General features: G+C 40.3%; 1 protein-coding gene across 1 annotated transcript; it reads right to left on the bottom strand.

Moving 5' to 3' along the window:
* Positions 1 to 31,426: 31,426 nt before the first annotated feature.
* LOC127656335 (R-spondin-2-like) lies at positions 31,427 to 104,498 on the bottom strand. Its single transcript, XM_052144615.1, has 5 exons — positions 103,684 to 104,498; positions 75,795 to 75,983; positions 68,238 to 68,381; positions 65,962 to 66,150; positions 31,427 to 32,737 (listed from the first exon to the last, which is right to left on the bottom strand). The coding sequence occupies exons 1-5, from the start codon at positions 103,784 to 103,786 to the stop codon at positions 32,616 to 32,618; spliced, it is 747 nt and encodes a 248-aa protein (XP_052000575.1). The 5' UTR covers positions 103,787 to 104,498; the 3' UTR covers positions 31,427 to 32,615.
* Between the last annotated feature and the right edge of the window lie 287 nt (positions 104,499 to 104,785).

Genomic DNA, 104,785 nt, shown 5'->3' with positions numbered 1-104,785 from the left:
TATAAGTTTGTGTAACTTTACACATACATTTAGTAAGTGATTTTATCATGTTAACACTTATAATGTTTACATCTGGTGGCTATACTTTTGAAACAATGTGTATTTTTATGTTTATGGACTGGCCCCATTCACTTTCATTGTAAGTGCCAAACTGTAATCCCTATTTAAATAAATGAGGGGTGAAAATGACTTTGTGTGGTAATCAACATCATGCCACAAATGCCATTGATTTAGTTTAACTTGTATTGAACGGTCCTCTAAACATAATCATCTAACATCAAAATGAATATCCATCTTCTATACTCTACATTATAATGTGGTTTAAATTCACAATATAAATCCAATTGTAAATATTTTTAAAAGTTTTTTGTGTTTTCATAGTTACAGTTAGTCATTTAGCAGATGCTTTTATCCAAAGCTACTTACACAACGAGGAACATAAGCAATTCGTCATACAAAAGCCAACAACATCACAGTATCGCACTGCTATGTTCTATTCGTAGCTGGAGTAGAGCAGTTAGTGCTGAAGAAAGAAACGTTTTTTTTATTATTTTTATATAAATGTAGAACGCAAGTGTCTTCTGTTTGTGGAATGATTAATTGCTCATGGAAGACGTGTCTTCAGCTATTTTTTTTTATGTTAAAAGGTTTCAACATATCGGGTGGAGGTTGGAAGCGCATTCCACCACTGAGGAACAGAGAAAGTGAATGATCTGGTGAGCAACAAAATTTGGTCATCAAACACCACTCCCAGGTTCCTGGCTGTCCTGGTTGGTGTTGGTATTGTTAGACGAATTGTGAGGTCGTGGTCAACAGTTAGGTTGAATGGGATTACCGGAAGTTCTGTCTTGGCAAGGCTTAGCTGAAGGTGGTTTTCCTTCATCCAGGCATAGATATCTGAAAAGCAGTCAAAATACGAACTGAGACGGCGGGGTCACAAGGTTGGAAAGTAGGCCTATCATCTGCATAGCAGTGATAGAAGCCATGTGCCTTTATAATAGGTCGACCATATGCTGCCTTAAATTAAAATATTTTTACTGCGAGTGAACACGAATGTGTACGACTGCTTTGTGATACTCTTTAAGTACAGTCAATGGCATGTGCAAGCGCCGACGATACACACAGACTAGAACCTGCAAGTCGAGAAAATCTGAGCTGCATGTGGATAGTCTGCATAGACTGTGCTGTTGATGAAATTTGTGTCACGAATACTGTGTGCCGAGCAATCAGTAACGCACACAACCAAAGCATCATTTGGCCTTTATACAGCCCACCTCAAGTCTCTATGATATTTTGCTCCCTAAATATGTCAAGGGACATATCATCCAACAGGCAAAAATCCTAAATCCCATCGCTTAGCACACCTCTCCTCAACAAGGCCATACAATTCGAAATATCGTAAAAAGCGCAGAATGAGTTTCGTGTTAGGGATTTTTTGTTTGAATCCCAAACTCTTGTGAAAGCCTTGATGATTTTATATAGGCTACAAAGACCTTTTACCTTCTGAAGGCTACATCAGAACGAGCGAGATATAGCCTAGCTGTAGGCAGAGCGCCAAAAAGGGGTGGGAGCTTCAAACTGCCAGCAAAGATTTGGGCTGAGTTCAGAATTGCATACTACCATACTGCTAATACTATTTCTGCCACAGACACATATGGCTGAAGTAGTAGAGAGGTATGGGTAGTATGACATCCCGAACTCAGCCATAGGGAGCCCCTAACCTAACCCTTTCCCTGATCCATGTGTAGAAGTGACATACCTATTTGTGGTTGGAGCAACCTTTTTTGGAGATTCAGTCCCCCATTTGGAGATCTCCAGCCTGCAGCTATACCTACTTGGAATGAGACAGTGTTCTGCGGTTGTCCCACTCATTGGGAACGGCTGACCTTCTCACTTTCACCACAAGATGGGGCTGTATGTTCAGTTTGATTATATGGTAAACCACAAACCCTTTAGCTAGGGACCAACTGAAAACTAAAAGAGAGGAAGAGAAAGGTAATTTTCTGTTCATGTGGATGTTGATATGATGTGACCCTTCAAAACTACAACTCATTGGCATGCAGTAAAAAAAAACACTCAAAACACCATCATATCTAATTCCCTGTCACAAGTCGGCTATTTTCAGATGATTATATCAGAGGTAGTTCAGGAAACACTAAAGCAAAATGACCGAAAGGAGCTCTACCTAAAATAAAATATGAGAGGAGTTGAATTAAAGCGGTCACAGATGGATCGTTTCAATAGCATTTAAGCAAAATATCAAATTGGAAGTTGGAAATTGAAGTTTAATGTGAGTCTTTATATAACATGAAATTGTTGGTGAAAAGAAAGTGAATTAGTTCTAATTTAGGTAATGAGTTTAGAGAGAAATTTTGTGATGAATTTCAATCATTTTAAAAAGTCAAGCTGAAATGGTCAAGCTATTCTGGTGTAAGTTTGTGATACCCATTTTAATATGTAACACATATATGGTTAAAATTATGTTTGATGGGAGAAGGTGATTGTCTATAATTCAGAATGGGTTGGATGTACTGGAACATTTGGTAGCAACATATTGAGTTTCTGTGTTCTCATGTTATTTCTATCCCCTGACCCTACCCCTAAACCTAACTCACACAGAAATCTTTTGCATCTTTTGATTTTCATTAAGATATTATTTAGTATGCTTATGGTAACCCCATCCACCAGGACACACATACAGCATGATAATAAGTACAGTACTTTCCACATAAGCATCCCATGGACTGACTAGATCTTTCTTCACATGGAAAATTTAAGGCTATATAACTATGCTCCATAGAGTGCCGATGATTACATACAGTAGTACTGTGCAGTTTCAGGTCACTCTCAGGTTAAACCTGCACTATAATTCTTCAGATTAACGTTTATTTTTCTTGGGTTTTCCTCTACTCACGCAAATCTCCCTTCCACCCACTTCTCTGCTCGCTTTTTCTCTTTGGAGTACTGTTGTAGATGATGCCACGGCTGTCAGAATGCAAAGCTGCTTTATGGCGGGTCGGTGTCCAGGCTCTTCCTCAGTCTTTCATTGCCACTAGCTGAAAGCAGGAAATATAGAGCCCCTGAACAAAACCGCTACTGGAAGCTTATAACCATAAATACACCCACAATATTTATGTTGTTGCTTTTCTCATCAGCTTAAGTTTTTTTTAATCAAGAGACGGTGGAGATTACAGTGTGTGCTGTCAGGGGAGTACAGAATCTGGACCAATCTTTTACCACGCAATTTAGTTTTATCAATGACTACACCATGATGGTACAAATCAAATATGTCTACACAGATGGTACTAATACATGAATAAATAAATATTGTAATGGCAGAAATTGAAGACTTTATAACAAATCCAAAACGATGATGATGCAAATCCTGGTCATAGCCCAGAAAAAGGCTGCCTTCTTTTGCAAGCCAGGTATCGAAAGTCGTCCAAGATACGCATCAAAAGCTTTTTTAAACTTTCTAAAGACTTGTTTCATACAGATGCTCCATCATCATTGGAAGTTTATAGAAATATTGCTATACACCCCTTGGCTCTTCACAGTCGACAAGCTTTCATCAGCTTAAAGGGATAGTTCACCAAAAAATTTTTTATTCTGTCATCATTTACTAACCCTAATTTTGTTCCAAGCTTGAGTGTGTCTCCTGCATGTAACACAACATAGTTATCAAGCAGTACTGTCTAAGCTGTTCTGTTCCATATAAAGAAAGCTAACCTTGGTCCCTATCCACTTGCATTGTATGTAAAAGAGCAGCTTGGAAATTTGAAATAAAGTCAAATGGGATTGGAACGACATGAGGATGAGTATGTGACTTTTAAACCTCCACTTTTGGTCCAGCTTTCAACTAGAGCCTTGAACATGATTCACTAGGACTTGTCCTTGCAGCCCAACATAAGGAATGTTAATTTTCAGTATTCCTTTGAAGCGAACAGCTGATGGAAACCTGCTCATTCAATATGTTTCTTTCACAGCTCAGGCTCTACATGCCGTGTGACACATTTGACTCTGGGAACGAATGCAGGAATGCCGGTTGCCAGGTATGTGGCAAAGAGTGGGACAAGCAAGGCAACTCTGTCCAGCATTAGGCAAGACTTAAATAAAATACCTCCTGCACATTTTTAAAAGCATTAGTCCAAGGCAAATTAAAAGGTATAGTGCAATTAAAATAAATCACTGTGTAAATGTTAGCATGTGGAAGTTTTCCTATTCCTTTTTCTTTTCTTTTACTTATTTTGTAATGTAATGAAAACCCCTGAGGCAGAGTTATGCAGCTGCCTGTTATAACTACATACATCTGGTTTTGATCAGGCCCTATTACAATCAAAATCATAAAAAAGGTAATGTGGTCTTCTTGCACATTTAAATATAAGAAACTCTATACATACAAAGTTCATCTGTTCAAGGCCCCTCTCAGCTCTATGAATGAAAAAAAAAAAATGGAAGGGATCACTTTAAAGTCTATAACTTGAAGTAATTTGCACTTGGTGAAGCCTGACCATGTTACGACATTCTCTCTAAATGAACAAGAACTGTGAATATAATTGCATGTCTGCAAGTGATATGTTCATCTTTCAGCAGCAAAACAAACCTCTGTTATTTTCAGTTCTTTAATAATAAATAGTAAAGAAACACTTCACCCAAAAATGACAATTCTGTCATCATTTATTCACTCTTGAATTTTTCTTTCGAAAGACTAAATACTTTTTTTTTTAAACAATCATTTTAGATACAATGAAAGTGAATAGGTGCGGGGGCTATCAAAGTACAAAATGACAAAAAAGCTATTATATTAAGAATACATAAGAGTGGCTAGGATATTCCTAAATAAATCATGTTTTGTGTTCCATGAATAAGTCACAGAAGTCACACAGGCTTTAAAACAGCTCAATTAATCAAGCTTAATTAATCACGCTCAATTAACAGCATTTGTGGCATAATGTTTATTACAGAAGAAATATTTAGACTCATTCTGCATATATAAAAAAAAAGCCAAAAATCTTGGTTACAGTAAAGCACTTACAATGAAAGTGAATGGAGCCAGTCTAAACATTTAAATACACACTGGATCAAAAGTAGAGCCACAAGACGTAAACATTATGCATGTGAACATGAATTTCGTGTGATAAAATTAGGGATTTACCGGCATTACAATGTTTTTCAAGATTAAAGAGTTTACCAGCGTTACGCCATCATAGCAACAGAGTTGTAATAAAACAAATTCACATGAGCAAGAGTGCTGTATGCCCTTAAATCATTATGGCTGCAAATCACATCCATGCTGATTTAGGGACATACAGCACAATTACGAGTGAGATATTTCTATATTACAATTCTGTTGAGCGTGTGTGATTACCTGCGTCTGTCACGACCCCAAAGCAGAGATTAACAGTAAAGCTGTAGCATGAATACGAATCTGCATTCAGCCTTGTGTGTTAGTCAGCTTGCTGAAGATAATGGAAATTTGGTCAAATACATTCTGTTTTCTCTTTGTAAAAATGTAGTATTTCCCAGACGCCGCCATGCTGAAAGTTTACATCTGCTCCCAACGTGGAAACTCCGGTATGCAAGCACCGTGAGTAAGTGATTACTTTGTCTGTTGTGTCTCCCAGCTGTAATAAGCCTTAATGCTGAAGCTGTTAGTTAACTCTATGTCCCAGCTGTAATGTAGTAGTAATCCGAGCGATCATGGAGTGAGAGACAATGCCAATGACTTAAAAGAAACTGCTTGCTGACTGTCAGCACGAACTCAAATAAACAACTAAACTGGCTTACAACACATAAAAATGGTCTTTTGTCACCATCTTCTGGCTAAAATTTTTTATGTCACTGGGGAAAATGAAAAGACACATCTAGCAGCTTTTAGCACATCTGTGCTGCTCTTACACTTAAGTTTTGAATGCCACGAACACAAGTGGTGATACAAACAGTAAAGTGATAATAATGTTACATGGTACCTAATTATAATTAGGTTAACAATAACAAAAACAATAATTCAGAGACAGCAGCACACTTGGAACACCCCTTGTCCAATCAGATTCAAGGAATGGAACTAACTGTTTTGTAACATTGGATATAACTTCACACAAATAATGTTAGTACACAGTTATATCACACTAAAATCATGTGAACATGTATAATGTAGCTATACTTTTGAAACAATGTGTATTTTAATGTTTATAAACTGGCCCCATTCACTTACATACTAAGTGCCTTACTGTAACAAAAAATAAATAAAATCACAAATTCAGCAGATTGATCTTAATTTATATTGAAACTGGAACATTCCTTTAACTAAGTTGTCAAAATGAGTGTCATTTTAGGCTTGGCTTTTTGAAGCCACTATGTTTTGAGAAAAGAATTTGAGTGTGTCCTTAAATAAGCTTTGCTTGTTCAAACTTATGACAGACCATTAGACCAAGGTTAAAAATATGAGCCAAGGAGAGGCCACACACAGCCGTTGTGGTCATGTCCAGGCAGCTAAACTGATTAGCATGGCTTAATTTGAAATGAGGAATATGGTCATCAGTATCCAGATGTAAGAAAAGCGCAACATCCACATTTATTTTATGAGAAAACTAGTTGCCATAAGATTGCACCGTTTTAAAACTGCACTCTTTACTGCAAAAAAAAATGTCTTCAACTCTAAATGTGTTTAGATTTGCAGCTTTGTATTATCTGGCAAGTATCTCTGGCACTTGCTCAGTAATTCCTGATAGGTTGATATGACAGCTGTAGCTCTGCTTTGGAGAGACCATGGACTGTCGAGTTTCCACTTACCAAGAGATGAAATTGTCTGTCCAGAGATCTACTTTCCCCAGCATTAAATGGAAATTTCCCCATTATCAGAAGGGTGAAGTCTGGGTTTTGTGAATATTTCACTTGCAGGACACTTCATTTTCCCTATAGATTACGTGTTCCCTCAAAGGCTGCCTCTTGCGTGGTGGGACATGGATTCCTTGCGAATCCCGAGCACTGGTTGTCACGCTGACCATCAGATTTTCACATTGCACGTACTCAATTACTGAAACTTGACATTTGAAAACCATAGTGTTATTCCAGTGTTCCAGCTGAGAAAATATATTAAATATTTAATGTGCAATAGGTGCCATGTTACATTATGAAAGCTGGTTCTAAAGAAGGATGGATAAAATATACACAGTTTCCGGAATGTCTCATTCCAACTGCATGCTAGAGGAGCTACTAGGGCTTTGTAGACAACGAAGATGAAACACTAGGCTAGAATTGTTTTGCACTTTAAAATTCTTTGGTGAACCCCATTGCAAATGTTTTATAAATGCATATTAATGCATCAACTGCTAATAACTGTCTGATCTGTTAGGCCAGAAACACACTTTACGCAAGAATGTGTATGCAGATGCGTCTATTTGATCAAACCATTGCCAACGTGAGGTCCGGTTGAATATAAGCTGCATTCTTGTATTACTGTGGCGGTAACAAATTTCAGTACTCAATTGGGCGATAGAGTTACCTTCAAAAGTTTGTCCATTAAACTGGTGTTGTTATTATTTAGATAAGCTGCTATAAATATATTGAATTTATCGTAGTCAGCATTATTAACTCTTCAAACTGTTGCTCTGCCATGACAATAGTTGAATTACCATAGAAGTGGAGGGTTCACACTAATGTCCACTATAGTGACGCTTATGGCAAGGTTAAGAATTCAATGTGTATGCGTTGTACTACTACACATGAAATCAAGCTCATAGCTAGAAGTGTCTGCATTAACATATTAGAGAATGTTTCGGCCATTAGAGGGATCACTTATAAAAGTAATAGCACAATTCTCCTCAGCAGACTGCATAATTTAAGGTATCATTCATGTCCATTGCACAAACGGTACAGGATGAGTTACATGCATTTTATTACTTGAGGTTAGGGTTACTTCATAATCCCTTACCCTTATGCCGAGTTTACACGACACTATTTTAGGCCCAATTATCACTTGCCGAAAGTTTTGTGTAGATCGCCGATAAAAGCCCGAAATCATAGGCAAATCAGAGCTTGCTCCCGTGAGTGACGAATGCAATGTATGAATTATCAAAGACGTGATCTGAGAGAAGCACCAATGAGTCGCCGATGTCAGCGAGATATCTAACATGTTAAATGGACCTGTCTGTGATTCCAAATTGTGCAATGTGAAATGTGTTTTGACTGACTATACAGCCAATGAGAGAGCAAGAAATGGGGCATGTGAAGTTTCAGTGGAGGTACATCAGGAGTCCTGATGTACCTGCAACAGAACATCAACTAGGATGGCTGCGGTATCAAGAATGTCTCATTGGACTGAAGAAACTGTGTAAAAATGTGTGGAACATTGGCAGGTGCACCACTGCCTATTTGATGTTTCATCTGAACTGTACCACAACCGGGTGGAGAAAGAGAAGAGGTAGAGAGATATTGCTAATTCTCTTGGACAGCCAGGTAAGCAAATAGGTCGATTTTTCAGTAGGAGGTACTTACATGCTAAAGAAGGTACTTAAAACATACGCTTCATATTCTGAAATGCATAACATATGATTGTAAAGAATCAGACATGTCGGGCAGATTCATTTGCAACAATATTTTAATGGGCAGACTTCAAGGAAACATAAAACCTCTCAGAAATGAGCAAACACAAGGCAAAGGTCCAGTCTGATGCCCGGGAGAGGGTTCAAGTCAGGGGAAAAGGTTCGGCTGGATCTGAGATCGGCAGCAGGGTTCTGAGAGGCGTGAAACAGGCTTGGTTCGGGGCAGGCAGCGAGATATCAGAGTCCAGTAGCAGGCACGGGTCGTTAGGCAGGCTGCAGACAGGCAGAAAGGTTAGTAACAGGCTGGGATCGGAACAACAGAATCACTTAGAGAACGCTCAGACATGCAACATGGGGTGAAACAATACTTCGCACAAGATGCCAAGTTAATCAGGCAGATATAGTCTCAGGGCGAGGGTTTAATGCTTCCATGACAAGACAGACAGTTGTGTAATATGAACGGTACCACAGTCCAACATCTTTGAAAGTCGTGTTGTGCGTAGGAGGCATTAGTATGAGCTCCGTTGGCGTGGCTTTCGAACAGTGCTGCCGAGCATTCATCTAGTGAATCTCCACCCCTCTTCCTAACAAAACGGATGAATTAGGGACTTATCAAACTCTGCTGCCTTGTGCTTGACAGAAACCTGACTGAGTGAAGCCATTACGGACAGCACATTACATCTGCTTGGCTTTCAGCTGTTCAGAGCGGATCGCATTGTGGATTTAACTGTGAAAACGAGAGGTGGTGAAACATGCTTTTACATCAATGAAAGTTGGTGTACAGATGTAACAACGTTAAATAAGATGTGCTGTCTGTAAGGAATATTTTGGATCTGGTCGCTATCTCCAATTCCCCTGTTCCCGTCTGTCTATTTTCGTGCCCAGTGAAGCGCAGTCATGAGGCTGAGTCTCTGTAGACTTCGCGAAGGGAATAGAAAGAATGACACACACACTCGGTCTGTGTTCAATCTACTCAATGTTTATTACAGCAAGCATGTTATTTATATTCTTCATAAGACAAAGGAACAAAGAATCAGCCAATTGGAAAGTGACAACCAGGGTCAAAGGGGGAGAAATGGGTGCTCTGGAGTAATACAGGAAAAGGGCCATATGCAGATGCTCCAGACTTACGGTTGACCTTGTTCACCTCAAGAGCACGAGTATGATCTAATCACCTCACAGAAATAAGTATGCGGAACATCATAAAGAGGAAGAGAAGAAGACGGACAGCAGTTGCTAAATATACTGACTTACTAACGTGTGCACTGCAGCCTGGATCTGGGGTCAACTGAACACACATGGAAGGCCAGAAACACATACACAGAGCAGAACAGCATGTACATGTAACCCGCACAAGAAGAGACAGTCACAATGTAAGTCAAACTGCGTTTTATTGCAGGCAGGCAAAAGTACAATCAAGGGGCAAATCCAGTGAAGAATGGTCAGGGTGAGCGTTAAATCGAAGCCGGGGAATCAAGATAGGGTAAAGTGGCAAATCCAGGAGAGAGTGGTCAATGAGAGCGTAGGGGGTCAAAGCCGGGGTAATCAGAATCAGCGAGACGGGACTAGAGGGAGCAAAAGACAGGGGAACAAGGGGAGCTTGAAAGCCGGGGAATCAAGAGGAAAATGACGAGACTAGTGGGAGCAAAAGACAGGGGAACAAGGGGAGCTGGCAAGCTAAGAGGTGAACGAGAGGAGGTCAAAACTAGACGAGACAAGCTCTGGAGTCTCTGGGAGTAGAGCCGTGAGAGGCTCGGGGAAAAAGGTCGTGGAAGACTCGAGAGGCTCTAGAGGTGGGGCCCTGGAAGGCTCGAGAGGCTCGAGGGGGGAGCCATGAAAGACTCAAGAGACGGAGCCCCGAGAGGCTCGGGAGGAGGAGGAGCCCTGGAAGACTCGAGAGACGAAGCCCTGAGAGGCTTGGAAGGGGGTGGAGCCCTGAAAGACTCGAGAGGAGAGAAGAAGAGAAGAAGACGGTCAGCAGTTGCTAAATATACTGACTTACTAACGTGTGCACTGCAGCCTGGATCTGGGGTCAACTGAACACACATGGAAGGCCAGAAACACATACATAGAGCAGAACAGCATGTACATGTAACCCACACAAGAAGAGACAGTCACAATGTAAGTCAAACTGCGTTTTATTGCAGGCAGGCAAAAGTACAATCAAGGGGCAAATCCAGTGAAGAATGGTCAGGGTGAGCGTTAAATCGAAGCCGGGGAATCAAGATAGGGTAAAGTGGCAAATCCAGGAGAGAGTGGTCAACGAGAGCGTAGGGGGTCAAAGCCGGGGTAATCAGAATCAGCGAGACGGGACTAGAGGGAGCAAAAGACAGGGGAACAAGGGGAGCTCGAAAGCCGGGGAATCAAGAGGAAAATGACGAGACTAGTGGGAGCAAAAGACAGGGGAACAAGGGGAGCTGGCAAGCTAAGAGGTGAACGAGAGGAGGTCAAAACTAGACGAGACTAGCGGGGTGCAAAGACACGGGAAAGTAAATACAATAACCAACAACCGTGAGATGAAAGGGTAGTGATATATATAGGGGCGAGTGCAGGTGTAAACCATGACAGGTGATGAGACGAGTGCAGGTGAAACTAATGTGCAGGAGTGCAGATGACGCGAGTGCAGGTGGTCATAATGTTCTGGGGGATTGGAAACGCGTGAGAAACTCGAGGAAGGGAGATTGCCTACGAGCATGTGAGCGAGTAGGAGCAAAGTGGGCGTGAGGGCTTGAGCGAGCAAAAAGAGCGTGCGAGCTCGAGGGGGCGGAACGAGCGTGGGAGCTCGAGGGGGCGGAGCGAGGGAGCGGGGTTCGTGACAGTACTCCCCCCTCTAAAACGGACGGCTCCTGACGGCCGCGCTCGGTTGCGAGGAAGTGGTGCTGGACGAACCCAACAAACAAAAAACCCTGAACAGACAACCCACAAAACACACAAACAAAATTGAGGGCAGTCCAAGGGGCACAGAGGGAAATGAGACAGTCCATGGGGTCAATGGGCAGTATCAAGGCAAGGTCTGGGGGAACATAGCGGACAGGCGGGTGGTCGGGAGATCTAGGGGCAGCCGTAGGGCAGAGACTGGGTCAGGGGGTCTGGAAGGCGACTGGAGGACAGGGACTGGGTCCGGGGGTCTGGAAGGTGACCACCGGACAGGAACAGGGTCAGGAGGCCAGGGAAGAGCCGTGAAAGGCGGTGCCTTCCAGAACCCCACCTCCAGGCGGCTCTGGAGGTGGGGTTCTGGAAGGCTCTGGAGGTGGAGCCGAAGGAGGCTTTAGGGGCGAAGGCCTGGAAGGCTCAGGAGGTGGAGCCAATGGAGGTGGCGCCATGGGAGGTCCCCGAGGCGACGACCTGGCAGGTTCTGTAGTCTCGGGGGGTAGAGCCGTAGGAGGCCCGAGAGGCGGAGCCATAGAAAGCTCTGGAGTCTTTGGGAGCAGAGCCGTGAGGGGCTCGGGAGGTGGAGCCGTGGGAGGCTCGGGAGGCAGAGCCGTAGGAGGCTCGAGAGGCGGAGCCCTAGGAAGCTCTGGAGTCTCTGGGAGTAGAGCCGTGAAAGGCTCAGGGAAAAAGGTCGTGGAAGACTCGAGAGGCTCTAGAGGTGGGGCGCTGGAAGGCTCGAGAGGCTCGAGGGGGGAGCCATGAAAGACTCAAGAGACGGAGCCCCGAGAGGCTCGGGAGGAGGAGGAGCCCTGGAAGACTCGAGAGACGAAGCCCTGAGAGGCTTGGAAGGGGGTGGAGCCCTGAAAGACTCGAGAGGAGAAGCCCTGAGAGGCTTGAGGGGAGGAGGAGCCCTGAGAGACTCGAGAGGGGAAGCCCTGAGAGGCTTGAGAGGGGGAGGAGCCCTGAGAGACTCGAGAGGCGAAGCCGTGAGAGGCTTGAGGGGTGGAGCCATGAAAGACTCGAGGGACGGAGCCCTGAGAGGCTCGAGGGGGGGAGGAGCCCTGAGAGACTCGAGAGGCGAAGCCGTGAGAGGCTTGAGGGGTGGAGCCCTGAAAGACTCGAGAGGAGAAGCCCTGAGAGGCTTGGGAGGGGGAGCCCTGAAAGACTCGAGAGGAGAAGCCCTGAGAGGCTCGAGAGGAGGAGCCCTGGGAGGCTTGGGAGGAGGAGCCTTGGAAGGCTCGAGAAGAGGAGCCCTGGGAGGCTTGGGAGGAGGAGCCTTGAAAGACTCGGGAGGAGAAGCCCTGAGAGGCGGCGCTCTGGGAGGCTCGAGAGACTTGAAAGGCAGAACCCTGGGGGCTTGGGAGGTAGAGCTCTGGGAGGCTCGAGAGGAGGAGCCTTAGGAGGCTCGAGAGGAAGAGCCCTGGGAGGCTTGAGAGGAGCCCTGGGAGGCTTGGGAGGAGGAGCCTTGGGAGACTCGAGAGGCGGAGGCGCAGGGCTCTGAGGGGCTAGAGGCTGGCAGAGCGGGAAGACTCTGAGAGCGAGCAGAGCTGGCAGAGCCGTGGAAGACTCTGGGGGCGGAGCAGAACCCGGCAGAGCCGTGGAAGACTCTGGGGCGAGCAGAACCCGCAGAGCCGTGGAAGACTCTGGGGGCGGAGCAGAACCCGGCAGAGCCGTGGAAGACTCTGGGGGCGGAGCAGAGGTCGGTAGAGCTGTGGAAGACTCTGAGGGAACCTCTGCGGTCTTGAGCACAAGACGAGACTGGGGAGAAGGGGCCCTCTTCCTTCTCTTGCGTCCTCGGTCAACAGGGGACGTGGCCATGGGGATGGTTGAGGCTACAGGCGCTGGCTCGCCGACCGTGGCGGGCATGGGCGCTGGCTCGTTGGCCGTGGCGGGCATGGGCGCTGGCTCGTTGGCCGTGGCGGGCATGGGCGCTGGCTCATTGGCCGTAGCGGGCATGGGCGTTGACTCGCTGGCCATGCCAGGCCTCGGGACTGGGGTCGTGTCAGGCTTCGGGACTGGGGCCGTGACAGGCCTCGGGACTGGGGCCGTGTCAGGCTTCGGGACTGGGGCCGTGTCAGGCTTCGGGACTGGGGCCGTGTCAGGCTTCGGGACTGGGGCCGTGACAGGCCTCGGGACTGGGGCCGTGTCAGGCTTTGGGGCTAGGGCCGCGACAGGCTTCGGGACGGGGGCCGCGACAGGCTTCAAGACGGGGGCCGTGGTAGGCTTCAAGACGGGGGCCGTGGTAGGCTTCAAGACGGGGGCCGTGGTATGGAACGCTGGTTCAGTTTCTGCCTCCCCCACAGTAAACGAGGAACCAGCGTACAGTAGGGCGAGGTCAATAAACTGAGCCAGGTTGAGAGAGCAGCGACCACCAGGCATGAATGATGAGGCTGGCTCATTCAGTCCAAATTGAAAAATGTCTTTCAGAGCCACCTCATCAAAATTCACCTGGTACGCCAGGGCACAAAAATCCATAATATAAGCCTCCAAGGGTTGGCTCCCCTGGCGCAAACCCAAGAGTCGGGCCGCTGGCTCCATAATGTCAAGGACGGGGTTATGAGTTACATAACCACTGCCTTGCACGGAAAACCCTTGGTTCGCGTCCGATGAGCCATAAAACCTCTCCGGGGATGGAGAGCATACGGCGCTCGCGGATGCGTGGAAAGCATCAACGGGCTCAGGGGCAGACACAGGTGAAACAGGGTGACATAAATCAGACAAAGAACATACCTGCTGCCCCTGGGCCGCGAGCGCTCGGTCCTGCCTCCAAACTGTAGCTCCTCGCGCCGAATGTGACGTGCACCTCCGCTCTAGTGAGCTGCGCGAATCCTCAGCGCGGGGCATTGTGACTGTCTTCGGTAATGGTTGGTTATTCTGTAACCCGCACAAGAAGAGACAGTCACAATGTAAGTCAAACTGCGTTTTATTGCAGGCAGGCAAAAGTACAATCAAGGGGCAAATCCAGTGAAGAATGGTCAGGGTGAGCGTTAAATCGAAGCCGGGGAATCAAGATAGGGTAAAGGGGCAAATCCAGGAGAGAGTGGTCAACAAGAGCATAGTGGGTCAAAGCCGGGGTAATCAGAATCAGCGAGACGGGACTAGAGGGAGCAAAAGACAGGGGAACAAGGGGAGCTCGAAAGCCGGGGAATCGAGAGGAAAATGACGAGACTAGTGGGAGCAAAAGACAGGGGAACAAGGGGAGCTGGCAAGCTAAGAGGTGAACGAGAGGAGGTCAAAACTAGACGAGACTAGCGGGGGGCAAAGACACGGGAAACTAAATACAATAACCAACAACCGTGAGACGAAAGGGTAGTGATATATATAGGGGCGAGTGCAGGTGTAAACCATGACAGGTGATGAGACGAGTGCAGGTGAAACTAATGTGCAGGAGTGCAGATGACACGAGTGCAGGTGGTCATAATGTTCTGGGGGATTGGAAACACGTGAGAAACTCGAGGAAGGGAGATTGCCTACGAGCATGTGAGCGAGTAGGAGCAAAGTGGGCGTGAGGGCTTGAGCGAGCAAAAAGAGCGTGCAAGCTCGAGGGGGCGGAACGAGCGTGGGAGCTCGAGGGGGCGGAACGAGCGTGGGAGCTCGAGGGGGCGGAGCGAGGGAGCGGGGTTCGTGACAGTACAGTTTTTTATTTCTCACAATCCCTAATTTGGAAGCGCTCTTTAACTATAAGCCATTCTACGCGGCGCAGAACCTTTCCTCATTTATTCTGGGGAGTGTGTATATCGCGCCAAACGTGTGCGTGAGTGCCGCGCTCCAACAGCTGGCAGATCAGATCACAGACACGGAACAACAATATCCGGCCTCAGTTATTATTATTCTTGTGGATTGTATTGAAGCAAATCTCATACGTGAACTGCCCAAATACAAACAGCACATTACATGCCCAGCTAGAGACAGGAACATACTGGATCACTGCTACATAACAATAAAGGATGCATATTGCTCTGTCCCTAGAGCAGCTTTGGGACTCTCTGATCAATGTCTGGTTCATCTTCTTCCAACCTACATACAGAAGTTTAAATCAGCCAAGCCTATATTAAGGACTGTAAAGTACAAAAACTACAAGCCTGCTTTGATTGCAGGGATTGAGAGATTTTTGAGTCTGCAGCCACCGAACTGGACGTGCTCACAGATACTTTTACATCATATATCAATTTCTGTGAGGATAAATGCATTCATACTGGGACTTATTTAACATTCAACAATGACAAACCGTGGTTTACAGCAGATCTCAGGCAGCTTCTCAGGCAGCCAAAGAGTATGCTTTCAGGGGTGGTACAATCAGGCCACGAACACACTGAATAAGGAAATCAGAGTGGCTAAAAGAAGGTACTCTGAGAAGCTGAAAAACAAGTTCAGCTAACAACCCTGCATCAGTGTGGAGTGGCATTAAACAACTTAAGTTACAGGATTACAGGACTCCTACCCCAACCATGTGGTGGACCAACAGTAGAATGTGTTCTAAAAGACTAGGAAAGCTTCAGGCCCAGATGGTGTTTCACCCGCGTGTCTTAGATCCTGTGCTAACCAGCTGGCCCCCATCTTCACACAGATCTTCAATAGATCACTAGAGCAGTGTGAAGTCCCATGCTGCTTTAAACATTCAATCATCATTCCTGTCCTAAAGAAACCAATAATCACAGGACTTAATGACTACAGACCTGTCGCCCTGACGTCTGTGGTCATGAAATAATTTGTAAGACTGGTGTTGGCCCACCTGAAGGACATCATTGTACCCTTTCTAGATCCCCTTCAATTTGCTTACTGAGCAAACAGGTCTCGGGAGGATGCAGTTAACTTGGGATTGCATCATATCCTGCAACATCTGGACAGACCAGTAACATATGCAAGGATCCTTTTATTGGACTTCATTTCGGCTTTCAACACCATCCTCCCAGCTATACTCCAGACTAAACAACACCAGCTCTCTGTTCCCACGTCTATCTGTCAGTGGATTACCAGCTCTCTGTTCCCACGTCTATCTGTCAGTGGATTACCAGCTTTCTGATGGACAGGCAGCAGCTTGTGAGACAGGGGAAATTCACTGCCAGCTCCTGTACAGTCAGCACTGGTTCCCCCTAGGGATATGTGCTCTCCCTACTACTCTTCTCCCTCTACACCATTGACTGCATCACCAAGGACCCCCTCTGTCAGGCTCCTGAAGTTTGCAGATGACACCACTGCCATCGGCCTTATCCGAGATAATGGTAAGTCTGGTTGCCCCCTGCCCTCCCTTCAAGAACTATACACTTCCAGAATGAGGAAAAAGGCTGGAAAAATCACTCTGGACCCCACTTACCCTGCCCACTACCTTTTTGAACTGTTGCCTTCTGGCCGACGCTTCAGAGCTTTGAGCACCAGAACCGTCGGGCACAGGAACAGTTTTTTCCACCTCATGAACAGTTAAAATTGCCCCATTGAGCAATAATTATGTGCAATACACAGTTTAGGTTTTTTTTATATATTAACCAACACATCCAACCTCGTCTGCCATTGCATTGCCTTGCACTGTATATAACAGATTTGTGTTAGATTTGCACTATGCATGTGTGTATGTGTGTGTGTATATATGTATATATGTGTATGTATATATATAAGTTTATTTTTTATTCAGTTTTTAATTATTTTTTATTATTATCTATGTCTTGTTACTGTATTGTATTGTTGTGCACTGAAAGCTCCTGTCTGATTCTTATTCAGATTCTGATTGATTGCAATGCTTGCCTTAGCAAAAACTGCTAATAAAATAGCCGGCAATCTGAGAGGGATTTACGGCATCATGAATAAGTAGCATATTTGGCTATATATTTTATTTTTAGCTTAGCTCACATAGGTCTTTGATGAGTGAAAATCTGCCCATTTGTCTCTTATTATGGCTTGTGCTTAAGTGAAGAGTCCTTTTGGTGGTGATGTGAAGCACTGTGAGGGCATTTTCACTTCACAAACATTTTTACAGCTTGCCTTTGACAGTCAGTAACCTAGCAGGCCATGGTTCACAGTTACTTCCAAATCAACCACCTCAGAGTAACACACACCAGACTAGCTAAATATAACTGTCCCAATCAAAATCACAGAGACCAAAGGTAGTCGTTTCTGGTTTGGTCGAACAGGATTAATTAACCAGCACAGGACACTGTCTGTGCAAATTACAGAGCAATGTAAGGTACTGTATGAGGTTGGATATGAACATATGGAGGCCATAATTTATCCAAGTGCACTGCACAAGTATTCCCTGCAAATGCACACATTGGGTTACCTGTCTGGCACTCCAATTTAATCATCTGATTTGCTCTGGGTTGGTACAACCCAAACGCAGCCTTACTACCTGTGTAATACTCTCAAGTTAGCACAATTCATGTGGCAATGATTTGGGCTAATTTCCAAACTGTATTTTTGCACCCTTTAAGGGCACTTCGAGAAGGGGAGGCCACTCGAAGGGTCGTTACAAACAAAGTAATAAAGTAAATTTATTTCACAAAGGGCCCTGTCACATGACATTTAGAGATGGCAACATTTAATCTGTAATGTCATGCTCCCTTCAGAGTGCCCACATCAAGAGCTCTGTCCTTCGTGGTGAGTAGGTCAAAGGGATGATCACTTTCGATTGGAATTCGCCCTTGGTCTGCCAGCAACCAGTGGTGTATGAGTTCCTGTCCCTCTCGCTGCCCCTTTTATTCCCTAAACACCCTTTGAATAACCACATATTTAATAAAGGTTGGGGGAATGTGATATGGTGGCCCTGGGCCATTTACAAAGGGCCAGTCAGGTCTAAACAGGTTATAGACTGTGGTTGAGACCTAAACAGTCCCATACAATAATGAACCAGACTCTTCTGTAACACATTAAAACAAAAACCTTCTCTGCCAATTTACACTGCCACTGTAACAGCAGCAGGCAAGTTTTTAATGGAAGTTACGCACATATGTTGTTAATGTTTCACAAATTATCATAACATTGTCACATCAATGTGCTTTACCAATGACATTCCCTCAGTGCCTTGTTCATATCTTTAATAAGGATTTATAATGTTGTAAAAAATGGGCTTGAATTAAACAAGATCATCATACAAATTTTCTAACATACGTCAAATTTAAAACAAGCAAAGCAGTTCCACATTTGCTGCTTTCTTAGTAGCAGAAAACGTTTTCTTCCCTTGAGCTCCCGTTAAATTGTTTCATTGCTACACTAAGAAAGCCCTTTGACATGGAGTAGAAGGCATCATTCGCTTACAAAGCCTCACAATGAAAGCCATGCACGCTGCAATAAGCCCTGCTTTGTTTCCAATACATCCATGGTAAAACATTTATTAGTCTAATTACAGCAGGCTCCCATTGAATTTTCTTCCTGTGTTACAGATGCGTTGGCGGAGTTCCCATGTCCTGTCACAATGTTGTTTTATTCAGCAGTGTTCCACTGGGATGGAACTTTGGTGGAATTTGGTTTAACTAACAAAATTAGCTTTACCGCAGTCTCAAATGACCTTCCGCACCTTTGCTTCATAAGTGTCAGTGCGTCATTTGTTGGCACAGGAAGTTATGCTTTGTGTTTCTTCAGTGTTGTTATGCTTATCTTAAGGAATATAGTTCATGAGGGATAGAATTAAGAATGAACACAAATTTTGTATAATGGCTTAAAAGTTTCCATTGAGCAGTCTAAATGTTAAAAGTATAGTTCACCCAAAAATGAAAATTCTCTCATCTTTATTCACCCTCATTTTAGGATAATATTTCAGCTCTGTAGGTCAAGTGAATGGTGACCAGAACCATATAGTAATCCTAATGACTTCTGTGGTTTAATCTATATCTTCAAAAGTGATATAATAGGTGTGGGTCAGAAACAGATCAATATTTAAGTCCTTTCTTTACTATAAATATCCACTTTCACTTTCTGAAAATGGAGATTTATTGTAAAAAAAGAATTGAAATATTGATCTGTTTCTCACCAAAGTGATTGCATTGCTTCAGAAGACATATATTAAACTACTTATGGTCTTATGGATTACTTTAATGAGGCCTTTATTTGATTTTTGGAGCTTCAAAGGTCTTGTCACCATTCACTTGCATTGTATGGACCTTACATTTGTTGTAGCTTTAAAAGAATAGTCCACTCAAAAATTGTATCATCCTCATGGCGTTCCAAACCCAAATTATTTTCTTTCTACCATAGAAATCAGAAGTTCTGTGCTTTTTTTTCATGCAACTGAAATAAAAGGGACTTACATTTTGGTTTGTTTCTGACAAAAGGCTATGTCTTCAGAAGCCTTGGAATATAGCAAATCTTATTGACCATTTTTATGACTTTTTATTAAATTTGCAGTGCTTTTGCATCGTTTTTGAATTTAGAAAGCTTCTGTTCCCATTCATTGTAATTGAATGAAAAGAGCTACAAGTACAGTATTAAACATTTCTCCTTTTGTGTTCCATAAAAGCAAGAAAGTCATATGGGTTTGAAAGATGAGGATGAGTATATGACCCTGTTTAGAATTGGTATTAAGATGCATTTTGGGCAATCAGCTTGAAACGTGACTAAAACAGGGTCCAGAGATTTGAGATTTGTCCATTTCAGCCAAACTCGGAGGTAGTTGAATGTGGTCAAGGATGCATGTGACCATAGTAGGCTCAATTTGTAAATGCTCATTCATTCTAATGCGTATGGACAGCAGAAAAACACCACCCACTCATCTGTCAATTAACCACAAACAACAGTTTAAACTTCAGTTAATACAGTTACACTAAAATTAGTCACACTAAATTTAGTTAAACTAAATTTTAGCATACACTAAAATAACTGAGAATTTTGCTCTAAGTGTAACTTAGTATAATTGTGTTTTTCATGCTTTTTTTTTTTTGCACTTTATTATCATGCATTAATACACTTAAGTAGTGATTGGTGTAATGTATGTAATCATAAAATCAGAAACTCTCCCCTTGAAATCTGAACACAAGTGGTCAAAAGAGTCACATATTACAACCAGATGTAAATCGCGATGTGTCTCATCTATCTTCTGATTGTATTGCCCAAACACATCTTAAACTGGGTCAATGATGACAGTAGTTTCATGTTTCGGCAAATGATTTATTCAACCCAGGTATTGCTTCAAAATGCCTAATTGTTTCCTGAAATCCTTCAGTGTGCAGTGTGAGAAATCTTCCCTCACCATGTTATCTGCCTGAGTGCAACTGTCTTTTTGTGTGGGCACTACTCTCTTTTAAACTATGGTCTATATAATCCTGTTTTGATTGGAGCTTAAGTCTCCCCTGCAGAGACTGGTGCCTCATAGCCGCTCAGACAGGGAGGCCCCCGAGTGTTGGGCCATCCCCAGAAAACAGTCTCTTTAAGCAGCATGGTAGATCTCAGCTTCATGCCATTCCTTGCGACTAGACGCATACCCACTGTGTACCACCCATTGGAGAGGAGCTCATACCACAAAGAGATAGAAGGGGAGGGGGCCATGTGGTTTACTTTAGCTTTCACAATGTATCCAGCCAGCAATTAATGTAGTAGTAGTGGAACAGGGATTTGTGAACTCTGTGAAAATGTACCATGTTCTTAAATATTGTCTGTTCTTATTGCTTTTCTTTTTTCTTGAAAGAGAGGATGTTGACTGTGTTTATATAGTGTTAAGGCAAGCATCACTATTACTATTGCTTATTTACAACCTGATCTCAGGAAAATTACCTGACTGTGACTAAAAGTTTTCAAATATACAGTATATTAATATTACATTTATTACACATATTGCGACAGTTCCAAGATGATATATCTACTGTGTGGTGCTAAACGCGAGTACAATTTTCTTCCGGTCAGAGGAGGTTTTCAAGGTGATCAAGATATAAAAACAATCCACAAGACCTAGCCATGTTTTACGCCTCTCATCCACATTGGAACAGCATTTCTCTCCATTTTCGTAAACTAAACGTTTTTCTCAGACTATTGAATATTCTCACTAGTACTGCATACTTTGGAAAATAATGATGTTAGGAAATGTAAAACAGAGTTTTCTTTTTTTAGTTGTTTTTTTTTTTTTGCCAAAAACATATTTGTTCAGAAGTCTGCCTAAGGAGTGCACAATTTTGCTAGTATGGAACCACCCAGAACCCACTAGAAAATGCATATTAACGCACCAAAGAACACACTAGCAACCATTAAGTTGTGTGCTAATAAAACACACAGACCACCAAAGCAAACAAATAGCAACACCCTGGCAACAACCCACCACACGCTAGCATCATAGCAGCAAATTGTTAACATGCTAACACCACTAATATTTTCTTAAGAAAATCTGAAATCTAGTTCACTTAACAATGGAAAAAAAGAAGAAAAAATGATGTCTTGTATTGACTGAAGCTGGTAGACAAATACGCAGACAACAAACACACAGAAGATGCATGGGAGGTTGCGCAAAGCATGCACACATTTTGTGAAAAGGTTAAAGGCTAAACACATACTGTAGTAAAATGTCTTGAATTAAAGGCTTGCGCTGAACACTAGCCATTAATTTAGAGGCCAGTGATAGCATGTATTCAGCGTGCAATTGGTGTTCCACTCTAACAAACTGCCTGTCTTTGCTTCAGACATGCTGATGAGAGGAGAGGGTAATGAGTATGTAATACGGAGATGAAGGGCAGACAGATCATGTCTCCGAATAACCTCACCTGGACTCAGATTTTCTATTTTAGTCAGCTACATAAAAACCCTAAGGCTGAATGACGTTTTTGACATTTCTTAAGGGGCATGCAACAATGATAAAGTTTATTCGTACTATAATTGTCCAGAATCTATGATTCACCAAAGAGATAAAACAGTTCCATTCTGCCTCATTTAGATGAATCATACTGGTGTCACGGTTTCTGTCAGTTTGTGTATTTCCACACCTATCCTCCATTTGCCATACAGCTGACACATTTATCCAAAGCTATTCTTCAAAAATGCACTTTTTTTTTTGTATTCGATGAAAGATAAAAAGTTACAGGTTTGGAACAACATAAATGTAAGTAAATATTTTGGGCAATTTACAATTCAATATTGAGAAAGACTTGCCTAAAGATTCTTCTTTAGGTAAGAAATGTATGTAATTGTAAATGTAGTCAATCCCCTAAATTAAACCCTAACACTACCCCTAACTATAACCCTCACAGAAAACTTTCTGCATTTTTACATTTTCAAAAAACATAATTTAGTATGATTTATAAGATGTTTTCCTCATGGGGACCGATGAAATGTCCCCACAACTTTGGGTTTTACTATCCTTATGGGGATAGTGGTAAATACACGCTCACACACACGCACACACACACACACTCTCGCTCACAAACACACACAGACACACACACACACACACACACACACACACAAGCTCTCACACATGCAAAAGTGCTTTGTACTGAATATCAGTAGACCTATAGGCATAAGGCCACATGTACTACAGTATAATTAATTATCGAGTAACTGACATTTCAGGAACAATATGGTGAGCTATTTTATTTATTTTGGCTTCACCAACAAGCAACAAATGGTTCTTAAAGAAGCCAATATAGGATCAAGCATTGAAATTATATGTACTGTAGCAAACACAGACAGAGTGTTACAAACTGTAAAAACACATTTCATTTGGGAATGATGAAAAGTGTTGCAATAGGTAGGTTATTTTATATTAACCAATAACATGATTGTATTCAAATGTGGGGAACAGAGAAATCATTCCATGCATCATTTAGGTACAAAGTACAAACATTGTACTAGGTACAAAGTTGCCTAGCCGAGATGGAGGTGGCTGTTAGACTGAAACTGTGGGTGTTATGGCACCAGAAAAGTGTGAAAACAACAGAGACTGTAGACTGCAGCACAAAGTGTCTAAATTCAGACCAGAAGCCTCTTACTGTACTTCACAAGAATCTTGTCAATCACACAACCAATAAAACAGGCATACTTTTAAACTGTAGGCATGCTGCACTTTGTTCTTCTTATTGTAATCTGCAGTCAAGGGTGATTTTTGTCCGACACCACCTAAAAGTGTGAGAGCGTGAGGAAGGTGTTATTTAGGCGTTGACCTGCCCACCTCAAAGAACTTCTATGAGGGATAAATACTGTATTTTTTTACCCCTCCAGCTGCTAAACTTCCTGCACATCGCTTCACCTCCATAAAACCCTTGCAGCACATATCACACATTTGAATTGTTATGCACCTTAAGTCTTTTAATCAAAGCTCCCTTTTGACCAAAGCAAAACAATATCTCTTACTCCTCAGAGATATTTGTATCAGCTACAGGATAGATATTGCCCATTTGGGCCCTTGCTGGTAATTCTATATGCACCACACTTTTATTATGGTTTAATAAGGGCTATTTTGGATTAATCCTCGCTTGAAACCACCGGCTAATGTGGCTACTAGACCCCAATAAAATTCAATAAATGGAGAGTTGTTGCCACACATAAATGAGAACGTACAATCATGGAGGGTTTAATTTTGTCCACGGCAACAGGCATGGAAGCTTGGCCAAAAGTGACTTTTGTCTCCATATACTGCTGTCTGCCCATAAAGGGAGCTCAGTGCTCCAGCTAATGTCTTTTAAATATATGTAACTGTACTCAGCGGCACTGATAAAGAACATATGTTAAAGATCCTTCTAGTAAGACCTGAACTAGAGTCCGGAGGAAGGTGGTGATGCTGTGGTCGACTCGGGGCTTTGACCTCTTACGTGATTACGAGACCTCAAGCCCTCAAGGGAAGATATGAGGTCTTGTGTGGTTGTCTTAGTGAAATAAAACAGCTGGCTTAGTCTGGTGGTGCCGTAGGTAAAGCAGTGCTCACTAGCAATGGAACGAGCTATGGAAATGGAAAAGATGTTATTAATGATAATTAAAGTTAACATGAAATCGAAAGTGACCCAATTTACTTTAATAATGCGATAGTTCACCCTAAAATGACAAGAGTAAAAATAAGTTGTGGACGGGATTTACATTGACTTGAAGAGAGCGTCTAGAATGGAAAGAACCAATGCCACCTATTGTCTGAAACCTCACATCAGCACTGCCAAGAATTCTTGCTCCACTGGGAATAATATAGAGTCCATATCCACCGTGGCACCTGCCATGTTGAAACCAAGATGACCTGGCTCAAAAATTAGGCTGTAAATAATATAGTACATCCTTCTGGCTTCAAGTCTGTAACTAAACTTTAGGAGAACTAGGCCTTTACATTGGTAGATGCATAAAAGCAGTTCTCTAAAATGATGTTAATCCCCTGTAATGCATTAAAATACCACAATGACCTAATCCTTATGGATGAAGATGGAGTTGCATGAAAACCACAAAGTAGACTTAGTAATGCACTTTATCTTCTATGCTAAAAAAACAAAACATTATTGACTGAACACAATGTCACCTATAAAAACACTTAAAATCTACATCATTTCCTGAAATTAATATTGTAGAATGTAGAAATGACATCACCCACCCAAATGGGTACTAAACTCAATGGGTCCCATTCACACCATTGCACTGGATCATTAGTAAGAAGCCATTAAACAAATGCATAATTGCCAATTAGGGTTAGTCTGAGACTATGGATGGATGGGTGGGTGGATGGATAGATAGAAAACAAGAATTAAAGGAATAGTTCATAACAAGAATTAAAGGAATAGTTCACCCAAAAATTACAATTAGAAGATAGAGCTCTCTCAGGTCCTAATAATGCAAGCACACGGGTGCCAGCACTTTGACGGTCCAAAAGTCACATTTAGGCAGCATAAAAGTAATCCATGTGACTCCAGTCGATTAATGAATGTCTTCTGAAGCAAATCAATAGGTTTATGTAATAAACAAGTCGGTAATTAAAATGTTTTTAACTTTAAATTGGCACTTCTATCCAGGGCTCTGATACTGTTTGAAATGGCCAAACTCTTGTGTGAATTTCATTCTTCTTTTGTAAATAAGCACCGCTTCCAAATTCTCTCGTGAACTCGCCGATGCTCTCACTTCACGCTTTGCATCAGCTGCTTGCAAGAAGCACTTTTTAAAAGTGAATAACATTTAATTACACAAACGTGTCAATTTGTTCAGAATACATTCATTGATTAAATGGAGTCATGTGGATTACTTTTAAACTGCCTAAATATTACTTTTGGTCCGTCAAAGTGCTGGCCTGTGTACTTTCATAATAAGGACCTGACAGAGCTCTTACTTCACCTAAAAATCTTAATTTGTTGTCTGCTGAAGACAGACAGTCCTACACATCTGGGATCAGGGTAAGTGAACGAGAGAATTTTCATTTTAGGGTGAACAATTCCTTTAAAATAATACATTTAGGTTTAAGCTTAAAACAAGCAAAACAAATATCTGCCAATGGAACAAGTAGACAACTTTGATACTTTTGAACAGTATCAAATATATGGCAAAACAAACAAAAAACTGTCTTTGTTTAAGCAAGTATTTCAGGGGTATGCTATTTTTTGTACTTCTAATTTAAGAGCAATTAATCTGGATATTTCGATATTTGTTCTTGACAAAGTTATATTTGACATATTACATATTTTTATTACACGGCTCCCAGGGCAATCGATTCTGATTGGTCAATCAAGCCACCAATCAGTCTGATATTTCTGAATAATGACGAATATTTGTGGATAAATAGTAATTCAACAGTCATTCAGATATGAAAAGTCAGCTTTCCTTCTACTCTTGTATCACTCTGAAGTCACACAAACCTTTCTTGATAGATTTTTCCATATGTGTGTGTTAATTCAAACGTTGTCACTATGAGCACAAATTTCCCAAAAGTACAGCGACTCTACATGAGATTTTGTCCATGCTCTTTCTCAGAACTCTTGCCAAAAAAGTCATTTTTAGGGCTAATGATCCCAGATTTCCTTTGCCTCAGTGGGCACCTAATGCCCCATTACACAGTTATTGAAAACAGCAAATTATTTCAACATTTATTGTCCCAGGCGAAGTTATTAATCCGGCAATGTCATAACTTCCATCTCCGCCATCTGCTTTGGAACAAATGTGTCATTCAGGCAGCAAACGGTCTATACATGACAGAAATGATGTGAAGGAAATCGTAAAGCACAGAATGACCACTAGCACACAGGCCTCAACTGCATTTCCTGTTTGTGGTTGCACTTGTTCACTTGTTGAAGCATGCCTTAATAATAGAACCAAATGAAGATAATGAAAATGCACTCCATTAGATTAAAAGGAAGCCATAGACTCAACTAGACCAGAACCTCATGCCACAAGCAAATAGACACACAAGGAAAATACAGGCATCCTCAGTATGATTCTCTGCATTTAAGCTGCCGCATAGTTTACTGAAGTGGTTTTATGATGAAAAGAGAATTGCAAGATGACAAGAGGAAATGGGCAACACAAACTTTTGATGCGTGTACAGACATGGTATACCATAGCCAACATTATTGTATGTCCGGTCTTTATTTCTAACACTGTGTTTAAAGGAATGGTTCACCCAAAAATGAAAAGTCTGACATAATGTTGTTCCAAACCCATTTGACTTTCTTTCTTCTGTGGAACAGAAAATATATTTTTTTTTATTTAGGGCTTTCGATTTAATTATGTGAAAAATAAATTAACCATGTGTGTTTATGATGCAAATGCATCCGTCTAACGCAGCTGTACATTGACGTGTCCTTTGAAAAGCCCTTACAATAAGTCAACCTTCGACAGATTGACCAATTCAATTGAAAAAAAAGGCTGTGAACTCTAGACTAATGAGAGGCTCATTTTCAATAATTTAGAAATAAACAATATATAGGATTCTTAAGTCAATTTTTGTTTTGTCTTATCAATGCTTTACTTGTCTATCACAATAATGTATTGCATTTTAATTATCTGAATTATAATTTTTTATAATATCTATATTTTATATATCATTATTTAATAATTTTATGTTGAATTATTGTTATTTGAGGGTCTTTCTCAGCATATCGCAGCAATATTTAAATATGTGATTAATTAAATTAATTCGTTGGCATACCATTTCAATAATTCAATCAATTTAATCGATTGACAGCCCTAATTTGAATAATTTCCCATTGGTTGAATTTATTACGATGCCAGTAGATAGCAACCTACTATAATGCTTCATAGACCAACCAAAATGTCAAAGTAGTCCATGCGATTCATGCTTCATGTTCCTTCAAGTCTTATGAAGGCATATAGGTCATTATTCACTTTCATATCCAATAAAATTATTAATGAATTCTGTAAACGGCACTGAAATCCAATATGGCGGCTATGTCAATAACATCAAGACTCATTGGTTCTTGCATGCCTCATGACAAAACGTCATATCGCAACCTCATTGGTTCTTTTTGGGTGAACTATTCCTTTAAGAGAGACATTGAAAGATGGAGAATTCATTCTGTAATGTTGCACAACAACAAAAACAACACAGATGCAGATTTGTATGCAGTGAAAATTGTTTTATAACTGTTGGTGGTCTTCCTTTTAATGAATCCACTTCAGTATGCTGCTATCTTGGCTGTCAGTTTCCAGATTGGTGTGGTGTTGGTATGGCCCCCTATGTGACATCTGTGAACAGTTCATTAACTTGTAACCCACAGCAGATGGGTGTTTAAATACAGTTAGTAAGTTTACACATACATTGACTACATGAAGAGTTTATGGACCCCATTCCTGCTTCAAAGATGGACTAAAATTGTGAAGTTCTTAAAAGGCTGGTACCATTTTTTCTCTCATATTCAGCAGTAGCTATTTCCAGGCATTTCAACATGATTGGATAATACATAATATTAAACACTATACAGTAATTTAAGAGATCACACCTTTCATGTTCATGCTAAAGAGTTTGTACAAGTCATACTAACCTCTTTAATGATACTTTTATTGTACTTATTTGTCCTTTTTGGAGATTGAGAGCCCTTTGTTACGGAAGAGGATTAGGGCCAAGCAATAATAAAAAAATAAAACCATCTCGAGATTAATGTCATTATAATGCGAGATTAAACTCGTTAAATTTCGAGAAAAAAGTCGAAATACAATCTTGAGAATAAACTCATTAAATATCGAGAATAAAGTCGTTGTGTTTCGAGAAAAAACTCGTTAAGTTTAATCTCGCATTATAATGACTTTATTCTCGATATTTAATGAGTTTATTCTCAAGATTGTATTTCGACTTTTCTCGAAATTTAACGAATTTAATCTCGCATTATAATGACTTTAATCTCGAGATGGTTTTATTTTTTTATTATTGCTTGGCCCTAATCCTCTTCCGTACTTTGTCACTATCTACTTTCATTAATTTTATTTAAAATTGCAGCTCAGATATTCTACAAAAACATGTTGTTGTATTTCACGCATGCCTTTACTGGTAAATGAACCATTTGTTCACACATAGGCTACCATCAAAAAGGAAATTTAGAGGTAATGATACAACTTTGCATTAAGGGAAATTGCCAGAGCAAAATTTACCAGTATTTTCAAAAGGCATTTGACCTCTACACTGAAAATTGTTGGTAATTTTCTGGAAAAGACTGTATGTGTGAAACGCGATTATCATCCACTAAACCAGGGTATGCGTGTGGTCAATATGGCAGTGCTTGACGTGGGAAGAAATCCTTAGTGGTTCTTACCTTCTTCTGATCGTTTCACAATGTGACGAGGCAAGCAAAGAATGAGGATCTAAGTGCAGCTTTAATGGATACAAAAGATGAACAAAGTATAACAAAACGCAGGAAACCAGGCATAGAACATGACAATACATGCAAAAACTGACAAACTAACTGTGGGGAAACAAGGGCTTAAAAATACAAGGGAAAAGAAGGAACACCTGGGGAAACAATCAGGGAATGAGAAACAATCAGGGAGAATCAATCAAGGAATAAAACTACAAGGACTACAAAACTAACACAGGAAACTAAACAAGAATTTCAACATAAAAGCACAAAAAAAAAAAGACAACAGGGAATATGTGACACACAAACAGGACACCGCACTGGCATCTTGTAAAAGTTACAATCGCTGCCGGTCCTGTGATACGAATTGCGCACTTTGAGCACTGCCATGAAGGAAAGAAACTTCCAGTGCATTATCTGCCATCTGACGAAACTTTTCAGGGCTGTATCCACCTTTTTCCTGAACACAGAAGTGTTCCAGGCCAACTGTTTTCAATTTCCGGTCTACACTGTTTACATCCACATCAGTGTTTATTCTTAGCAGGTAAAGTATTACATTTGTAGAAGTTGTCAAAAAATATGTGAATCCATAGAGCCGATCCTTCACAGAGTTGAGATGCCTATTTCTTTTTATTTCTTTTTTTTTTTTTTTGACAATGCCTCATCTGAGTAGATGACATGAAGCTATTTTCCGAGATGATATCATTAACTACTTTGGGTTGTTATGACAGCCAAAAACTGTTCAAGTTGAGCATGAAATTCATTTTTATTCCACATAACACTTAAATGGTTGTTGTTCTCCATCTGGTTTGCTCGTTTGAGTTAGTTTTACATAGTAATATATTACTATGTAAAACTAACTCAAACGAGCGAACCAGATGGAGAACAACAACCATATAGTCTGTGTATAATTTCATTCATCTAGGTTAGCATATTCCATGTTTATAAGGACTTTAGAATTTTCTAAATATTTTCATAAGATAGAATAAAGTTTAGTACGAAAATGATTGAAGAATCATGATTTTTTTGTGAAAACATTCATACACAGATTTCACGCATATATATGTGCGTATGCACAGTTAGTGAATGAAGCCCAATCTGATGATCTGTGATCAACCCCTAACTCAAACTTAAACATAAAGCATATTACAGGCTATTTCCATACATCATTCATTTGTATTGCATACATTTATATGAAATGAGTAACCATGTTTGTTCACAGATGTTTCATTTCTTAAAATAAAGGTCACATCCACACTGAAATGTTTTCAATTGAAACCACATATTTGTCTCTGGAACCTTGCATTCACACTGTATTCCTTCAAAGATGATGGGAAGTTTACTCTGAATTGCTGTTCAGCGATGGAACACGAAGACAATTGCATTTCAGATCGTACATGGAACAGCAATTTTTCACATGCACATTAAAGGGATTAAGAGTGTTCATAAGTTTCTGTTTGGACCAGAAACTTTTGGAAAATGCTTGCAAATGGCAGCGTTGATGGAGAGAATTTCGAAAATGGAAACACCATTTGTGAACATAGCCAAAGTGTTGGATAAGGGGCTAAGTAAAATTCGGTGCCTGTATTGTGTCAATTGGAATTCTTTTTGTTGATAGCTTGGTCTCTGTGGGAATAAATGTCGTAAGAGCTAAGTTGTAAATATCTCACTTTTTCTTATTTCTTGCACCATTTCCGAGCTGTCTTGAGACAATGTTGGTGCTGTCATTCTTTAAAGTTTAAACTGAATTGTAATCTTCTCTTTCAGGCATTTGCAAAAATGTCTAAGGTCTGTAAAACGTGATACATGATTCATCCAACACCCCTAGACTACATATTTATAGAGTTACATATTTATACAATTACATCTAACTGTTTTGCTCTCTTTTTTTTAATGGCTGAAAAGCTGCTGACTCCCCATACATGAATGAAATCTGTTTGACAGATTAGGCCCATTTTTTTTTTAGAGGCAATGATTATACAGTGTACAGCGCAAGGTTAATTGGCCGTGACTCGAATTAAACCATTTTGGCAGAACCTACCTGAAGAGAAAATGTTTATTCCTTTTCTGTCTGATGTTGAGACTGAATAGACATTTGAAGAATGTGTTAATACTGTAGCAGTGGACAGGATGATGCTATTTCAACCTATTAAGGGCCCTATTCTCTGTTGCCAATTGGGCGTATCTGTTGGTGCTCTGTGAAATGACAAACATTACATAATAGTGCTGGGACTTGGGACTTAGGACTTGAGTCGTTTGAGTTGGATGGGATGTTGGCATAATTAAAAAAAATATACAATGGCACGAACTGCAACATGAACTGCGTTTTAATAGCACACAATATACACATTATCAATCAGTTGACAATATACTTCAGCTGCTGCAGGATCTGTAATCAACATAATACAGGATGCTTAAACCAAGTTTACACAATGAGGAACATTTACCAGCAAATCAGACAATCAGTTTCCACTTTTGGAGATATTTGATTTGTTATAAGTGGTTTGCAGAATACTTTAGCACTGAGGAGTATCAGGTACAAAGACATAATTTTCACCAAACATAATCAAAATAATAATAATTATAATAATACAAATTAATAAATAAATCAATTTTATACCATATAAATGTAATAGCTATGTGGAGGCTATGCTTATCTATTTAGCTTTTTTGTTCTTATTATCTTCTTACAATAATAAGCTTTTTTTTTATCTTATTATTTCAACTCTAGCTGGTATTATAAACCTTTTCTTACACATTTAAACGCTGAAGGTGTCAATACTGAAAATACCGTAATGTTTTTTTATTAATCATCAATGTTACCGATATTAGATAAACTTACCAACTATGTACACATGAGTTTGTGGCCATGCTAGTTGAACAACTAAGATTCTTATCCACAATATACAGTTAAAGCATAAAGCGGTCTGGACGTAAACATTTTGTGCAGTGAATAATTAATTTGCAACTATGCATTGTTTCTGTAACATTTCTATTAAAAACAAAGTACCTATTTGACCAAATAGGCTATACATGATGCACTCAGCCTTTTAGGGAGGGGAATGGAATGATTTTACATAAATACAGATAAGTCTTTCTTTCTTGTTTCTTGGGGCTATAACAGTTTGATTATCCCCTGTATTAGCTCTCTAGTCTCTTCTTCTCCTTTCAGTCCATGTCTTTTATCTCCTTTCGTAGCGCTGTGCTCATTCTACACCTTCCGATCTCCACGCCCGGTCTTTCTTTAGTGTGCTTCCAGCTCAATTGACTCTCTTCTTCCTCTTTATATGGGATGAGATGTGAGCTATATGAACAGCTGCTATAGTGTTCCATGATGTCACAGTGGGGTCATGGGTCGCGGGACGTGTCACTGGCGAGGGAAGCAGCAGGAGGCATGGAGAGACAGTGTGAGAGGAGTGTAACCACATGAGTGTGAATAACACTGTTTGGGTGTGTGTATTTTCATCAGGGTAGGTTTATGGAGAGCATCGGTTAGCAGCTTCGTGGTCTTTGTTCCATCGAAAAGTTTTTTTTACTGGCCAGCCCGGACCGAGGCCAGGTGGTCACTGTGCTGGTTCTGGGCCCGGAAGTGCAGCCTCTGCTTGTTGGACTTCTTCTTCTGCTCTTTAGTTCGGTGCCCCTTCCCCGAACCTCCTATAGACAAAGAAAAAAAACACATTAACATACACTATAAAAAAAAATTGCCAGGTAACCTTAAACAATTAACTGGTTTTATTCATCACAGATATGATCTAAAGCTGAAGTATGCAATATCTGCACCACTACTAGCGCCACCAACAAAATTGCAACATTGTTTTCAAACAGTTTCCCGAATGCTCCCTCCGTCTACCCTTGATCGAACAAACAGAGTCCCGCCCCAAACTCACGCCATTGGTTGAGTCAATGTTGCTGTGTTTTAACAGTTAGGCCGCTCAAACAAATAGAACAAAATGTTTATAGCACCACAGAGACAGTGTTTACAGTTTTCGAGGAAATCAACCTACCAATGGCTTACTTATAGTTGTCTCTGCATATGGGACCGGAGAAAGCGTTTCAACATCAGAAAAGTTACACATTTCAGCTTTAATATTACTGAATCAACCTGACTACATTTGGTTACACAAGGGCTGTCCAGAAATATGACATGCGACCACCAGTTTTAATACACAATTCTGCGATAAGGATATAATTCTGATTGACTAGCTGCTCTAAGCATTTTTTGTTGTTGTTGATGTTTTTTGTCAATTTTTGTGAACACATTTTTATCAGTGAAATGGATATTATCAAGCTGATAAAAATGTGTGCACAAAAATTTACCAAAAAAAATGAATAGAAATTAAATAAAAATGAAGAACTGGATTTGCCAAAGTTTGCAAATTCATGGCACTGAATCTGAAGATATTAATTTAAAATTTATAAAAAGTAAAATAAATAAATAAATAACACAGTCACTGTAGTAGTAAATTATGAAAAATTAAAAAAGTTGATGTAAAAATAATACAAATAAATTATATGAAATAATATGAACATTTTTACCATACACTTCTGTGTGCTAATAAAATATTAATATGTGCTAATACATATACATTTATGCATTTGGCAGATGCTTTTATCCAAAGTGACTTACAGTGCACTTATTACAGGGATAATTCCCCCGGAGCAACCTGGAGTTAAGTGCCTTGCTCAAGGACACAATGGTGGTGGCCGTGGGGATCGAACCAGCAACCTTCATAGCCCACTACGCCATAATAACCACTAATCATTTTTTTTAGTTTACCAGCACCAGTGCTAACACCTAATGAAGTGTACAGCCCTGGGTTACACCACAAAACAATTTTTTAGGCAAGATTAAATAGAAATAGATACCTCGTTTTACAGTGTACCACGTGAGACTTTCAGCTGCCTGTGAATAATATTTTATGATTTAAAGACAGCAGAACCCCAAACCAAATGAACCTCTCCTCACCCACTTTTTCCCCGCTCGCACACAAGCTTAAAAAACAGTGGAGCAAAGTGCATAACACTCATTCACTTCTCAGCAAGGCCCCCCAGACCCCAGACCAGAATTAATGTAACCCAGGTGTCACAATACCAAGCAAAGCATTCTGGAAAAAGACTGGCCCATGGAAATCTGTGTGGCATATCACACACAATGAAGGACGGCTTGTTTCCAACAGTGGCAAATAAGATAACGAGGTGTGTATGATTCAGAGTGTGAGTGTGAGTGTGAGTGTGTGTGTGTGTGTGTGTGTGTGTGTGTGTGTGTGTGTGTGTGTGTGTGTGTGTGTGTGTGTGTGTGTGTGTGTGTGTGAAAGTTTGAGGGGAGAAAGTGTGACAGAGGCAGGAAATTTGTCAGCTGGGAAAATCGGACTTGGATTCTGGGGTGGTATCTCGATCCCGATCTGGCACACATTCTCCACTAGCTATGCTATGGTTCAAATACAAGCTGCAGAAAATTATCTTTCTATAGTTGTGTTTCAAGGCCTGACTCAAAGTCTTATTACTGCACTTGTTCAGGCCATTTAGCGGCACAAAATGAGGCAAGGCTGCATAATGTGTGGTGACTTTATCTCATGTGGGCCTCTCTCTCACACACAGTCCCAGCTCTTGGCGTTCACACAGCTGCCCGATTGCCATTCCACAATGTGCATTCTTAGAAAATTATTTTCTTAAGTGGAAACAACCCTGAGAAAACAAGAATGGCTGCCTTTGCTCGCTTTTGGTGGCGCAGATTTTTATTTACAATTTCGCTTACTCTTCCACAGGCAATTTACCGCAATTAACACAATCGTGCTATTTTTGGGCCCGATTTCTTGCAGTCTTGCAATTTGGCAGAATGCAAAAACACTGTCTTTACACAATGGCTTGTTATGCTTTCGGACACACCTTGAAAACCGTTCAGGTTCAGTCTGACTCGTTTTATTCTGCCAGCTGTCCGATTTCGCCCCACACATGTCACATTAAAACAGCAAAACCGTTTATCCTCTTTGATAAATGTCACTTTCAATTGTTCCAAGTGAGCCATAATGGCTTTATGCAGGCGCAATATGCAAGCTCATAATGACCATAGGGAGTTTCTTTTCGTTTTCCATTTAAAGAGGCCATTTTCATTCGAAACTGAGTTGTTGCGTGCTTTATAAACCAAGTCTGCATGTCTCCATTGCAATCAATTTGGGGGACACATTTTGATGGCAGTAGAGAGCAGAGTTCTATATTAAAAAAGACCTAAGTAGCAGGCCAGGGCACATATGTTCTTCCCTCCTAACCATTAGAACAATATCCTGTCTCATTAAGCTCTGTTTATAGTATTGGAGAGCTGTGATTAACTTTGAGAAAACTAAACTTGAGGCTATGCCTCTATGGACCACATATCTACTGATCATGATAATTGCATGCTGATCAAATCATTGCAAAGTCATCAATCAAATGGACATTAAAGGACAGTTGCTTGAGATTGTTTATATTGCATTTTTGTCAAAGTCATTACAAGAGACAGAGTCATATTAAAGTGCTTACACGTAATATTTATTTACACATGCTTACATGTAGCAACAGATTTGGAATCTGATATCCCATTGGACACATAAATCATCACTTAATTTAGAATTTTGAGCAATAGCTGGACAGAATTTCATAACATTTCAGAACTGACAGCTAGAGGGCAACCAATACTAACTGAAAGCTTTATCCCTGTGCAGGTCAAAACAATGCCTGAAATGGAAAATCATATCAAGATGTGTCTCAACCTGAATTTCTGTCAGGCATAAGATTGTTTAAACAAGCGTGTTTGCAATTTTGATATAATATTTACAGTTAATTGACAACTCCAGTTAGCATAGGTCACGGTGGAAGGGCAATCTCAAGAAAATGTTGTCTTTCCGAAACAAATCAGCAGATGCAGTTTGCATTTCCATGAGGAGATGCAAAAACATGAAGGGAAAACACACAAAAAATTTGTTTTTAGGGTCTCTGATTGGGAAAGCTGAAAGTAAACATATTGCTATATGCCAGAATGGCGTTTTATCCATAAACATTGTTATATTTTTCCCTTTTTTTTGTGGAATTCAAAAAAACAATCTTTTCAAATCTGATTGCCTTCCTTTTGTAGATAAAACTAGCATCTGCCAAAAGACACTCAGTTGTACATGACTTTCAGCATCAAACAAACAAACAAACAAACTAGCACTAATCAAAAACAGTGTGTTTCTGTGCACTCTAACGTTCCTTAAACGACCGATATCTGCACGGAAAATTGATTACCAATCCTTGGCAACAAAAGACAGATTTTTTCCCCTGAGTGTGTGAGTGTCAAGGGAATAGAGGAAATCAAAGAGAACACAGGTGTAATTTGAAACACATTTCATCTATCCTCCAGATATCCACATGACTTTCTTATTTTGAGAAATGGCTCCTCTGCTCGTTTCTACCACACACACGCATATGATCTACTGAAACACCTGCACTGTGAGATGAGCCTGACAATATACTGCTGGGTGGAAGTTCCTCTTCCAACCACAAATTCCTTCAGCACACAAATTTGATGAATTGCTGTCTCCTTTTAATCCATCTCTCCTCTACCTGGCACTGTCTCTCTGCAACGCGTTCATTTTCTCTCATGGTGTGCCATCAAAATAACATATGATACCATCAGCCTTCAGATAAATGTTACAGTTTTTTAAGTTTGTTATGGATTTCAGTTCTATCAAGATGAAGAACTCCAAATGAAACATTTGTAAAGCCAGCGAGATAGTGTTTAAAAGATTCATGTGTGTCACCTTTTTAATATTGCTTCATCATATAAGTAAATATAATTCCACATGAGGTATTATTTATGTCTGTAGTACAAACTGTTTAATACAGTTAAGGGTTTAGAACAAATCTCTAACCAAGAGTATGAAATAATGTTACAGCGATGCTTGTCTAGACTAGAAACATACTTTACACTAGTTTGCATACGCAAATATGAGCAATTAGCCAACGCACAGTCTGGTTGAACATCCATAACATGCTTTCTTGCGTTACTGTGGCAGTAACAAACCTCAGTAGTCAAGGGGGGCGAAAGAGTTAACTTCAAAAGCCTATGCCATTAAATTGGATTTGTTATTATTCAGGTAAGTTGCTACAAATATATTGACACCATAGTAGGGTTAAAAATAAAAAAACTCATTGTAGAAGTGGACAGTACACGTAATTTATTTTCTATACCACTCCTTGCTGCAATGGTGAGAATATAGCAAGTATTTGCATTGTGTAATGGATTACGATCTGACAAAATTTGGAACACAACAACATACATCAGCATTAACGTACTTGCATATAGTATTTTTCAGCTGTTGGAGCTGTGGGACTATCCAATTGGTGGTAATGATGACCTGCTATCAAAGAGGCAGTGACCAAATGAAAAGAAGCACTTGTGTTCTGCCTTAAATCCAACCCAAAGTGACTTCATCTGCATGACTCAAGTAGTTCAGGAATCGAAAGGCCTAATCTTATCAGCACAGCATGCGGTTTAAAAAAAATCGATACCTGACCTCAATAAAGCATTATGGGCGAGCGGTAAATGGGCTTCTCTGAGAAGACTCTTCTTCTGCTCAGAATCTTCTCATCTTTCAAGGGATAAACAATTAATAATTGTCTTCTCTGCTGCTCCTTAATCTCATCTCCCCCTCCCAAATAAAAGAGGCATAAAGTGAGAATCAGGAGAAAAGACAGATGTATAAGACTTGTGGATGTATAAGATGATAAAGCTGATGATTCAGTGGTCTATCATTTTCATAAAGACACCAAAAACAAAGTCATTATTTGTGAGTGAAGGAGATGAACACTGGCGCCAGCGAGATTTGATTTCAGTGGCAGAAATTGGATTAGCGGCCATTAAGGGTCTCCTAACACATACATTTATAATGCTGCATAGAAGAGCGTAACTGCAGCCAGCTCCCATTGACTTACACTGTGTCTGCATGAAGATCCACACTGACAGAACACAGTGTTTGTGGTTGTAGTTAAAGACTATATGCAATCCATGCAAAATGCTTATATCTCCCTCTCTTTCTCTCTCTGTTCCCATAAGTAGTAGAGTACCTTACCTTTATGTCCCTACATGGTCCTAAACTTCCTTGCATAATTGAATAATCAAAAAGTTACTTAAATTAGTTGAAGATCCAAGGATTCCTAGTGCTTATAAGGATGTGCAAAACTACTTTAAACTGCTCTAAACTGCTTTTAAAATTGACTAGTAGGTTTGTTGTGTGAACTACTAGTTGATTAATCGGTCTTGAGGAAGCCTAACTGGAAGCATCTCTTAGGGGGCGTTTACATAAGACACGTTCTTGTATTAAAAACCAGAAGCTCAACACAACTGAACAGAATGCAGGGTGTCTCGAAACATGTTTTTAAAAGTTGGACTATTTTTACCTAATGGCAGGATGCTCTAAAACTATGCAAGATGTGATATAATAACCAAAGACAGTGCTACTCAACACGCAGCTTTCAAAACATATTTTTGCGGCCTGCAAGATATTGTCATCATCAAAAAATATATTTATTTCAAATGTGTATACATATTTGGATGTACATTTTCAAGAGTATTTACAGTAATTCAGATAAAACACATCTCCATATGTGTGTGTGTGTGTGTGTATATATATATATATATATATATATATATATATTCATGTACTGTATATACACATGCCTATATGTTCAACCTGCCACCAGTGCTGCTGAAACAGTTCTACTCAGCAGTCATTGAGTCTGTCCTCTGCACTTCAATAACTGTCTGGTTTGGTGCAGCTACGAAATCAGACATCAGAAGACTACAAAGGACAGTTCGGTCTGCTGAGAGGATTATTGGTTGCCCCCTGCCCCCCCTTCAAGAACTATATACTTCCAGAGTGAGGAAAAAGGCTGGTAAAATCACTCTGGACCCCACTCACCCTGCCCACTACCTTTTTGAACTGTTGCCTTCTGGCCGGCGCTTCAGAGCTCTGAACATCAGAACCGTCAGACACAGGAACAGTTTTTCCCTCAGGCCATCCATCTAATGAACAATTAAATTGCCCCATTGAGCAATAATTATGTGCAATACACAGTTTAATTTTAATTTTAATTTATATTATCCAACTTATCCACTTCTGCCATTACTTACATTGCTCTGTACATAATATACAGGTTTTTGTTCTTTATATAACAGATTGTATTAGATTTGCACTACGTGTGTGTATGTGGGTATGTATGAAGGTGAGTGTACGTACGTATATGTATAATTATTTATTTTGTGTTCTTTTTTGTTTTTAATTACCTATGTCTTGCTGCTGTTTTTGGTATTGTTTGTATTGTTGTTGACTGGAAGCTCCTGTCACCTAGACAAATTCCTTGTATGTGTAAGCATACTTGGCAATAAAGCTGATTCTGATTCTGATTCTATATAAACTAGTCAAACTCACTCTTTGACTAGTTGGTTTTTGGACGACTAGCCGTTTAGTCGGCAATTGTAACCAATCGATATGTTCTACACACTAAAATAAAAAATTCATTCTGTAAATGATCAAGTTTCAAAACATAATAAATAAATAAATAAATAACATGTAGAGACAGAGAGAGAGAGAGAGAGAGAGAGAGAGAGAGAGGAATAGAGATAAATAAGCACAGAGAGAGTGGGAGTGAGAAACAGTGAGAGAGGGATAGAGAGAGAGATGAAGTCTAGTGGTACCGGAGAACAAGCGAAATACTCTCACCCTGAGAAGACAATCCTTTATAAGTAGAAGTCCATCTTGCCAACCAGCTGACAAGAAGCTTCTCTGCACTGTGTCACTTAGCCTAACAAGATTACTCTGAATCATACCTTCTTCTCTCCCGCTTTCTTTCTCTTTCTCTCTCCCTCTGAAGATCTGCTTACTATCAGATGGAATGTTTTAAAACACATGCGTTCCCACTGAAAAGCTAATGTTGAGATTAGGTGGGTCATTATTTTCCTAATTCCCTGCCACAGTGAAGGGAATTGTAGAGAGTTTAAGGAGCAGGTTAGTCTACCACATGTTCTTTGAAGATCTCTGTGATGATATGTCAAAGTGAAAAGCCCTACAATTAGATCACTGTCTTTAGCACGAAAACACGCATGACTTATGTACTGATTAATGTGATTGCGAATATGTCTTTTTTTCCGGGAATCCTTCAGGTTGTGGGGCTGCATTAAAGATAATGTGTTCAGACTGTTCCAGTTCAGACAGTTCTGGATAATATTTAAAGGTATAGTTCACCCAAAAAGGAACATTTTGTCATTATTTACTGACCCTCATGTTATTCCAAGTCCATATAGCCTTCTTTCTTCCATGGAACACAAAAAGTGATGTGAAGGCAGAATTGTAACCTCAGCCACCATTCACTTCCACTGAGGCTGTCATTCCCTAGCATACTTTCTAACATCTCTTTTTTGGTCCATCTTTTCAGATATCAATAAATCACCTGAATACTTGAGTGATGTCCACTACAAAACATGAAGCACACTCTGATCACACCCCAGAGGGGTACCACAGTAATGCCCACTACCCATGATGACTACCACACACAGAAGCTGATATGCCTGCCACCGCAAGCCCAGAGAGAGGGGTGCAAAACAGCTTCTGCGGTCTGCTATCTCCCTGCCTGACTCACCCCAACATCTGGGTGTAAGTACATAGAGACTTAGTCTTGTGTCCCTCAGAAAATGAGGCATAATTAGCTTTAGTTTCATTTAATTACTGCTTAAAAGTTATGTTACGTTTCTGACAAGAGACATAAAAAGCTTCCAACGCTTTATCAAAGAGAGCTCCATAAATGGCTCTGCGCTATTTTAGCAAGCGTTCATGCTATTACCCACTGGGCCTAAGAAAGCGATAAAAAGATCAAGGGAAAACCACAGATTCATAATTTTTGTCATCTGCCACAATTTGACAATTGCGTCATTTTTGATAAGGCAAATAATAGTGAATCAAACACAAGCTGAGGTAAAAGCATTTAGTTTTTCTGGAGTCGATAAAGTATTTTTAATCTTTACAAGCTAGCTTCACTTTGATTTACATAAACATCTGTTCCATAGTGATAGAAAGGAGGAATGATATACTAGCGGCGGTTAAGACTAGCATTCTGATTTTTTATCCATTCAGCTATTGCTGGTTTGCGAGAAAAATAAATGACATATGGGGTTACATACCCAGGCAATCTTTCAAAGCATTTTGTGATTAACATCTTGGAATATTTTGTGTTTTAAAAAAACTTAGTGGGTTTATCTGTATAAAGAAGTGGTTGCTAGAATGAGCTTAAGGCTTCTGTCTTCGCTCACCTACAAACCAGCAAAACGTTTCTAGGGAAAAATTTCCTCACTGGAATTCATCACTTTTTTTGCTCCAAGAGTGTTGAAGTTTAAAAGCTCATTTTCATGTTTGCCCTTAAAATGGAACAAAAAAGAGGCATATAAAAATACATTTATCAGCTAAAATTATACAAATTATTTGATAGAACTTTTGTATTCCATTTCACTCCTGAAGCTGCATTTCCTGCGGGTGTTGGTGGGAGTGATGGGAAGTATGGTTTGTGTGTGTGTTTGTCTCTGCAAAGGAGAACAGCGTAGCTCCCCATACAATGGCCAGGCTTCAGACTTTTTAATTTACTTATGGATGTAGAGGTAGTACTATTGTACACTGTGATGTGCCTTTCATTATGGAGAGGTAGGAAAAGGGAGGAAAGAGATTAAACACTTTTCTACCATTTAATTGTGAAACTGTTCCTTGTCATTCCTTACCAATCTATGCTTGTTTGCACGGTTACGGTTTCTTTTTCCACTGTGGTGCTGTAGAATGGGATTAGAATGGGCCGTTTAATACTTCTGCATTGAACCTATGCTGTAGCCTATATGCGGTGCCATATGCTGTGATTAGCATTTATAAATCTGCGTCATTTTGCGAGTAGCAACACAGCCAAAATGCTAATGAATTGAGAGACAATGCCTTCATTTCTAAAATTATTATAGATTTTATGAATAAACCAAAGTAATGTAATTGAAGGTTTCAAAAGTAATTATTAAATTAGTGTGAACATTTTGAGGAAATAAATTAGGCATGTACTACTGTATGCTTGCTTATGAGTTGCTTAAATAATAATAAGTAAATATCTTAGCATACTTTGACGCTCCATGTTGACAAAAAAAATACATCATATCAATACATCACCACTCGGTTGTCTTGACCAACATGAAATGGCTGTTGTTTTTACAACTTTACAATGAAGGAGACGTTTGTAAACAAATGTGGCTTTTTGTCACGTTTTCACTTTTTAATTCATGAAATTTAAACAATAAAAAACAGCAGATGCTCCTGATTAAAACAAGCCCAAATAAATTGTGATAGATCTTAAAATAATCTTGAAGAAAATGCCAAGCTGCCTCAAATATTGTTTTAATCATCTCGGGAGACGTCTCTGATTACAAAGCAGACCATTCACGGCTGTTGTGGTCTGCATAGACAAAATGCATAGTTTAATTTTTGGAAAGGTGCATGTCAGGCTACGATGTAGGTTCGAGGCAGAAATATAAAGTGGCCTCAACTTGGCAAGTGACCAATCGTGAGTCACTACATACTAAAGGCGTTCCTCCAGCATGGTTGAGTACGGCTAGCTAGCCAAGCTGAGAAATCCAGGCCTGGAGTGGTTTGTAATTGTGCTACTGGAACTATTACTCACTGTACTCGGTGGAAAAGCGTATATTATGTTGGCAGGAAAGTGGATGTTCATTGTGGAGTTTTGGGAAACATTTGGGTGCCCTTTAACTTTTTTAAAGCTATCACCATCACTTGGGCTTTTCAAAAAGAGGTCCATGTTAAATTCATACAATCTTATCTGTTCCTAATATAAACGCACACCAAGACATGGACAGACACTCTAAGTAAACCTGCTGGCTACAGCTTGATCAAAGAACGTAACTGTTCTAGCCCTGTCTGGACCATATGTGCATCTCCCTGTACGCCTGGCCCTTCCCAGCCCTGTTTGTTCCTCTGTCCCTCAGGACACTCTGGCGGATGTAAGAGGAAGTTGTGAAGTATGATGTGTTCCTGATATTTCATTTCAGAACAAGGCCCTCAATCCCCATCTCGGCTGGGGGACCGGGAGGAAATCTGCCTCATGTCTAGAGGAACTGAGCAGGTTTAAACAAAAAGAGTGAGTGCCCATGAGGCAGAAGGGCTGTGCAAAATCAGACAGACTTACATGCTAAAACTGAAGAAACCAATGTGTGAGCTGTTTGGAGGAGAGGGATTCTCTTTGAAATGCTTCACGTCAAGGGCATCAAGGCTGCTCTCATTCAATGTTACAATTTATCAAATTCCCTTAAAAGACATTTCCTCTGTCTAAATAGTGTGCTTGTATCCTTTCGAGACCTAAAATAAGAGGTCGAAAATTATCCAGTTCTTCTGTACTTGCATCTGTGGGGCTATGGGATGTGTTTAATATTTTCATGATTGAGTCCTGTGGGGCCAGGTGCAACGGATCCTATTGCCTTTACACAAGGCTGTCCTTATACAGCACTCACTTGGTTTTTTTTAAGTTAAAATTACAGCTTTTATCATTTATCAACAGGGCTAAAATGTTGTGGAAGCAAGCCCCTTAAACCCCCACAATGCCAAGGTGCCGGGAATCCCTTTGGTCCTACACACTTGTTACGGAAATAAAAATACTTCCCCATAGGGGAACTGATTTTTTTATGATAACTTATAAACTCTTTAAACCAGAGGTATCAATTAAAGTTCAAAAGGTTCGGCCTCAACATTTCCTTCCGACCAAAAAATAAAAATTCTATCATTTCTTAGCCATACTGACAATGTGTAAGACATTTTTGGAAAATAGTTCATATACATTACCAAGTTGGCAGCAATAGTACTTTGTAAAATAAGAAAAAATTATAAATCCTAAACAGTCAAAAATGATCTTAATAACGGCAAGGATAAGGACATTGGGGGCCCAGACACAACCAAAGTAGTGGGGTATGGGAGATCTTCTACCATTTATATACATACGTATATCATTTATTTACATTCAGACACCTACGAATGGGGGCATAGGAGGCCTTGTGACTGAGGACTAAGGAAAGATACTGGATAAGGGTTCCCCTGATCAAATTTAGGTAATGTTAAAGTCTGAATGTACCATTTTTATATTTTCCTTAAAATGTGAATCTACCAAAAAAAAAAAACAATTTACATCAAAATAGTGCAGTTTAAAGAATACAGTTGGCTAGTGTCATGTATAAATGGGCTGACTATCAAATAATGGAAATGTTCTCATCATAAGCAGAGAACTCATCATTTCAAAGTTTTGTTTGACTTTCCTTGTCATCTATGACAAAGATAATGTCATCTCTGACTCTATATGACTTTATAAAAAAATTACAAATATCTTTGTTTATTATCAAAAGACTTGAAACATGTTGATAAAATAAAGCTAATTTTAAACAGGAAAAAAAACTCATCATAGTCTAAAGGCGCTCTGGAACCATGATAAATTGTCCTGCCACAAACCTGGCTTAGCCGAACTATAGGAGTCATATCAGACACATGAAGATCGTTTTATATTACTTAATTCTTGTTTTCTACAGTATGTTTTAGCCAAAGATTCCATCTATACTGCTGCTCACTGTGTGACTCCGCTATGGTCTACTCTCATTATAATAAAGATGTCTGCAGCTCTACTATGCAACACCTCATGTCGCAGGCCAAGGAAGAGAGGCAACGCGTGCAGAGCACGAAAGGGCTCCATAAATTAGGTGTGTTGGGTGCTAGAGAAACATTTTCGAGGATACAGAGCTGAAAGAGACAGTCTATGCCCCAGAGCACTTTTGGTGTACACAGCTCTGTTGTTTTGTCACACTGCTAACTTAAAGTGTAGAAAATGTGAGATGGGGCAACCGTTGTCATGTCTCGCATTCCGGATGAATCCAATCCATGGTCACGACTGCGGTCTACTAATTGGTGACTGCTGCTTAAAAAGAGACCTACCATGAGATCTGAGGTTGTTAATTGAAAGTATATGCATCACCAATCAGACAATCGCGGCAAACAAACTGCGGAAAAAATAGCCTAGCAGCAGGGACGTGCCGTCCATATAAGCAAGGTAAGCAGTGCTTACCTAACAGAAGAGTGAAAAGAAAAATGACACTATGAAATATTTAAATACAATTGATAATATAAACTACAGTTTTCATTCATATTCTTCATCTTTCATCTAAGTTGAGCAGCACAGACAGTTATTCATGTATTCGCTTTGGTGCTGACTTAAAGCATTGCTTACTGCCTTATTCAACATTATGCGTTCATTCAAACTGAATAATGCCCGCTATTACAAATGACCAAGGTAAGCATGCTTACCTAAACGAGTAGCCAATAAGAAGTGCCTTCCTTCAGTCATGCTATCTGATAAACTCTAGTCACTGATTAGAGATTTAAACATTTTACCACTAGCTTTATTAAATGTGCCTGATTGCAGGAAATAAATGTCCTCCCCATGTCTCTAGTTCATTTTATGATTCAATGATCATAAACATGCTTGGTTCAATATATGACAATCTTTTATTTGTGCGATATGAGCAATATTACTGTCCTGAATTTAAAACAATTTGGTCATGAAGTTTGTCACAGTGACATAATTGTTTCCATTGACTAGTGGGTTCTAAGGCAACAATTTATCTATAACATTTCCGTGACATTACACTCACCCGTATAATGTGTTTTGGGCATAACGTTTAATAATGTGCATTAAAAATATTTGATGCTTGCCCAGTCTCAAAGCCAACGGCACATGCCTGCCAAGCAGTGACCGACCACTTCCATGATGCATTGCGAATGACGCAACCGAGTCTCCTACATTCTCAAACTATATTTGTATATATCTGAATATATTGCAATATACTTTAAATATATTTATTTTATAGATTTAAAACTTATTCTAAAATCAAGTCTTGTACATTTGTCTTTATTTGTCCAGTTTTCAAATATTTTTCTGCTACAAATCAGTTTGTAATTTTGTTGTTTTTTTACATTGGAGCTTGTTGGTTTGGTTTATGGCTTAGATGTGTTTAAAAAAAAAAATGATATGTTATTCCTATGAAAAAAAAAGAGAAAAATACTTCCAGAACCAAGATGTTGAAAAAATGGGTGGGCACTGTTGCGCTCTATTTGTATTTTGCTAAGCTTTTTCAAGGCCCAAAAGGATCAGGATTGCACACTGAAGCAACAGGAAGAAAAATAAGAACAGGGAAAAGATCCAAAAATCCAACAGTAACTGGAGAGCAGCAGGGATTTGTCCTACATCCAGGTATTTTTCAGTATAAACAATGTCTCGGGACCTGGATAGACATTGAGAGGCAAAGGAAGAGCAAACAAACCAGATAAAAGAAAAAACCCTCAATGACCACCCCAAAGGACATTTTTTACCTGCTCTAAGGCAACTATACAGAAAGAATAGCATTGAATAACATCCGCATAATCTCAAATTTAAGAAAAGTAGGTTTCCTACCAAGAATAACTGCAAAATTGGAAACTTGAGGGTAGATATTAACTCAAAACTCAATTGTTTTTTTTATGCTTCTAAACAATTGTAAGTCTACAGTCTTTTTTGTAATTCCTTGCTTTGTGTATGCAAGCTAAGACTTACACACACCTAAAATGTGAACACAGGCCATACATCCAAAAGCAAGTGACACTTTGTTTTGTCTGGGTGTCTATTTCATTGGTCCAGGCCTCTGTATGTGAGGGTCAGAAGCCACAGCTTCCCTCTGTAAAATGAGGCTCTGATTACAAGCTGTGATGTCTCAATAAAAATGACCGCGAGAGAGAGAGAGAGAGAGAGAGAGAGAGAGAGAGAGAGAGAGAGAGGGACAGGACCAAAGATTTTAGCGGTTGACTTGGTGCAACTGTGCACCAGATGTTAAAAGTCATACCCCGCTTCCAGCTAGCCCTGAAGAGGGGGTGGTCTGGGCCATGCCAGTGTCCCACTGATATTGTGGGCACATGAATCAGAACCTCTGAATACACACTATCAAAAGTTGAGTTAGTCTGCACATATGCATAAGTGTGGGAATGCACATATACATGTGTGGAGGAAATGTATGGCCTGTCATGTGTGATGTGTGTAAGCCTGTTGCATGTGTCTGTGGAGATGAAAGCATGTGTGGGGCCCTTGTATAAGGGCTTGCGAGGGGCAAAACAGAGGTATGGAAGACAGAAGGGCCACATTAAAACAAATAACACTGAAGGACTACAGCCCAATACTGCATTGGGGTTGTAAGAATAACGTGAAGAAAGAGGTTGAGAAAATGATGACAGAATTCATATTTTTGGTGAACTATACCTCTCAGGGTGCCTGAAAAAGTACCACAGGCCCATCAGTTAAGTTAGAGAAAAATACTCCCCAAAAGGGAAATGTGTCTCCCGATTAAGGGAGTTGGATAATGCAGATATGGAGCAGGGAGCTCCCGCACACCCCTGTCCCTCTTCCCCAGGACTCCACATTTATGGTTCATGCCTGTGGTATGACGATAGATTCTCCATATAAAAGCCAGTGGTATCATGGGGTGTTTCAAATATTGCTCTCTGAAGACAGTTACTGACAGAATGACAGGGGCTGTATTTATTTTGGTCAGGGAGCAAAGCACTTTGTGGGGAGTTAATCAGAATCTCCCCTCTCCCCCCAACAAGGAATGTAACTGAAGAAAAAAAAAAGCCTTTATAAGACCAGCCAGAGACAACTGGTAATGAGTTTCGCTCCCTGTAGATGATTTACCACTAGCAAAACTATTTAGAGACTTCAAAATGTAGGCCGATAATGTGACAGATATTATAAAACAGGTGAGAAGTTTCGTAAACAGAAGCACACGCTGACAAAATCTACGACTAACAAAGCTGTCCTGTAAGAAGATAAAAAAAGCATCTGCAAGCAAGTTGACCATACTGTAAAATCCAGCTCAAACACTAACTTCTAGTTTCTTCTTACGGAGTCTCTTCTCAGCACCCAAGCCTCGGGACGCTCTTTTGCCTCCCGACGCATTATTACCTGCTCCCCCCGCTGCGAAGCCCCCAAGTGCCCCTCACACGGTGCTTGTATGCATGGTTTTCGCTACTCAACCCGTTGCGCTGGTTGGCCAGGACCATCCGACTTGGCTAAGCAAAACAATTCGCCATGCTCCTCATTTTAGCGGTATTAGCACCACTTCGATGCACGGCGAAAATGCCAGCACCCTACGAGGAAGGACCTGCTTTCTCAGGGACGGGGCACCCTCTGGCATCCACGCCCAGACCTCTGGAACCTCCAAGTCTGGCCCTTGGATGGGACATGGAAGATCTGAGTGACCTACCACATGCGGTCGAGACACGATCAACCAAGCCAGAGCTCACTCTACCAGGCAGCCTTACGCCCTAAAGTGGCACTTGTTTGCAAATTGGTGTTCTTCCCGGTCAGACGACCCGCAGAGATGCGCAGTTCGGTCAGTGCTTTCATTCCTGCAAGAGAGGCTGGAGGGGAGGATGTCCCCCTCCACCTTGAAGGTGTATGTAGCCATTATTTCTGCCCACCACGACGCAGTGGATGGTAAGTCCTAGGGAAAGCAGGACCTGATTGTCAGGTTCCTTAGAGGCGCCCGGAGGCTGAATCCTCCCCGGCCAAGCCTGTTCCCCTCCTGGGATCTCTCAGTGGTCCTCTCGGGCCTTCAGAGAACCCCCTTCGAGCCGCTTGACTCAGTAGAGCTCAAGGCACTCTCCTTGAAGACGGCCCTCCTGATAGCGCTTGCTTCCATCAAGAGGGTTGGGGACCTGCAAGCATTCTCTGTCAGCGACACTTGCCTGGAGTTTGGTCCAGCAGATACCCACATCATCCTAAGACCGCAACCGGGCTACATGCCCAAGGTTCCTAAGACCCCCTTCAGGGACCAGGTCATGAATCTGCAAGCACTACCCCGGGAGGAGGCAGACCCAGCCTTTTCGTTGCTGTGTCCGGTACGTGCTTTGCGTATCTATTTGGACCGCATGCAGAGCTTTAGATGTTCTGAGCAGCTCTTTGTCTGCTTTGGCGGACGGTGGAAAGAGAACGCCATCTTCAAACAGAGGTTTGCCCACTGGGTTGTTGACGCCATCTACCTGGCCAACCAGACCAAGGCTGTGCCCGCCCCCTTGCTGGTTCGAGCACACTCAACAAGAAGTTTGGCATCCTCGTGGGCACTGGCACCTCCTTAGCAAACATCTGCAGAGCAGCTGGCTGGGCAACACCGAATACCTTGGCGAGATTCTATAATCTCAGGGTTGAGTCGGTCTTGTCCCGTGTTTTGTCAGGTCCGAGCTGGTAGAACTCGGCAACGCGGAACAATTAACCGGGTGTACCGCTTGCATTCAAATGGGTGTACCGCTCGGCTCCCTAGATGACTCCTCCCTAGCCATCTGGCCTGCGAATTCAAGTCAAGTCAAGTCAAGTGGTTTTTATTGTCGTTTCAACCATATACAGTTAGTACAGTACACAGCAAAACGAGACAACGTTCCTCCAGGACCATGGTGCTACATAAAAACAACAAAGGACCAACATAGGACCACATGAGACTACACAACGAAATAAAATACCTATATAAACTACCTATATATACCTATATAAAGTGCACGTGCAAACATGTGCAAAAAGTACAGGACAGTACAACAAATTACTGACAATGAACAGGACAATAGACACAGTGCAGCGCCGACCAGTACTCAGTAGTGCAAAAAGATGACAGTTTCTAAAATGTAAACATAACATACTATGAGATAATGTTCTATGCACATAGCAGTTATTGAGGTAGCAGACAGTTATAAAGTGACAGTTATTAAAGTGCAACTCAGGACACGTGTGTGTGTCAAACCAGTCTCTGAGTATTGAGAAGTCTGATGGCTTGGGGAAGAAGCTGTTACACAGTCTGGCCGTGAGGGCCCGAATGCTTCGGTACCTCTTGCCAGGCGGGAGGAGGGTAAAGAGTTTGTGTGAGGGGTGTGTGGGGTCGATCCACAATGCTGGTTGCTTTGTGGATACAGTGTTTTTTGAAAATGTCTTTGATGGAGGGAAGAGAGACCCCAATGATCTTCTCAGCTGTCCTCACTATCCTCTGCAGGGCTTTGCGGTCCGAAGCGGTGCAAGTCCCAAACCAGGCAGTGATGCAGCTGCTCAGGATGCTCTCAATAGTCCCTCTATAGAATGTAGTGAGGATAGGGGTTGGGAGATGTGCTTTTCTCAGCCTTCGAAGAAAGTAGAGATGCTGCTGGGCTTTCTTGGTGATAGAGCTGGTGTTGAGGGACCAGGTGAGGTTCTCCGCCAGGTGAACACCAAGAAATTTGGTGCTCTTGACGATCTCCACAGAGGAGCCGTCGATGTTCAGCGGAGTGTGTTCACCTTGTGCTCTCCTAAAGTCAACAACCATCTCTTTTGTTTTGTCGACATTCAGGGACAGGTTGTTGGCTCTACACCAGTTCGTCAGCAGCTGCACCTCCTCTCTGTATGCTGACTCGTTGTTCTTGCTGATGAGACCCACCACGGTCGTGTCATCGGCGAACTTGATGATGTGATTCGAGCTGTGCATTGCTGCACAGTCGTGAGTCAGCAGAGTGAACAGCAGTGGACTGAGCACACAGCCCTGGGGGCCCCAGTGCTCAGTGTGGTGGTGGTGGAGATGCTGTTCCCGATCCGGACTGACTAAGGTCTCCCAGTCAGGAAGTCCAGGATCCAGTTGCAGAGGGAGGTGTCCAGGCCCAGCAGGTTCAGCTTTCCAATCAGGTGCTGGGGAATGATTGTGTTGAATGCTGAGCTGAAATCTATGAACAGCATTCGAACGTATGAGTCCTTATTGTCTAGGTGGGTGAGGGCCAGATGGAGGGTTGTGGTGATGGCATCGTCCGTTGAGCGGTTTGAGCGATATGCAAACTGCAGTGGGTCTAGTGAGGGGGCAGCTGGGTCTTAATCTGCCTCATGGCCGAGCCTCTCAAAGCACTTCATGATGATGAGTGTAAGTCGCGACGGGACGGTAGTCGTTGAGGCAGGACACTGAAGACTTCTTTGGCATGGGGATGATGGTGGTGGCCTTGAAGCACGTTGGAACAACGGCGCTGCTCAGAGAGATGTTGAAGATGTCGGTAAGAACATCTGCTAGCTGGTCTGCACATCCTCTGAGCACTCTGCCAGGAATGTTGTCTGGTCCAGCAGCCTTCCGTGGGTTGACTCTACGTAGAGTTTTCCTCACATCTGCCGTGGTAAGACAGAGCACCTGGTCGTTGGGAGGAGGGGTGGACTTCCTCGCCATCACGTCGTTCTGCACTTCAAACCGAGCGTAGAAGTCGTTCAGCGCATCTGGAAGGGAGGCATCTTTGTCACAGGCAACTGATGTTGTCCTGTAGTTGGTGATGGCCTGGATGCCCTGCCACATGCGCGCGTGTCACCGCTGTCCTGGAAGTGACTGTGGATTCTCTGGGCGTGTGCGCGCTTTGCCTCTCTGATTGCCCGTGACAGTTTGGCCCTAGCTGTTCTTAGGGCTGCCTTATCGCCTGCTCTGAAGGCGGAGTCTCGGGACCTCAGCAGCGTGCGCACCTCCGCAGTCATCCACGGCTTCTGGTTGGAGCGTGTGGTGATGGTCTTGGAGAAAGTGACATCATCAATGCACTTGCTGATGTAGCTGGTCACTGATGCTGTGTATTCCTCCAAGTTGGTAGAATCGCCATATGTTGCAGCCTCCTGAACATGTGCCAGTCAGTACACTCAAAACAGTCCTGAAGAGCAGAGATGGCTCCTGCTGGCCAGGTTTTCACCTGCTTCTGAAGCGGTTTTGTGCGTCTGACTAGCGGTCTGTATGCTGGAATTAACATAACAGAGATGTGGTCTGAGTAGCCGAGGTGGGGGCGGGGCTCCGCCCGGTGCAGCGCCTGGGATGTTTGTGTAAACAAGATCAAGCGTGTTCAGCCCCTCTCGTTGCAAAGTCCACATACTGATGGAATTTAGGGAGCACTGTCTTGAGATTTGCATGGTTGAAATCTCCGGCGACAATAAACAGTCCGTCGGGGTGAGCGTTCTGCAGTTCAGCTCATAGCCCCATACAGTTCACAGAGCGCTTCCTTAGCGTTAGCGCTGGGGAATGTAAACTCGGTTATGCAAACAGTGGTGAATTCCCGTGGTAGATAAAAAGGTCTGCATCTAACAGTCACAAGCTCCAACAGCGATGAACAGTAACTAGAGAATAGCATAGAGTTCTTGCACCATTCCGTGTTGATGTAAACACACAAGCCACCACCGCGAGTCTTACCGCAGAGAGCTGTATTTCTGTCGGCACGCGAAGCGAGGCGAGCCCGTCTAGCTGAATGGCGGCATCCGGAACTCTGTCGCTGAGCCACGTCTCCGTGAAAACAAAGACGCAGCAGTCTCTAAACTCACGCTGCGTAGCCCGCTGGAGTCGGATATAGTCCAGTTTATTGTCCAGGGAGCAAACATTTGAGAGCAGGATAGACGGGAGAGCCGGCCGGCTAGGGTTTGTTTTTAGCCTAGCATGGACCCCGCCCTCTTTCGCGCTTCCGCTTTCTCGCACACCGCTTACGACGTCCTCTCCCCGGCCACCGGCATCAGGCGACGCCGAGGGCTGGAGGCCTGGTCTCCGCAGCAAGCCGAGTACGCGTAGCGCCTCCTGCAGGTCATCATGCAGCTTGGTTTTTGCATGAGTCTTATATTTGAGTAGTGTCTGGCGATGGTAGACACGAACACTGGTTGCTCCGATGTCCATGTGTTGCAAAAGTCGGGCTTTTTTAACAAAAATAGCACCATTGTGGATCCGGAGTGGCCGCTGCGTGCTACCGCGCCGCCATCTTGGATCAACTCCAATATTACTTTGTTCAGCGGAGGAATTTGTGACCAGACCCACTACGAGTTTCACGTACTCTGGGGCAGGGCTACACAGGTCTAATTCCCTGTTAAGGCAACTCCTTGTGATGTATTTTCAGCTGTATGGTCCCCCTGTCGGCGGACCCACGTCTCCCTTGGGCAGTCTCTCTGCCCCGGTTGCTGTGTTTGTAGAGCTCCTCCCTTACTACGTAGGACCTACCACCGCGCCACTCCCATGTGTAGCTTGACAACCCATGTGATGAATTGACCACGTTACCTCCCGCCAGCCTGGGCAGGATGTGGTCTCCGCAGAGTCTTTTCCCCCTGAAAGAATAGGAACGGAATAGAACGCCTTCCCCGACACGTTTTATAGCGTTAAGATAGCCCCAGTTGCTTTTTGCTCTATGATGAGGAACATAGGCTGAGAAAAGGCTGTGGCTGGCCAGCTTGCTCCCATGATAGTCATGTCGCTTGTTCCCCCCTCAGGGGTGCTAGGAACCCAAGAACTGTATATGACTCTTTGTTGGGGCGTTAGGGAGGGTTACGTGCGGCCAATACATCTGCTTCTAGAATGCAGTAGCTTGCTTGCACCTGTGTCAGCAGTTCACGTAACACGGTCTAGTGCATGGCGTTTTTAAATGGGACCCCTTGTGTCACTACATTCGACACAACGTTGAGTGAGTGACAGAAGGGGAATGTCATAGTTACTGTTGTAACCTCCATTCCCTGATGGAGGGAACAAGACATTGTGTCCCCCTTGCCACGACACTAGACTTACCACTGTAAACGGCCAAACCTTACTCTCTTACTCTTTATAAAACAAATTATTCATTCATTAGCATAAAAAAATCTGTGAAGGGTGAGTCATTATTGTCATATATAACAAATTAATATTGCTATAATAAAGCACAGAAATTTAAATACTTCTGCAAACTCATTGCTTTCAATCATTTTTCATGACAAAATTACCCTAGAAATCATTTATAATTAAATTTCACACTGATAAATATTACTTTGTTTGGTTATTCATGTGCTCAAAACTCGTAATTAAGATATTTCCAACTCCACTTAAAGGCCGCAAAACTCATTCCACTTTTATTTATTCTGTTTTTAGATCTGGGATATGACCTTTATAATAAAAGTATCCTTTGGCTTCCAATCCTGACTTGACCTCAATAACTTATGAATAATTCAATACGAATCATTAAGGATCAATAATATTGACAAACACCATTAACTGTTGACCTCGGATCTGGTGTCTGATTACAGATGCTTAATTTAAGTGGACATTTAAATTTGGCAGATGCTATTATGCAAAGCGACTTACAAGTCAGGGGAACAATCAGAAGCAAGCGACTGATTAATTATAAGGACCCAATATAACCTGCAATAAAAAATTTTGAAGTTAACCGCAGCATGGTCGTCATGAGCAGGCCCTAGGGGGCATGGTCCGGCCACTTAAGTCATAAAAGAAGGTTTCATAAAAGATAATGGTTTGAGTATTCCGTTAAGTTGGATGCGGCTTTCTGCTACCCCTGCAGATAATGTTGCGCTAGATGTGCTACGCAGATCAGGCAGGGGGACTAGACTTGACCCAGCTTTTACAAGCAAAGGCTTCCATGACTGGAAGCATGGCATGGAAACAAATAAAGGGTTAAACAGACATGAAACATCCAAAGAACATTTTGGAGAGAAAAAATAACGAACAGATAAAGGTAAAGAAGTCTCACTGCTACTGAACGCAAATCACATACAGAGAAACCGATACTACATTTCTTCTGTTATGGAGTTCCTGGTGTCTAATCAGTTGCCCCTGAGTGGTAAAATCGAAGACTTTGATTAAATGGACAAAGGTGGGTGTGAACTATTCATGTCATTCCAGGAATTCAGCATTAGGAAGGACCTTCAGTTGGCCCAAATTTTGAAAACCACTCCAAACATTTAGCCAAAAATGCCACCAACACAAGCCATGAAATTCAATATAAACTCATTGCTGTAATGAGCAGCATTGTGACTGACATGATAGTAAAGGAAATCGGTGATTCATGGTTTGTGTTGAAAGTACAACCAGACACCCTGTTGAAATGGAAAATATTTCCATTGTAGTTCGCTACGTCAATGAAAACACACCGGAATTACAGAATGACTGCTTGTGATGACCACTGCAAATTCGGGTGATGCACAAACCATCACAAACATCATACTTTCGGAGCTAACCAAGACTGGCTTGAATACATCTAAGATTCTGAGTCAAGAGTACGATGTGTATGAACACCCTGTACCCTGTAGGTTCTTTTGTTGCTCAATCCTGCCAACAAAATGCCACAAGAAGAGGATACAGACCTTTTAAGTGGCATGAAACTTGTATCTCAAGCTGCCGAATGTGTGCGCAATCTCCGCTGTGAAGATGAATTCTGCATACTCTGGGACACAGTTACGGCATCTACACCTGCTGTCCCAGCAAAACAGAGTCAACTGGTAAATAAGAACTGTCACATAGTTAATATGATGGTATGATGGTTTTGTAGTGTGTGCCGCATTTCATCTTGGATTAAAAATGTTTATTAAATTATTATTATCATTATTATTTTAGTGAGGAGAGGTGGATGAGGTTGCGCCCCCCGCCCCCCTGACCCTGGTTGACCGAAAGGGTACAAGTGGATGTAGAGAGAGATTATACGAGTGTGTGTTATTGCGGAAAGGCATGTTGGCTGCAAGACAGCTGCCCCCCGCTACCGTGGTAGTCCTGCGGAGTCACCAAATTAAAGAAAGATTAGTCCATTGGCACACCAGTCTCAACAGACCTGGGTGCAAGGCACTGATAATCACCCAAATAAGCAGCCAATAGAGCACAACAGTGCCTGCCCACTTTTTCAGCCATCTGGGTTCCTAAAGCACTTTTCCCATTCATTTTTTTTCAATAAGCTTTTCATAAAATATTTAATCAACCATTAACCAAACCAACCAATTCTGATGTGAATCAAAACATTAAAAACCTTGATTGGAAGCAAAAAAAGACAAGGTTACAAGACTGTGTACTGATCATCTTTACCAGGGCACAAACTACAATTCCATGAAGCATTGCGAATTATGTAATCAATATGATGTAATCGAAAAATTATTGATTTTATGTTGTTGATTATAAGTATAGAAACAATATATTTTAAGTTAAGTGTAAAATATTCAGATAATTACAAATATATATGTATTTTGAGTATGTAAGGACTCGGGAGACCAACTAACGTCATTCATAGTGTGTCATGGAAGTGGACAGTGCCTGCTGGACTTGTTTGGCAGGCTTTGTCGGCTGCAGTTCTCTGATTGGTGGATCTCTCTCTGCTGGGCCATGGATAGTGTAATTGTTCACCAGGAATTGCACTATTAAACACCATTTTATAACAATTAAGTTGAAAGAATGCAGGCTGATGGCTTCATGAAATGGTTATACCATCAACGAACAACCTCAGAGCTCCTGGTAGGTCGCTCTTTAAAGATTTATAAGATATTGTTGAAAATCAATTTGTCTATCGAAAAAATGAATAGGATTTTTACTTCCGCAACCAGACTGTTGATCCCTATTAGTGAGCTCCACTTGCCCTGGGAAAGCTGTGAACACCATGCTCCTCTGGTGCTGGTGCTTCTATCCAATGATAGCCTGCAATATTACCCAGGCATAATTCACAATTTATCATTCCTGAATTTCAACACCAAGTCAGGATCTCCTCAGGAGTCGTCATCAGCAGATCACGTTCTACGGCGAGAGGCCCAAAATTTAATAAGAAGGCAGCCTGACAGTTATTATATAAATACGTCCAAACACCCACTCTCTTAGTCTGCAAATGGTCTCCAAGAGTCAGTGGTGGCAAAAGAGAGGTGTTCGTTATTTGTTTTGGAGTTGCAGGCTTGAACAGGGCTCAGCATATGAGGGAAAAATTTGAAAGAGACTGCCAATAAAAGAGTGTGTCTTTTACTTTGGGAAATTTCATTTTTTGTCATTTTCAAATGCCTAATGTGTGTATATTTTTTTCCTTTTACCAGACTTTCAATATTAAACTAGGAAAATCCAATATAATCATATAAAATATTTCATGTTTAAAAATTTGATGAAAATGTTATTTCCATTTTAATAATTACTCTATTAATAAATTACGACTTTTGTGCCACAGCTGTAGCGTCATTTCTACCACACCGATTCCCTAATAAAGAGATTTTTTTCAACAGTTAGTGAACTTGTTAACCAAGTCAACAGAAGTTTCAGTGAAGAGCATGCTTGAGAGGAAATATAGGAAGTTTGAGGGAAAAAAAGGAAAAGACAAATGTAACTTTTACTTGTGAGCAAAATATTTTAATTGGGCACAATTTCCAATCAAGATGTAATTTTGTCAAATTTTGTAAAACATTTGAAAATATTATTTAATTGTGTGTATTTAGGTTGTTAACTAATGAGGCTAATGTTAACTATAACATTAGCCTCAGCGAGACAGAGTAACCATTTTATTTTAAAAATAAATAAATAAAAAATGTACAAGTGTTATTTCCATCATTGTCATTTCCACCACAGAATTCTATAAAACACAATACAGAAATTGAGATTTAGTGGAAATGACTCTGTGGTGAGAATATTCATGACCTTCAAAAAAAAAAAAATTTAAATGTCATGTTTCTCTTGTGATGTATGTACATACACCATTGGACATTGTTAGTAGATAAAATCAATTAATAAATTAATTAACTATTCAGAGTGTGATCATTTTTTAATGGGAGTTTACTTTCTAGAAGTTTACCTCGCTAAAAGTGCCTGAAGTTAAAGCAAAATTTGTTGTCTGTGGAAGCATGTATCTGCGCTGGCTTGACAGTAGGGCCACACATGTTTGACACTAACAAGATGTTCAAAAATGGTATTGGATTTTGGTTTTACAAACTAAACACAGGCCCAAGTCAGATGCATTCGTGGTGCATAATTAAAATGCTCAGAGGACAGGGGGGAGGAAAAGGTCGTCCTGCCAAGACCCTGAATCAGTCCGCTAAATAACCATAAACACACCAGTGCTGTGCAAAGCTCCGCACACATTAAAACGGATCTCCACCACTGTTTTCTCTGTGACACTGAGGGGCATGCCTTGCTGTGGGTTTCGTCCTGCTTCCCTCAATCACAGATTAAAGGCAAGTACTCCTCTGTGGGCATCACTTTACCATAGTCTCCATCTGGCTCCCAGACTGGCCTGGACTGAGAAGCAGAGCATTTGGGTGGGTGAGTAGAGCTCATTTAGACTCATGTCCGCTGGCTTTACTTTGGTGGCTGCATATCTATCCTCATCCAAATATAAAAAATGCAAATAGTGCCAACAGTTTTACAGTTCTGCAACAGTTCTGGCACAGATGGGGCCCCTACAGACCCTGATCTTTCCACACCTTATAAAAGGTGTGTGAAGTGTGTGTCATTCTCAAGTCATATAAAATAACCTGGAGATTTTGACGAAAGTTTCAGAGCCAATAGGTGACTAAAAGAAACCTTGAAATTCAATTTGAAGGTTTATGGAAGTAATAACAATTCAACAGGCAAGTGGCATATTTAATATATTCTCAAACCTAATTATAGCATTTCACTATCGGTTTAATGAAGAATGATCTTAAAGGAATAATTAACCAAAAATTAAAAATTCATCCTGATGTTGTTCCAAACCCATATGACCTTTTTTTTTTAAGCAGAACACTAAAGGAGATGTTATGGGCAGACTGACAGCCTTAGTCACCATTCACTTTCATTGTGTGAGCAAAAATGCAATACAAGTGAATGGTGACGGAGTCTGTCAATTCCAAACATTCTGCCTAACATCTCCTTTTGTGTTCCACAGAAGAAAGTTAAACAAGTTTGGAAAAACATGAGGGTGAGAAAATGATGAGAGAATTGTCATGTTTGGGTGAACGATTCCTTTAAGGTGACAGATGTCCTAGTAGGATGAGGAACTGCTAGAGATCTCAGGGCATATGGGGGGCAAATGTATATGTTTCTCTTGTTACAGAAATCGGAAATCAATTGTACCACACTAAGCTATTTAGCCTTGGGCTATACAAACCAGAGACCACTGAAAATCGTTGCAAAATAGAACGTGTCATTTTATTTCCCTCTCTCATCATGTGCATATATCTTTTGCCTTAGAATTGAAATTTTCATTTCAACAGAACTTAATTAGTACACACACACACACACACACACACACACACACACACACACACACACATAGGTGGCATTGACACTGTTATGCCTGCACCAGCTGTCTGAGAATCTGAAAGCCGCTTTGCTACAAACAGCAAAATTATCCAATAATTCTCAATGACGTGTTTGTGTCTAAACCGCAGTCACACCAAATCCAACGTTAGAGAATTACAACAGGATTAAGTAGATGATTTGAGGCAATAACAGTCTGAGCTGTTTACACAACATTTAATATCATTGACTTGAAGTAACCTGCTGCTTGTTGGTTCAGGAAAGGCTGAGGGCTCACAACCTTTCTGGAAAACCTCCCTGCTGAAAAGACTTGCATTGCTGGTCACCAAAAAAACCTTGGATGTTCAAAAGCGATGGATACACAAACCAAAAAAAAATTTGCCATAATTTATTCACCATCATGTTGTTTTCATTTTAGTTTTTTAGGGTGAAATATCCTTTTGACCAGCAAGAGTTTCATGTTCAACCAGCTTTACCAGAAAAAACGTGCTGGTTGACCAGCATTTTTTGCTGGTGAACAGCATGGCTATGCTAGTACACTGGCTAGACCAGCAACAAGCCAGCACAAAAATAGCCTGCACAAGCATGGTATTTTTTTAACAGGGCTCTGTAAGAGTGCGAGTAAGAATTGTGCAAATAAGGAAAATCTATCCATAGAACAGCAGTGCTTCTGACAGAAGGTCCCAATGAGAAAATCCCAGCTGGAGTATCACTCTACAGAGCGCTTTCACAGCAGAATTATCTTAGCATTGTTCTCACCTCTAATGTGGCCGGTCAGTCAATGGTTTGATGAAAAGGTTAGGTGCAAGCTGGAACTCAGCAAGCATTTCATTTTTGCAAGCAGCCGGGTGACTATTAATAAATTGTGTTTATGGCCCACTCTATACACCACCCTGAGGAGTCCAATCAAACTGCCAGAAAGAGGCTGACTTGCCTGCCGGGAGAGTGTCGGCCTAGCAACAAACTCAAAAGCTCCAAAATGGAGAAGCCATATCTGATTTGTTATCCTTAGTTCTTTTTAAAACGGACTAGTCGGTGGGTTACCAGAACCAATAGTTAACATATTGGTGTTAAAGGATTATGACGGGTTTAATAATAGCTCAGCTCATTCAACAGCATATGTGGCATAATGTTGATTAACACAAAAATTAGTTCTGACATTTACTTTTGAAACATTTATAATTTATGGACTGGTCCCACTGGCTTACATTGTAAGTTCCTTAATGTAAGTGAGATTTTACCTTTTTTTTAGGAAAAGGAGAGACAAGTCAAAATATTTTTTGTACAAATGCTGCTGATAGAGCTTAACTTGTATTAAACAAAGAATATTCCTTTAAGAAAGTCCTCTATTTTTCATTTCACCTGACACGATTGTTTATCGAGCCCGAAGTGTTAGACAAGTAGGAAACGTTTACATAAGACATGTTCTTGTGTTCAAAAACAGCTAGACGGAGTGCACAGAATGGAAAGATGAGACGTGTTTTTAAAGGTTGGACTATTTTTTACTTGATGCGGCAACCTTCAATGTGAAGCTTGTGGTGGGATGCTTAAAAATAATGGCTAAAGATGTCTGTCTGAATGTGTTCTGCAATATAGTGGTGCTTTAAAGGGGATGAATTTAAAGACCTACATTTTCTGAGAAGGTTCTACCCTGCAAATGTAAATCTATATATATATATATATATATTGAGAAGCCATAGCTGATTTGTTATCCTTAGTTCTTTTCAAAACAGACTAGTCAGTGGGTTACCAGAACTAATAGTTAACATATTGGTGTTAAAGGATTATAAGTTCATCTTTCCAGATATTCAATTTACTATAAGTGACTAATCAACTGACTTGCTATAGCTAGTAAACAGTGTTTAATCAAACATTCAGTTTGACATTCATTTTAACTGCTCATTTTATTATTTCACCTTTTGTTACCCAAAGGTTTTCTGGAAATGCTCTACTGACTTTTTTTTTGCATATTAATTTCCTATCAGCACAGTCACTTTACTTTAAAGTAGTATCAACTATTCATCTATAGTTACCTAGGGTCCATCAAAATAAAGTTAACAACATCTAAGGAATACAGTTAACTAACTGCTACATGTCTCATTTTTTGAAACAGACTATCAACAGATGGTAAATACCAATACTGATAATAACATACAGGAATAGCAGCACCACATTGCAACCAGCATATAGACTGTATGTAAAAGAAATATAAATGTACAAAAGTCATTGTTTCATCCAACAATTTAATGAACTGTTCTCAACAATAATGTAATTTGGTCAATAATAAAGACCTATATAAAGTCTACTGAATGTCTGTAGAAACACCGTTTACTAGATATAGCAAGTCAGTTGATCAGATGTTATTTTGCTGTTTTACAGGCTATTGAAAGTCTACTGAATGTTTGTTGAAACACTGTTTACTAGCTATAGCAAGTCAGTTGATAAGTCACTTATAGTCAGTTGAAGATCTGTAGGGGGACCATCAAAATAAAGTGTAACACAGATGGTTTCAAAGAAACAAGTGCACTGACTGATGACACAGTTTGTCAACGTCAGCTCATCACACGCATAGCACACACAAGACTTATGTCGGCACATGCTGGCTCAAGTCTTTACTGTCAGAAGGATGAATACAAATTCACACTCTTTTAGCTGCTCTTAGAGATCTGCACTGCTATTACACATTTGGAACACCATGAACACAAGTGGAGTGATAAAAACAGTTAGCACCCCAGTGCTGATAGTGTGAGCTATCAGCACTCTTGGAATACCTCTCATCCAATCAGATTGACCATCATGTCCCATTCTAAAATCCAAACCCCCATTGTAATGTAACTACAAGTATCTATAGAAAAAATGGCTTACTAAACATTGTTGCATTGATGAATGTGAGTGGTTTGGATGACTGGTGTCCAGATGTTTTCATCTTTTCTTAAGTCACATGTTCATTAAGTTCAAGTTGGGGCTTGAGGTCTGCAAATTATGTCCAGCAACATTTAAGCTCATGGAAATGGAAGCTGGATGATCAGATAAACAATGCCAAAAATACATCCACATGTTCACTTATTTCCCCCTCTTGACATTATTTACCTTCTCGTATTTCCTGTCTCTGTCTAATCCATAGCAATCTTCAAGGTCTGCTGTTATGTAATCTTATACCTATTTCACAGGCAGGTGTCTAGTGTCTGATGTTATGAGCATTATTGTAACTATTCCAGTAACGGGTATTCCAGCACACTCCCCCTCAGTTACCTTTTATCTAATTTCTCTTCTCATGAACAGCAAATTGCCTGGCAGCAGGGCATACATAAACTTACACATGCGTACATGTTTATAGTCTGGCTGTAATCCTATTTATGTCTCACGAAGTAATTTGTTATATTGCAGAGCAAAGCTCTCATATTAGGTAGCATACAGGGACTTACTTGCAAAGTCCACGGAATCCAGTGTAATGTAAGAGGTCATTCGGGGGATATGTTATTCAGGCCTCTCGTTTAATGAACCCTCGTGACCAAGCACCCTTATCCTTATCTATAGGCTTTGGCTATTTCCTGGTCAGCTGTGCACATTATCTTCTCTGAAGTACCTGCACTGGGATTTTAAGCAATGTATTTCTGATTGCTTCGCTTTTCTAGAGCATCTGAGAAGACATCAGAGAAGATTCAAGGCTATATTGAGAGTGGAAATTCGAACACTATGGCATATGTGTCAAATTGTTATTGGTATGTTGCTCTATAAGTATTCCTCAAAGTGGTAGTACTGGGCATCTCAGACTACAGATTCCACTTTAAATGTATATTTAAATTTAATCATTTAGCAGATGCTTTTATCCAAAGTGTCTTACAAAATGAGGAAATTTGTCATTAAAGAGCCAACAATATTGGCAGTATCACACTGCAAAGTTCTAATTGTAGCTGGGGTAGTACAGAAGTTAGAGCTGAAAAAAGACTAAAGAATAAATTACATTTACATACACTCTTTTGATGACGATATCACAATGGAAGGTTTGTTGAACAGTGGTTTCTAAAGACTAGCAAAGATATCAAGGAAAAGCTCCACTGTGTGTTCAATTAAGACTTTAATAATGGCTCCTAATCACTGACCTCAGATGAGATAATTGAGACCTATAAGCAAGCATCACAGGGACCCAACATACACTCACCTAAAGGATTATTAGGAACACCTGTTCAATTTCTCATTAATGCGATTATCTAATCAACCAATCACATGGTTGCTTCAATGCATTTAGGGGTGTGGTCCTGGTCAAGACAATCTCCTGAACTCCAAACTGAATGTCAGAATGGGAAAGAAAGGTGATTTAAGCAATTTTGAGCGTGGCATGGTTGTTGGTGCCAGACGGGCCGGTCTGAGTATTTCACAATCTGCTCAGTTACTGGGATTTTCACGCACAACCAGTTCTAGGGTTTACAAAGAATGGTGTGAAAAGGGAAAAACATCCAGTATGCGGCAGTCCTGTGGGCAAAAATGCCTTGTTGATGCTAGAGGTCAGAGGAGAATGGGTCGACTGATTCAAGCTGATAGAAGAGCAACTTTGCCTGAAATAACCACTCGTTACAACCGAGGTATGCAGCAAAGCATTTGTGAAGCCACAACACGCACAACCTTGAGGCGGATGGGCTACAACAGCAGAAGACCCCACTGGGTACCACTCATCTCCACTACAAATAGGAAAAAGAGGCTACAATTTGCAAGAGCTCACCAAAATTGGACAGTTGAAGACTGGAAAAATGTTGCCTGGTCTGATGAGTCTCGATTTCTGTTGAGAAATTCAGATGGTAGAGTCAGAATTTGGCGTAAACAGAATGAGAACATGGATCCATCATGCCTTTTTACCACTGTGCAGGCTGGTGGTGGTGGTGTAATGGTGTGGGGGATGTTTTCTTGGCACACTTTAGGCCCCTTAGTGCCAATTGGGCATTGTTTAAATGCCACGGCCTACCTGAGCATTGTTTCTCACCATGTCCATCCCTTTATGGACACCATGTACCCATCCTCTGATGGCTACTTCTAGCAGGATAATGCACCATGTCACAAATCTCGAATCATTTCAAATTGGTTTCTTGAACATGACAATGAGTTCACAGTACTAAAATGGCCCCCACAGTCACCAGATCTCAACCCAATAGAGCATCTTTGGGATGTGGTGGAACGGGAGCTTCGTGCCCTGGATGTGCATCCCACAAATCTCCATCAACTGCAAGATGCTATCCTATCAATATGGGCCAACATTTCTAAAGAATGCTTTCAGCACCTTGTTGAATCAATGCCATGTAGAATTAAGGCAGTTCTGAAGGCGAAAGGGGGTCAAACAAAGTATTAGTATGGTGTTCCTAATAATCCTTTAGGAGAGTGTAGGGTAAAGAAGGAAGAAGTGCCAGACAACTAAGGTTTCCAACTATGATACCCCTCCCTACCTTACCTTTCTACCATTGAAAGGAGAAAAGTGCATTATGGCATGTCTAAAATGTATTCAATCAATCAGCACCTCTCTAAAGTAGCTCTTAGAGCTCATATGTACATTCAAAAGCAGACCTATTTTTTAAAATTTCTTCCAACTAAAAGGGTAAGCCAGGGAGTATCTGGTGTGTTGGTCAAACTTTCTTTAATTTAAATGAAGATGAATGGATTTAGTCTTACTGATCTCAAAAATGGTAATAGCTCAATATTCAGTGGCTGTGACTTGATACTGAGGCATTTCAAGCAAAAAGTGAACATTATGGAAATTCTGATATAATGTTTGACTTGGGTAACAAAATAAATAGTGGAATCTGAATAAGATCAGCTTCTTATTGCCTAAGGTTCCTGGTTTTCTAAATTGCTAACAATTAACCTAGCCATAATCAGTCAAAAATATATTCCGAGCTCTAAAGGGGAAATTAGAGACAAACTAACTTGAGTTACTGAATGTGTTGTCCTTTACTGACCTTAAATTGAAATTACATGTGCACTTGGTGTGTGACAGTATCATAAGTCAACGACCGCAAAAGATTTCAGTTCATTCAGGTTAACAGAATGAAAAATGCTGAGAGGAAATGTCTACATTAATTATTAACGAGTGTTTTCCTTGATAAGCCCTCCTGAATAAGGCAATTATATTCATGAGTAAACTTGGCCCATCTATCTTAAAATAAACACTTTATAAAATAAGTTTCCTTGACTGTGTTTATTCAGAAAATATTTTCCTCCCGATTTGACTTCTCGTTTTAGTGGTAAAATACATGCAGCACCTACCGCAAATAACTCTCAAATAGAGAAAGGAAACCATTGAGGAAACCTGCACTTCATACTTTAAGCAATTCCACTGGGAAGAGAGGACAGTAAGTGAGAGAACACATACACTAGCAAGAAAAAGAAATAAAAAAAAAGAGCAAGGCGAGCTGGCTAAAGTGAGCATGGAAAAATACTAATAAATCAAGTATGAAAATGCCAGTCGACACTGAAAGGCCAAATCTAGTTCTTGAGGTTGGGCAGAGGACTTTTTCATTAAAAAAAGCAAAGATAAACAGGTGAGATTTAGACAAAATGGCCAGAGTGCTACACAGACCTCTCTTATTCCACTGGAGAAGGTTTGGAAATAAAACGAAATGATGATTTACAGATGGAATGAATTATTTGTATCTTAAATATGGACTTATATCTCAGGCATTGAGCAGATCCACATACGCTGATTGAATCACACAGACAATTTGACACACACACACACACACACACACACACACACACACACTGAGCAGCTCACCTCCCCTGCAATGTCGCATGGCCATTTTGCATCTCCTGGACTCAGCAATGGTGGGACATAGTATTGTGTCCTTTGGAGGCTTTTTCACAATGTGCCGTGTGCGGGTCTCCAGCCCCCACTTGAAGCCACAGGTTTTGTTTCTTCTAGTGCAGGACCCCCACTCACTCCACTGGCCCACCTCGCAACCCTCTATTAGAAGAAAAAGCTAGAATTCAAGGGCAGCCAGGTAATGACAAAAAACATTGCTAATGCACAAGACATTCTGGATATGATAAAGACCAAAAATCAGGGGCGTGGCACAAGGGTGGTGCGGGGTGGCAGCTGCCACCCTAAAAATTAGCTTTGCCACCCCATCTACCACCCCAGCATAAGTATCCAAATGTATTAAGTATAAATTTAAGTATATTATAGTTGATGTTGACATTGTGTAGGGGTTTATTCATGTCGAACTGCCTAAACTTTCACCAAACGCACAAATTAGTACAGATCCATAGCGTGACTGATTACAGCAGCGACCAATCCCATGATTGTTTACAGCAGCGGCCAATCACAGCATCGACCAATCGCACACCTACTATTGCAGTGCTGTATAGTGTTTGAGCTCTTGTGGGTTAATTAGTAAATGTTCTCAACAAAAGTGACCACAGCAGTAAAAGACATTTTCTCACTTTTTCCAAGTATTCACTGAATTATTATTAGATACATTGCTGTCATTTATGGGTTGAGATGGGTGAGACGTGTCCTCACCACTTTTTAAAATAGCTTTCATCAGGTATGTTCCAGATGAAACATCTTCAGTTCTTGAGTATGAGGTTTTTATTGCATCTGTGTGTGTTTGGTGACTGGTGATCCTGCGCTGGAATGTGTTATTTTGAATGTTATGATCAATGTTAGTGGCACTTGTTATCGGTGTCATTAAATCTCAGTAGTTTTTCTTCAGCTTGCACTCTTTTCCGTGTCCCCCATTGTGATGGCCTTCTCAGATGTATTGCTTGTGTTTATGTAGAGTGTGTGTGTGTGTGTTGTCTTTACTCTTTCTGTACCTCTCTCTTAATTGCTCTCAGGTGTGCGTTAACCAGGTGAGCTGATTGTTGATGGGCCCACCTGTGCATAGTGTATTTCTTCCCTAAATAAATGTGTTCCATGGCTGGGTTGTGCGATGGGAAACGGTTGTTCGTGAACTATTTCATCTCATTCACAGTGGCTCAGGTGTATATTTACTTTTATTCTGGGTTCCTGCTGCTGGTGTGAAGAGTTTGTGGTTGTCAATGTCTGAACTTCAGATTTTTATGTTTTTTCATATACAGAACTGTCAATAAATGTGTCTGTGTCTATAAAATTTTAACACCCTTCCAATGACGTACAGATGCAATCTTGGTTTATTAAAATAAAAAGTAATTTTGGGGCGAATTAGAATCCAAAACATCTAAAAACTAAAGGCAAAAAGTTAACACTAGATCAATCAGTCATGTTCTTAATAAAAGTGCTGATCTACGTATTCATCTACTGACTAACAAAATCCCAAGACTGATAGTGGCAGATGTAGAAATTAATTGACCATAATATTTGAAATATTTATTTGAGTGCTTAAATCTGTCATTAAGGATTACTGTTCATCAAAACAGGAATTTTAAAAGGATCTTATACTGTGCATAATATCATTAATATTATTGAGATTCGCAGCACTGCCCCATACAGTACAATTTTCCATAAAGTTTTTATTTCAGCTGTTACAAAGGTAATAGGCCTGCAGGACTTTTATTGCATTTTCCACCCATGGGTACACTTAACAAATTAAAAAATATTTGGCCCGTAAGGTGGTGACGTTTATTTCAGATTGCTGGATCTAAATGTCAAGCTATGGAACATTTAGAATTTGTTGATGTGTTTAATAGACAATGTCTTGGTGCTCTTGAGAAATTATGTTGCTTATTTTTTTATGCAAAAAAAATATATTATTTAAATTATTATTTAAATTATTAAATTTGGCAACTCAGTAGCAAAATGGTTATTATGTGGTTACTGTGGAAATGCAGCTGTATTGCAAATTCAGGGACATTTGTAATTTGATATTGACTCAATTAATGAACTACTACTTGTTGCAAATAAGCTTGGTGCCTTAATCCATAAGAACTACGCATGGATATTTGCTTTTGGTCACATAAAAAAAAAAGATCCCCCCCAACCCTGAAAAGAATATTCCGGTTTTCAATTGAAAAAGCATTGAATACCAGTTGCAATATTTGTTTTGCATGAAGACAAAAGTATTCCCTTACCTCCACACTCCATGTTATCTTCCAGGGGAGCAAAACCCTCTGGACACTTGTCGAAGCAACGACCCTTGTGCAAGTAAAAACCAGGTTTGCACTTTGTGCAGAAGTCTTTGCTGAAACAGGCCTCGCAGTCATCTATCCTACACCCTGCAAAGCAACAACAGAGGCAAAAATCACTCAGGACATCGGACAAGACCTTTCCATCTGGAGCATATTGAAAGGGGAGAGGGGATCAATATGAGAGAGGGATTATTGGTTGGAAAAGGGGTTTTGAGGCTGTATGAGGCCTTCTTGTGATGGTAGTGAGATATCACAGTGCAACTTCTTCTGAAATACTTGTACATATTGACCCTGGGAGTGCAGGATATAAGAGTTTTTGGGGCTGCATGCAGTTGCTGCCGGAATGAGGAATTACCTCAACATGACCCTTTTCACCAAAGAAGGGAAAGCAGATTTCTTCAGCATTGAAGATTCTAGAGCAAGTATGAAAGTTCTACTCTGATCAACTGTCCTAGTTGCAAAAGTGGTGTTACAGTAAACTCTAATGTTGTCTTGAAAAAGCCTGGCCTGAAAGTTAAAGTTTTACAACCTTGTGGTTTAAAGGTTTAATAGAAATTATATGTAGACAAACAGCCTGATTGTTAGAAAGAAAAAGAGTCCAATGGACCATTAGAATGTCAGAACCAAAGATAGATAGATAGATAGATAGATAGATAGATAGATAGATAGATAGATAGATAGATAGATAGATAGATAGATAGATAGATAGATAGATAGATAGATAGATAGATAGGTTCTGAGGAGGGGAAAGAGGGGTCAACACGCTCTGTGAAGAAGGCAAGACCACCACACCGATCCTCCCACGCCCCGCCTTGCCACAACATATCAAACGCAGCGTGCCAGCAAGTCATCAAGCTGTGACTCTGCAAATAGCACGTCAGGCAGAGCAAAATTACATGCGCCACACCAACAGGGCGATGCGCTGGCCTATGTAATTGAAAGAAGCCACTGGGAGCTGTCTAATTTATGGCACTTCTTAAAAGCTTCTTCAGGGACCTGATAGGTTTTGGATCTCAGATTGCAGCTGTGCAAAACCATGTGAAGCAACACTGCTGATTTCACTGAGGTACAAAGGTACCTGAGTCAGTCTTTAGTTAGAGGCTTATGACTTTAACTGATCTGCAGGTGAGCACAGTTTTTCAACAACATTTAGAGAAAATTTGGCATGGTAAAAAGAGATAAGGATTTCCTTTTATCTCTGACGCTCTCTGGGTTTCATGAAGGTTCTCACCATCATGCTCCCTAATTAAACCATCTTCAGCTAACCAGCCTGTCTCCTCGGCTACATTCCTTCCCAACAAGGGAGTCTCTCCCCTTCTCCCTTTGAACCCCAGATCCTCCGCCCACCTTTCCTGATCTCTCACGCTTTCTTTAACCCATCCAAACAATCTCATCATACACTCTGAGAGAGTGTATGTTTTTAAGAAATGGTGGAAGATACAACTCTCCTGCAAGCACTTAGCTAATCCATAGCCATAAAGGCACTTCCTATCACCTTTAAAAAGAACAACATGATCACAATGGGAGTCGTCATGCTGCTTCCGAATGTTCATGTACCCTGAAATTGAACCTATTCTACTGAATTATTGACAAGCACCATCCCCCATCAGACATGCATCGACATTGGCATCGACTCGAATGTGTTTACCTTCTGCAGTGGCACTACTGACACCACATTGCACGAGAAACCCCCAAGACACAGGTTCTGAAGTAAACATGTTCACATAAACTTACGATTAGGTTTAGAGTTGGGGTTGGGGCGTGGGAGTAGGGTTAATAAAATTTGCATTCCTGTTGACTGTATTCCATCATTTACAATTAAAAATGCAACTTGCTTTTGGCACCACTGTGTGGACATTTCACCCAGAAAACAGGCAACAACACTTCCAGCTTCTGGGGGCAGTAGTTTGAATTTCCATAAGAAAAGGGCGATTTCAGTGGCAGAAATTTCCTTTTCCTGTCAGCATATATCGAACCAGACTCAAACTTGCATTGCCTGCATGAGTACCACTGATCAATGTCTCAGAGCACATGTGCATGATTACTGCTGAGTCATTGCTCCAGCAAATGTAATATGATGTATTTTTGCACATTTCAATGAGACACGCAGATCAAAGAGAGAAGCCACACTAACATCAGTTGTCTCGTAGCTTAGCTGCAGGGCAAGAATGCAAAATACGCCCAAAATAATGAAAGAAAAGAAACATCTTCAGCATTTTATTGTCTTTAACACCTTTGTTTTTACACCAGCCAAGACACCACAGGTGAACTGCATCCATTGTTTGATAAACACTTGATTTTAGCTATAGAGATCTTGGTACAGATTCTGAGGAGAGGAAGAAGGCCACACAGAGATCCACTCACTATTATTCCCAGAGTAATCAAGAGCTATGGGACTTACTGGGTCCCTACATGTCCAATATATGACAGGGAGCAACAGCTTATAAATCAGCTACAAATGAAGCTTTTTAACTGAAAATCAGCTTCTCTCTTTCGCCTGATAAATTGCAGCCGCAGTGAGGCTGTCATCGCCTTTTGGTTTGCTCGCTCCAAAAGTGGAAATGAGAAGAAAAAAAGAAAGAAAAAAAGAAACTTTTGGCGCATGAGTAAGATAATGATTTGTCTGACGTGTCATGAAATGTCATCTGTCACCCGTGATCAAGTGCAGATGCTGAAATATAAAAAAAATCGCTGCTATGTTGGAACATTGATATTAGTTAGAAGATAAAAATGGTATCTGTGTACCTTAGGGGGGAAATTACTAAGAATTAATTCCACCTACTGAAAGAACAGTTTATTTGCATGCGACGTCTGCAAAGTTTTAGCCATCAATTCACTAAAGGAAATATGCAAATCTCGCACCACAAAATCTGTACAGAAAGCAATTTGCACGACGCAATTCTTAAACTGAATGAGATGCAGGTGTTTTGCACTAAAATACCACACACAAAAGAAGAGGAACTGTTAAGTGAATTTGCCGCATAATAAGGTGAGCTTGGGTGCAAAAACAATTATAATTCTTGTTATCAGTGCGAAAACATGTCCTCTACTAAAAGTTCCTTCTTGACAGAAACAGGTGAGGTAAAACTAAACGTTTTCTGTTCTAGTAAGTTTAAACTCAGTGCCACTTTTAAAGGCCTAGCGTAGATGACAACAGGAGACTAATATGACATAATAAGAACTCTTATTATTGCACAGACATGCGGAAATCTGATGGAAGCCCAATGCATTCACTTTGTCCCATGTGTAATTCATCCCATACAAAAATCTTATATATTGCCAACTATGAAAACATACATTTATAAAATTATAGTTCATATATTTGGGAATATGCTGTAAATATTCAACATACGTACGTTATTCATGTAACATACATGAAAACAGCTATTTTTTTTTAGCATTTTTAAATATACACTGTATGCTGTATATACTGTCTTAAAGAATTTACTTTTTATATCAGTGAAACCAAAACATGAATATACTGTATTTTTTACAGTATATATGTGTTTTACATACATAAAATTTTTTTCAGATATCTATATGGAATTAGAGGGACAAAATTAATACAGAATCATAACCAGAACGTCCCAGGCACCTATGTTGGAGAAAGTTGAAATTGCCTACACCACTGCAAACTGTTGCTTGAGATTTATGTTTTTTCTTTTTTTCCACTTGGCTTTCAATGTGGTTTTGAAGTCAAGTGCATGTTGAGTTGAATCGTCAAGCTTTAGGGGTGATCTAATCCTGCAAGACTTGTGGCAGGAATGCCTCTCTGCTGTGGTCTGGATGAAACACAAAAAACAATAAAGCAAATTATACTGTGGACATTCTAGCCAATGTCATATTCAAGCGGCAGCAAACCATGTAGGCCAGGGCTGATGAAATTTTACTTCATTATGTAAGCAAATAAACGTTAAAGGGGGACTTCTTTTTAATATGACAAATGGACTTTAAATTATATGCGGCAGTGCCTTGTAAATAAGGGGTAAAGCAGGTAGCAGGTCCTGAGGTTACAGTGGCCACTGTAACCAATGTAGATTATTCAGCAGACATCCTGTGGTGTAGAAGGGATGCCCATGCTTTGGGGTAGGTGGGTTTGGGGGGAGCGGAATCCGGCCACATTTTTCCATTCTTCCTCCCAGGCCTCACTGAAAGAGCCTGGCCCGTCTGATCTGCTTTTTTGAGCAGATTCTAGAGAACGAATCACGCGGTTGACTTTCCCACACCCAGCTATGTCATCTGGCTGCACCACTGGGTGCACCAAGCTCTCTGGGATTTTCTCTAGGTCCTTGTAGTGTCTGTTTAAATCATCCACATGCAGTGTCCAAAAAGAGGGCTGCTTGTGCACTTTACAGTACATAATAATAATAAAAATAATAATAATAAAATTATTTTTACATTTACTGAAGAAAATGGTCCCTCATGTAGCACATATACTAGTCCTAGATGAGCTGTGATACTTGAAAATTACTTCCAGGACATTGGCAATCAAAAACCTTTTTAAAAGGGTTACCATGGGAGTAAAGAGAGAAGAGAGAACTTCACTTACTGATATACGCACCAAGGGAGTTGAGAAGGTAATTTAGGGACAATATGTTTTATTCTAAAGGGTCTGACAGTGGAACAGCTACTTAAATCATCTGAAGAATATTTCATAAAGTCATTTAACTATTAACATTAATACTCATCTCAATTCCACAAGCTCATGCAAGGCTTTCCTACCACTCTGTAGCCCATAAAAGCGAATTACATGCCCTCTGATGGTAAGCTGATAAGTACCTTGATGACTGCTGGAAAAGTTATAACTGGCCAAACCTCTCTGTTTGCAGTTTAGATCCTTATTTATGTGCAGCCTTGAGCCTTTTGTGCATATGTCTGGTTATGTGTTGCCGAGAGAAAAAGTGTGAGGGGCTGCAATGTGATGACACCTAAGATGTGTAGGGAATAATCGAGGAGGAACAAAGAGGGTTTGAGATGAATGAGGAAGAGAGCTTTCACTTGAAAACCCTGTGGAAAAACTGATGGTGCCAACCCACCATTTTGCTCTCATTTTGAGCCCCCTTTCCAGCATTTATCTCCTTCTATCACTCTGTCTTTATCTGGATAGCTTCAGTGGAAGGCTGCAGACTCCTAAACTTGGCTCATTCTCCTACAGATGGGAAAAGTGGGCAGCTGCATCTAGCCCTCCTTCTACTTGTGTGCAATGCAATGTTGTAAGGTTGGATCATGGATATGAGGTAAAGGACGATCGGATTCTTCAGTGTGGTGGCATGCAGTGTGCTTGCATGGATTTCAAAAGAACACAACCCCACCACATGTGGTGGTTGTATTGAGAACCCATGCAAGAGAGAGCAAAGTGAATGAGTTGTCCTCAAAATTGCTTCCAGTGACCCAATGATCATTTCTTGCACTAACTCTGATAGAACGTCCCATTATGACTGATGGACATGAACAGCTTAGCGAAGATGACAGAAAGAGTGTAACTTAAGGAGGAGGGTCAAATGCAAAGCTGGATTACAAAGTCATGACTGAAACTCTGATCACTTCAAAGTGGGCTTTGCGCTGAGATTTGATGGTACGTGACAATGTGGGGTTTTGTTCTGGGAGAAGTTCTCTATGAGAGGAATCAAGATTAACTGGCCACATATCAGTATCATTTAAAATCAAAATTCAACCAGATCAAGGGATGGTTGGAGGACACAGGAATCAGAAAACAATAGCTATCACCTTCACAACATGTAATTACTTGGGGGCCTCTTCTGAGCTCTTTGATGACTATGTTAGAATATGGAATTTCTAGAATGGTCAGTAGAGTTAATTGATAGTTAGTTTACGGTCAATTGAATGTTTAGGCAATCCCCTTAGAGTTATGATAAAATTGGCATAAAAATCTGTATTGAGTTTGTTGAGTTAGACCAAACAGGTTTTTATGCAGGGGTGTCTGTGCTGTGTCTGGGTTACTGACATAATAGTCGTAGGTCTTGACACATTCCTTTGAGGCCTTGTTTCAGGCCCATATGTCAGGAGTTTGGCTCCAATAACCCCAAGAGCTGGAGTTCTGTTTTAACATGAAGCATTCAGCCAACACCTCAGGCTTTTCACTTACTGTAACCTCGAAGGTCCAGAGAGTCTCAGGCCTGGATCAAATGTTAAAATAAGGATACAACATACAAGAAATGAAGGGATGAGGGAGGCATTATTCTAATAGGATGTTTGTTTAGCTCTTTCCAAATAGAATGAGAATTTTCTTCATTAGTGTTTGATATACTGAATCCAATCTGAAAATCTGATTAAAATTAAGGGACTAAAATTGTGTGTCAGACAGCCATTAAAGTCAACAAGAAACAGCATTCATGACCTATTTTACTTTTGTAATGTGAAATATTTCCAAAATAGAAAATTGTATATTCAATGAGAGAGAAAAAATGTAGTTCAGGGCCTGATTTTATCCATTAGCAACTAATTGGATTGTTAAAAATTGGTTGTTCCATACAGATGAATTGTGAACATAATTGAACAAATGTGTTTTAAGAAAGTATATAGTGTAATTTTGTATTTTATTTCATGTTGACTTTAAACAATAATAGCACCTGAAAAATATGGAAATTTTATTTAATTTTATTTACAAATCATATGGGCACTCACTAAAAATCCCTTTCCGTAACTCTTTCCCCGCCAGCGTTTTTAAAAAAAGTTTTGACGATTTTCGCTAAACTTTAATGGCCCGCAGAATATTTTCTTCCATGAATATATGAAGATGCTATATATCACAATAAAGATCTGAGCCTCTGCTTTTAGGCAAAAAAAAACGATTTTATTTTATCTTCATTTGTTCTTTTTTATTGCGACTTGAACAGAGGTAGGTTTTGTCAAAAACAACATTTCAGACAAAAAGCTGAGAAAAAGGCATGTTTATGTCTGATATTTTGAGCTTCTCATACTCCACTTCTTCATGTTTGAGACGATCGCAGTCTGTTTCTTTGATCAAAGAGTTGCGTACTCTTTCAAAACATGCGTAGGGGTCTTCCTTACCGTATAACACCTAAAACACGGAAACCCGTAAAATTCCGTGTTTGGAGGGGAAGCGTTTTTTCATAAAACACGGAAAATTCCGTGTTTGGTGGGGAAAGAGTTAAAGGGATAGTTCACCCCAAAATCTAAATTCTCATGTTGTTCCAAACCCATATGAGGTTCTAGATCCAACATTGTAAGACTTATTGTCTTCCGTGGAACACAAAAGGTGTTAAATCTATTGAGATGACTATTTCTGCATGTCCAACTTGCCAACAGGATTTTTGTCAGTTTAATCAAATACTCCTAATATTAGTAGTAGGCATAATATTGCCTGCAGAGCTAAGCATAAAAAAAATCCAAGCTAAATAGACCAGTTTGAGCAATAGCATCTACACACCTGTGATACGAATAGGAAGCATGTGGATATGCTTGTGTGTACATGTGAACTTGGACTGTAAACAGTGATTGTGGAGGTAGGGATCTTACTGGAGCACATGTTAATCTCTGTCCCTCGCACGCCATAGTAGCCTGATGGACAGGCGTGGAGACACTCCCCATACTGCCTCATCCTCTCCCTTCGTAGAAACAGGAACAGCTTTGGTTGGCAGTTCATACACCCATTGTCTTTCGAACACACAGAGCAGCCTTTGCAGATTGGGTACGCTCCATAGCTAGCTGCAATAAAGCAAGACACAAAAAAGACACAGGTTTTACAAATTAATAACACCAAATAATACTCAACGGACACTTGGCACAAGTAATATAGTTGTATCGTGACCAACAAGACATGAGCAGTTAGAAGCCATATAGCACATACTTTCCCTGCTAAAAAAGCCAGCTAAGATCAGCATGAATTTCCATGGTACAGCTAGTTCAAGCTCGTAGACCAACTTGGCCTTTTAAGCTAGTTAAGAAGTCCATTAGGGGCACCAGCACACCAATATCCCATGCTTTAGACCAGCATCCATAACACAACATAATGTATGCAGTTGATAAGCAGTGCTGGTCAACATGATTCTTATCCAATGCAACTTACACTTATTACAATAACAGCCACCTTAGCAGGGGTGGACTGGGACTAAAAAGTGGCACTGGACTTTCTGGCCCAGAGGGACCCACCAAACCCGACCTGAAACACACCACACCATAACACACCATCTTTTGTGCCAAAAAAAAAAAATGCATTTCTATTGACTGCTAGTCGTGACAACGGGCCCCACCAGTGCAATATTTTTATAACTTTTAAAACATATAAAACCACTGTAAATGCGATGCATGGATTTTTTTTTAGATAAAGCACTAAATAAGCACTTTATAGTGCAGACAAATAAAAATTTTCCAAAAAGTTTTTGTTTTTTTTCCAAAATGCAGATGTTAGGTTGTACATGAAAGTACAAGGGAAAGTGTTTATTTTAGGTGACGTGACAAGTCAGCATTTCTTCAAAACTTTTAAAGATCTTAATCAACTTTAAACTTTTTTTAAAAAGTGAAAATATACTGTCTTAGTTAATATGAAGTTGGTGAAACAACAAGTACAATAATAATATATTATATATGTATACAGTATATAGCTATACAATATCATAAAAATGTTGTTTACAATAGTTAGAGGAAGAAAATGTCACACAACAGGACACTGATGACAATGCTTAAAATGTCAAGCCAATTACCCACATTACAATGTGTAAATGTTTATTTTTTTTAAATCAATGAAAACAAAGTTTAGAATATGTACATACATAAAAATAAACAAATACAAACATATGTAAAAAATCTAATAAACATACCTCTTAAAGTGTAGATCTTTTCAGATATTTTGCAGATTAATTGCTCATATGTGAGTTTGTTGTATCTTTATATCTGCAGTGTTTTAATTCCTTCCCCAGATTATTCTTAAGAAAAAGTGAAAAGCCCTATGCTTTGAAAAGCACTGTTTCTGCTATCCTTTAAACAAAGTAAGCCTCAAAGGCTCAAATAGCCACAAAGTAATATTTTTCATGACTTATTTTCTGCATTATCACGTGTGAGCATTATACAGCAAGTTACACTTCTGCTCCAATTAATGCTTTGCGGTATGAATAAATTATGCAAATGACAATGTACTTCTCATAGCTTTTCTGTTTGCCGATTTTATTTAAGCTGCTGTTATAGTATTTGTTGTAACTTGCAATTATTTTTCACTTTGTGATAATTCAGAACTCATCTTATACTTAATATGTTGTTTTTGGTTGTCACCATTATTAAGATTTGTATGTCAAATAATCAAGGCCATGTGAGTTATTGAATAAATATGTGCTTACGTAATCTGCCCCACTGTGACTTCAAAAGAAAAGCTATTGCATTTTTTTGACCTTACTAACTTTATTGAATTCTCACTCATTATGTGTTCTGCGCCATGCTGGAGTACAGGCTGGCCGCCTATTAGTGATGGGAGGTCCAATTCTTTTCCATGAACCGGTTATTTAGGACGGTTCATTTCCTTTAACCGGTTAAAAAAAATTATTCACCAGTTCATTTAAGACATTGCCTAATGATGTCAATATGCATAATGCTAATATGCCAGCATCATAGAATACACGCACAAACACATTCAATAAAGCCATATGTAAGCACATATTGCTGATTATTACATTTTATTTAATTAAGTTATAATAATAAGTGTGATCTTACAACACATCCTACATTAAATCTTTGCACCTAAAGCACCCAAACTGACACTGATATACAACCGCGGATGTTCTACACATCTAAAGCGTATAAAGTGATTAAACCAGTTTTAATAAACTCATCCTTTTTTACACAAACCATGTTCCAGCTCAACACAACTTCAGATATAATCTGCATGCACAATATTCAATAGTAAAATTTGTTTACATCTCTCAGCTGAAAAGTTTCACCCCCTCATTCAAGTCCTCGGTTCACGCATGCTCATCATCTACTCATGGATAAGCAGTTTTCAGTATTATGTGCGAAAGAGGCAATTCTCAGTTCAGTGTATTCTGACTAGCCAACTGCTGAGATCATCTCAATGTACTGTTGATGCGAGAGCTGCTGTCCTTGAATCAGTGTACTGTTGACTCGAGAACTGCTGCGAACAACTCGATGTTCTGTTGACTCAAGAGCTGCTGATCCGGGATCAGTGTACTGTTGACTGAGGAACTGCTGCGAACGACTCAATATAATGTTGACTCGAGAGCAGCTGTTTCAGGAGCAGTATACTGTTGACTCGAGAATTGTAGACTGGATTATCTTCATACATTGATAAAATGGTAATACAATGAAGTCATAAACATATTTCAGAACATAGTTCAAGGATCATATTAATCCAGGTTATTGGCTCATTTCAATATGGAGTGTCAGACACATCCAAAAGACAGGTAAATATAGAGTAACTTGTGGATCAGTGTTGACTCTAGGCATGAACAGTTTCAAACGGTTCGGTGAACTGGTTTAACTCATTCATTACCACCCAGGACAGGCCGGTACTTGCGAGGCAGCGGGTTGGCCCAAATTACCCAGTGGCCCATCGGGAAAATGCCCAGTGCTCTCTCATGGCTTGCACCTTGCAGGGATTGAACCAGCAAACTTACAATTACCAGCCCTGAGTTTTAACCACTACACTGAGTAGTGGTTAAAAGAGTACAGCAAGTTTACTGCAAAGTGCTGTGTTGATCGTTTAAACATTTGACATTATAGAACTGTCAAAGATATTTTTCATTGATACATAAAAATGTCACTGACCAAAAAAACTGTGTCTTTAGCAAGACCTGACATTTTTGCAGAACAAACCATTTTGATTGTGATCAGCACAGTGATTTGACTCAAAGCTCAACTCCTGTATGTTGAGTTTAGACAGCCGTTGAAAGCCCAAAACCACATTGACTCCGAGCCGGATCATGTTGCTGGTAGAAGACAAAGGAGCCAGTAACGGCCATACCGTTCCACAATAAAGGTCACTTAATGTAAGCTCCTTTGCATACCCTTTACAGGAAAATGTCCTTGGGTGCACACAATAGCTGCAAACCAGAGACATGGCTATTGATTGGAACCAAGTTTTAAATATCACAATCCAAGATAGTGTAACAGCCCTAACTAGACGACCCACCACAATTCTTCATAAAATATCATGTTGGAGACATGAGGCCTAGGTCCTGCATTCAACTGAATTTTGCTGACCTTTTTCCTTTCCCTTTTTTCTGAACTGAATGTGTACCATATAAAATACATTAAAAAAAGAAAGGTGAAAGGTTGTTCAGTCATATTTGGCTTTATATGACAAATATTGGTAATTAGATTTCTTGGTAGTGCTGTCAAATTAGAGGCTTTTTAAGAATCTGACAATCACTGTTTATGTTATGTACAGATGTTAATTTTACAATGCATAATCTGTTACAACAAAACAGATTTTTCACTCTTGGTTTCAAGGAAAAGTAATCTCTGTAAGTATAACACAATTGATTTGAGGCACCTCAAGCACAACTAATATCAACATAACTAGGGAATATTTACAGTCTTTTTTGTTTTTTCGTCATACAAAGGTTTATCACTGGGCTGTTTTCATGGTTAAAAAAATGCATTGTTGTGTAGCATGTTTTATGTTCCATGACGTCAGTGTTCTTATGATGAAGAAATTATATGGACACATTTATACCTAACCACACAGTGCATATAAAGACATATGGTATACAGTTTGAACATGTTTATAGAAGCCTGACATTCATCCTAAATTGGTAAAAATGTCCCCTACTCAGCCCACACATTTCAGACCTGATTGCGATCATATTGTAGAGAGCGAAGGAAACCAGGACAGGCATGAGGCTGAACATCAAAAAGCTCAAAACTATCAGCACATTTCCCTTACTGAATTTTTTTAATTGAGGGTGGTATGGAAATATCACAAACCATTTCCCCTCTTCCTTAATCATGAGGGTGCTATTTCTTTCATCCAACTGTAAGGGCCTTTTCAGCAGAAAAGACCTTATGGCAGTTAAATGAGTTCTCTAACGGCTGCTGTCAACGTGAGCTTGAACAACACAATAATTCATGAATGATTGCATCAGTCAATCAATCATCCAAACAACATCAGCATAATCTGTCCAATGAAAAGCGCAATCATTGGGTAGATTGTGCACTTCATTGCACATTAGGGGTTGCATCGACTACCCGACTAGTCAATTAGTTCTGCCACTTATCGACGCGTTGAGTTTCTGTCATTTAGTCATGGATGACTTCAGTTGTGCTTTTCTAAATGGAGATGGCAGGAGCAAAACTCCCCTGCCCACAAATTGTGTATTTGTTTGTGTGTAATTGTATGCAAATATATTTTGAATTATGCAAAAGTGAAAATAAAGTGAAAATGGTAAGTTCTCCATTTAAAAATGTTGTTAAGCGAACTGCGTTGGAGCTACAGGTATCTAAGACTGAACTATTTTTAAATGTTCAAAGTCAGAATTTCAATATCAGAAACTAAAAGTGAATGTTTATGACAATACAAGCAAAATTAATCTGACAATGGATATATCTGCATTTGCATATCTCACCCGCATCATCTCAACTGCGTGGACCAATCATGCTGCATTGCATGTTTTGGTTCTTTTACATGATATTAACATTGACCTGTCGATTACATTTTAGGCCACCTAGTTTCTGAGTAGCCGTGCAAGTCTTATCACACATGTGAGATTTCACTTGTATTTGACGAGGTTGTGTTTTGCTTTTTGTCAATTGTACAACATAATAGTCAGGCCTGTATCCGTAGTGCATACTGATGTGACCCTGCTCTCCCTGGACCAGTAATTATAAATGGAAAGAAGAAGGGAGACGGCACAGCTGACGGCTGAGGAGATTTTTGCCTCACTCAAGATTTTTGGAACAGTAGCCTGTCTGAAGACGGCTTTCCCAGCTCCAACCACAGGCATGTAAAAAAGGGGCTGGGATTTGGTGCATCTAGGGCAGGGGTGTCCAAGAGCCACCCTAGAGGGGCCAGAGCTTCCACATTTTATGGAAATCTTTTTACCGCCAGCTGATTTATACCTGTAGCTATGACTGGAGTCTTATATTTCAGATCACATTTTTATCAATTCATCCAGGGGATCGAATTCAAGCTCTAAACCAGAAAATATGATGTCTTTCCAATATAACTGTCAAAACGGGACTTCAATTTTAAACAGACACTGTGACCCAGGATGGGAAACAAACAAGAAAAAGTGCATCAATGGGCCACAGTTCATATTATGCATTCAACTTGATATAAACTTGAACTTGAGTTTAACAGAAATAATAGGTGTAAGGTGTGTTTTGATACAGGAAACCTGAGTTTGTCATTTCCTAACAATGTTGTAGTTGAGACCAGCTCATTCGAGTCAAAGTTCAGTCTGAGACCAGAGTATGTTTAGTTCAAGTTGAGACCGAGACCAGAAAAGGCTGAGTCTAAGACAAGTGTTTTTTTTATTATAAATGTATTAAATGTATAGTTCAAAGAACTAAACCTCATTTATAAAATAAACCTCATTTATTATTTTTTTAAGCTTATGTTGGTTACACAATATTGCCAGTTGAGAATAAAATACATTGCATTAAATAAATGACACATCCTAGGTTAAGTTAACAAATTGGTTTTACACATTGTATCATGACGATACAAACTACAGCTTCATTCAAGTCAATTAATAATTTCTGCTTTACATATTACAGTATTGCTGTACTATAACTAAAATGGGCCTGAAAACCAAACAATAATGACAATTAAATATGACAATGTTTAGGCAGAATGTGAATATAAACATTTACATTCAATTTGTTAAAAATTTCCTCAATTGCACTACTATATTTCATTCATTGCAAGTCAAGTAAAAATGTCTTCTTACTTTTGCCTGTACACACAAAAACTTCTTTTTCAGAAACCACTTTAAAATTTTCTTTAGTAGCATTCATGTAACTAATGGCTAAAGCATTTCTAAAAGACTAGAGGCCGTTCAAACCAATGCAGTGCAACAAACCCAGAAAGCACACGTACGCCTCTGAGATGTCTTTTTTAGATCTTTTCATCTGGAAAGCATCTAATATCTGCTAAACATCTTAAAAAGATCACATTTACAATCATTCTTAATCATAAACATCTCAAAGACATCTGCTGAATGTCTTATTGACATCTGACATATACTTATTGACATAAAAGTCTTATTAACGGATTGCAGATGAACAAACACATACATCAAATAGACGCCTGGGTGTTGTACGTGTGCTACCAGGGAATAGAGTATCACACAGGTGTCTTGTGACATGTTTTTAACAGATGATGTTCTTTTTGACAAAATAACTTTAAAAAAAACTTGTGGTGCTCCTGCATGAGATGCCAAAAACACAGTGAATACATAATGCAATGTTCAAAGACATCCGTTTAGCATGTTTACATAGAAAAACTACAGAAAACAGAATGGATGGATGCAATAATGCAATTGGTGTGAACAGCCCCTTATTAACAAGACACGGTTTGTTTTCCGTTTTCTAAAATATCCCAATGTTGTTTTCATGAGTGAGAATTATTCAGTGAGATAGAAGTTCGAACTAATCGGACTGAATAGCCAATCAATTCAGACATTTTGCTAGCCTGTTTGGCCAATTCACCAAAAAAGAACCAACTTAATTGAATGATTTATTGTGAACTGGGTATCAGTAGTTCTGATTCTACACAGCAGACTGAAATGGGGCCAAACGTGAAGATCTCTGATATTGTCAGTCAAAAAATGTTTGTCAAATAAGTCAAAGCTTTCACTGTATATTTTTAGAAAAGGGACTCGATTAAGTCCGAGTCCACATTTGTTCAAGTTTGAGTCAAGACCAAGTAAAATTGCTCACTAGTATATGACAAGACCAAGACCACATAAAAATAATACAGAGTCCGGTCTTGAGTACTACAACACTGTTTCCTAATCCCATTTCCCACTCTTCTCCATATCGTTTCCTGTCTCATAAAGTTATTTTATATAACATAGCAAAATAATAATATTCAAAAAAAGAATCAAAGCCATAATGTTGATGTTGGTTGGTTAGTCTGGTATCTTGTTCATGCAGAAATGTGTCCTTGTTGTTTGAATAATAAAAGGCCATCCAAGAAAAACCGAAAGATCTGAGTGGCTTTCATATATGTAAACAACATCTCTGGCTATGTTTTTAAGTCACTCAAGAACACTAATTATCCAAGTGTGTCGGTCTGGCACAATATCCAGTTTTATATAAATTACAGTGGATAAACCTAATTTAGCTGTGAGCTTTAAACTTTACAATAAGTCTGTCACATTATCCTGCTGTAGTGTACATTATGATGGCAAGCGTGTATTGTGTAACTAAATAATAATTTTTTGTCGATTTCTCCAAATTTATTGAAGAAAACATTAATTATTTTCTATTAGCTCCAATATACAACCCACAATACAGTACCTCTCTTGGAAATTATTCCACATCTTGGGCAAATGCTCTATCAAATTTTCAATCAACCTACCCTAAATCAACCTACCCAAAACCTAACCGATATTATCCTAATAAGCAAACGTGACATAAAAAACACAAATGCTGAAGCAGCCACGTCATTTTGTGGTGCTTCTATGACACTTTCTACTCACGTGTCAACTTGCATGCTCTTCAGGCCTCCGGTTCTCTGCCATTTTATTGTGATTTGTATGAAAGGGAATAAAAGTCATTGATAGAGCGACACTAGTGTTCAATTTACCAGGAAACTGCCATGATATGTTCAATGAAGGTAAAGTAATGTGATTCTATGAGACCAAGTAGGACTATTCAACATCTTAGGGATACATTTGTCCCAAAGGCTATCAGTACTTATCAAAGATCAATGTCAACATGAAATCAAAAGTCACCCTATTTGCTTTTTTAAAAAATCAAGTCCCCTTATTGCAAAATGATGCATCACATGTTAGGGCCCTCTTGTTTTTAAACCCCTCCCCTTCAACCACCTGTCACATAGAGACTACTTTTCAAGTGCCTATCAATGCCCAGTGGCTTAAATCAAGCCTTGCCTCACTTATCTTTTCTAAAGGAATATCCTATTTCACTTGGTAATATGTCACATTACAGAGGTAAAATGACTTATTATGCCCCCCGACCCCCACTTTTTATATTGCTTTACTCCCCTGACTTTAGACAACCCGTGCACCTCTCTTTGAACTCCTCTTTCCCATAACAAAGCGAAATTGTTTACACAGAGAACACAGGACAAATATTTTGTAAAACAAAAATATGCAAGTTCCTTCTTTCATCATGCATTAACAATCTACAACTGTATTTACAAAGGCCTTTGTCCTCTTTGAACATCTGTGCAAAAGAAACCACAATGACTTTGAGCCAGCTGGTACGTGATAGCTGAGCTGTATGTGTAAACCTCGCTTCCCTGGCCTCAAGAGGTGCACTTGAAACTGGCACAAGAGGCTGTAGTCTTTAGCCTCCTCGTTAGCATCCCCACCTCCCATGCCGGAGACCCTGCTTTGAATCATTATCAGAGTGGGTTGAGCAGGACTGGCTACATATGCATTTCTGAAAATTGTCCAGAGTGTGGCAATGTTTTGTGTAGAAGAGCCAACAGAATACCCTCGTCATACTGTCTCGGGATCTACCTTTTCTATCAGCCAAGAATGAGGCTGCATGGGGGAACACAAAAGCATCCGTATGAACGTATGAGAGGTAAATGCCTTGATTTGTTTGGAGAACAAAATGGAAGGTCATTACTCTTTTGAAGATGTTATTTTGTTCTTAGCCATGTTTTCATTTCTCTCCCTTATTCTCTAAATCTTTCTCTCCAGTTTTGGAATTGATAGGTTCTGTGGCAAAGGCAGTACTTTCTTTCCTCTCTCATCTAAAGCTGACACATCCCTGAAGACATCACCTCTAAGGAACTTCAAATGCTGTTTATAATGACAGGTAAGGCATTCATCCATAGACAAACATTCATCCACAGACATCTGTGAAATGAAATTCTTTTGGGAGGACTAAATATCTGTCCAACAATATTCTGTGCTAGTTTCACTCTGCCCAGATTTTTGGGAGAGACTGTGGTTCATTCAGGTAAACACAAAAATCTTGGTCCTCCATTCATGCGAATCGCAAACTCATAACACATGGTATGACGACATTGTTGGAGTGTGTTGCCTTGATTCAGCTTTGGCTGAATTTGTTTTGAATACTGATCAACAGTAATTACCCTGCAAGTAAGATCCAACAGAAAAGCCAGTCTAAGATACATTTGACAACTCTTAAATAACTGTGACGTGCATCGCCTTGGGCTGTCAAAGGTAGGAAGAAAGGGCAAACCCCACCTCAAATACACACTCGTATAACACTGGCAACTGCCCCCAATGATCTCTTACACTCTTGCAAATACCTATGACATCACAGGGTGACATTATCCCTATACTATTCCTTGATTATATCATGATACTCATGATAAGTTGAAATTCAAATCAGAAAAAGTTTGAACTGCAACCTTGGCTCAGTTTGTATTTCTCTTCCCTTAAAAAAAAGAAAAGGAAATATCGCCTGCCACACAGCACTATTTGCACTCCAACGGACTGTTGGAATCACAGAAATATATGACAAACTGACCATTGGTCTAACTGCAGTGGTGTGGGGTGTAACAGCAGTATGAATGTGTTTTTTCCAACCAGGGTTCGATTTCCGCCTTTTGGCACACTTTTTTCTATCTCCACTCTTAATATTTCCTTTATTACTACTTATGATAATACATAAAAATAAATAGAAAGTTGATTTCCTTCCAGTGATTTAGTCACAGTGAAGGTCGGGCAGTTCAGAGAAAGGTATTATCTGGGTAAGAGGCAGTGTCTGTCGATCGCACACGTTCCCATCCTTGTCTGGGTGAGAGGAGGGATGGCTTTCTCCCAGAGTTCAGAATCGATTGTGCGTTGTACCGAGAAACACATTTTTTTGCCTGAAAACAAAATTTTGATACAATTAACCACGGTGTTACTAATAAGATGTTAATATAGTAACCATGTTTTATTTTGTGGTTACTATGATTTTACTCAAAAATACCATGGTGACACTATGGATACTGTAGTAAAAACCATAGGTCATTTTTGTAGGGAAGGTTAGGTTTAGGTTTAGGAGCAGGGGTTGGTGTAGGGTGTCTGTGGGATGTCTCTATTCAGTTTGCTATAATTTAAATAAGGATTGCAACAGTGCAAATAGCATCTAACACTATTTTCACTTAGTGCAAAGAAGATTCTTTGCTATTTAAACAGTGTGCAATACTGTGAATAATTTAAATGGAAAAAGTTCACAATTCATGTGCCTGATGTCATACAAATTGTCATGAATGTGGCAAGATGTTGGTGAAATTATATATATATGTATTATGGCAGTTGCAAGGTGAAATGTCCACTGTGTGGCGCTAAAAGCGAGTTAAATATTATCCCAAACTTTTTAATGCTCTATGGAATTTTGACTCAATAAACCTCATCTCCCTACCCTAAACCTTGAACCCAAATCCTAACCGATAGTTCCATAAAAAGCAAATGTGACATGAAAAACACATTTGCTGAGGCAGCTACATTTTGTGATGCTTCTGTGACACTTTCACTTCACGAGTTAACTTACATTCTATTCAGGATTCATACCCCAGTTCTTTGCATTGCATGTGTAACTCTGTATCAATCGAGCTACTATAAAATTGAATTGTAGACAAACAAGCTTCTACATGTAATGGTTATTTAATGCAAATGTTAAAATGTATCACTTTGTGTATATCTATGTGTGGGAAAGAGGGTGAAAAGTAAGTGTAAGTGTGAAATGATAATCTGCATATTTTTCTTGTGATTTGTGTTCACTTATAGTGTTCACTTCAGTAGAATATAGTAATGTTTTTCGTATAGTATAGTAATGTTTTTCTATGAGACCAGGTTGCAATTCATGGAAAAGAAACAAGCTTTAATGAGAAATCAGATCCTAAAAAACTGAAACCCATTGGCTTCTTAAAGCTTCCACTTTTATGAGGGCAATCTACAGTACATCAAATAGACCCCTTTGTGTGCAATTTTCAGCACCGAACCACATCAGTTACAGTCTTTATTCTTATCTGCTTTTTGAAAGTTATGCCTTACAGAAATTGTTTCAAGCATTTTTTTGAAGCAATTGTTGAAGATTTCACTTGTTTGTCTGATCATCTCTAGGCATAAAAATATTTGAACAAAACTGCCAACATTGGTAAATCAGTGCCAGTATCCCTTGCTGATTCCAGGCAATAAAATTTTCAGAGCATCCACAAAAAGGGTGCCAGACCACTGAGACCTCCACATTGTTCTACATGATTGAAGTGAGTACATGGAAAACTCCATTAAACCACCACATTTGTTGCATTCAGACTTCATTCATCATGGATATGAAAATCACACTTTGCTAAAGATTAATAAACCAGAGCCATGGTGCTGGTGGATGGCAGAGGCTCATTTTGCTCTACAGGCACATTTTAGCTCCAATTTAGCACACAATGTGCTGAATCGCACCTCCGACTACTTTGAAGCTGGAAATAACCAGGATTTGGGGATCCATGTTGTTCCCCCCACTCCAGTTTATTTTAACAGACTGTACTGTATGCATATGTTTACAATTTATGATGATTCTGCACCATGTGTCTGAGCAAACACATTTGTTTTGCTGCACTGGCTTATTAGCTTAGTGAGAGTGTTCCTGTGATATAGGCCCGCAAGACATGGCAAGCACAGATTGGATATCTGTGATTGAATGGGTGGACTTAAATTTTAAACATATCCTATAAGCTTGGGCAGCTTGCAGTGGTGTTTGCTTGTAGTTGGCACAATAAAAAGGGGGGACGAGCATGCTAATACCTTGGCATGTTTTTTAGTAAACAGAGAGATGTTACAGATATGACAAACATAAGCTGACTAGACTCTAATCAAAGGCCACTATCTCATAATCATGCACTATAATTTGCCAGTGCTGACTTGTCTCACTCATTTTAAGTAGCAACTATTAAAATAGCTTATCATGACAATCCTGCTTGAAGGTTTAAACACTAGACTGCAAACATGTTTTTACCACCTAAAACAAGGTAAAAGGGAAACTTTAAGCAGACGTTTTCTGGTTCGATTCCCAGCAGGAAATTAAACTTGATCAATCAAAATGAGTGCGTTTATATTCAGGTTCTTACACGATTATGCTGAATAAGCTGTCAATGCATGTGGTCATGAAAGGTCAGTAAACGGTGTCCTTTATTGTTGTAAGGTCATAAACGGCGTATGAATAAAACAGTTGACACGGGATGGGTAGATTTTTGTACATGTAAACACCTTTACTGGTGTTCTCACCGGCTTATCCAATGTGTGCACATGTTGAGCACATGTCTCTACACGGTTTGACATCAAAGGCAGAGAATAACGTGATTATTATATAACTAGGAGGCATCCATAGTAACTACGACGCGTCTGAACACCTGCTGTAGGGGGACTCCTGTCCGTAGAAAACAGAGGTCTGTCCACGGGCTGAATAAGTGATGGCAGGAAGGGGTGAGGGTCACACGGTATGTGCCCTGGCGCTGTACCCATCTCAGGACTCGAGTCAGAGGCCAGTGCTGAAGAGGTCTCATATGCATCAACCCGAGCGCCGCAACCATCGCTGAGGATGCCATATGCCCCAGGAGCTTCTGAAATTGTTTCAGTGGAACCACTGTGCCCGGTCTGAATGAACTCAGGCAGTTCAGCACCAGCTGCGCATGCTTGCTCATGAGGCGTGCTATCATTGAGACTGAGTCTAACTCCATGCCGAGAAAAGAGATGCTCTGAACCGGGGAGAGCTTGCTCTTTTCCCAGTTGACACAAAGCCCTAAACGGCTGAGGTCCCTGTGTGCACAGAGCAACTGTCGAGAGTGCGCTAAGATTAGCCAGTCATCGAGGTAGTTGAGTATGCGAATGCCCACTTCCCTTAATGGGGCAAGAACTGCCTCTGCGACTTTCGTGAAGATGCGAGGGGACATGGACAGACCGAAGGGGAGGACCTTGTACTAATATGACTGGCCATCGAAAGCATCTGTGACGGAGTAATATTGAGACGTGAAAGTACGGATACTTCAGGTCTACCGCCGCGAACCAATCTTGATGCCAGACGCATGTCATAACGGGAGTCTGTGCAAGGCCCGGTTCTGAACTCGCAGGTTCAAGATTGGCCGCAACCCACAGCCTTTCTTGGGTACGATGGCGTAAGGGCCGTAGATACTCTTCTCCATTTCGGCTGGAGGGACAGGCTCTATCGCGTCCTTGTGCAGGGTGGAGGCGTTTTCACTCTGCACCGAGATAACGCAGACACTGCTGAAATGGGGCGAGTGCCTGAGAACTGAATCGCGTAGCTGAGTCAGATGGTCCTGGCGATGGGTTGGAAAGCGTAAGCCACGCGTCCAAGCTCCGGGTAAGGGGCACTAAGGGGACGATCACATGTGACGTACCTGGAGGTGGGGCCTTGCGGCGGGGGGGAGCAGGCGACGTCACGTCGGGGAGCGTTGCTTTGTCCTGAGGTGGTTGTACTGAGGAGAGGCTCGAAGCACTTGTGACAGAATGCAGGAACTTGAGCCGCGGCATGGCAAGATGCGTTGAATGGCCGTCGTCTGTTTCTTCACCGTCGAGAACTGCTGGGCAAAGCCCTCTATGGTGTCGCTGAATAGGCCGATCTGGGGGCGCTGAGATAGCGAGCCTTGTCGGGGTCCCGCATCTCGACCAGATTCAGCTACAGATGGCATTCCTGTACCACGAGGGTGGCCAATGCCTGTCCGAGTGCATGCGCTGTGGCCTTCGTGGCCCGGAGGGCGAGGTTGGCCGCCGAGCACAGTTCCTGCAGCACATCAGGACCAGGACTAATAGTGCAGATCTCTTGACCTGATGGACTTGCAGGAGGTCCGTAGTGTGCAAACCCAGGAACCAATCGTCTAGCCACGAGGGCTGAGGGGATGATGGAGGGTTCCAGTCCAGCCCGACACTCACGGCGGCCCGGGTAAGCAAAGAGGACTGCTCGGTGTCTGCCTCAGACTGGGCCGGCACACCTGTGGGTAGAAGGCACGACGAGGGGGCAGCTAGAGTGTCTTTCCCTCTGAAGAAGGAGAGCTGCGACCGCAACGTTGCCATGGTCATGTTCTCGCAGTGAGAACATGAGCCAGCTGCCTCTGTGTGATCTCTTCCCAGACACGAGAGGCAGTGCTTGTGGCCGTCAGAAGCGGAGAGGTAACGACCGCATCCAGGAATGACACAAAGATGGAAGGTCATCTAGAAAAAGACGCAACTTTAAAAAGATGTTAAATGTCAATGTTAATAAACGTCTAGAAGTCCTCAGGAGGACTTCTAAGCTGCCGTGTGTTTAGGAGCTACATTTAGTGTTAAATATGCTTCATGAATTACTTTTAGATGAAAATATTATGAGTCCTAAAATTAGGAGTGACACGTCGCTAATTTCTAAGAGTTGCTCCTAAAATTCTGTGTGTGTGTGTGGGGGGGGGGTCAGAAAGTGTTTCTCATTAATTTTTACATAGGGATTTCATATAAGTCTAAATAAAAACCAGCTACAAAGTGAATCACAAGATGACAAGCTTTGACTTAAAGCAAAAAGCAAACTTATTTAAAGAATTGGACAAAAACATGAAGGTACAAAATTGTGTACTTAATGTCTTTAATGAGGGAATAAACTACATTTCCATGAAGCACTGTGAATGACTTAATCAAATTAAAAACAATGTAAATATACTGTACTCTTTTGATGTTAAGTCATTGATACAAGGATGGAAAAAAACATATTTAAAGTTTATTCCAAAATATCCAAATATGTTCAAATATATAAGTAGCTTGAGAATGTAAGGAGAACGATTCGATTGCATCATTCACAATGCGTCACAAGAGTGAGTGGTCACTTTAGTGCCCGGTTGGCTCTCGTTTGGCATTCTGTGAATGTTCTACCTCAGCATCATGGCTAGTGTATTTCTTAACCAGGAATACAGCTATTAAACACTGGAGATCATTAATTAATTTAACAAGCTACAATTAATATAATAGAAAATGGTTCCCATTTAAATGCAAATACAAGGATATGCATAGCTGAACTCATGCTGCAAGCTTACCCAAATCCCAAAGCAATGACATTTCTTTTGACTGAGAGGTCAAGTAGTCCTTTGCATGTTATGCATCTCATAAACACAAAAGGAGTGTTTTATGTGCAGACCATAGAGAAGGTGCAGGTGCCATAAGGTGCAAAATGCAATCTGTCATGATGTGTGAAAAAATGTTTTATGTTCCTGCCAGTCTCACTTTTTTATGATGGAATTTGAATGAATTTCAACTTTTTCCACCACACACATTTTTCACAGGTAGTGAGAGCAGGCTGTGTTCTCAAGTCTGTAAAGGTTCAGTGTGGGTTTGAAGAGATAAGAGAGATAAAAGGAAGAGCTAAAGAGAGTGGTAGAGCAACAGAAAAGGAGGGCTGTGGTTGGAGAGGGTGGGAAGTAGAATGGCTAAAATTAGCACACCTGTTGGTAATTTATCACACATAAACCTCACACCTAATTTTCACACTTGTGGCACAATGGGTTCTGAATCCCAGAATTCAGTCACACATGCTGTTCTAAAGGAGTTAGCAGTGGGCTCCCCGCATGGAGACAAAGCAATGTCAGAGCTAGTGATCAGAGAAACAGCATGCCTAGGATTTTTTCACACCATTGAGCATTAGCAGCCTCACATGGCCCTCCCTTCCCCGTCTGCCACTACTATCCCATGCCACATCATATAAAATAGCACCACAATCCAATGCAACAAAAAGTTACACAAGAGTTAAGATGATGAGGCAAAAATCACAAAGGAGCTCTCTTTTATATAGTTTTGCTTCTCCTAGACTCTGTAACTAGTTTGTCCACTTGAACCTTCTCCCAGTTTGCCCGTATTAAGAAGTGTTAAAATCACATTATGTGTATATAAATATATAATCTGTCCTACAGTGCGTCTGCTGCAAAGTGTAATGTGACATGTTTAATACAGTCATATTACTCACACTGGGGTGTTTGTCTGTTAAGTATGAACATAGAGGTAAACAGATATACCAACCAATACAACAAAAACTTTTTAAGTAAAAGACTGATCTTGGGATTTTAAGGAATTGATATCAGGATCGTTCAAATGAAAAATGTAATTAATCCGAAAATCTATATTTTTCCTCAGCCCCAAAAGGAAGGAGAAAATCTCTGTTTCGAATCCTTGAATGCACACACAAAACCCTTCCACACACACAAATACAGAGACACAACCCAGCAGGGCTTCCTCTACACATTATTGTCTGCCGTCACGCCTCACTCCGACTATCCTGGGGAACATGAAAGGTATTACCTCATTCACAGTTTAACGAGACCACTTCTCCACCTCCATGGTTAAAGCCTTCCCCAGTAGGCCAGATCACAAGAGATCCATCAGGTCAAAAGTGAAGAGCACCACAGGGGTGGTAGGCAGAAGCATGCTGAGGACCTCATATGGTCCCAACCACTGAGAGGGGACTTCAAAGCTTGTTGCCCAAGACTGAAGCTTCTACTCCACAAATAGCTCCACAATTTATACAAGGCCATCAAAAAGGTTGCCGAACCTACTGAGCTAATTAGTAAAAAACATTTCACAGGATACCACGCAACACCCTTGCCATTAACTATAAAACTAATAATAAAACTTTTTTTATTATTTTAAATAGGTTCTACTGTTGCGGTTTCCTCCACACATGGGTGGCACGATGTATAAAATTTCCATTTATTGTTTTAAACTTGTCAAATCGCAATTATAACCTGGCAAGCAAGCTAAGTGCCTGAGCACTTCCAGATACAAATGCACACCAGGGCAGGGTTTTATGTAATGGTTGCTCATCTCTTCTGCTCCCCAGGGCAGAGCTTACACTAAAGAGCTCTGTGATAATTACTCAACTTCAACCTCTTCTTGCTCTTACCAAAACAGACCTGTCTGCCAGCCAGATACATCTCAGATACAGCCCCCGTACGTCCCTGTACTCCCATAAACATGCTGACCACACCATTTAACTTTCTTCTCTTGCCTTTGACACTATTTTAAAGTCTTTTTAAAGTTGAGTTGCTTTCTTATGCTGAATAGGATATTCATAAAAATTTTCATTTTGTGTTCTGCATAAAGTCAGTGTGACAGAATAATTTTTGGGTGAACTATTCCTTTAATTAATGCCATGGAGTGCCGTTACTAAAGCCATTAGGATGTAAACATGCAAACTACATGTGACCCCTGCTTGCAGATACTTTTGTACATTCTATCCCACTCTGTGTCTGCTGTTTACACAAGAGAAGACGGTGTGCTCCTGAGGTCTGGCACCAGTTCAAATAAAATAATACACAGTTGAAGTCAGCCAAGATGTAATTCAAGTGGATAACTGAGTGGGTGGGGATTTGAAAAATGTAGATTGAAATTTTTCTTTTACTATTCTCCCCCACAACAGGCTTGAACCCCTGTAAATATCTATCTACCACTGAGCCTAGTTGGTAGTTAACAAAGACAAACATAAAATAATGGGACAAAAATAGAAACATACAGAAGTCGCTAAATAAATTAACTCACCACAATTGAAGTTTCCTGCGACAAAACATGTTCTGTAACCAAAGAGCCTAAGGAAAGCGTTTCAAGGCCACATGCACATTAAAATCATAACTCAAGCTTGTAAATTTCCCCAAATTACGTGTGACAGATTACAAAGCGCATATAGGGCTTGTATATATATATATATATATATATATATATACAATATATTTGACCTCAAAATAAACCTCTTCTAGGACCCGGTGATTTCCACAATGCAAAAGGACTTGCTGACAGTACATTATCCCTTACAAATAATAAAATGCTCTTTCTCTTGAGGAAAACGAGTACCTAAGTATGTGTGAGAAAAGTTATAAACAATGTTAGTGACAGCATGATAGTTATGAAGTTAATTCAGCATTTTTACACTCCTGTCCATAATAAATTCATACGGTTGACATAAATTCCTTGGAATAAAGGCTATAATAATTTCCCATTACAAAAAGATTATGGTTAATTATATAATATAGAAGTTACAGAGCAGAATGTTTTGAAGAACTTTTTTTTTCCTTCTTTTCTTTTCCAATAAGCAAATATTGACTGGTGATTTAGAAGTATACACTTACGAATACACTGATTACAGATAAATACTGGCCACTGCGTACAGAAAACTACAGATAGCTTAGACTCAAACTCACTTCCTCATGTGAGTATCTGTAGACTTAGTGACTTTTTAGGACCCCTTCACATTTGAGTTTCATGTCGAGTACTCAAAGAGAGAGAGAGAGAGAGAGGAGAGAGAGAGAGAGAGAGAGAGAGAGAGAGAGAGAGAGAGACAAAGAAAGACAATGAGCTCACCAGGGCACTCTAATGACTACCATGCCTGGCCCTGATTAAAACCACACCAGAATTTCTGGGTTCCACAGGCAGGCATAGCCAGGGTGTCTCTCCCTCATCTCTAAGTTGTTAGAAGGTCCAGACATCCTCGACCGAGACCCACAATGGAGACGGGCACAATGACAGGGCAAAGGGGATGAGGCTCAGGCTCAATCCACGTCTGTTGGATGGACAAATTACAAGCGAGCGGTGTAGCTTTATTGCCCCTGACGGCTCACTTCCGCCCCATACTGAAGGCAAGACGTGTGGAGGGCTGGTTTGATGTGGTTTGGATGTGTAATTAGAGGTCCTATCAAGTGCAGGCTAACAGAGGAGGTCCGTCCATCTGTCGAGTGTTATTGAGATAAGGGTGGGCAAACGGCTGCCCAATGCTTCCTGTTGTTGTTCCAGCGATTTGTGTAGGTGTGGATGTAAATATCTATCAGAGCCAGACACAGGCCCCACACGCCCGCCTCGGTGAATGTGATTTCGAAAAGTTGTTCCTGGATCAAAATTCTTGTAGGTTCTGGAACAATATTCCTAAGGACCAATCAGATTTTAAGGATAGGGAAAAGTGTAAGGTTAGGGTAAAGATCAGGGATATAGAGTTAGGGGTTTATACAATATTCATATCAACCTGCCATTTCCCTCTGATTTTAGGGGTAGTTAATGATTCGGATTATGCAATGAATCTCTTTCTTTACGTGTGAACACACATAATCATGCGTAAAACCTGTGTCCAAATGTTTGCACAGAGAAATCATGAATTATCGATTAATTCACACTAATGCAAAAATCACAGATTCTGAGGCCATATAAACATTGAATGTGTGAAGCTAAAATATTTGTATACAGTATATTTTATTTGCAACTGAATAACTAAGTGACCATACATTTAATTTCAGGGTAACAAAAAAGATGTGCATTATAGCTCATTCTGGAAATAGGTTCTGAATCAAAATATAGTCGATCACCTGTAGGCCTATATAAAAGCTGTTAATTGTGATTCAACTGGTTTTAAGAATGGCTTTGGTCAAAGATCTTGCTGCCATTCACTGCATTTAGAATAATCCGTATTCATCAACATAAGAAAGAGGGTAACAAATGTATGTGCGTGCACACCTGTTGTGAATCTACCACAAATTTTGCGTGAGAATTTTGAACATAAATACTGAAATTTGTATGCATGTTCCAGGACCAACAAAACATCCAGGAAAATGGCTTACTTGTCAAAATCACGCTAATCTGTCCCCCTCCTGACCTGTGTGTGTTTCTATCTGAGAAGACCTACAGAGCTCACATTACCAACAAGGCTTCACAGATCGATTTGGACTAGGAAGGAGCACACATACGGACACACAGTACAGAATAAAACCTGGCAAGGGCAAAGACTGGGAACAAGGGCTGAGAACCTCCTTAAGGCAGTTCAGTTTTTCTCTTACTCTTCCGAGGCACTTTGAACCACCAATTAAATTCTTCAAAATGTCCAGCACACTCAACTGACACCCCATTAGCCTGTCTCTCCAGTTCTTTCTCATATAGCTGGCTAAGGATATGAGGAGTTGGTGATTCATATGGTAGTGTGGGGCTCAGACCAGCAGGTTAGCTGTATGCTTGGTGATATAATATATGTCACAGAAAAGTCAAAACTATGTCAGTAAGGTATTGCCTCATTTTGTCAAATGTCCAGATAATAGCAAACAAGTAAAAGATAAATCTGAAGTAAAAACCAATGCTTTGCTCAGTAGAGAATAACATGCATGGCACATAGTCTATGTGCAAATCTAAGGGCATTCATATATGATGCATTCTTGCATTAAAAACAGCAAGATGGAGTGCAACAAAATGGAACAAAACGCACGGTTGTTGAGACGCAGTTTTTTTATTGTAGTTGAACTACAATACTTGTCATTTAACTCAAAATGCAGACAATATTCTGAAACATAACATAAGCATATGCCAAAGGCATCTGTCTGATGCATATGTACATTTGCATTGTAATTCAAGCCCCGTCTTTGAATACCTCTTGTAAAAGCTACTTTTTTATTCTTCTGCATCGTTATTTTATGCTCACCTCTTGGAAACAAATCCCATATTAAAAAGTTGTATTCCTCAATAAAGAATTGAACCCAATTAGGTTACTATATTTAGTAGATTTATACAAAACACATTAAGGTGTAATTACTTTAGGGGGCTGGCTATTGGCGAAATATCAGAGGTAAAGGTTAAATAAGGCACACTGGAACTTTTGTCTGAAGCACTAGAGTTTTCAGTCACCATCAGGCAATGTGGAGCATATTATAAGATTAATATAGTAACTAATTTATTTCACATTTCCGTAAATGAACTTTTACAGTGTGGTAAAATGTAGCCTGAGAGCAAACCATCTGTTTGACATTTAGCATTGCCAGCATATGGGATCCTCAGATGACAAAGATTGAGGTTGGTGGCGAGGAATTGTGGGTTGTGAGTGCCCACGAAGGATACACCTCATGCATCCTCCAATTCCCTTGAAAGAAGGTCGCATTCGAAGGCTGCATAGTCCAACTCACTTTTCTGAAACGAGACAGCCTCAATGACGTATGTGGCCAACAAATGCAACCTCACACAGCCTTCCAAATGAGACACAGCCGATGAATGAAGGCACGGAAAGTGTTACAAAACGGTCTCTGACAGCTGCATGGATACAACGATCATCAATTCTCTGCTTTGAAAATGAGGCAGCATCCTGGTTATGAGAGGAAACCATTTGGACTGGCAAACACAGCACACCCTGTTGGACAGCAAACTTTGGGCATTTTTCAGTGAATCAGAGTTAACTGAGTTTATTGGTCAAGGTGGCATGTGAAAAAAAAAATTATTCAGATCTGCAAAAAGAGGACCAGCAGGTTCACCTCCCTGTCTTGCTTTCGTGACTCAGCGGCGTAGCACGGCAGTGTCTTTCCTCTGGCCGTTTGCCTTGCTTAGTGTTTCCAATTCCAAACTTGAAAGATCAATTTTGAATGTATGTCATTCACCACACAAAAATTACATCATTAAAATTACAGATCAGGATCAGGTTAGGGTCAAGTTTGTAAACATATTAATAAACTTAACCTGCAAGAATTACTATTACAATTGCTCATACTTAATTGAAGTCATACATCATAATAAGGAGAGGTGTGCCATTTCTTTTCTAAATAATCAGATTTGTGATTTTCACCTGGTAGGCAAAACTACAGAAAAATTCCTATACATTTACATTGAAAAGAGGCCCCACATACTGTATGTCTAGTGATTAGAATTAGAGATTACCATTAACCATTAACATAAAATGTTATTACCACTTTGCGCTCCCTTGTGTGCTTGACCTTCCTCGTGAGCGCAAGCTCTGGATCACCCACAGGATGCCACCTACAGTATAGCAAAATGTGTCGATTGGACTGGCTAAATATAGACATGTGAATAAAGATTTATGCCACAATGTTTTAGACAAACTTTTTTTTTTTTTTACATACAATAATCATTCGATTAAATCACAGAAGGAACAAATTTATGGTATTTCAAATAGTCCATTAAATATCTACCTGGATCAAAATCTGAGGGGGCATGTCTCTGCTAAGGAGTGGGCTTTTTGAGGTAAGCAAGCAAGCAGCTACCTAGCAACCACATGCAAAGTGCTACCAACCACTCAGAAAACCTTCACATTGTGGTGGTGAGTTTTGCATGGACAAGCACCACATTTTCTGCCGAAATAATAAAAAGAAATCTAGTAAATTTCACATGAATGCACACTAAAAACACACCTACAAGGTAACTGAATGGGGATATAAAGTGGGGAATAGTCATGTCTCATTATGTGTTATCTGCTCACTTAGGACAACAAAAGATTGAATCCCTCTTAGGTGATGGTGCTCCAATTAAACCATCTCTAATTGATATCCTCAGATATGCTTACCATCCCTCCCAAACTCTCTCCCATACCCCCAGTTCAAACTCTTCTTCCAGTGAGCAGCGCTAATGATATTCTCACTCACGCACTCTTACTTTTAAAAGATTTGCCAATGTGATCACGACACAGACCAACGGCAAGCTGCAGTGTAACAGGAGAGGACATGGCGAGTACTTAACAAGACAGAGGAGAGCTGTCCAACAACTGAAATAAAAAAAGTCCTGGCTGCAAGAATAAATGGCTGGGTGAGAGAGCTGCGACTGTACACACACACACACACACACACACACACACACACACATTTACTTGATGAAATGAACATCCATTCCATTACTGATTAGAGTGGCATCTTATGAAAAGGCCCCTTTGAAAGACATGTCGGCTGTAGCGCTTTTCATTTTTTCCGAAGAAAGTGTTGCGGAATGTTTTTCCCCTTTATTTTTGTTGAAATAAAGAGGCTCTGGAGTATTCACCCATACTGTCAGGCACTTCATTAAGGCATTAAATGGCATGAACATTGCAAGGGCCAACATTAACACTTACACCCTTAAACCTGGGACCTTGGGTAAACTTCTAGCAGGCATAGATTTGAAACCAACTGCTCTCTATGTCCTTTCGCTGTGCCGACCAGTTGGATTTTAATGTCATGATCATTCTAAAACAAAGAGGTCTTTTACAACCTTACCCATTGCTTTCAAGGCCATTATTTTCTCTAATTTGCACACATCATTGACTCAGTAATCTGCAGTGTTACACATTAAAAAGGGGAATGGTAGAATGTTAACTTCAGTCACCATTCACTTTCATTGTCTGGAAAACTGATGCAATGATAGTGAAAGGTGTTTCCTTTTGTGTTCCACTGAAGAAAGTAAGTCTGACAGGCTGGGAACTACATGAGGGTGAGTAAATGATGGCAGTATTTTCTATTTCGGATGAACTATCCCTTTAACTCTTGAACTGACCATCCTCCATTCTCTCATTTCTGTTCACATACCCCTTGCTTTTGCTTTATAAAATATTAATGTTTATTAATTAATCAGAGGTATAAAGCATGCACATCTCCAGAACAGATCACCATGTGCAGACAGCAGATTAAGATATAAATGTTTGATGGTTTAGTGTTAAAATGCAGGTGCTTTCCCCCTAATCCCATCAGGGTGTCCGTCTTGTAGCTCAGGAGCTCCAGGATGTAGCTAAGCCTTTCCTCTCCCCCACTTTCCCATTGATTACAATGACTGTGTTTCTCTAGAAACAGGCTTCTATTAGTTTCATTACTGTGAGCTAATCGGACCATTCATCAGAGCTAGCTGCTTCTTAACCTCCCATAGTGCTGGGTTTCAATTAAAGTGCAACAACAAAAAGGCAGGTAGATAATCTTGGATGCTGAGCATGGATCTAATATAAATTAAATCAATTATGTTTAATGTTCTCATATATATACTAAACAAAATTCAAACAATTCTTTCTTGAAATAATTAGAACAGTAGTTTTAATGGTAAAGAATTAACACCCCTAATGGCTTGCCAAACCTGCAAGACCTATGCGTGGATCTTTTCTCTGGTCTGTGCTGGTACACAAGCTCACCGTTTTTATGTAGTCAGCAGGTGGCATCATTAGCCAGAGAATAAAAAAAATTAAAAGTAATACTCTTGGGCCAAGCAATGATATCATAGCAAAACTTGCTGGCATCAGTTCCTTGTACTGCTAAGCACTGAATGGGGAGCACAGAGTTGAAACTTTAATGTTTCTGAATGTTAACTGAAATGCCAACCACGAATACATACATAAATATCATAGAAATATAATAATAAATCTAATTTGTGATTACATTTTAAAGGAATGTTCTGGGTTCAAACAAATTAAGCTCAACTGACAGCATTTATGGCATAATGTGGATTACCACTAAAAGATTTTTTGACTAGTCCTTGCTTTTCCTAAAAAAATTAAATAAAAAAAGGCAAAAATTGAGGTTACGGTCAGGCACTAACAATGGAAGTTAATGGGGCTTATCCATGTCCATAAACATTAAAATATTCATATTCATTCATTAAAATATAGGCTAGCCACAAGTTGTAAACAATATGCATGTTAACATGATTGTAGTATGTTAAAATCGCTTACTAACCTTATCTTGTGTAAAGTTATATTAAATTTCACAACTTTGTTGCCACTACAATGTAGTGCCATAAAATCTAAAACCCTACAACGACCATACAAATGTTGATTTATTCAACTATACAGCTAAAATAATACACAAGCTTTAACAGATGCATTAATGTAAGTGTTTTTATACAATATAAGCTTCACATTCCTGCATTTAAATCCTCCAAAACTTGCCCCATTCACTTCCATTGCAAGTGCCTCACTGTATCCTCGATTTTTGCTTTACTTAAAGAACAGGACGGATGAGTCGAAATTAATATTTGTGGTAATTATTATGCCACAAATGCTGTCGATTAAGCTTAATTTGTATTGAACCCAGATTACCCATTTAATTAGCATGATCTGAGCCTCAGTTAACTATGAATAGTTTTTTGTGGGGTGGTTGAGACAAAGGCTTGTAAAAATGCAGTTCAAGAAGATGGGCAGTGTAGCTGGGGTGATGTGGGATTGTAGAGCGCATGGGAGCATGCCAGAAAAGACTGCACATAAAGCTGTCATAAGAGCGCTGAGGGCAAGACAAATATTTCAGCATTTTAGACTTGACTGAATAGTGATCTCCCTCCCATGCTGCCCTCAGTAACCACGATAAATATAGGAAGGAAGCAAATCTAAAATTTGGCGGTCAGCCACGCCATTTCAAACATCACTTTTGGCCCTGCTTTTTTGGAAACACCCCCACAACACACACACCTTTTTGCCTGTGCAGGATCATATTTGGCAAATCTTGTTGACTGTGCCTCTATAAGGCATGCATTACAAATGTGTAATCATTTACACAAACACAGGATTGTCTCACCTCTAGATGCAATTCTGCTACCATTTCCCCTGTTGAACTTTCCCAATCCCCTAGAAAATACTTAACTAGTCTACCTCTGCCAACAAGTTTGATCCCATTAAGAAAATTATAATAAGTAGTATCTGAACTCGCAAATCTTGTAGAAAAACACCAGAGCTTAAAACGTGTGTGCCAGCTCCCTACAGTGACTGGATGATTATTTGCAGATGGGCAGTGGATGGGGCTCTCAGCCGGAGCAGAGGTTTCCCCTTGCATGCCATTAAATCTATGAATGCCTCCCAATTTACATCTCCGTGCGCATATCAGCCGTGTGTCAGCAAGTGTCTTTATTCAGAGTTTCAAGCTCAATAGGGAACCATGTAAGAGGTTGTCCTGTCATATGGAGTAAATGACTAGTGATCTCTTGAAGGATTTGAGACTTAGGAGAGGGATGGATCAGTTTTTAATGTTTGACTTCCAGCACCCAAGTGCACCTCATGCATTGGCTAAGCATCGCAACAATCATATTTGCAGATGGGTTAAATCCCCGCGGCCCTTAAGTGTGGATTGTTATACGCACACCAGTTGTTCAAAGCTTAATCAATGTCTGTATGTGAGACCAATTAAAAGCGGCTTAGGGCGCGAGGAGGGTCATTACATTTGAAAAGGTTGAAGGAAAGCTCGGCTATTCATCAAATTACCACCAGACAACACCGCACCATGAGGGTCTGTTCTACTGTCAAGAATTTGATAATGTATTTCTCAGATTATTTAAGAGGTTCGCGTAATCAAAGCACACACCCCTCAAAATGAGCGAACACTAAAGCGCTAGATTCATCGTGCTCATATTGGGTGAGTTCGCGCCTTTTTTTTTTTTTTCATTCAGCAAACTCGGACTTACTCCTAAAAAAAAGCCCAGAGTATTTATTTATTTATTTAAAAAAAAATTTTTTTGTTTTTTTTAAGTTCAGCTGATTGTGAAAGTATCCAGCTACAGTAACTATCATCTAAATGGCGTAAATGAAATGCTAAGCATATTAGCTAATTTTTAAATCGGTTCAACAACTCTTCTTTTTTTTATGTCACGATGCGTGTTAATGTCATTGTGCAACTTTAAAGCTCTTCAGAACATTTTCCAGGTTGGGCCAGGACTAAGTTACTCATAACAACTCAATTGCAAAAGAAATAAGAAAAAAAAGTGACGCGCTTTTTCGCGTTGTTGGACCGTCAAATGCTCATTACGTAAACGCTTATTCTCTGACAGGAACAGATGTTGAAACACAGCCGTAATGTAAACTTCTCTTCTTGAAGCTACTGTACAATACTTTACATAACACATCCAGACACTATTTGATGGTTTACTTTATATAAAAATAAACAAAAGTACGCGCCCAGTCAGTGAAAATCATGGCCAAAAAATTAATACAAATTGCTATGGAAAAAGTTCGGCTACTCGGTTGTCTAAAGTCTTATGTTGAAATGTTGCTGACATTAAAAGCGCGGAGTGCTTATTTTTTTAACGTTTCTGCAACATACATGTGGAAGTCTGGAAATAAAAAAATAAAAAAAGTTAGTTACTACGCTGGTGCATGGTGGCGTAGCTTATTGGTTAAAGCGCTGGGCTGGTAAACTAAAGGTTGTAGGTTCAAATCCTGCAATGAATGATTCATGAACGGTCACCATTTAACCATTGAGCAAGACACTGACATTATCCTGTACAAAATAACCATGGTAATTATATAGTTTCCGCCACATTTCCACAATTACAACTGTTATTGTGAAAACTAAGGCAATCTAACATGGAAAGATATTAGTCCCCAATTTCAATAATAATACAAAAAAGGACAAGACTCTAAAAGCTTTTAAAATATAACTATAGTACTTTGGCGTTAACTATATGTTTACCATGGCAATATTGGCAAGAACAGGTTGCTCCTGGTGGACACTCCTGTGAGTCACTTTAAATGAAATGTTCAGCTAAATGTCTAATTAGTGAAGTAGTAAAGGATCTAGCTGCGTGGAGAGAATGCATTGATTCCTCACCTCTTTTGTTTCTTCTCCAGCGGTGAGACTGCTGCGTCTGACAGTTGCTGTAGTCCATACAGTTCAACACGATGAGCGCAAAGGAGAACATTCGAAACTGCATCTGGGCGGCTGTGTGTTGGTCCCGACTCAGGTTAGAAAGCGTCGAAGGTACTCGCCGTGAGCCAGCGAGGTCCGTATATGTTGTTTTAATATGTATATGTTTCCAAAGAGGAGCGGGGAGTTGAGGAGTCCGGACTCTGTTATGTCACACATTAGACGGGTAAAGAAAACACAATTTCTCCCCACCGGTTAATGTCATTTTATGTAGAGAGTGCGAAATGGGTTTATTCACACAGAGACGTGTCAGGAAAGAGACAAATATCTAAACTCGAGGTGCGCTGAGTAACTAACACAACTTGCTGAATCAATATGCAAGCAAGCGAAACTATTTTATTCAAATAACAATAAGTTTTACTCAAGTGTCCAAATGAACGAGCGCAACATTGAATGGGCTACTATAGCGACATCTCCAAAAACCCTTAGGACGGGATGGATTCCTTGAAAGTAGCTGCACAAAGCGAATATACATGTGAGTCTAGTCCCAAAAAAAAAAAACAGTAGTAACTTGTATCAAGTTCCTTCCGTGTGCCAAAGTGGACTTGGAGCATCCAGCATCCCTGGCGCAAGAAAAGTTTAGTCTCTCAGAAGTCCCTTTGTATCCCAGTCGGAAAAATCTCCCCAGACAGAATGAGAAAACACATGGATGCAAAAGCCTTAGAATAAACCCTTGATGTGCACGGAGATGTGTAACGGTGGTATGTGCTGCAATGCTCGGCTGATGATGGAGTAGTATCTCTCCACTGGTGCTGATGCTATATAGGCGTTCATGTCACGTGGAGACTCCAAAATCTTGTGGGGCTTTTAGAGACGTTTCAGTAGCCCCTTGCTCAGCGAGAGGGCTGTTTCCCCCCTCCTTGTTTAAGTTTGCGAAGATGACAAATGGAATTTCTCCCACTATCTATAACGCTACAAATGAGCTTCCCCAGGTTCCTAGTGCATTGGCTAGAATTAATAGGATGTATTTTGAAATGGTTTTAGTCATCTTTGATTACTGAAAAAA

This window comes from Xyrauchen texanus, chromosome 15 (genome assembly GCF_025860055.1).
Source record: "Xyrauchen texanus isolate HMW12.3.18 chromosome 15, RBS_HiC_50CHRs, whole genome shotgun sequence".
NCBI classification, from domain to species: Eukaryota; Metazoa; Chordata; class Actinopteri; order Cypriniformes; family Catostomidae; genus Xyrauchen; species Xyrauchen texanus.
This window is presented reverse-complemented; position numbering and strand designations above follow the sequence as displayed.

Coding starts and splice junctions, on each gene's coding strand:
- LOC127656335 (XM_052144615.1), bottom strand. CDS start 103,786: ATGCAGTTTCGAATGTTCTCCTTTGCGCTCATCGTGTTGAACTGTATG. Junction 68,382..75,794: donor AGAGATTAACATGTGCTCCA/GTAAGATCCCTA, acceptor GTTGCTTTGCAG/GGTGTAGGATAGATGACTGC. Junction 66,151..68,237: donor AGATAACATGGAGTGTGGAG/GTAAGGGAATAC, acceptor TTCTTCTAATAG/AGGGTTGCGAGGTGGGCCAG.